Source organism: Xiphias gladius, chromosome 15 (assembly GCF_016859285.1).
Source record: "Xiphias gladius isolate SHS-SW01 ecotype Sanya breed wild chromosome 15, ASM1685928v1, whole genome shotgun sequence".
NCBI lineage: Eukaryota > Metazoa > Chordata > Actinopteri > Istiophoriformes > Xiphiidae > Xiphias > Xiphias gladius.
In genome coordinates this window covers 6,877,316-6,999,516 of record NC_053414.1, presented here as the reverse complement: position 1 = coordinate 6,999,516, position 122,201 = coordinate 6,877,316, and the positions used below count along the sequence as shown (strand labels likewise).

The 122,201-nt window shown below is 41.8% G+C and overlaps 10 protein-coding genes and 1 non-coding gene across 21 annotated transcripts in view; 6 read left to right on the top strand and 5 right to left on the bottom strand.

The window, feature by feature from the left end:
• Nucleotides 1-705: 705 nt before the first annotated feature.
• On the top strand, nt 706-15,470 carry si:dkey-92f12.2 (SUN domain-containing protein 1). 3 transcript variants are annotated; one of them, XM_040146812.1, is made up of 16 exons: nt 706-971; nt 8,199-8,307; nt 8,590-8,705; nt 9,530-9,910; nt 10,007-10,066; nt 10,299-10,370; nt 10,787-10,935; nt 11,134-11,184; nt 11,329-11,367; nt 11,859-12,053; nt 12,215-12,352; nt 12,614-12,710; nt 12,956-13,071; nt 13,257-13,430; nt 14,068-14,157; nt 14,423-15,470. In XM_040146812.1, the coding sequence occupies exons 2-16, from the start codon at nt 8,201-8,203 to the stop codon at nt 14,537-14,539; spliced, it is 1,902 nt and encodes a 633-aa protein (XP_040002746.1). In that variant the 5' UTR covers nt 706-971; nt 8,199-8,200; the 3' UTR covers nt 14,540-15,470. The 3 variants fall into 3 exon arrangements, with proteins under 3 accessions (XP_040002746.1, XP_040002747.1, XP_040002748.1); XM_040146813.1 differs by lacking the exon at nt 706-971 and adding an exon at nt 5,641-5,725; XM_040146814.1 differs by lacking the exon at nt 706-971 and having other exon boundaries at nt 8,199-8,267.
• A 4,421-nt stretch (nt 15,471-19,891) lies between these two features.
• LOC120800385 (G-protein coupled receptor 4) lies at nt 19,892-21,554 on the top strand. The gene is made up of 2 exons (XM_040146460.1): nt 19,892-20,272; nt 21,024-21,554. The coding sequence occupies exons 1-2, from the start codon at nt 19,892-19,894 to the stop codon at nt 21,552-21,554; spliced, it is 912 nt and encodes a 303-aa protein (XP_040002394.1).
• A 1,837-nt stretch (nt 21,555-23,391) lies between these two features.
• On the bottom strand, nt 23,392-27,383 carry LOC120799663. Of its 2 annotated transcripts, none has more exons than XM_040144917.1 (3): nt 27,117-27,383; nt 24,932-25,196; nt 23,392-24,329 (listed from the first exon to the last, which is right to left on the bottom strand). In XM_040144917.1, the coding sequence occupies exons 1-3, from the start codon at nt 27,143-27,145 to the stop codon at nt 23,658-23,660; spliced, it is 966 nt and encodes a 321-aa protein (XP_040000851.1). In that variant the 5' UTR covers nt 27,146-27,383; the 3' UTR covers nt 23,392-23,657. The 2 variants fall into 2 exon arrangements, with proteins under 2 accessions (XP_040000851.1, XP_040000852.1); XM_040144918.1 differs by having other exon boundaries at nt 27,180-27,383.
• A 10,043-nt stretch (nt 27,384-37,426) lies between these two features.
• On the bottom strand, nt 37,427-42,438 carry atf4a (activating transcription factor 4a). Of its 2 annotated transcripts, none has more exons than XM_040146692.1 (4): nt 42,154-42,438; nt 40,859-41,038; nt 40,164-40,481; nt 37,427-39,297 (listed from the first exon to the last, which is right to left on the bottom strand). In XM_040146692.1, the coding sequence occupies exons 2-4, from the start codon at nt 40,905-40,907 to the stop codon at nt 38,288-38,290; spliced, it is 1,377 nt and encodes a 458-aa protein (XP_040002626.1). In that variant the 5' UTR covers nt 40,908-41,038; nt 42,154-42,438; the 3' UTR covers nt 37,427-38,287. The 2 variants fall into 2 exon arrangements, with proteins under 2 accessions (XP_040002626.1, XP_040002627.1); XM_040146693.1 differs by having other exon boundaries at nt 37,427-39,294; nt 42,154-42,433.
• Nucleotides 42,439-43,595: 1,157 nt separating this feature from the next.
• Nucleotides 43,596-49,479, bottom strand: LOC120800384 (apolipoprotein L3-like). The gene is made up of 9 exons (XM_040146459.1): nt 49,327-49,479; nt 46,971-47,078; nt 46,591-46,692; nt 45,608-45,709; nt 45,470-45,509; nt 45,329-45,380; nt 44,999-45,128; nt 44,664-44,852; nt 43,596-44,027 (listed from the first exon to the last, which is right to left on the bottom strand). Exons 1-9 carry the CDS (start codon nt 49,333-49,335, stop codon nt 43,596-43,598), a joined length of 1,164 nt encoding a protein of 387 aa, XP_040002393.1. The 5' UTR covers nt 49,336-49,479.
• A 487-nt stretch (nt 49,480-49,966) lies between these two features.
• On the bottom strand, nt 49,967-53,402 carry rps19bp1 (ribosomal protein S19 binding protein 1). Of its 3 annotated transcripts, none has more exons than XM_040145791.1 (4): nt 53,245-53,402; nt 51,565-51,750; nt 51,211-51,308; nt 49,967-50,911 (listed from the first exon to the last, which is right to left on the bottom strand). In XM_040145791.1, exons 2-4 carry the CDS (start codon nt 51,719-51,721, stop codon nt 50,762-50,764), a joined length of 405 nt encoding a protein of 134 aa, XP_040001725.1. In that variant the 5' UTR covers nt 51,722-51,750; nt 53,245-53,402; the 3' UTR covers nt 49,967-50,761. The 3 variants fall into 3 exon arrangements, with proteins under 3 accessions (XP_040001725.1, XP_040001724.1, XP_040001723.1); XM_040145790.1 differs by lacking the exon at nt 53,245-53,402 and adding an exon at nt 53,008-53,144; XM_040145789.1 differs by lacking the exon at nt 53,245-53,402 and adding an exon at nt 52,291-52,503.
• Nucleotides 53,368-59,369, top strand: LOC120800038 (3-mercaptopyruvate sulfurtransferase-like). Its single transcript, XM_040145792.1, has 2 exons — nt 53,368-53,974; nt 58,204-59,369. Exons 1-2 carry the CDS (start codon nt 53,395-53,397, stop codon nt 58,500-58,502), a joined length of 879 nt encoding a protein of 292 aa, XP_040001726.1. The 5' UTR covers nt 53,368-53,394; the 3' UTR covers nt 58,503-59,369.
• Nucleotides 59,370-59,422: 53 nt separating this feature from the next.
• On the top strand, nt 59,423-75,556 carry LOC120800036. 5 transcript variants are annotated; one of them, XM_040145784.1, is made up of 11 exons: nt 59,423-60,082; nt 68,423-68,481; nt 70,242-70,457; nt 70,642-70,762; nt 70,889-70,997; nt 71,310-71,397; nt 71,490-71,623; nt 71,848-72,061; nt 72,402-72,495; nt 72,624-72,702; nt 73,305-75,556. In XM_040145784.1, the coding sequence occupies exons 3-11, from the start codon at nt 70,370-70,372 to the stop codon at nt 74,307-74,309; spliced, it is 1,932 nt and encodes a 643-aa protein (XP_040001718.1). In that variant the 5' UTR covers nt 59,423-60,082; nt 68,423-68,481; nt 70,242-70,369; the 3' UTR covers nt 74,310-75,556. The 5 variants fall into 5 exon arrangements, with proteins under 5 accessions (XP_040001718.1, XP_040001719.1, XP_040001720.1 ...); XM_040145785.1 differs by lacking the exon at nt 59,423-60,082 and adding an exon at nt 60,274-61,027; XM_040145786.1 differs by lacking the exon at nt 59,423-60,082 and adding an exon at nt 62,918-63,007 and having other exon boundaries at nt 70,247-70,457.
• Nucleotides 75,557-76,695: 1,139 nt separating this feature from the next.
• LOC120800341 (transmembrane protease serine 6) lies at nt 76,696-97,092 on the top strand. Its single transcript, XM_040146386.1, has 18 exons — nt 76,696-76,913; nt 78,589-78,721; nt 79,356-79,498; nt 79,706-79,773; nt 80,882-81,075; nt 81,269-81,310; nt 82,535-82,739; nt 82,952-83,088; nt 83,997-84,109; nt 84,266-84,375; nt 85,550-85,692; nt 85,824-85,922; nt 86,791-86,904; nt 87,684-87,800; nt 88,302-88,470; nt 89,108-89,385; nt 90,852-90,988; nt 92,160-97,092. Exons 1-18 carry the CDS (start codon nt 76,839-76,841, stop codon nt 92,322-92,324), a joined length of 2,442 nt encoding a protein of 813 aa, XP_040002320.1. The 5' UTR covers nt 76,696-76,838; the 3' UTR covers nt 92,325-97,092.
• trnar-ccg lies at nt 94,616-94,688 on the bottom strand. The gene has a single exon. It is a non-coding gene; the product is annotated as a tRNA-Arg (tRNA).
• A 16,923-nt stretch (nt 97,093-114,015) lies between the features above and the next one.
• The window catches only part of c1qtnf6b (C1q and TNF related 6b), a 12,597-nt gene continuing 4,411 nt past the window's right edge, over nt 114,016-122,201 (top strand). Inside the window, exons 1-2 of the mRNA XM_040147430.1 lie at nt 114,016-114,119; nt 117,107-117,299. Of these exons, the coding sequence (XP_040003364.1) occupies nt 117,119-117,299 (181 nt within the window). The 5' untranslated portion in view covers nt 114,016-114,119; nt 117,107-117,118. The remainder of the gene's footprint in view (nt 114,120-117,106; nt 117,300-122,201) is intronic.

Below are 122,201 nucleotides of genomic sequence, written 5' to 3'. Positions count from 1 at the left end.
ATTTCATGGTGATATTATCAATGTAGCACAAATACATATTTCAAAAGAGAGCCATTAGAATTATAAACGAAGCTACTTAAATGAAAGGCTTTGGAAAGGCATCATATAATGTATATGGTCAAAACAATTATAACTTAAAAAAAAAAGTCAATAGGGTTTGAGAGGAATTTGCATGTTTAAAATAACAAATTGGGAGGACCAATATAAAAAAAATCATTGTATTTCGTTTAAAAGGGTGAATTTATGGAACAGCAGTGGTGAGGAAATAAAAAAACATGTAACAAACTTAAGTAAGTTTTTAAAATACAAAACAAATATAAAATTCAAATATAGAAATGTACGATCCGAAACATTGGCATCAGTAAAAGAGGGTACAGGATACTGTGGGTTTTTTGCTTGATGTTAGCTTATTATGTCAAAAGGGGTGTAGCTTCAGTCTTCGCTTTTTCGTACTGTTGTGTTGTTTTCAGCTGTGGTATTTGCAACCCCCCTCTCTTTTTTTTATAGTTTCCTATTCTATGATAATAATAATATTAATAAGAAGAAGAAGAAGAAGAAGAAGAACGGTGAAACAAATCCACCGAATCGGAGCCGTAACGCTGAACTTTTATTTTAGCAAACCAGTGCCGGAAGTCTTTGCGTTCGTTCTGCTAGCTTGACTATGCTACAGTCAATATTTGTAGCGGCGACGGCAAGCGTCCGTCCGTCTCGGTGCCTCAGCCTAAAGTTAAACCACCCCTGCTCCACACTAAACTTACGGGACTCCATCCGTAGTTGAGCCGCTGTGCTGGGACACTGTCAGAGTTGAACGGAGGGCGACATGTCTCTTTAAAACGACTCTTGGTGGTCGTCAGGGCTGGAGAGAGTATTATCGTTTCCTGGCAGAGAATTTTGACAGTTCGGCAGCCTGGCTGTCGGTCGGACGGCTTGGTGTTTTTGTTCAACTGCGACAGACCTCGCAACGTAACGGGGTAAGTTAAGGACACCGAGTTGGCCGAGTCCAACTCATGTTGAATGATGGTCACTTAACCATAAATTTAAAACAACAAACAAAAAGAAAACAGATTTTTTTTTTTTTTTTTTTTTCGCGTACCGTTGTCCAGTGTGCATCTCTATGTTCTACTTCGGGATGCTGTTTTGTCGGTTGATTGACTGCTGCATCGATGGACTAACGTTTATTCATTTGTGTAAAGCCCGGTGGAAACCGTTGACGCTAGCTGGTTACATTTCATGATCACTTTCCAAAAAAAAAAACAAAAAAAAAAAAACGCCCAACGACTGACTGGGCTGCTTAAATGTTAAAATTACTGTTAAACCCATCAGTTGCCACTTAATGGAGGCGCTGACGCTAAGTGTATCGTGTAGGCGGGTTTTTGTATATTTTCAAAGCTGGGTTAGCTAAGTTAACGACTACTTTAAAAGAATTTTACAAGGATAAACTAAAGCGCGAAGCAGCTAGAACTTCGTGTAACTATTATTTTATGCAGTATTATTAAATTGTAAATATATATATATATATTTTAACTTACATTGCTCCAGTAGGTTACAGTATTTTTACTGAACCGACCATGTCACGTCTGTCAAAAGCAAAACAAGACCATGCTGTGTCACTAGAGCATGCCGTGGTATTAACGTTATCGTCTTTTAACTAGTGAAAGTGCACTGCTAGGATAAGCTAGGGGTGGTAACTAAACAACAATGGCCAGTTCTTTTTCTGTAATTGGATGATCTAGGCCAAGAGATCCCAAAGGGCATCCAGGGACTACCAGGGGTCATTTATTTATTGTGGGCTTCAGACAGTGTGTCCTGAAAAGCTGAGCTGGAGCTGAAGTTAGGATGAGAGTGTGTGTGTGTTTTTGTTTTAAACTTAAGGGCTTCACATTTTCAGTACAGCAAGTTTGTGAAAAATTAATATTCAACGGCGTAAGTCGGTTTGGGATTAGACTCTATTAAGTTAAATATTATCAGATGCATCCGATTGGCCTTAAGGACTAGTGGCCTGAACATTTCAATTATGTATTTCACTTCTTTCTAGTGGACTACAAACAATGTTAAACATAAATACCACCGGTTGATTTACTGTACCAGGATTAGCTTAAAGCTAATTTTTATTTGCAGTCCTTTGGCAGGTCTCAACTTGGTAACTTTGATACGCTTCATTTTGTGTTTGTTTCAACAGAGAGCTTAGTGTTAATGTAGCAGCAGCGTGTTTTCAGTGGAACCATATTGTTCTTGAATCTTGATATGTATCAGCTAAAAATGCAAGAGTTATGGTAATTAAGTTATTGTAGACTTACTTTGACATGCAGATTTGTTGTTTCATTTAAAGACTTAAAATAGAATATCACCAAAAGTCTCTCACAAAAGGAGATCAGAAAGAAATCAGGAGTTATCATACTCTTTACTTAAGTTGTTAAAATGTAAGAACTGTTGTATTCTCTATGGAAGCAGATACTGTTCCACAATAAGACATTTTGCCTGTCTGAGATCCTCAGACAGCTGAGGGTCCCGGATAACAAAGGCTCTGTACCTTTTGGAAGTTCTTTCCAGGAGATCTCAGATTTGGCCATATTCACCAGCACTACTGTTAGCCTTCTTGAAAACCAACATGCAGTAAGGCGTCCAAGGAATAGGGAAACAGAAAGAGAGACTGAGAACGCAATGGAAGCATCTGGTTCATGTTGATAAAAACAGACCTTATTATGTAGCTGCTCAACTTAAATGACCGCAGTTAGTGTTTTCCCCTTCTACTTAAAAAGGCCTTGGGTTAATTTCTCTAAAGCCAGTACACACAGATGACTCATCTGCTCTGTATGTCTGAGAAATATTACACTGGCACTATCAGGTTAGCCACAGTATTACAGCGTTTGCGAGTTAGTTTTTGGTTTGTGGAGACTGATTCTCTGCATTCCTTTCTTTGCCCGCTCCTTCCCAATGTTTTCATTTTTTTATATCAACCCCCCCCAAGCCTTTAATTCCGGCACTTTTTCTCTCCCTCTCCCTTGCTGGCTTTTAAACCCCGCAACAGTGTTTTACACATTTTCCCTCATGTGATTTGATTCTAAAATTTCTCCCACACGTTCCTGTGTTTCATCTTTCCTCCCCTTTGTTATTTTATCCCTTTGTCCACCGTTCAGGCTTTTCATTTTTGTTGTGCTGCTCGCTGTCTTTCTCCACCTTTCTCTACCTTTCTCTCCACCCTCCCGGTGCCTTTGTCGCAATCTGTCTGCTCTAGCTATTTCTCTCCTTTTTCCTGTCATTCCTCTCTGCTCTTCTGCTCCCATGTCATTTTCCTTCGTTGTCTGTGCCCTGCCAGTGGCAGTGGTCAGGATACTGGAACAGTTACAGCACCTTGCCCAGCCCTGAGCAAAAAACCATCACCACAATTGACCTCTGCTCCCTCAGAGTTTGATTAAGTTTAAGTTTTCTTTTTTATTATTTTTCATGTAGATTTTATTTAATTTAATCTAATTTGCATTTGTATATTTCTTAAATGAACATTAAGTAATGAAATAGACAGCTCCGCTTCTTACTGATTTAAAGATAAAATAACATAAACTGCGCTCTGGCCCTCTCCAGCTCCAAGCCTAATCTGAAAAATCAGGGTGAAAGCAGTTTCCACTGTAATTGTGAACTGAATATCTTTGGTTTTTGGACTTGTGGTTGGACAAAATATGTTTGTTTGTGTGTATCAGTTGTTTTGGCCAGTTTTAAATTAATACTGCTGATAAGTCACCAGAGTGGGTCCAACTTGTAGTAAGCAGTGCTCATAAGCCCAAGAGAATTTCACTTATATTTGTTGATACATTCATTAATTACCAATAAATTCTGTAAGGGGATGTGGGATACGAAAGGGATGACTAAGGCAGCTCACTACTGTTCAGGAGACAGTTTCACTTTCGAGTTTTGCTAATTCACTTCCTGTGGGCACATCACTGACAATACCTGACATACAAAGTTATATGTAATGTGCTTCTCTACTGCTGTCCTTCATGATAAAGGCTGGCAAGTCAGGTTAACTGTTCATTCGAAGTGTAGCTGTATATGTCACATGGTTCAGAGGGTTAGTGCTTCCTACGCTGCATGAAAAGCACCTTTTGTCTCTTTCTGCACATGATTGTAAGATGTAACTTGTTTTCTAGACTAAGTGGATAGGATGGTTAGCTAGAAACAAAGAGGGTATAGCTATAGAAGAATGTGTGGTCCAATCAAACATTTCTACAGTATTTCAGTGGGAATAATTGTCAAATAAAACAAAGGAGGAGAAATGGCTTTGTGCATGGGTGTTCTCTGCTCGAATAAGGTGGGGGGTTGGTATGTTAAGGAGGGGAAAGTGCTGTGCTAGGCTGCACTGAGATGCCATTTAAAGTGGAAGGGAGGATTTGAGGAAATTAAAGTACAAACTGCTCCCTTCTCTACACTCTTAGCTAAAGCCTCTTGACGTGCTATGAAGAAAGAAATGCTACCATAACTTTGTGAAAGGGAGACGTTTGTTTGCTCAATTACAGATAGCGGCTGTTGTTGCTCTGGAGTCAAAATATTTGTGATCTTTGGGTCTGCAAAATGGTTTCAAAGCATGTTGTAATTTAAAAAAAACAAAAAACAGTCTATCAGTTTTTGAAATACTATCGTTAAAACTTGAGGGTTGTGTCCGATAGCAGTGTTAAATATCTCACTATCCACAGTTCAGCAGCCACGTCCTCTTTTCCTTTAATCCTTGATAATCAAACTTGCTAAGGAAAATTAAAGAGTAAAATCTTTGGTCAATGAGCTTCTTAATACTTGCTTCCTGCAATGTCACTTATGAAGTAATTTATGCTAAGTCTACCATGGCCTGTAGTGAAAATCTCCAAGGATACGAATGTCAGAGGCTAATATCCAAATTGAAAATGCAAGAAACCATTCACATAAACAGCCTATTGATTGGACAGACACGAAAGCGAGAGTTACAATAAATACATAGATTCTCAGCAGAGAACTAGCAGCTAACATAACTGTTATCACTGCTCCAGTGTGGCATAGTGAAAACATGAATTGAGTGAAGAAACAACTGTAATATACCACTTTGTGTTTTTGGAGGATAAGACATCACTTACGGATGGTTTGCAGCTGCTGTAGAAATTTCAGTGTCAGTGTTTCAGTGACAGTGTGTGGTTCTTACTTACAGTTAACAGAGAAGGTCTGTCTACTATCGCTGGCAATGGACTGCTGTTAGGCATAGTCATATGTGTTGTTGTTATTATTGCCTGTTTATAGCGTCAGCACAGTTTGGTGATGTTCTGACCTCTTTGCTCTTCTCAGTCGGTCAGCCCAAATTTTTCTGTGAGACTAAAAAATTCCCCTCATTTACTCTGTTCCAACAGTTGCTTGCACAGAGCCAGTGGAGGAAGGTAGAATTAAAGAATAAGATGTGGAAAATTATGGTAGTAAAGTTGAGCATGTGTACTGAAGAAGGTGTTAGTGGGAAAAACATCTGAGCTGTGCAAGAGTGCAATAATCAAATTTTTGAACATTGAGCTTCTTCCCTCTTTTAGGGAGTGGAGGTTTCTATGTGCGTCTGTGCTGTCACACTGACTTCCTGTCTGTATCTGCTGGGTACAAACAGCTACAGCTTCCCTTTCTGTCATCCTCTGTGGCTCTTTTCGGTAGCATGAGTTAGCTACTGCGCTGATGTAGTCCTGTCCCCGGCTAACTATATCAGAAGATTAATTCAAACTGTCACCAGGTTAGTTCTTCCAAGTCTTTTTGTCATGGGATAGCAGGCACAGAAGGATGCTGGATATGCTGTAATGTTACAAGACCGGATCGCCGCGCAGAATCCAAAGGCTGCTGGATTTTCAGATGTGTGGAGTCAAATAAATGGAGACTCTAGCAGAGGTGGTTGTCATAGAACAGATTAGCTGCTTGTTTAGTGACTAAACTAATCATTTATAATTTTGAAAATCCTATCACTTTCTAAAATCTTACCTCAAATGGCCACTTTGTCTAGTAACCCTTGTTTAGTTGCACAAATGGAGAACCAAAGCAGAAATGTTACATTTCTTCCTGATGATGAATATGCATGAGCTCCCCGATGTCACAATGATATGGACCCTAGCCAGCACATTAGAATCTGCTTCATGTTACTGCATATTTCTCGTCTTTTTTTTTTTTTTTTTTTTACCTGTTCTCTCCACATGGAAGTCAGATATAAGAGGAAAATTAAGAAAAGTATATCTGAAGCTGGTCACATGAACTGATCAGTGTCCTATAGTAAGAGAGACAGTTGACTCGGAGTCAAATGAAACGATACTTGGACCCTCTGCGTACGGCAGTCTTGAAATAGTAATTTAACATGGATTAGTTACAGGCACCTGTTGTCTGCAGGCTGAAGCCAGTTACATTTAATGTAATTCTGGGCAAAGCAGAGTAAACACGAAACATTCCTTACCAGAGGAGTAAGCACCACAAGTAGTTAAGCCTGTGAGCTGCGGTTTATGCTAATTATCCGCACTGTAAGAACACATCCTTGTCCAATCAGATTGCTCGGTTTAAGATGCCTGTTACATAATGTTTGTGATGGTAGAGTTTCGGAAAGTTAAACCGGCATATACTTTCTAACAAACATGACCATGAGATAAAGCCGATGAAATCAGGTTGGTCTCTCCGCTCTCCTCATCTGCTTCGCCTTGTGTTAAACTGTGCTACTTTCTCTGGGTTTTTCTTCACTTTAAGTATGCCGGGTCAGTTAAGGTATGCTGCATTCGCAGGTGTTTTTGTCACTCTGCAGTATTGTTTTGTCCCATCTGTACTCTGAATGTGTCTGTGCCATAGCATGCTAACTGTGTCTGTCTTTGTTCTTTAAGATGGTGTGTTCAAATGCATTTATTTGTGCGTTTGGAACGTTTTTTTTTTTTTTTTTATGCTTTGTAAATCTCAGTGTTTGAGCAGGAGGAAGGCTCCTGAAGATTAGTTGGATTACAGGTGGCTGAGATTAACCAAGAGAGAATCTGTCAGAGACTTACTGCTAGTATTACTACTATCACTGCTGGTACTGGTACCACTTTTAGCCAGTGCTTATACTGCTACTGCTGCATCTGCTACTATTACCACTGCTACTTAAACTGACATATGACTTTTGTAACTGCTGCTGTGACTATTGTCTACCACTGCTGCTACTAACTAGTGTGCTACCATTACATAAGATGTTGCTACGAAAGTGTCTCTGTCAGAACTACAGTGATTAGTCAATTAATCGATGATTCAGTTGACAGAAACTTATTTGCAACTCTTTTGATAATTGACAAATCATTTAAGTCATTTTTCAAGCAAAAATGACAAGATTTTCACAGTTCCAGGTTCTCAAATGTGAAAATCTGTCATTTTCCTTGGTCTTATACTGGATTGAATATTATTGGGTTTTGGACTGATCACAAAAACAAGAGATTTGATGAGCCACCCTGGGCCCTAGGATATTGTGATGGTTTTCTTTCACTGTTTTCTCATTTTTTATAGACCAAATGATTCATTGAGAAAATGTATGTGGCAGATTGATTGATACTAAAAGTAAGAATTAGTTAAAGCCCAACCATCTTCTAACGGCAGACGAAATGATTACACTTTCATGACCCATATTTTCAAGTGTGTGTGTGTGTGTGTGTGTGTGTGTGTGTGTGTGTGTGTGTGTGTGTGTGTGTGTGTGTGTGTATTCTACATAAAATACACAATGATTGATCATCATATGCTTATGTAAGCCTTCCTAGTTGGTGATGGTGTGTTGGGCATCTCCTTAGTTTATCTGGAACTGCAAGAGCAATCTGTGTAAACCACTTAGGGATGGGATGGAATCTGAATTTTCAGAGTAAAGTTGTTTTTGAGCAAAAAAAATAAAAGTCTACATTTAGTTGAAGTAGTTGAAGTTTGTTGTTGTTTGGGGTTATTTTTCGAGGAAAGATTGATTCTTTCTGATACATTTTGTCAGTAAATGATGGAAAAGTATATTTTTCTCAATATGTGTTTAACGTCATAAATATGAACATACAATTTGAAACATATATATTTTGAAACTGTGTCTCTTGTAGACACAGTAGCAATTTAAATCATGATGTGTATCTTATGGTATTCTATTGACCACCTCCTGCAGGAGGCATCCTGCAGTTTAAGGAGCCATGTAAAAATGATAAATCATATCTTATTATTTCTCTCTCTGTGTCTTTCAGTCATGTCTCGTAGGAGTTCTCGCCTGCTGTCCGGAGGCTACTACAATTCAGATGAAGAATCTGACTCAAGTAGTGTGACAAATATATCCTACCGTGAAAACCCTGTCAAGTATGTAGCTTTGTGTGTGTGTGTGTGTGTGTGTGTTTGTGTGTTTACATGTGTTTGCGTGTGTGCTCATGTGTCTGAAGCTTGGTTTGTGGTGATTTGCAAACTAATGTTAAGCAATCTTTGTCTTTTCTATAATGCCCTTTTCTCCTCCTCCTCTGTGTGTGTGTGTGTGTGTGTGTGTGTGTGTGTGTGTGTGTGTGTGTGTGTGTGTGTGTGTGTGTGTGTGTGTGTGTGTGTGTGTGTGTGTGTGTGTGTGTGTGTGTGTGTGTTCATTTTCTTAAGGGTTTTCAAGAAGAAGGCAGGGACCCGCAAGGCTGGCTCCCGCACCTCCAACAGAGCCAATAGCAATGTTAGTTTAACCAGCCCCGAGACGCCGGTCACTGCAGACCAGTCTGATGGTAAAAAAAAAAAAAAAAAGCATAACGTCCCATTTGCTCACGAGTTAAAATTACATCATTTCCTCTCAATACAAAAGTAAAAATAATAGCATGAATGAAACAGGGTTGGGACAATGTGTTTCAGGGACATTTCAGAGCAGTGCTAAAATACTTAGTTCCAGCCTTTCAAATGTGAGGATTTGCTGTTTTCTCCAATACTCAGAATTTGGAGTATTGGACTGTTGGTCAGGCAAAACAACCGATGTGAAGGTGTCACAATGAGCTGCCAATGAGCTGAATATTATTTAATAATATTTTATTGCTTAAAGAAGTGGTACCAAAACTGTTTAGGTCATGATTCCTCATAAAACATCTACTTTGCAACTCTTCGTCACTACAGTACATTTACTGGTTGTGACCAGTTCAACCAAAGATTTTTGTTCTACTTTTTAAAATTTGAATAATATTAAGTGGCTTGAAGAAGTAAAGTTATTCTGTAATGCATAAGAGAAAAAGCAAAGATTGGAGGAAAGTCTGAAAAAGCCCAAAAAAATGAACACATTTTTGTGAAACATGTATGTTTTTTCTTGTCTATCCAGTTAATAATCTTGCAACACATCAGAATTATTTTACATAACCCCACATTTGGAACAACTAGACTAAATGATTTAAAAATCTAATAATTTAATTAAAAAATGAATGAGAGATTATTAAAACACAAATAATCAGTTGCTACAATGCTATTTGAGGAGCTGAGAGTCCTTTAATTTATTTATAATATAATTTTTTCACAGCTTACTGTTTATTTTCGTTTCACCTTTTCCTTGTGTCCTTCTGCCTCTCAGATCTGAGTCCCTCTCACTCGAGCGTCCAGCCCCAGCCGAGCATGAGGACAGTACACTATGTCTCCACCACAGCCACCCCTCGGCCTGCCTTGACCCCGTCCTCGACCCGGAGTCAGACGCCCACATGCCTCCCCTCGGTACCTCCAGAGAAGAGCCCCTACGCTGGGCTCTGCAGCTCCAGCCGGCCAGGATTACACCTGAGGCCCAACCACAAGGAGCTGAGTCAGAGCGCACTGGACAGCTCAGGGTACTCGTCCTCCGAGGGGATTTACAGGAAGCCCATGGTTGCCGCCAGCAGTAGCAGTAGAATGAGCAGTAACAGTGGGGCTCTCAGTTCTGGATACAGAAGCAGAATCAGCGGTGCCTTCTTTCGTCTGATGGGTGAGTACTGAAGTGTATCGGTGTGTTTGTGTTTTAATGTGTCTGTTTATGACAATATATTAATCCCATTGTTTCATATGGTTTTTTTTTTTGCAGACACAGCATCATTGGCGGCTGCCAAAGCACAGTCAAAAGTAATGCACCTGACATCCTTAGGTATGTTGTTGGTGTGTGTGTTTTAGTTCGTCTTTCTGTACTCGCACGTGCTCGTGCTTGTTTTTACTGGCACTTTTAAGTCGATTTGTACAGTATTTGTCCAGAGTGCTACGTGTTCACATACATACAGCTTTCACATGCCACTAGGTTTGTGTTTTCACAATCATTGCATATGACTTGGCTCCAGCTTATCAATATCCCTGCAAATCGATTTTTTTTCTCGTCCCTACAGCTAACACCTCATTCAGCAGTTGCATGAAGAAGGCTTGTGGTCTGTTCCTCCTCCTCCTCATCATACTTCTATGTGAGTGATATATAAGTTTTAACATTTTCAGGTTTGCATCTCATCTGCTACATTTTCACATTTAGGAGAAATCTTCTTTTTGATCGTTGCTCTCTAGTTTTGTTTATATTTTCAGAAAGTACCAACCACACCTATTTTCCTGAAGAGATTTTAGATCAGCAGTACTCTGGGCTACCCCCAGGAAGTTAGCTAGCATAGGTGGTAGTGTCTGCGCCAAAATGTGTTTGTTTGACTCACATATCAGCTTGGCTTCCTCTGCTTTTGTGGTGAGTTCTTCTTCACACATCCCCGCCTCAGTGTGATTGAATGAGTCATAGTAAATGTCTTTCACACGTCAGGTGATGTTTACTTTGTGCAGACCGTGTCTCTGTTTCCAAGTACTGCTCTTAATGGGCCATTCCTCCTGTTTTCTCCAGGTATTTGGTTCCTCCTTCCCTGGATGACCTCTTTCATCTCCCGCATCAGTGTCACAAAGACGCCGTCACAGACGAAACCCAAGAGTCAACCTGTTATCCCTGCCACTCCTACTCCCAAACCCAGCACAGTTCATCATGCACCTGTGATGGTAGGGCTTCACAGCAAATGCAAACAGACAATATAAAAGAAAGACTACAACAAAGCACAAAATTATAAACAACTATAATGTTTCTTACACAGAATTCCTTATGACCTTATCACAAACCTTTTTATTTGGGGATTTTGTCAGAAATATTAAGGGTCTTTTTTTACCTCAGTAATATTAAAAGTCCTTCTGTCCCACCAGAATCCAGCCATTGTGTCTGCTGCTGTAGAAGCGAAGATGCAGCCTCTTTTGGTAAGAAACAGATCATCAGCAATTTTGCAAGTAAAATCCTATAATGTGTTCTAGCTTTTCCATATTCATCAAAACTGTCTTGTCACATCTTGATCTATTTTCATTTTTTGCAAGTGTAACCTGTATGTGTGTGTTTGGTTGCAGGCTGTGCTGCAGCTAAAGCAAGAACAGCTTCTCTCCCAGGTGAGAAAGTCTCTCTCTCTCTCTGTTTCTGTCTGTTTCTCTCGGTGCTGTCCCCTGAGTCCATCTCATTCATTTAGTCTGGTATTTAGCAAACTGGCTCTCTGGTTGGTGAAATGTCTTGCTAGGTGAAGCTAGGATGGAGGCGCGGATGAAAATTAAGCACAGTACAGTAACATCTAGTGGTGGTGATGGGGAACTGCAGAGAACACAAGCTGATTTTTGCATGATTTTGTTTCTTTATTATTTTCTTTTTAATACCTTCAATATTTTGTTCTGTGTAACTTTATAATTTGAAAAAAAAAAATCTTGAAGGGAGTTGATAATACACAGAAGCTGGTATAATTACAAGCACATAGGTATAAACCACTGCCAGTATTCAACATGTCTGCAACTTGCTGTTACACCTAAAAATACAATTTTTTTTTTTTTAGTTAAATCAATTGAATGTTCTTGTAAACATTTGAATTTACTACCACATCTTTCTCTCTCAGATGAAGGAGCAAATGAAGCTGGACATGCAGGGTATGAAAGATCGGCTAGAGGTTATGGACTTGGACAGTCAGCTGCGTCTGGAGCAGGAGGTTGCCGGGCTGGCCAGGCAGATGGCGGCTTATCAGACGGACAGCCGCTCTGCCGCTGCCAGCCTCAGCCTCAGGATCCAAGATTTGGAGGCCCAGAATGCTAAGGTAACAGTGCTGGAAGATGTGTTCACAAATGGCAGACTGAAGATGTGTGAAGGGAAAGACAGACATGCCTTAATCCTCTCTTTTGTGCTTGTTATCTTCTAACCTGCTGACCGGTTTCCTTCAGACTGTTTGACTATGAAGTGACCGCCTCTTTCTTGCAGCTGTCCCAGGAGTTGTCGTCCATCCAGCTGATGCCTCCTCCAGCCCCCTGTCCTGATACCAACACTGCCCCTCTCCACAACCATCTAACCCCAGAGCTCCAACAGGCCATGGAGAAGTGGCTCACTGACCGCATCAAGGTAGGTGGAGAGATACTGTAGATGGTCTATAAGACTACGACCTGGCACAGGCCCATTTGAATATAATCACAGTAGATAAAGTCTTTTATTCTGAGGCTTATTTGCCGTGTCATTTGGTGGTGGCCGTTGGTTTTGGATTATATATCCGAATAATGTGTTTTATATGATCTGTTTTCAATTGAATGTGTGCGCATGTGTGTATGTTTTGACACGTCGACACAAATCAATACTTACGGTATGTGCTGTGTGAATGTGAATCAGGAGCAGGATATCCTCAAGCTTGGTGACAAAGGAAGCGGCACAGACCTGGGACGTCCCATGGCTGACAAAATGGCTGACTTTGCCCTGGAGACCCAAGGTCAGAAACATCACGTCAGAGTCTCCTGGCTTCAGCTAGCTACTGCGCTACAGGTTTAATTATCTCAGCTCTCAGATCAGCTGAGTCTACTGATTGTTGTTTTTGTTTTAAAAGCAACCACCATTTTTTTTTTTGAGTGGGAAAGAATATAAAAATAGCAAAAAGAAATACAGTAGTAGTTCATTTGTCCATTGGTTAATCTTCAATATATTATTACCTATTTTACACTGTGTGTCCGTGTGTAGGTGCCAGTGTGATCAGCACCAGGTGTTCGGAGACGTATCGCATTCGTTCAGCATGCGTCACCTTGTTTGGTTTCCCTCTCTGGTACCCATCCGAAAGCCCACGCACTGTTATTCAGGTATAACGTTTTCTTTGTATCTTCTGTCGTCCTCTTTTCTTCTTCACTCTGAAGACATCTGTCCTTTCCGTCACTCGGTCTCCCCGGTCTTCTACCGTTCAGAGTTTCAAGTCATGATCAACTTAGTAGGAGACGATTATCACCGGTCTCATTTTTCCTGACTGCATCTTCTCCCTCGCTCCCAGGGTCACCCGGTGCTGCTCCCAGGGAAATGTTGGGCGTTTCACGGTGTCCAGGGAACTCTTGTCATCTCTCTCTCCCACCCCATAAGGATTACTCATGTGACGCTGGACCACCTGCCGCGCTACAACTCCCCCACCGGCCGTATCGACTCCGCGCCCAAAGACTTTGAAGTCTACGTGAGTGCCCCCAATACAGAAATGCAGTATGGCTTTTCATGACTGCTTTTTTTTTCTTCTTTAAATTAATTTGTTGGGTCACTGGTCTCATATGATCTCTGCTCCAGAATATTTTGACAAGACATTATTGACAAACACATTGCTGCCCAAGCTGCCAAGACTGTTTAATTTTACAGATCCACTGAAAAGGTGGAATAACACTGACATCAGATGATACCAGATGATTTGTATGACCTTCATTTCTAGGAGTATATAATTTAATATGCCATTTAACATTTTGGAAAAGATGGACCTGTTTGGCCCTTGCATTCTGAAAAAAACTCACAAAACTGCTTACCAGTACTGGATATTAAGAATATAGCCTGTAGCCGGCTGCATAGAGATGCCTTTTACAATTGTTATTAATACAAAATTGTTATTTGAGAAGTTTTCAGAGACAGAGACAACAACATGAATTTGGCTCCGGGCCTGCTGCTTTTTGTTTTGGTCTAAACACTCTGATCGGAATGTAAAGTTGTTAGTCATCATCAATTGTAATCACTTTGTGATTAAACCTTAGGAAAGAAAGTGACAGTCCCATATAGTGGCTTAGCAGGTCACCATTCGGACGCCGTAATTTTGTCTCTCTCTTTCTCAGGGAATGAAAAACGACACGGAAGAAGGAACGCTGCTGGAGACATTCACCTACGATGAGGAGGGAGAGTCGACGCAGACGTTTAAGCTGCCTGTAAGTTCGAACTAACAAATCTAAATGGACAATGACACCATGATATTTACAGGGAGACAGAACTTGATCTGACTACTTCCTGTTCTATATAAAAAGTGTGAGGTCATCGTAAGCAGTTGTTGCTCTTGTTAAGTCTTGACTGTCGGCATGCACTCATTTTGACATCCGTTTTCTTCTATCTCTCTCTCTCTACACTCTTAAATTTTACGTCTGTCTTTATTTTCCTCTTCTCTCTCTCTTTTCTATTCTTTTCTCCTTCATGCAGAACCCCAGTGACGAGGTTTATAGATTTGTGGAGCTGCGTGTCCTCAGCAACTGGGGCCATGTCGAATATACGTGTCTTTACCGCTTCCGTGTGCACGGAAAGATCGCCTCCACATGAGATCCACCCGACGGCAATGTGACGGCTCGTTCCAACACATCAGAATGTGCATACGAAATGCACACGTTTTTTGTTTTTTCTTAAATGTACAACTCAAATTGGTGGTCTGATCTGGCTTCAGGCAAAATGCTACTGAAAAAATGTTTTGTGTTGACTAATGTCACTCCTGTGTGTCAGCAGGTTTTGCTGTTTTTTTTTTTTTTTTTGTTGTTGTTTTTTAATCTGCTTAATGTTAATGTGACAGAAATCACAGGAGGTTTTTTTTATGCACAAGTTGAAGTGCACACTTGGCTTTGAATAAGTGTACAGAATGAAGTGTAAAGTATGTTTCTAAAAACCAAAAATCTACCTAGTAAAAAAATTGGGGAGCATAGAGTTCTGGAAACGATATGCTTTCAGTCATATGAGCGTGCCACAAAATAATTTTTGAACTTTTGTCATTATTAATTATTATTGCTATTTATCAGGTATTTCCCGCTTCACATCCGCACAGCACACAATCCCACCTGGGAGATCCCCGGCAAACCACATTTCTTTACATTTTGCCAATGAGAAGCTGCACCGGAGCAGTTGAGTGTTAAACACAGTCTTTAATGTTACTCTAACAAATGAAAGGAGGGTAAGAGTTTCTCCTCCACTTTGCTGATGTAGATTTCCACAGACGGTCCTGGGATCTGAACCAACTGCAACTGGTTGCAATCATGCGCCTCGAGGCTTCCTGCCACAGCACATAAGTGATGAAGTGTTATTAATGAAGTTAGAAAAGCTTATTTCTAAATGGCTGTGTCCAGTTTTGGACACAGCCATTTTAAATGAATTTCAATTAGAGCTGTAACTAACTGTTTTCATTGTAGATCAAACTGCCGATCGTATTGTCAATAAATTGGATAAACTGTTTTGTCCATAAAATGTGGAAAAAAAAAAAAAAGAAGTGAAAAATGCACTTTAAAAATTTGCTAGAGCAAATGTCTTTTTTTCCGACCAACAGTCCAAAACCCAAAGACATTCAGTAACTGTCATGTACGACAGAGAGAAGTATTAAATCCTTACATTTGAGGAGCTGGAACTGTCACATTATGACATTTTTGCTTAAAAAAACGATGATTTGATTGTCAGAATAGTTGCCTCTGCATTTTCTGTTAATCAACTAATCAATTAATCGTTGCAGCTCTAATTTCAATATTTATTGTTAAGATTTAGTTTGTGAAGTTCAAAAATCAAGCATGGAGGTTGCCTGTAATGTGGACTGGCTGAAGTAGCCGTTACGCCATTTTTGACGGGACATTCTTCTGATTTTTGGTTGTTGCTGTTGTTGTGACTGACCATCCTTTAAACAACAGTAGAAATTATAATGAAGGCAGCAGTGAATGTGTTTTAATCAGTATTGTTTGTTACTGGTAAGTTAAATCTGATTTATTATTCCTACAAAAGGTCAAATGTACATTTTGTAACATTTCTTTTGTTTTCTCCTTTAGCAGGTTTTAACTAATCAATTTTGATTTTATCACCAGTACTTGAATACTTGAAAACCTCTTTTTCTAACCTCTTTGAAAGGCGTCGTGTTTGACTCCATGACGTCTGTGTTTTCTGCTTCTTTGTACATAACACTTAGATTTTGTATGAGCTACTCAACCAGGAAAGAAAGGTGTTATTTATTTGTAAAATTAGAATATTCCTTTATGAATTCATGTGTTACGTCTGTTGTTGTAGGATGGGCTAGACAATACTCTCTGATTACTTTTTCCAACATGCTAAACACGTGCAATCATAAAAGTTTATCATTCAAAATCTCTAAAATACCTGCTCAACCAATGACAAAACTGCACACGACAGTGTGCACGTAACTGTCATACCATCATTTCCCATGTGTTCTTTGTTGTTGTTTGGTTTTAGGAAATATTAGACACTTGTTCTAATTATGAAGTGCACTAGAGTTGAATCCAGGTCAAGTCCATCACTTCTGACTGATTTCCTTTATTAGATATGTACTGGTCCTAAAGGAGATGTCGAAAAAGAGAGACCGATGAAATAAAGGCGGATTTCACACATTTGTGATCCGGATCATGACGAAGGGGAATCACATCCCAGTATCAGGAATTATTATTATTTTATATAGGACATACGCTCAGTTGGCAGTTTATTAGGTAAAGCTAGCAGTCTACTAGCAGCAACTAATGCAGTCTAACCCAAAAGCCCTGCAATAAATGTTTAGTTTTGTTTTTGTTTTTTCAAACTCTTTCACAGAGGTTTTGATTCACCTGTACGATCATTTTGGAGGCTGCAGTTTATGGTGCTGTTGAACTGTACTGCATTATATAGAGGGCTGCTTCTGCTTGATATAGTCGGGGTGGACGAAATAATACAAACACCTGTTGGTATAACCCAATACAATTCAACTGCATGGAAGACTACATTCTCCAAAATGACCATACAGTTGAATCAGCACCTCTCTGAAACTGAACTTTATAACTGTCATGAAGGTAGGTTTTATTGCAGCACTGTTGTAGTAGACTGGATTGGTTTTAGCTAGGTGTACCTAATAAACTGGTAACTGAGTGTGCGTTGGTGTGGATGAAATCCTTCATATTTTGTTTAACTTTACTTGGAAGAGTGGACAAAGACATTCTGACATAATTTGTGCTGGAGACATGAATTAATAATCATAGTGCATTGCATTTTGTATTTTAAGCTGTTGATTTGTTTTCATACAAGGATTTCTGTACAGTTTTAATGTTATTTACAATTATTCCTTAAATATCTTGATTATGTATAACAATGAATTATGTTTTGCAGCACTTAGGAATCTGTAGGACTTCCTCCTGGTAGAAGCAATTTATTTAATACATTGAATTGAATCTTGATTGGCTTTTGAGATCATGCCAAGCGTGTGTTATTATACACTGTACACAGTGTACTCTATTATTACCTAAAAAAGGTGAAACGTTTGTGTTCATATTTGAAGGCTATTGGACAGCCTGTACAATCCTAATGCTGGCATTTGTGTGAATGTGCTTTTTCCTGAACACGCAGCAACAGACAAAGTCATTCTTGTGCGAAAAGTCATTCGAGCAACATGGAGAACAAGAGGCTAATGTTTATCAGAGTAAAAGAGGTTCGTCTTCTCCATACACATCTGATATATGTTCAGCTGTTCTCAATTTAGAAAAAAAAAATCCTAAAAGACAACTTGAGCGATGGCTTTAGAGGTTCGTTGTCGTTACTGACGATTGTTTTCTCTTAATGAAACAGTATAATTTGTCAGATACTGCCTGAGGTGTTCTCTGGACTATTTGACTATCAATGCCTGTTTTTTAAGCCAAACTGGGATGTTTGTCTGACTTATTAAATAAAACATTGTAATAAACTTTTGGTTATCGCATGTATTGTTTAAGTCCTATTTTCTAATGTAGACTGCTGAAAACATGCTTATTACAAAAGCAGGTTGACAGACACTATGACTATGTAGTATAAAGTCTACTACATTTCTAAATAATGAACGTCCAGGTGCTTGTTCTGGACCCACATTCAGTGTTGAATAGCTTTCTTTCATATTGAGTTCTTATCAAAGTCTTACCGCAAAAATTATACCCAGTTTCCCATATTTAAGAATCAAGGATATATATGAACAAATTTAGGAATTTTTCATACGAGCTTATACAGACAATTTTACATACAATATTATTTTATTTTTACTTTTAAGTATTCTCAGATGCAATTATGTGATTCCTCAAAAATATCTGTATTCCATATAGAGTGAGAAAACAAAGTAATTTCTCATAATATGAGAAATGTTCATGTGTTTCCATCCACCGTCCAGATTACAGTCCAGCCCCTTCCCTTACATTTGTCTCCGTTGGACACGTCACGAAGGTCAGGCTGCTCTAAACCGTCACCGCAGCAGAGCCGTGGAGACATCCCATCTCGGGCGGCTGCTTGGTCCGGGCGAGACAACTCAGAGGCTGAACTAAACTGCTCACGGAGAGAGAGAGAGAGAGAGAGAGAGCTAGGTAGGTCACACGGGTGAGGGCTGAGAAGGGACCGAGATGCCGGGGACCGAACGGCCTCGGCAGGTACTCTGTGAGTCGGGGAGACTGAGCGGAGGGACCTGAGTATCAGGATGATGCAGGTCGATGCGATCATCTCTAAGTGTCAAGTGTTACAAAGACAGCGCAGTTGGTGTTAGTGGGTGTTTGTCGTGACTTTGCAAGCTTGTATTCCCAGCAGGGCTTTCTTTCTAAACACTTAACACAGTCTGGGCACGTTAGTAAGACCTTGCGTTAGATTTCTCACCTATGCTTACCTTGCATCACCTGTTTACTGAACAGTGCACAGTTGCATCAGTAAGATGAATGTCTAGCTGCGGCGCTGCTATGGATAAAGTACCCACAGGACCAGACCCGGGATCAGCTTACCCTTTTTTACGCCCTAACACGAACCATGAACGAGAAAAACGAAAGAAATGAAAAAGTAACCTCGGGCCAGTGGCCCAGGGAAACTTTAAGACTACTGTCTTTACAATGCAACAACTCAGGAAACAGCTTTGAGCATATGGAACATACTGCGTTCTTGCCGCAAAAAAAGGGGAGATTTAAAGGAACTTTAAAGAACAATACGGATTTAGCAACACTATGTTCTGCAGGTAGGTTGTTTGGCAAAGACAGGGTCCCCTTCATACATTAGTTACTCAAAGACTATGGCAAGAAACCCATTACTATTTGCCCCTGCAGCATGTATGACTCTACCTCCACATGGACACAATGCCAACCCCAAGTCAACCCTAACCACGCCCCTTTGGTATGTATTTAAACCATCCAATCGCAGATGACATCTCAGCAACTCTGTTTTGCATTTTTGCCCAATCGTAGCTTGGGTCAGACACAGTGTTGAGAAGGGATAGCTACTGTCTTTTAGACGGGCCCAATCCAGAAACGGCATCAGTCCCCGTGGATCGTTTCTATAAGCCCCTGGCCCCGATGATCTGCTGCTACATGCAGACGAGTTCTTCAGTTGGTGAAGCGCACGAGGACTGCAGGACGCCGTGAACCCTGTCGAGGTGAGGTGGTTCCGCCGTATATTCTGTGAAGTGTTCTGTATGTTTATGTGTGACCCTAGAACAAATAACATGTTTTTGCAATGTGGTGCATTAAACCCGAGAGGTTATTCTTTAGATCCCAAGCAAGGTCATAATTGCTGTCATGATTTTGAGGGTAAAGTTGAGAATTTAAAACGTGATTGGCGCTTTTTAGTGGTCAAAATGTGCAGAAATAAAATGTGGATGATCAAAACTGACCCTTCACTCCACTTTCTCTCTCGTTTGCATCCCAGCGGCCTCTTCCAGCCTTTTTCCCCACAATGTTCGACACCACGCCGAGTCCCACCACCAACCTCCACGCGAACTCTACCACCCTCGGTGGCTCCCGCGGGCCTCCACCCTGGTACCAGTTCCCAGTGTGTGCCGTGGCCCCTTACGGCTTCATTTTCTACTTTGGGGTCAAGGTGTTCAACCTGGCTGTGGGGACTCCCTGTAACGTCCTGGTCATCTGGCAGATCGCCGCTAAGAAGAGTGACGCCTCCACCTCTGACATCTTCATCTTCAACCTGGCCATCCTGGACGCCTACTTCTGCCTGATGACGCCCATAGAGATGGTCAACCGGCTGCTGCTGGGTGACAGTCGTATCTGGTACTTCCAGAGGTTCGCGTATGGGATCAAAGATGTAGCCCCACTCTTTCTGGTGAGTCGTTGTGTCCATGACAATTAACTCCAGAGCAGTGACAAATGTAACAAATTCAAGTCAAGTCATGTGATTTATACACGTTTCATATACACTAATCAAGCAAATGAAGTTGATCCAAATTGTACCATCATCACGTCATTTTCAGATTTTTTTTTACTTTGGTAACATGGAAAATCTCATAAAGGTATTTTAATAACTGGCTTCAAGGCAGAATTAGAAATTTGAACATTTTGATCTTAATAATTTAGCACAATTTTTTGACTTGGACCAGCTTAGCTCCCTGTGACCTTCAAAGTGTGTCACCAACACAACCAGAGTTCAGGGAGTCACTTCCATTAATTTAATGTAAGAGACACTCGGAAGTAAAATTTCATGCCTATTTTTTTTCGACACACGAAATACAAGGCTGCCTGTTATTACTGTATAAGAAAGGCCAGAGGGCCGACACCCGTGCGTATGCATATTTTTTAAAAATGCGTTTTTAAATGTTAATTTTGAGTGCAGAACCCTTTCTGTTTCAACGTGAGGTGCATATGAAGGTCCGTCTCTAACAGCAAGGTAGTTCAATGTCTGGATCACTGGAGAGTTTGTGGATTGATGTTCTGATATTTATCCAAAAACCAGTTCAAATTCTAGTCAGGTCATTTTGATTCAACTTACTCAAGCAGATTTTCTTCCCACTAAAACATACAGAAATGCACTGAAGTACACTGTAGGATTCTATGCCTGTACTGGTCTGCTACCCTAGGTGTGTATCTGCCTGGACCGCTACATGGCTGTGGTCCACCCAGTATTGTTCAAGGGTATCCGTGACAACAAGATCCGCATTGGCATTTCTGTGGTGGTCTGGGGTCTCATCCTGGCCTATGGCCTCACCAAGTGCACCCTGGGAGTCATGAGCGTCAACGAGGTCTTCAGCGGCGTCATCCTCTTCGCCTTCGCCGTCATGGTCTTCTGCAACATCTCTGTCATCTGGGTTCTCCGCCGCTGTGTGGCGGGAAAGGAGCAGATGCACCCAGTGAAGAAGAAGGCCCTTAGGATGGTGCTGATCATCCTGGCCATCATCGTGGCCAACTACCTGCCGCCCGTGGCCCTCATGCCCTTTGTGCCGTACTACTCGTTTGTGGAGTTTCGCTGCCAGATCAGCATCAGCGTGTTCTCCATCATGGACCTGAGCTGCAGCATTGAGCCTCTCCTCTACATCACAAAGATGGAGCGCGTGGACGGCAGGTGCTGCGGGTGGAGGGTTTTTAGGAAGCCGCGTGATGCCGAGGTGTAGTCGAGCCGCCAATCATTAATCGACCCCATCTTGGAACGTTGTGTCAAAAAGGTTACCGGAAGAGCACACCGCATGTCCCGCATTTTATTGTCTAATGCAATATTCTCATGGACATTCCCATTCTCACCATGGATAACTGCACAAATCTGCCTGACAGAGCCAAACTGCAGTCACTCCATATTTGGTCAGAACTGAGATGACCGACATCTGACGACTGAGAAAAAGCCCAGCTAAACTCCCGCTAAAGGTAACTACAGTAATTAGCATGGTAACAGCAACTGGTAGTGGCATTCATGCAATTTACACTATTTTTAAACGCATATTAAATTGCAAATCAATTTGACATTCGTTAATGGCAGTATAAACAGTAATGGTAAACAGACGCACAGCAAAGCAAGTTACATGTAATCCTTAACTATTGACTCTTAATAATCAAAATATTTTTTATTTTCTGAAACAAACTAGTAAAAATGGACAAGAACGCTGAAACAACACACTTTGCTGGTAGATAATGCACTTCCCCCTCACATTACCGGTCGATTATCCAAAAGCGGAACGCAGTATCTGATTTCGTTTTTTTGTTTTTTTTGGGGTACCATGTAGGTTCTGCGACGAAGAAAATAATAATTCCTAAAATGAATCAATTGAGGGTAGTGCAGCCGCTCTCTCTCTTACACAGTTTGCCGGCCAGCCTTAAAACTTTAAACCCCTTTTATTCTCAATTTCACCGCTCCTGTAGCTACTGCTCCCATAATCTCCATTTTTAATGACAGCCTGGAGCAGTGCCTGGTTTACGGAGCACTGATTAAGCACTTAGCCAGTCATTATTCGAGCCTCGTACTTTAGTAACACACTGTGGGACCAATTAGCAGAAATGTAATGAGTGGGCAGGCAGATAATGTAAGTGGTTAACAAACTAAATACATAACCCCCTGTATAATTAATAGAGGAACACAAATATGCAGTGTAATGGCTTTTGAGTAACGACTCCCGTTTTGAGTTGTTCATTAAGGAGAATTTACATACTGACAAATATAGTTTAAACTTAAGCGATGAATTAAAATTGATTCAGAAAATGAGACCAGTTGCGGTAACTGGTGAAAATATACTGTAACTTATGTCTATGCTTGACATTTTCTCTTTCTTGAGATACTTTTGGATGACTTTTGGGGTACATCAAAGTGCCAATATATGACAAATGACATAAAGATACAGAAAAGTCTTTATTTTGATTAAAAACTTCATAAGTTGTACATATGTACAAGTGTTTGTCATCTCATAGTGCATGTGTGAAAGACTTTGAAGTGCACAATTGTCTTTGCATTTCATATTTTGATTTCAGACAGTGAATTTTACAGATACTTAAAATTAAAAAAAAAAAAAATCTTATATGATTCTCATAATGTATAGATTAAAAATCAAAATAAATATACAACATTGACTGAAGTGTCTTATTTTTGATGATATGGTATCTTATATTTCAGGCTATTTCGGTTTCTCAGTGGTACAAAGTACAAATCATCAGCTGTACTTCACTTAAAATCTCTGAGGTTTTACATTTTGTTTCAATCGGTTTGTCACATGCAACTTCTCAGCGTACATCTTATTCACTGTCCTGCGTAACCGACAGAGGCAACCTGCTGTTTACCAACTGTCTGCTGGGCGGCTCATTTACTGTACATGCTGGTGCAAAGCAGCATCACTCTGCTAAGGCGACTGGCTGAAGACATGAGCGATGTTGCATAAGACACAAAATGATTCTGACATTAAAGTGATGGTGTAAAAAAATGGAAGAAAAAAAAAGAATTGGCTTCTGTGAGATTTTTTTTTTTTTTTTAATTAAAAAAGGAAAATTTTTCATGTGATTACTGTAAATTCTTTTTCAATCTTGAATGTTACTTGCTGCCTATTTATCAAACAAAATTATCCAGTGAACCCGCACTCGCACCGTGTCACTGCCCACCTACAGTATTTGCTGTGAACGATTGTGTTTTTGTTATTCTTGCTGAGTCCTATGGGAGAGAGGAATTCCTTTCACAGCTAAAAGTAACTGTTGGTGACTGAGAAGCAAACAAGCAGGGAATCAAACTTCAGATATTGGATTTAAATCTGAGTAATTCTGCGGTGCATCTCCTTTAGACTTTCTAGGCTGGCTTCGGGTCCATCTTCTGAGGTCACATATCCAGGGTAGGTGGGGTAAAACTGAGGCGGTCTGGGTTTAGTGATGTCATCACCTGCCCCTGACGATGAAGGCAGAAATAGTGGTATCAGCTTGGCATGAGCATAGTCGATCTCGAACCCCTCAAAAATAAGCCCCATCCCGCAGGCACCCAACCCCTCCTCGAGCAGCTGCGACACCTTCCGAGTTGCCAGCACCAGTCCCTCATAGTCCCCTTTTTCTAGTCTGAATATATCAGAGGTCAAAGGTCTGCGTGGGACCAGCACAGTTAAGCCAGGGGAGTTGGGGAAAGGCGTGAGAAAGGCCACATGACCCTCGTCCTCCCACACCCGCCATTGCTGCTCCTCCCCACGAACAATGCGCGAGAACAGGCCGGGGTGAGCTGGATCGTCCCCGAGGAAAGTCAGATCGGGAGGGGCGTTCGGTAACGGGAGCTTGGCCCGAATCCTGGTTTGGATTTCAGTCAGGCTGGAGTCACTCCAACGGGGGGCGGTCTTGGACGTGCAGTACCCCGGGTCATGAGCGTTGTGCTCCTCCTCTCCTGCCAGGTGGGGACGCCACTCTGCTCCCAGACCATGTAGGGGGAGGACACGGATCTGTGGAAGTGAAATTGAAAATAAAATAAATGTATCTTCTGTAAATGAAATTCTGATTGACGTGGGCACAGGAGTGATTCAACCAACAGCCCCTTAATCTGTTTAAACACCTGTTGGGCTGCTGACGACCTTAACTGTGGGACAGAGTTTCAGTAAATTGGTACTTTCCGGAGTCAGACTCAGCTGCATGCTAAATCCACTGTGGTTATGAGCGCTGGCAAAATTAGCCTCAAGTGACGTGTGATTTTTCTCTCCCCTGGGTGCGAACCATCCAATTACCTATTTTTGTGCATCATGTCCATAAGAGGGAAAACCAACACAACAAGCGGCATAACTACTTGCGTGCCTATTTTCGAGATGTGCCCTCAGGTTGCTAGTACTAGAATGGTAGGCTAACTGTAGCTTACATAGCTTGACTACAACTTTATCTCGAGGCTCTAAAATTAAAGAACTCTACATAAATAAAGAACTCGCGAGGCAGACAGCCGCGGCAGCGCTGCGGCAAGAAGTACCTTTAATCCTAAAATACCACTACAGGCATTCAAAAGTTTCACCGATTGCACTGTACAGTCAACCAGTCTACTAGTCAAAGAAGTCCTCACCTGAGCCGGTCGGTCCCTGTGGGGTCTGCTGACCAGCGCACACCTCCGGACCCCTAACCTGTCACACAGCAGCTCCGCTACGGCTCTCGCCCCCAACAGACAGGATAAGTACTCCGGCTCCTGAAGGCGGAAGATGCTTCCTCCTGGGCTGCCAGGGGTGCCGCACTCCAGGATAACCGAGCCCGGGGTCCAGGGCCGGGGGTGAAGGTAGGCCACCAGCCCCTCTGACTCCCAGATGACATGGCGGGGAAGAGTGGAAGACATTCTGCGGAGCCAGGGGAGAAGATCGTGATGGATTATCTATATGAAAAGCTAACATGCTAAATTGAAAATAAAAACAACAGAAAAGAAAGCAGAAGTCATATCAGTTCATCAAATGATTTGGGGAAACAGTAACACATGGACCCTTTTTTTGTAAATCATTCCTACATAATCCTTTCATTGAGGAGACAAAACCTTAAAAAGTGAGTCAAGTTTTGTATTTTTCATGGGTCAAATTCATTTTTTTATTTTCACGGATGTAGCATGTAAAACCAACAAACCGCCGTTAAACCAGACTCATTATAAAGAAAAATGTTTACCTTTAATATTAAGCAATCTAGTGATGTAGCTGTATTTGTCGGAATAAACTGATATTTACTGATTTAATGAAGCTGCAGTTTATCCAGGGAAAAGTGAGGGAGATAATACCGTGGAAAAACACACATCTGCTTTTACAAATCTGTTATGTAGAACTTAAAAATGCAACTGATGCAGTTTTAGAAAACATTATAAAAGGTGGTTATTCCATTTTTTTCTGTTGGTTTGAAGTTCCTAAAAAGTAACGAACTTAAAACAGTTTCAAGCTTTATAAGAGTTTATGCTTTTACAATAATCCATTGCGTGTCATCTCTGAATTAGAAGTTCATTCAAAATTAATATCATCAGCTTTGCAACTGCGTTAGCTGATATTCAAACGTTTATCCTGTGTTTTAAAAGGTCAACCGGACATGTTTAATATGTATTCTTAATCACACGGATACTCTGCGTTTCGTGCTGTAGAAGAAGTAGATTCTCTACACTTTCACTTCCAAGGCTTGATAAAGGCTTTGCTTGTTAATCTCTCATTAAAACCCTGACCTGACATGGAGTCCGCCTTGACAGAAAGAGGGAACTACTGAGTAAAAATCATGTGACACTTCTCTTGAATTTTTTTCTGCGATGAAAAAGGAATTTACTGTTAGGTACGTTTAGGAAAATAAAGATGTGATGTCGTTTTAAATTGCATCCTTTTGCTCCGGTCCCCAGCGTCACTGACGCTGACATTAATACCTGTGCAACATCAGGCAACATTTATCCTGCACAAGCACATCTAAGGGAATTAGAGCTGCACCTAATGGTTATTTTAATTAGAGATTAACATACAGATTTTATTTTTGATTAATCATTTCATTTTTTTTTCTATAAAATAGGAAAAAAAAAAAAACAACAACCCTTAAACAGACAAAAGATATTCAGTTTATTCATGTGTAACAAAGAAAAAGAAAAAAAATCAATGCCTCATATCTGAGAAGTTAAAAAGCAAATAGTTGTCCTTTTTAGAAAAATGACTAAATGGACTGTTCGATTATCAAAATATGTTTTGTCAACTAATCAATTAATCGACTAATCACTGCATCTTTAGGGAGAGTCATGGTGTTGTGTAGAGGGGACTTAGGATCGATGAGTACGGATCACACACACATCGGACGGTGGTCTGACGGTTGGGGCGCAAAAGGCCTCCTTTAGCCACAAAAGAAAAGAAAAAAAAAAACAGGAATTTGACATCGGTTACCGGCTCAACGGTTTTTGTTCTAAACTGGACCGTTGAGGCACACGCCGTTTGCCCTACATTCCTGCTCGGTTATCAGTCAGAATAACAACGAAAGTAAGCCACTGTGGGGACATTAACGTCAGGACAGCTTCAGCGAAACGAGCTACCAGGTCAATCGCGTGAACTGCCGAAATGTCAGCTTGTTTTCAAACGTGTCGGAGAAAAGTCAAGAGTGATGGTGAAACTCTAAAGTTTTAACATGAAAGTTATAGCGTCACCTTAAGATAACTGCTTTTTTTTCCTTTTTTCTTTTTTTTAATGGAGTTTGGCACGAAAGCCTGTCCGCCCGGGAGACGTGAACGTTTTTAATTCAGATAAACTGAGCTGACCTACCTTCTAATAACGAACCTTGCGAACAGCATAAAGTAACGGGGAAAGCGGGGCGAAAAAACGGACCTGCTTTCTGCTTCTCTCGGCTCGCAGTGAAACGTCGCGTAGCGAGCACGAACAGCTATCAGAACAGCTGCAGCGGTTCCGGTTCGCCACGGCCGTCAGTGCTGACTGATACGAAACCGGCACATTTTTTTTTTAAATACTGGCTGGCAGAAAACTTTCATGAAGCAGTCAGCTCCCTTGGATCATGCTTCCTATTTCCTGTCAAATGATTCTTCTTCTTCTGCTGTTTCTTCTTCTTCTTCTTCTCCTCTTGGCGTTTAGCAAACCACCTCAAAGGAGCATTACCACCCTCTACTGGCGGTACATGCGCAGGAAAAACACTAAAATCTCCGATACACCCGTATTAAGTGGCTATTTAAGTTTATTTCCATGACGCATTCCCAGGGAGATGTCCTAATGTGATGCAGAGGAGGAAACTACATTCAGTGTCACATGTTTAACAAATTTTTATAAAATGTTTGATCGAAACAACAGCGTATCCTGGCCTCGCAGGTGGCACAGCTAAGATCCTGCCTTAACCTAACTATCTCTGACTTGATATCCTAGAAAAAAAATTATACATATTATTATATGACAAATAAATAAGACAAAACAAAAAAACATTAATGGTAGTCAGACCTGCAGTAACAGGTATTGTGGATCCATCAAATGAATGAAATGGAGGTCGGAGCTGTCTTTACTGTTCTCTCATAACAGGTGAGACCTTCAGCACGTTTGTACCTTGATCCTTGCACTAGGTTCAATATTAATGCATGACTCGTACTGAAAATCTTCCGCCGTGCAGCTTTTTCGTTGAGTGGGAGAGAGGGACCTGCAAACGCAGAGCTGGGAAGTGCCCTCACCCAGAAACCTTATAGGCCCGCTGATTAGTCAAGTTTGTCTGTTTTGTATACTAGACTGGGTAATGCCTGTAGTCTCCAGTCTAGCCCTATCTCCTTTATACTCATCTCAGACTACAAACCGCATTGTAGATTTGAATCCATGCATCCGGGAAAGCAGTGCATACTTCATAGGTCAGCGACTAAAATATGATTCCACAGCAATTAAATTGCAGTGACTGTCCATTAAATCCCGTTTATCACAATAAACATCACACGTACTTCAAATTACCGTATCTTTTTTTTAATCCACTCATCCATTTACTTCCATCTGTGCGGCCTGGGTCATAGTGGTAGCAGGCTAAGCCCGGTAGCCCAGATGCAATTCTCCCCTCTGGCTCCAGCTCCTCTTGCAGGGTCCGAAGGCACTCCCAGACCGGACCGGATGTCAAACCTGCTTGATTTAGGTCTTGATCTGATTATTCCCATGACGGCGACAGTTGGGCCTGTTGTTGCTTGACACTGCAATGATAACATTAGTGCTACAGTGAAATTTGATGGCAAAATCTGCACCGTAGTAGCACAAGTCACAAGACAAAAGCACAACTTTGACGAAAGTAAAAGCCGGTATTTCGGTAAGATCTGATATCACTGTGCTAAAAATATTTTTCTTATATATAATGCAAGAACTGAGAGAGGATGTCAGTGTAAATCCTGTGGTTTGCTGCGAAAAATAGTGGACTAAAAAAATGCAACAAAAAATCAACAAGACCCACTTTGTTGCAGGGTTATTTTGACCTGTGTCAGGACAGCTTACAGTCCTGCGACCTGCCGACACGCAGGTCTCCCAGAGTGTGCCATAACAGTCCCGATGAGAGGGTTTCGCAACATCTCTGAGGTCGAGCTTTAGGACTAGCGGTTCTGACTCTCCAACAAGAAATGTGGGTAACAGTGACTGCCACCCACGGCCCCTCGATGGGACATGCAGTTCACTCGGTAACCACACAGAATATCTCTGCTTTTGCAGTTTCAGGAAGAGACATCGGGGGTTGCCCTTGAGCTGCAGACAAAAGGGGAGTGAAGTGGTAGAAAAGGGCACAGAAACAAATTTAACACCACTGATGCAATAGAACCTACTTTTGACTCGTATGACTCTATTTATCTAACACATATTCCATCTACACCAGTTTGTCTGTTTTTTTTGTGCCAGCAGAGCACGAATTCCTCTTATCTTTGGCGTGTTCTCAGAAGTTTGGTCACTTCCTCTTTCTGCAGAATGTGACGTGAACATTAAAAAAAAAAACGCCAGATTAAATCTGTGAGCAGGCCTCTCCTCTACCTCCACCCTTCTCTCTGCTTACTATGGCCTGAAATGATTCCACGCACACACACACACACACACACACACACACACACACACACACACACACACACACACACACATCAGTACTGTAATACTTGTGAGGACCATCATTAATCTTTACTGCCTAACCCAAACCTTAACCTGAACTCAACCCGAACCCAATTCTGACTTTAACCTTCAAACCAAGTTATGCGCTTCAACAGCACATTTGAGGAAGTGGGGACCAGACAATCGTCCTCAGGTTCCAAAAAAAAAACCTCACATTGGTCGACACAGAGACAGACATTAAGGTCAAAAAAAAGGAAGCGAGAGGGAACATTACTCTGTTATGCAACACAGTCACTGACAATAATCGTCTAATGCAAAATATAGGGGCCGATATGGTGTTTTGTCTTTAGTTAAATGATTTTCAATACTTGGCAAAAACAGATATTGATTTCTTTGCTTCGCATGTGGTCTCACATGAAAGACAGTGAGCTACAGAGAAAAAAAATGTTGTCCCACTTTCTGGTAGTAAATCTGTCTTCCTAATCTCCAGCCCGTGACCTCAGTAATGAGCTCAGCTGCTCAAGAGATCCTCCGTGTAGGATAGCGGCTGAAGACCGGCACGATGGATCACTCCGACAGAGGGGGCAGAGGGTCAGACCCGTTGAAATTCAGGAGTGGAGTACCAAAAATATCAAAATATCCTTGAGGTGACACAGATGTGGTCTTACAGTGACGACACAGTTTCAACGAAGCACAGGTAAAGTTTCTGGTGTAAAAAATCAGCTTGAGACGAACAAGTAGCTCATTTGAATTCACTTTCAACAGGAGGCCTTTAAAAAAATGTTATTATTAGAGTTGCGTAGTTGAAGAAAATCAGGTTACACCCCTTTTACCCTCATGTTCATGTTACAGTGAACAAGGAGCAGGACTCATAAAGTTAGTTACCTTCAATTTCAAAAGGCAGATTGGACCATTTTAAACTGCATTATCTAAATGAATGAAATTTTAAAACATAACTGAAATAAATTATCTTATGCTTGGTAAGTTTATGTGTTAGTTCTGCTGCCATGCTTTCAGTTTGTGTAAGAAATAGGATTTTAGAAGCAGCAAAAGTGAAACACTTGGATAAATAAATACTTGTGCAGATCACAAATGTCCAAAAAAAAACCAAAACGCAGTTACACAAAAAAACTACTCCACTATAGTAACATGAAAGTATTCAGTTATACCGCAGGACTGGGCTTTTTTTTTTCCTTTCTCTTAGTTTGACAGTAACTAACTAACTAATCGGAAAAGCTTTAACCACATGTAGTTTATGGGTGTATCCAGCTCTACTGGGTCATGCTGACAAACGGCAGTCTTATAAAGTGCTCGGGCCAGCTCCTGTAACCCAGTCTTCACCTGTGTGCGCTGTCTCCATCACAGACAGCACACACACAGGGCCTGACAGAGCCGTGTCACACACTGTTTCGATATATCCCTTCATTTTCCTTCCGATTCCCTTACTTTTGCCCTCAGCATTTTTTTCTAAAGGACAAAAATCCACCAATCCTAAAACAGTTTGCGGGAGCACGATGGTTTGATTATGGTAATGGCTGACGTGAGTTGCTGGAGGTCAATACCAGTAGTGAATCATATACTTATATCAGAGTTTCGTTGCAATAATCATTCAAATCTGGTCATTTTCCGAGCAAAGACATTATGTCATGAGCGGGAAAGCTTTCGAATCGTCACTTGGATGATCACAGGCGTCTAAAACCCACTAAACGCCAGAAGAAAGACATTCTTGGTGTCAACCTCACAGTAAAAACACAGGAGCTAATGAAACATTTCTGTTGGGTGTAGCTGAATTAGCTTTAGGCAAATAAGACTTCTGCTTAACTTCCTGATTGTACAGTCAAACACTTTACATTTACATTACAAATTTAAGTAGCTGTAATGTTTAAAGTCCAAACACTCTGTTCAAAATGTTGTTAAATAGTAGCTCGAAAGATATTAGTCTGAGTGTAAAATATACAACAGTTTAAAAACAATGTGAAAAAAAAACTCAACATGTTTGATGTAAAGTATTGAAACAAGGAATCTAAGGGAAGAAAATGGTGGATATAAGGCTGGTTGAGTCAGCATCATCCTTTATATGTCTTCTGAAAGCATAATTTCATTGGAGAGCCCATAGCGATTTTATTTTAATTTTGTACTTGATTTTCCTTAATTTGCCTCTCGTGTTGTATTTCTGTTTACTTATATTACTGAAATTGGTTTTACCTATTATCGTTGTTTGCTACACCATTCCCAAGGTTATTGGCTAAAATGTTTAGTCACACCCGTGGCATCAAAACCACATGGACAGTGGTACATGGAGGGTATCTACAAGTACTAAGGTAAAAGCAGTTGGATTTTCTGCTCCATTCTTGTTTGGTCAGTCATCATCATCATGTAAGAGGCTTCAGCCCTTCTCTTAATTTTAAGCATATTGTGAAATGTCTTCATCACCAAGGATGAATTCATTTACTGTAAACTGCAGTGATGTGTATCCTCGAAACAACTTTCGGATATGTGGGAAGATGAAGTCCTCGAGGAAATCAGATTAAAATGCTTTTAAAACATTCAAGTACATGTGTTCTGCGTTCTTTGTTAAAATGTCCGGGACTTCTTTGTTGATTGATGTCGAGGTTCTCAACGCAAGTGGTAGCCATTTGCGCTCCAAGATAAATCCCAGAGTGCAGTTTGCCATGCTCGACTTTCCCTTCATATATAAAAAGGATTTTAACACTTGAGCACCTCCAAGGAGTGGCCATAATGTATCACACAACTATGATAGTATCCACAGGCGGAGTTTATACAATACTCCATCATGTGATGTACTGTATATGCGTTAAAGTTAATATCAGCCAGAAATAGACTTGGTAACAGCCTGATGGCAGAATATCCAAATGTGTCGGATTGCTTGGCTATCACTGGCTTACAATAGATAAACTATGAATAGCCTTACAGCCTTACTAGGTTTCAATCCCTTTGGTGAGCCAAATGCCATCAAGTCTTGTAACGCAATGTGAAATATAGTTGAGGGCTGTCTCTGGTCCTAACATTGAATTACCGGCTATACAAGTCCTGTTGTAAACTTCTCAGACCAGTTTGAATGGGTTGGGTCCATGCAAACAGTCTACGTGGATGTGATTTTTCAAAGAAGGAAAAGAAATTAGGGGAAGCCTGGAGGCTATACAGTATACACCCGGTTGCTGGTTCATTATGTACTCCTCGCTAAAACCAACGCAGTCTACTGCAAGAGCCCTGCAATAAATCCTCCCTTCATGAAGGTTAATGTGGTTGTATTTTGTCCGCACCACAACCTGCAGCCACAAACAACAGGAAATTTTCAGAGAAACAAACAACAAATTCAAGTAGCTCCACTAATGGGAGAATGACTATTCTATTCGTTTATTTTAAAGGAATAGTTCAAAGATCTGGGGAAAATGCTAATTCGCTTTCTTGCCAAAAGTTGTGATTTGATACCATTTTCCTGTCCGTATGATAAATATGCTACAGCCCGGAGACAGTTAGCTTAGCTTAGCATACAGACTGGAAACAACAGGTCAACAGTTAGCCTGGATCTCTCTGAAGATAACAAAATCTACCTGACAGCGCCTCTAAAGTTCACTATCTAACGTTTTAACAGTAATGTTTTTTTACAAATGAAACAAATAAGATATAACTTGTTTATTATTGAGCTTTACCGGTGTTGCAAATATTTTTACCTTTGGACTGAGCAAGACTACTTGTTTCTCTCCGTTTCCAATCCTTATGCTAGCCTAGCTAACTGGCGGCTATAGTGTTAGCTTCATATTTACCATATGGGAGTGATTTAAGAGTACGCAAAGACTTTTACCAGGGTTTTGATTTTGTATTAACAAAAACACTGCTAACCTAAGATGCTAGAAAACAATGTTCAATACACTTCATACCAACAGTAGTGAAGAGCAGAGATTTGGTTGAACTCAAAACTGTTTTGCTGTTTTTAAAAAATATGTGCGCACAACAAAAACCAAGCGTCACAGTGAGTGTTAAGAGTGTTAAATCAGTGGTTCCAGCATTTGTAAGTACAGAAGCCTCCTTTCTTAAGTTTCCCCAACAACAACGAAGCCCGTTGTGCCGCAAAACAAGGTTTTAGTTCAGACCGGCTCAGTTATGAAGACCTCAGGAACTGAGACACATGACTGCACACAAATATGCACAGATCCTGGATTCACATTGTCTTCAGAGAACTGTGTTAGGAAACAACAAAATGACACACTGTCACTGTCCTGTGAATAAATGAATTGAATGCAACCGCCTTGATAGCGAACACTGTGGACCGAATGTGGTCGAGGAATGTGACGAGTCAAGAATAATCTGTGCCGCTTTGCCTGGAACCACCACACACATAATCTGCTCATACGAGAAGTCGGTCAAACAATCCGCTGGCTGGAGCCCAGGTCACCTCTGCCAGATGATCTATTTTTTTCTTTACTGTTTTTAAAAAAAATGAATCCTCGGGGCTTTAAAACAAACTTCTGAACCTCCGTAGGGGATCTTTGTATGTGGCATGTTTGAGGTGTGTCTTACAGAAACCGGACTCCACATGCATGTAAACTTCAGCTCTACCCTGAATTCTTAAGGTCACAACTCATGTGGGGATGAGGCATATTTTAGAAGCATGTTCTCCACACCTCTAGACACATATACAGTACATCACACACACCAGAGTCAATATTAATATATATTATTATATCATATTATATATTACATTATATTAATATATAATGTCATAATATTTTAGATATCATTAGCCAAGCTGAAGAAGGGGAAAAGACAACATTTTCAGCTATACCCTTATATCGTACCTATGAGCCCAGATGAGATCAAGTTTTCAGAAATCCATAGAAGTTACAACAAAGTCATGGAAAATGTGCTTAATGCCTTTATTTATTTATTTTTTTTTACAACTAACGAAAAAAGCTCACAGGGGAAGAAAACCTCGTGGTGTAATCAGTAATATTAGTAATGGTTGCAGTTCCAGTTGTTTGTTGTTTCTACGAGCCCTAACCCTCATTCTGTCCCAATACTGTGCCCGTACTACACACTAATGCTATGAGGACATTGAGTATGTAGGGTGTCCGCAGTGGAACGCTGTCAGAAAGGTTTACTCAAAACAGTCAGTACGAATACTGAAAAGAAAACCTGAGTTTTGAGTTTGTTGTTGTTTGACACTACAATGCAACGCACCCAGAAAACAGCAGCTGTTCACATCTGGATATAGCCAAAACTAAACGTGGCTGCTAAAAGCAAACCAAAAAAAAGTATTAAATTTAAAGAAAGACGTGTTGCTTTTGTCTGTGTACAGTTTGGTTGGCGGGCACATTCAAAAGCGCTACCCGCTAAAACAGCATACAATGACCGTTTGTATGGAGCACATGCCGTATAGACTTAGTGTGTAATATGGATGAGGGACTAAGGAGTCCTGGGTCATTTAAATGAAATGAAGCCGTCGTTAATTCTGTTGGTTAGACCTGAGCTTTTTCATGCAACGTGAAGATGTCTGCTGTGAAAATGCAGCTCCGGGCCGGCTGGCTCCTCAGAGTAAAATCCAACGTGGAGAAGTGTGTGGCACTTTCACATTATCCCAGCGAGTCAGCGCACTATCCAAAATTATTTCTATCCTATTTCTCCAGACAAGTATCTAAAAATAAAAAAAAACCAATGAGGAAAAACAGCATGATACATCTATATATAATAATACTAATGTACTAACTATCTTTATTTAGTTATCTAATGGCACTCGCTGACTGGAAAATTTAAGCATCGCAGTCAATTTTTACTATGATAGTCCTTTTACGTGAAGTCCTACTTTGTTACAATGACATAAGACAGTTTTTTAATTGGTGGATGAAAACAAATGCGACCAAGGCCTAGTTTTCTTTTAACAGATAAACCAAACAGTAATTCCAACAGAGTAGAAAGCCTGTGCGCGATATTAATCAGCAACAATCACTCCAGATTAAACAATTAATCTTTCAAGCAACTCATTTGTAGCCTATATATTAAAGTCATAGTAAAGAAGCTCTTATTATCTGTTTTTCTGTGGGTCTACAGCTCAGTTTGCTCTTCTTATCTATGACTTCTCAGGAGGGCAAGGCCTCACTACTGAGGAATGTGTGTGTGTGTGTGTGTGTGTGTGTGTGTGCGCGCGCGCTGAAGTGGTCTCACTGCCAGGACTAAATTTGCACAGCTGCTTGACACAAGCGAGCACATTCATCTAAGTCTGAACCACACGCTCACGCACACACATCAGTGGTACTGCCAGGGATACCAAGGCTGACTTCATTCAGTCCCAGGAGGCGTAACTTTTAATCATAACCAATATTCGCCCAAATGTCATCACAGCTGAGACAGAAACTGTGTGTGCTCGTCCCTTCATGCAGCAGTTTTTCGAGCCAGTTGTACAGTCTGTCCTCAGTCGCCTGCTTTGATGCCTCCAGCACCAGCACAGGATGGCTGATAGAAACATCTACAGCACCACCCGACTTTAGACCGAACTGTGCAGACATCTGCAGCTCAAACCTCACTTTGTATAATCACCCACCTATGAAACCCACCATGTGAGACTGGTGAGCGTAGTCTGGTTTCACCATTACAAGGACCTTCCCGTAAAACATTAGCCCAGCTGTGTCTCGCTTCCCTCCCCCTCGTCTCTCATTTCCTGACAAAAAGCTGTAGTTTTAGCCACAGGTACTGACAAGGGACTTCAAAATCGGCTTTTCACAGCTGAGAGTGGACCAGTTTGAACTCGTTTGGCAGGTTAAGGCTGCGGGAAATTATATGTAAACTAATGCAAACTCTTTCAATGACTTTATTTTTGGATTTTTACCCGTTTAGAGCATCTGAGAACAAATAAGCTACGAGATGAGAACGAGCACAATTCACTCAAGTTAACGTGTCTTGGATTGGAAGCATTTCGGAACTACCAGGTTTGCTTTGGTTTTTCTTCCCAAAGTAATCCTAGATGATCACACACTTGTCCTGAGAACGGTAGACGAGCCTCATTTCATTAGTGTTTATTTTCTGTAACAGACCAAACAAAGCTTAGAAACAGGAGCTGCGTGACCGATACTTGGAACGTGCAAGTACTGGTGCGGTTCACTTCTAAGCATTGTGAAAGCAACGCAACATTTCTCTTATCACTGACATTTCACGCATCATTTTTTTTAGGCCACATCAGTGTTTCCAATAGTGATGAACATGTTACTAGTAAGCTTAAAATATCTAACGGAAAACGATGAGATGAAAAAAAGTAAGCTGTTCTATTTGAAAATATAGGCTTGCTCACAACTTTCCACCACTTTGGAAAACCTTGCTTCTATTGATGTTAACAATTTTCTTGATAATAAAGTAGGAGTAGGAAGTAAAGATCAAAAAATGATTTTTTTCATTGATGTTGATGTTTTTGGTTTTTTCCTTTTGATTTTGATTTTGCTTGCGTTCATTACTTCCCTAGGAGCCCCACTACCTTCTACAAAGTGATTGCACTTTTATAAATCTGTACAGAGATTTATAAAAACCTGCAAATATTAGTGGTTATAGCGAGATTTCACCTTCATGACTGGTGAGTTGAAACAATTAGTTAAAGTAATCAACCACCTTTAAAGTTTTTTTTTCTCCCCTCCCCAAGGCAAAAAAATTGACCCTTGATCCAGCACCAGCAACGTAGAGATTTGCAGCTCTTTTGTTTTATCATTTTAACCAGGGTTGATTTTGGACTTTTAGACAAACAGATGTTTGGAAATGCCATCTTAGATACTAAAAAAAAAAAAAAAAAAAAAAAAGAAGACATTTTTCAATATTTTCTAAAATTTCAGAGCAGCTAAATGGAATTCAACCATCAAAACTTTGATTTGCACCTGTGCTTTTTAACTATGACGTGAAAAAAAAGCCTATCGATTGTCAGATTAACCGGTTAATAAGTTGGTTGCAGCACAAATCACTGCTTTTCTGCATTTTAAAGAAAGCTATGGTGATTACAAAGAGCACATTACACATGTCACTTGAGTACTGATAGATATTTATTAGAAAAAAAGGGGAGCAAAGCATTTTTACAAGCCAAATACCTGTGGTAAGAGACTGAGCTACTTGAGATATTATCAAGTTTTATCCTGCATTAAATTACGGAAGCCACAATCGGCAAGCAAAGGAGAAGAAAACTATATACAAAACAAAAAAAACAAATGACAAAACAAAACAAAAACATGTTGACAGTGTAACATCAAGAATTCATAAATAGGCTGAGGCCCCTTTCTGGACTTGAAGCTGTTAAGAGGAAGATCAAAATGGGGTGGCACTGGGTTAAAAAGAACTACAAGGTAGAAGTGGTCTCTCTTTGCTGACACGGGAGTTATTTTATCGAAGCTGTGCTGAGGTCAGGCTATGAACTGATGCTGGGAGTGTGAGGGAATATCTCGTCAATGGGTTAAAAAGGTCTACAACACTCATCGGGAGCTACGGTGACTCACTTTTTGCATGCCTAGTCTACAAAGACGAATATACACCCTGCCTTTTTGTACAAGTATTGCTAGTAAGACAGTGAGTACACATGGGAATCTAACAGGGGGCTGAGAGACAAGCATGTACAGATGCTTCACCTGACTACCTCCCAGCCCCCTGCTCTACACTAATAATCTCATTAACTTCCAGAGGCTCTTCACTTTTCAATCAGCCATTCCCTCTGCTTTGTTCAGCGGTGAGTTTCATACATCCACCCTCACATGCCATTTTTCTTTAATCTCTTAAACCATACACTGCTTATACTAAAAATGGATTTCTTTGTTATAGCATGTGAGCCTTGGAACAGAAACAACCCCATCACTACTCTGCAACAGCAAGACTGTACCACACAAACATTCTGGTATTTAAGCCACTGAGCTGGTCTTGCCGCGGCGGTGCTTACGAACTTCCTCCATCAGATCCTTAAGATACTGAATCTCTCGGCTGATGGACTCCGCCTTCTCTGTCAACTCTTGATTCCTCTTCTCCAGCTCTTCGCACTCTGTGTTCAGCAGCTCCTGCTCAAACCTCTTCTTCTGCCGGTAGCGAGTGGCTGCCGTCTTGTTTTGCTCCATCTTCTTCAATTTCTTCTCGACAACCTTGGGAGCACCAGACACCGATTTGACCCTGGAAACCTTGGCCGAGGGGAAGGAAGCGGTAGTGGGCTCCGGTTTTGAGTAGGGTTTGGTCCATGAGGAACCAGCTGTAGAGGAGGGGATGGGAGGGGGAGAGGGGAGGCGAGGTGGTGAGCTAGCAACCGACTCGATTCCAGAATCGTCATCGTCGCTTGATGGAGGAGAGCTTTTAATGGACAGGTCAGGCAGAGATACGAGGGAAGGTTCATCTTTGTTGGGGAACACCACCACAAGGTGACTAGAGGTAGGAAGGGTAAGCACGATGGGGCTGGTGGTCTGAATGCTTCCACTGAGATCTGGGATGATGGTGGCAGTGAGGGATGTGGCCATTTTCTCTGCATCTAGCACATCTACTTCACTTCCTAGCTCCAATGTGTAGGCTGGAGAGGGTGGCGACAGAGAGGGAGCAGGGGAGAGAGGCTCAGACTTCATAACAACCTCCTGATCAGGAGCCATCTCTGTCTTCTTGGCCTCAGCTGCCCCAGGAAGCGGGAGCTCCAGAGGGAGGGAGGGGATACTGGGCAGTGACAGACCTAGCTCCAGGCTGTTGGGCGAGGTGGGGAGGGTTGTGTCGAAGGAGTCTAGATCCAGATCCATGTGGGAGTCGAGTGATGCCAGGAGATCCTCGGGGGAGCTGGGAGAATCATCAGATGAGCAGGAACCAATGAGGGAATCCAGGTCAAATTCACTCAGGTCAATTTTCTCTGACATCCAATCCATGCCTGTGAAGGCATCATCTGCTGACGAAGAGGATTTACGGATTCATTTTAATTTACTCACAATCATAATGAAATAGAACTGGGATACAAACACTAAAGAATAACTTCAGGAGTATTGAGGGTGCTCTTAGGTAATCGGGTTTTCAGTGAACACAAAGGCAAGAAAGTATTAAACGTCATTCAGTCTTTATATTAATTTAATCAATAATGGACAAATTAATCTTTACAAACACCCACCCTGCATTGTTCTGTTGAGCGAGGCAAATAAACACTCGAGACTGTACATTCACGAGGAACTTGATGCTTTCAACTGATGAGTCACAATGAACTCACTACCAGTGAATGAGTAAAGCAGTAAACCACCACACCCACCTAGTTTTTAATTATGGTGTGTGTGTATTGTCTTGCAAAAGACAGAAGGCTTTGCATGTTTTCATATTCACTAACACGTTTAAGTCCTAAATGTTTTAAGCAACTTTAATTCCCCATCTTTCATTTTTTGGCTGCAGGAATGTGTGGCATTTTCTTTAGAAGGGACAAAGTGACTAAGTACTCTATCATCTAGGACGCGCCGCCTGCATGGCAATCTTAAACGTTTTACTGACTCAAAGCCACGTATGTAAAATATTTACTGCTAGACTGAGAGCAATTAACATTCCCCACTTCACAACCACCTTTAGCCCTTTTTGGCAAGCAAGAACTCATTGACGCAAAGAATGTGCTTCTTACTTAACCTCTAACTTCTTTGTCGCTTGATTTTCCTTTTATCTTTTTTACTTTCTGTAATACAACGCAACTGTCTCCAGTCTTTTGTTCCGTTTTGAGAAGATTATTAAGCGTTATCTTCTTCAAAAATTTAAGAAATGGAAATTAGCAGTCACTCCCACCTTTGCCATTGTCTGCTCCAACATGGGCGTCGAGCAGGTCGCTGGCACCCAGCCAGGGGAGGGACAGTAAGTCCGCTCCGGCCTTGGTTCCCAGGAACGTGGAGGGATGGGTAGGAGGAGGAGGAGAGGGGGGTGGGGAGGCACAAGGGAGTGGGGAGGAAGACATGGTGTGGTAGGGAGACAGGGAGGATGTGTAGGAGAAAGAGAGGGGGGGCGAAGCTGGCGCCTTCCCCTCTAGAGAGGAGGAGGGAGAAAGAGCTTCTTCTTCATCTTGGTCCAGAAGGGGCCCCATGGGGTCAGCCGTCAGAAATGAGGGCCCTGTGGACAAGGACTTCCTCAATAAGTATCTAATTTTTCTGGACAAATTACATAATTATTCCACTCGTTGAACAATGAATAATCAAAAACCTGTTTCAGATCATATCCCTGCTAAGTATAACCATCTAAAGCCACACCAGACTTAAAAATCAGGGACACCATCAAAAGTTTCAGTAAAGTAAGATGATCAAACATCTGTTTTGAGACTGACCTAAATAATCAAAGTTTTCCTTTTATTCCTGATGTCAGGTAACAGTCTAGGAAGCTAAACTTTACAGTCTGCCACACTTCCCAGTTTCTCCTCCATACTGTGCATTCTCTACGTTCAGTAATGTTTATAGCAGTGCTTTGGGAACATGTGTCATCACAACACCGACCTAAGTACAGGGCCTCCACGTCCTCCAAGGCCAGCTGGGAAAGTGTCATGGCTGCTGCTGGTCAGTGGTAGCCGTGAAAGGGTGAATAAAAACAAAGGCGAGTCCAATGACGTTAACAAGTCGAGGGGTTTGGTACTGCTGTCGACGGCAGCAAAGCTGAGGGTGGTTGCCGAGAGAGACCTGGGTAAAGGAGATGAAGACATGCAAACAATGTCATGGGGAGAGAATGCGGACCACAACTCGGTTCGAGTGCTGATTGATTTAAGAGATAGAAATGTGTGTGGAAACAACTCGGGATCTTCATGTTCACAAAACAAAAGGAAACCACCACAGCAAACAAACATTCTTTTATCTGATGAACATGGTGCTGGGACCAACAAAATGTATTGATCGCCTATGGAAACATTTTGCCATATGGTTGACAACACTTTGAGTAGGCCAACCTTATCCGTGCCTCTGAAAGACTCCCCATAGTGTCTAGACTTCTTGAAACAGCTGCACATTTCCAGTTTTTAAAAATCAACCTTCATGGAAACAATGCAACTTTTTCTTGTCAGTGTGGGTTTGCGTCGAGGCTTTTCACGCCTCTCGTGTGGGGGAGGGAGGCTAATTTTGGCTAATCCCTTCCACTGAAGTGTCAACGCACCGTTGACGGTCAACGCCCCGCCCGCCACCGGGGGATAACATTTCCTAATTTGGTCATGCTTTGGTCGCTAACCCCGCCCTCCTGCGTGGATACGAGGGAGGGGAACCGCCATTTTCACAACAGAGCCATCTGTGCGAGGGCTGAGCGGAAAGTGTTGTGCGCGCCATTTTGGACACGCCACGTTGTCAGTGTTTAGTACACACAAACACAACCAGTGTTTTTAATAATAAAAAAAAAAAAAACTTCACAGCCTTACTACTGCTGTGGAATAAACGATGACTTTATATGAGCTGCGTGTTAACGTTTCGCTGGCAGCTGAAACGGCCGCTAATGCGCCTCGACCATTAAAGACCAAACGGCTCACAACACAGGCTGTCGGGCTGGCAAAGACCTCAGCTGGCTGACTGTAATTAGATACCGACACGCCAACCGAAAACCCGGAAATCCACATCTCGGGATCCACTTTTAGTTTTCCCTGTAATCTTCAAGAATACTCGTTTTTGTTTTGTTTTTTTGGGTTTTTTTTTAGCGCGTCTAACTGTTAGTCAACAGGTCTGTTGACTTCCACACCACCAGCCGGTCGAGTTGACATATCCGCCGACTGAAACCAGACATTGACGGAGATGTAAAGCATGAACAAAATACTTACGCCATTTTGCCAGAAATAGCCAGTGCACTTAGCCGTTGCACTGCCGGGTTGTTGCCGCTGCAAGGATCGCCGCCGCACGCCTTCAGACTGCCATTTTTCTTTTCCTTTTTTTTTTTTTTCTTTTCTTTTTTTTTTCGCGCGGGACAGCTAACGACAGGTTCCGTTCGTTACTTTCGCTGTTGTGGAAAACGAAGAACGAGCCCAGGGGAGTGGCTCCGCTTTATAAAGAGCCGAAGCACCGCCCGGTCGGATTCCTCCGCGGGTGTGGCTTCGCGGCGGCGGTTCCGTTTGCTGCGTGACCGGCGGTGAAAGCAGTTTTCCGCTTCAGAGAGCGAATTTACAAACGGCGACGGACGCCGAGTTGTGGGGGCCGAGCGCTCGACTACCGCTGCGATCACTCCGCCCGAGTCTCGGTGGCGATTGGCTGGGACGCATATGCCCCATACGGTTGACAAAGATAGGTCCAAAATGTGGGGCTTCGAGCACGCGTTCCTCCCTGCGTAGGAGCTACGTCAGATACAGAATGTAAACACAGGGGCAGGGAAACAGCGTCGTGGGTCTTTTACGCGACTGACAACGTCGAATATCAACCTAAAGCATACATTGACACGATGCACATTTCGATGTACTTCCTTAAAAGAAAAAACAAACTAACACCTCATGACTTTTTTTTTTAGAGATACCGTACCCTGCATCCAACCCAATTTTTTTTTTGTCTTTAATAATTGTGTGCCTCTGGAACTCATTCTTTGTCTTTTGTGTTGTCGTTTAATGCCTCATTAGTGAGGCAAAATCAGTTTCCGCATCGTGGACGATTAAGAAAAATGAAATCAGATCTGTGTATTCTGTCAGATAGATATCCAGCCTTTGCCCTGCGGTGGGCTGTCCCTGCACCATATATTGTCGCCCCATATTAGTTGTTGACATGTCTCTGCATGAGCAACATTCGGTCTCTTTCCTGAATTAATTGCAGCTGGTGGGTAAACTTGATGAACCCACTGTAATTCACAGTACCAAGGGTTGGACGGCCCCCTGGCGGTCAGCTTCAGCTATCAAAGGTATTTTATTATTTTCGGGCTTTCATGCATTTCATTGTATACACGTGAGCAAACGATGAGCATAACAGTGAGGCTAGTGTTTGATTGTATGATACTTAACTATCGATTAGTTTAAGAAAAACATCTGAGCAAGAGCAAGAAGCAACAAACAAAATTCAAGTCAATTCCTAAGGATCAGCAGAAGAACCAGAAAAGCTGCTCTTTAAACCTTACCTTTCTTGTTTGTCTCATTTTCACCTATTTTTATTTTTTTTTACATACAGATATAACATGTCACACATTAATAACAATAATTAATAATCAACATAATTAATATGTAATATATTTATATTAACATTAAAAGCAGGCAGGAGAAGGGAGGAGGTCTACAAGTTAAAAAACCATTTACTCCCATGGACAACGCTTACAGAACAAGTCGCTGATTTGCATGAGCTCATCCAATCCATTAATGAGCTCCATTGCTAGTTTGCGGATTTTCTTCGCAAACTTCGACTCAAGGCCCTTCTTCAGCTTCTGCCCGTCTTTCTCTTTGGTGAAGTAGAAATCCATGCCGAGCGCAAAGCCTTGAATCAGCCCCGATGCCCTACTTTTAGCCTCTACGACCCTGGCACTTGCCCCTCCTGTAACGGCCAGATCTACCACCCTGGCTACCCTCACCGAATCCTTCCTAGCCTCACTCAGAACGGACAGACTGTGCTCCTTTAGCTTCTCCATGCCCTCGTTGACGAACTTCAAGCAGTCCTTTATCTCCACCATGAGGTCTTCGTACTCCTGGAAGATCTTGTCGATTTTCTTCCTGTCGTGAGAGGCGTTCACCTGGAAGAAGAGAATTCTTAATCCTTTACTCAATAGCTTTTAATACACGATGGTAAATTAAAAAAGTTAAAGCTACTCCGCATATACTTTTTTTTTTTAATACTATCTTTTGATTATTCTGATGGTATAACATTGTGTTTGTAGGGAAATAAAATAGTCTTGGTAAAAATTGGTGCAGTCTGTTTCAATCTTTGAGCCTATTCCAGTCCCTCCAGGATGTCCAGATGTCCCAATCACAACCATTAACGCAAATTCAACCAAGACTTGGTTTTATGGTTCAGGTTAGAATTAGTTTCAGGTCAGGGTTAGGGTGAGGGCAGGGGTTAGGCATTTAGTTGTGATGGTTAAGGTTAGGGTAAGGGGCCAGGGAATGCATTATGACAATAACAGGTCCCCACGAATTTAGTAAAATGAGGATGTAATGCCACTGTGGAGTGGCGGAATAAATGACTTGTATAAGAAGAAGAATTATTTTTTGCAATTTTCACTTGCTCAACAGTGCAACAGAGAGGAGGACAAAAAGAGACAAAAAATATGCTAGAAAAAATATTTTAAAAAGGAAAACATGCATCCACACCACAAACCGCCAACGAAGACACAGTTGAAACCAGAAGAGTTTGTTTCATGTCAGGTCACCTTATTGGCGATGGCTGCTGATGCACCAGTGACGCCGCCGGCTGCAGCCACGCCCACGCCCACTGCGGTGAGGGCCAGCGAGGCCCCCAGCGTGAACGGGGACAGTATCACTCCGGCAGCTGCAGCCACACCTCCCGCCACAGTTGTAGCTCCTCCGGTAATAGCGGCGATCTTTGTCCCCTTTGAGACCTTAACGTCAAAGGGAATTCTATGTCACATACTTCGACTGAACGGTGAGTCCAGCACATCGGAAATGTACCGTTGCAGTTTGTCAAAGTGAACTGAATCAGCTGAATGCCTACATGACCTTTCATCATCACACGGGCTCACGTTACCTTGTCTAAGTTGTCGGCGATGCCGAGAAGCTCCGAAGTGTGCTCCTTCAGGGTGCCTGCGTGTTCAGCCAGCAGGAGGACGTAAACCTGGACAACTTTGTGGAGCTGTTCAGCTTTAATCTTGATAATCCTGGAATTCATCACAACAGCATTTGATCAGATTATCATAACTGAGCTTTAATTAGAGGAACTCATCCAGTCTAATCTCTTCTTTCATTTTGAACATGTTAGCACGCTGACGTTAGCATTTAGCTCAAAGCAACGCTTTGTCTCCACTTTTTTCTCCAGAAAGAAAAGATGTTGCCGGATGTTTTGAAAAGATGTACTTACTGTGTTTCTCTCCTCCCCGTAGGGTTGAGGCCTTTGCACAGTGAATCCCAGGCTGCAAGTCAATAAAAGTGCAGTTCAGCAACAACAAGACGCCAGACTCACTGGGAACAAGGATAGTTTCAAACCGGTTTTCTTACTCACATTTGCTTTCCTTCCACCAACCCAACAGAGAGTTGGCATCCTGGTAGAGGATGAGAAGTAATTTATTACCAAAGCAGCTGAAAAGACAACGTATTCCTCGATATTGTTTTAGTAGAATAACTGTTGTAAAATAGTTACCAGGATTTCATTTTCATCGTCCGGCTCTTGTTTTGGAGGTTTGGGAGGCAGCGGAGGAGGTTGTGCTTTACAGTTACCATTAATTGATTGTCCGGCAGTCACCTGAGGAAAAAAGGGACAATCCAGCTTGACTAAGTGAAAGAACAAAGAGATGTTTTTTAGATCTGGCTGGTCAGGTTTTCTTCCCCGTCTCAGTTATCTGATATGGTGGTGATTTTGACCGCAGAGGCAATCTGAAGGTTTTCACTTTCATCCTCTCCGTGCCTTGCCTGACCTCTCTGCTTTATCTTATGGCAAATTTCGCTTCTGCAGCCTTCAGAATTGACAGCTCTCCATTACTTTGTCTTTGTTCTTCCACACAGTTCAGGACTTGAAGGATCATTTTCTCCCTTTTTGCTCGTGTGGTCTCCTTGATCCACTCAAGTACCTTCTTCTAATTCTGAATGTGGGATCTTTACTCTTGATGGAGTTGATGGAGCATAATTACATTATACGATTACGGCTTGGCGTGGATTTATCACATCTAAATAGTTTTTTGTGTGTGTAATCAAATAAGGTACATTTGAGATACTTTCATGACATTTGTTAGCCAGTTTAAAACAGTTTTATTGTTTAAACATACATATATTTTTAAAATATACATCAAGAAGAAGACAGCTATCTTATGCTTTGGTATTGGTACTGTTGGTGGAATTTCATGGGCTTCTTGCTGCGCCTGCAGTAGCCAAATGAATTAATACAATTTTTCCCCAAATTTCCCCAGATTTCCCCAAATTGGGATTCACCAAAACCCCCCCAAATTCTCCTAGTTCACTATTGATAAACTGGGTGGAAACTTTAGGGTGTGCGGTCACTACTGGGCATTTTGACAAAAAGATGAGAAGAGCTTCGTTAACTTTAACTTCTTTTACTTTAAGAGTTGATTTTGTTCCACATCATGCTTTCATGCTTTCAAAAAAACAAAAAAACAATGGTGCCTTTACTATTTCTAGGCTGCCATTTAGAGTTTCACTTCCTCCCGAGCTCTTTTTAACAGTCCACTTCTTTGGCGACACTGGTGGAGGAGTTGAGCAGACCAAACCTCCCTGAGTTTAAATGAAAAACAGAACAAAAAAAATATGTTAACAGATAACACTTAAATTTTGTCACAGACAAAACACACAGTCAAATTTAAAGATATCAAATAACTGATACTGTATATAGTAATACCTCATCCAGAAAACATCAGGTACATAAAAAAGCATTAGAATTTGACCGTATACAGTGTGCTGAACCCTGATTTATGACCGTGTGCACATATTGACAGTTTGACGTGACCTGCGGGTTTGATCTCATTACAAAGTAAAGATTACTGAGCACCGACCTTTGGAGATTTTGTGGGAGACTGAGGAGTGGAGCTACACTTTGACGGCTCGGTGTCTTCAGTTTGGTCTCGAGGACTAAACTGTCTCCTTGGCGCTGGAACCGGGGGCTTTGGATTCAGAAAAAGAGGAGGCATAATTCATTACACATTCAAGTTGCTTGGAGTATCTGATGACACATTCTGCAACATATTACAAAAAGTTTAACCAATCACTTAACTTTATTAGGAAAGTAGGGGATAATTCATTCTATATTTTGCCATATTTTATTTTCCCCAGTTCCCTCATTGGTCTGACATTTATCTAAATTGTAAAGCTGCAGTTTACAACTTTAATGCAAATTCCAGAGTATTTTCCAGAACCTTTCCAGTCCTATCCCCAACCTGACTCTATCAGTATAAGTGAGAGCATCAGTGTGACAAATGACATAGTAACTGGGATTTGGGGGAAAAGCATCTGGGATTGTAAATGTTGATCCCAAAATTTTGACCGTATACAGTGAACCCTGATTTATGACCGTGTGCACACATCCACAGTTTGAGTTGACCTGCGGGTTTGATCTCATTACAAAGTAAAAGTTACTGAGCACCGACCTTTGGAGATTTTGTGGGAGACTGAGGAGTGGAGCTACACTTTGACGGCTCGGTGTCTTCAGTTTGGTCTCGAGGACTAAACTGTCTCTTCGGCGCTGGAACTGGAGGCTTTGGATTCAGATAAAGTGGAGGCATGTACATCTGTACATTGCAGCTGCTTGGAGTATCTGATGACATATTCTGTAACATATCTTTCAAGAACTCCAAACCCACATTAAACACTTACTACAGTGCACGAGTGCATGTATGTGATTAAACGTGGTCCTAACTGGAGTCCTATCCCCAACCTGACTCTATCAGGGTCGAAATCTATTCGTCCCTGCAAAATGATCTGCCAGAAAAAAAAACGGTTACAAAGCAGCTGCTGTGTAGATTCCTATCAGATTCATTGCAGTGTTTTAGGGGAGCGTAAATATGATCAAGACTAGACTTGTTAATCTGCATTCCTAATCTGAACACTCATCCATACTGCGGTATCTGTCAATGTGGACACTCCCTGCTAAATTTGAATTCAAGACAACTGAACTGTTAACTGAACTCGCCAAGCATGTCAGACAATGTTGATGATGTCTTTGCTGTTGGCCCACTCACATCTTGTTTACTGGTTTCACTTTCGCTCTGCGCAAGAACCTTGATCACGTTCATTTATGTATTTATCCATCGGAACGTGGACATTAGCTCAAAATCATCTAGTCAAATATGGAAATGATAATTTTTTTTTTTTTTTTTTTTTAAAAAAAAAAAACAACATTCAATATCCAAGCACATCAGTGTATACAGTAGGATGTGACAAAGTTAAAGAGCTGACTCAGGAACTGCTAATTGTTGTATTGGAAGCACTGTTTGCGGGTGCAACTCATGATTTCGATGGAATACTTTGAACTATACATGGTTGAACTAGTACAGGTTCAATATCTGATACCCAACTTTCAGTGTTAGCGATTGCTTCGGAGTGACTGCAGGTTTATAAATGAAATGTGGCTTTTTGTTGCGAATGAAATGACAAATTTCATGAAAACAGCAAGCCCTGTGATGGAACTGAAAAAGTGACATGTGAAGGTCTGATGATTTAAAAACTATCGAGCAATGTTAAAGACATTTTTTTAGCCAAGAAAGAGAGAGAATGAAATAGTAGTACACTCAAATCAGAATAAAATACCCTTTTACCTGTCCCGCCGGTATCTAGCAGTGCACATAGGGGTTTTAATTGCCATGATTTGATGTTATGAATCTCTGAAACTTCTGTTGCCATTCTAATACAGTGGAGGTGAATGGAATTATGTCCGTGCTGCTCGACGCATGGAAGATGGCATTTTAAAAACCTCAACACAAACATATTTCCAGAAACAGTGTCACTGACATGTGCAGTGATTCTCATAAAATTGGAAGTACAGTATTTATTTGGTATAAAGTAGTTTGTGGATTATTCAGAGTAATCAGGGCGATGTTGACTTTTTTGAAATGCCATATCAATTGTGAAGTTTTAAACAAAATTTCCCCGGAGGATCACCGATTCAAACTATCTCTGCATGCTAGATACCACAAGCAGAAAGAGGGACCATACAGATACACATTGTTTCGTAAAGACAACAGATGTTATGTACACAGGGCGCCTGGCTGAAGGTAATTGGCAGCCTACCCGTCACTGGCTAACCTTTCAAACCTTCACTTTTAAACCTTAAACGTTCAAAAAGCCAAACTTAATCTGCTTAACTACATTTGAGTAAACAGTCAAGTGGTGTAATGCTTTCATCTTATGTCTTACCTGTGACATGTTGCGAATTTTTGCAGTCTCTCCCCCTTGCTGTACTCACGCCGACTGACCTCAAAGTCTCAGCTACTTAGACGTGCGACTGACATCTTACGACGTTTTCATTCCCCGCCAGTCAGACATCTGCATTCTTGTTGTGAACACACCGGTGAAAAGTTCTGCTGTTGTTGGAATGAAAAGTATCACCGAAAGTAAAAATCCATGGCCAGCAGATAACAGGCTACGCAGCCTTGCACGCCGACACGCACTGTTTCCCATCTCCGCATGGTATCATAGGATGTACAGTGAGAGCATCAATTTACATGCGACAAGTGGAGAGCTGATTGAAATTTGGGGGGGGGGGGCAGAGATTTTAAAGATTTTATCATTCACTATTTTCCCGCTGCACTACACAACTTTGCGTTACTGCAACGGCAAACTGCAGCGAGGGGTAGCTCAAACTTTGTTACTTCAACAGCTAAAGCTTCTTTCTGTCTTCATGCACGGACCAGAATTTTCATGCTCGTCGAATCCATTGTTCAACCTGTTTTTCTGGAAAGACTCTAGTGAGTCACGGTCATGGCTAAGCTCATACAAAGACATCAATTTAAAACAAACAAACAAACAAAAACAAAAACCAAATTCTTTTTTTTTTCATGTAAATTTATTGCTACTACTGCCTGAATGAAAATGTGAATAACAGAGTAAAAGTGTGACTCTTGATATTGAAAACTTACAAAAATGCAGTATGCTATTTCTGCTCAAACATACAGATAAATATTTTTAAAAATCTAAGAATTTCTGGTATAAACCGGACTATTGTGATTGGAATTGTGACTGGAGGAGACCACCATATAGAGAACAATCAATATATCTGTGTCTGTTACAATTATGGAGAAGAAGTTGAATAGATTCAATGAAACTCTCATGTGTCTCTATTTTTAACATGTGAAAACAAAGTGACCAAAATGAGGTGACACACATGACCCATGTGAGAGGTTTCAGGACAATATTAGGTATACGACAGTCCAGAAAGCCCCACTGATAAACTGACTGGCTTCACATAACTGATAACTGTAACGAGTCATCTTTAGCCAGAAATCCTGAAACATGAACAAATGACGTGGTGACCTTCAAGCTGCCGTGAGAAACTCTTGATATCAAAAACCCGGAACAAATGTCCGCAGCCAATCATGGTGGTGTTATGAATTACAGCATATTATTACTCAGGCGGATAAATCAAATGTTCCCTGTGTGTGGTTGAAGTCCTGACACAAGCATAGATTCAGCGTATACGAGCATTTCTCCTCAAAGTTACTTGTTCCACTGAAGAGACGTGAAGTGGAGCCAACTTCCAGAACATAACCTGGTCCAGAAATCCACTTTGATCCACAAAAAGCAGCCCCGGTGTTTCGTCCGATGCTGCTGCGTCTTTGTGTCCACGTGCGCTTTATTTCCTCTCCTCGACAGTCCTGCCAAAGTATTCCTTCTGGAACTGCTGGAACTCCTCCTCTGTGAACAACGACTGCGGCTCCTTGGGCTTCTTGGCGGCTCGGTCCGGACGGTTCCTGGACTGTCTCCCGGAATTGTGACTCAGGATCTAAGTGACAAGAGGAGCCAAAAAACGTCATTTGACAGACAGTGAAGAGAAGCAGAAGCAAATATAAAGTAGGAGTAAAGTGAATCCCAATGATCAAATAATATAAAATGAATCATAGATGAATGACCTTTGGCCCACTGACAAGCATTTCAAATCTGTTCAGTAAAATTTCAGATTTCTGTTAGACCTGGCGAGATCCTTCCTTAACTGCTGTACTTAACGATTTGATATAAAAATGACATAAAGTAATGCAAAGGATTAATCAGATGTAACAGGAGCGTGATTGATGTCCTTCTTACCTTCAAAGTGTCGGAATCTGCTGTTTTGTAGCCAGATTCCATAAAGTACTTGAGGTTTGCGCTCATCTGGCTCTTCCCCTGCTTCTTCCTGAACTCCTCTACAATAAACAGCAAAGGAGATGAGGAAGTTCAGAGCAAGATGGTATAACAGATGCTGTAATATGTACAAAACAAACACCAGAGGGCTACTAGTACTCCAGTCACGTCAACTATGAATACTCTCGGATAAAATTTGTAACATTATGGCAATGTTTTCTTTTCTACGCTATTATTCTCCACATGAAAGGGGTTCTGTTTGCGACAGAGCAGTCATTCAGATTGCAAATTTTTGTTGCAGAATACGAGCAGACTGACCCACTGCAGACTTGACCCTCTTGTCTTTGACAGTGGCCTTGCTCTTGCCGGGACCCAGGCGACCCTGCAGCCGCTTGACCTGCTTGGTGACTCCCTGCCGCTTGGTGCTCACCAGCTCCATCACAGTGGCTGAGCTGGGGGTCTGCTGCTTCTTCATCTTCTTCTTCTTCTTCACTTTACTGACATCTGGCAGGGTGCACAGGACATAGAGACCAGAACACCAAATTTAAACAGAGCAAAATATTCATCTTCGTGCTTGGGTAACTGATTGGCCAATACACTAAAACATTTTGAATGTAACTTTGATAAAAAATAAAATCATTACTGTAATTTGACTATAGATTACTATATAATACAATTTATAGTAATATTACAAAAACATTTCAGTAACTTAACAAATGGTAAGATCAGTTTGTGTTTCGTTGTTTCATAAGAATAAATACTTAATCAGCTGGACTCCTTAACTTGTGATGGGTGACGGCCATTGTTTTGGAAAGACATGCTTTCCAAAACATTTCAATTTCTGCCCCGATAAAGCAAAACGAGCATCCGGTCACCGGTTTCCTATTTCTAAGACGGCAGCAGCGAGGAAAACAGAGCTAACCACATCTGTTAATACCAAACCGGCACTGTGTAACAACGCGAAAAATCTCCAGCGTTGTTCAGAGGGCACCTGCGTCCAAATGCTAACGCTATTTGGCTAGCGAGTTGAGAGGCTAAACGGACCTTTAAAATCATAGCTAAGCAGCTCCAGTCCTCTCCTGACCAGCGACGCCGACATTCTGATTCGACAATGAGAGGCTCCGTTGAACTGTCCGCAAGCTACATTAGCAACAGGCTGCCTTTACTGCTCAACAGCACCATGCGTGTCCGTCAACATCCGGCGAGCGCGTCCTGTGTGCACCGAGTAAAAGCAACCGGCTGGGCGCCAGTCGAAGATTGGTTCCTACCTGGATATTATACTACTTTGTAACGACTGCTACTACTGTTACTACTACTAATACTACCAACAACAACAACAACAACAACAATAATAATAATAATAATAATAATAATAATAATAATAATAATAATAATAATAATAATGATGATGATGATGATGATGATGATGATGATAATAATAACATAATAGATGTATCCGCATCCACACAGGAACATGTTCAGAGAAAATGAAAAGTATTAAAAACATCAAGAGGAGTGCAGAGGCAGTAGCATACTAGGGCAATCCTTGTCAGGCTTAGGATGTTTAAAAAATATAGGCCGAGGCAGCCACCAAATTAGAAGGTCACGATAATGATAAAGTTTTCCAAAAGTGTGTCCACACTATTGACAATACGACACAATAATACCAAGGTCAGTTCCCAAGGCGCGTGAGTGCGGGGTGTTGCACGGACCAGGTCAAACCAGCTGCAAAGCTTAAATATTTACACACTGGCGACGGACCTTGGCAGCGATGTTTCTGCAGCAAACCCCAATTTTGTTCCGTCCCCGACCCTCAGTGGCCTTTGGAAATGAACTTAAAGAAGCTGGGCTGACTCCTCAAAGAGAAACAACGCAGCCTGCAGTGTCGCAGCGAATGCGACCCCAGGCAAATGACTTTTTCTGACTTCTGTTTGGCTAAAATCAAACGAGTGAGTTTCAAAAACCGGCCTCAAAGTGTCACCGCCTCCATCCACTCACAGCTGTTGCAGGATGAACAGGGGGGCGTGTTGTCTCCCTCTCAAATGGCCCTTGCTCTTTACACCGCTCTCACCCTTGGGCACGGGATTCGGTGCATCTAGTTAAACCGCAGGAGAGCTCTGAAGCCTGGCTGTCTCTCCGGGATCAACCATGGCGCTCCGAGCGAGGACTCTGGTCACCTCCAAATGGCTCGCAGAGGCTGCGGAGGTGCATGGGAAAGTGCGCATCTTGGACACGTCTTGGTATTTGCCCAAACTGCGGCGCAACGCAGAGAGCGAGTTCAAAAAGAGGCACATACCGGGTGCGGCTTTTTTTGACATAGACCGGTGCTGTGATAAAACCTCTCCCCTGGACCACATGCTGCCGACGGAGAAGAGTTTCGCGGATTATGCGGGGAGTCTGGGAATAGGGAGCGACACGCACGTCGTGGTGTACGACGCCAGCGAGTTCGGCGCGTTCTCGGCGCCCCGTGTGTGGTGGATGTTCCGGGTGTTCGGGCACAGCGCGGTCTCGCTGCTCAACGGGGGGCTCAGGAACTGGGAGCTGGAGGGTCGGCCCGTGAGTGACAAGTCGGTCAGACCGGCACCGACCGAGTTCAAGGCCTCTCTGAACCGCTCCTGGGTCAAGACCTACGAGGATATCCTGGATAACCTGGACACCAAGGGGTTCCAGGTGGTCGACGCCAGGCCGGCAGGCAGGTTCAGAGGAGTGGACCCCGAACCCAGAGACAGTAAGTGGTCTATCAAAATAAGGCTACAAGCTCTTTACCCAATTTTAGTCCTGTATGTTCCACTTTGTCAGGAGCTGTATCCTTCGGAAAAGTTCAGAGTTCAAACAACCCAGAAAATTATGTTCTAAAGCTTAAAAACAGCGGAAGTCTTCTTTTGTCCGTGGAGATGTTCTTATATGTACCTTTCTCCAAGCAGAAAAGGTCAGTGTGAAATAAAATGAAGTTTCTTAAATCTAATTTCTTAAACCTAAACTAAAAGATTTAAAAAATAATGATAATAAATTTGCAGATCATTAATGCTCCTTCTTGTCTCCCATTTCTTAGCAAATGGGCCCCTCAGCCTGGGGCCCTACACTTAACAGGGTATTTGACGTGTAGGTTATAACAATAATGTGCCTCTCTTCCAATTACCACAGTCCCTCACGGACGAGAGCAGTGAGGATGATGGTAATGCTGAAGATGATTTGAGGGATTAGGTCCATTTGCCCCGTTAGTGTTGGGAAAGAGTTAGAACGCGACACCGGCTTCTGTCGAGGCTTGAGGTTTGATTCATAGAAACTGTGGTACTTGCTGGAACACTTACAAAATAGTCGGGATCACCCCCAAAACGAGCAGGCACGGGGGAAAACACAACCTCCTGAGCGGAGGTAGAAGTTTGGTAGCCTTTAAATTTACTAAGCCTGTGGAGCAAACCCGCAGCTTATGACGGTATCTTTCCATTGCATAGAAAAACGGGTTTCTACCATAGGACTGGACCATAAATTTCATAATGACTCTGCTTGTGTTTCACTATAAAAAGCACACGTGCAACTTAGGGGGTCGCCCTAAGCGGAACGAATCCAGCTTTGTTGATTCCATTAATCAAGTTTTCCGATCAGACACTGCTCGTGGATCAGGATCAGAATAGGAGAGGTGTTGAAGAGCAGATATGATGCCACTATACAGTGAAAACAGATAGGAAAACTGTTACTACAGCAATTTGTGTGTCCAGTGACTGGCAGTCATGTTATGTTGTGACACATCGGTCTATTGGTTTTTTGTTTCACGCCAACATCACTGCGGCTGAATTCCTGAAAGCTGATTAGTAAATCGGTATGTTTGTCCTTTTTGATTTAAAAAAAAAAAAAAAAAAAAAGAAACATGACAGCAAGTGCTTGTCAACCTGGAATAAAAGTTGAAATGAATATCATGAGTAATTGTTTTTTCTAAAAAAAAACCAAAAACCTCAGAATATAGTGAAAACTGCCTGCCAAAGTATCCTAAAGCCTTTAAAATGAATAAAATGATTAATGTAATGTTAATGATATCAAATCGCTCATCTTATCTGACCGTCACTCATAAAAAACCCAAAGATATCTAGTTTATTTTCACATGAGACAAAGAAAAGCCCATAAACTGATAAGCTATAGGCATGCTTGACATTCTGACTTGAAAAATTACTTAATTGTTGATCAAAATAGTTGGAACATGAACTTGCCGGGTAGGAGGCACGATTGGTAATCACATTTTCATCTGTTGTGGCCCCCCCCCTAAGTACAGTGTTTTGATTTCAACTTTGATTGAAATCTCGCCGGCGTTTTTCTGAAACGTCACACAAAAGGACAGGTTGGGATGTTTAACAAACAAAGTAGTGGACAGAAATGGAGCTATTGTATATCCATGAAAGTATCAAAACAAAGAGGCTCAGCGTGGGATCAGGCTTGCAGTGGAAAACCCATCCTGAGCCACTGAGTACATGACTTCCTCGTATTTGGCCTTTTAGCAGAGTTTGCTCTGGACAAACACGGGCTGGTCCTTAATCGCTGAACAACACAAACACATAGGGAGAGCGAGCAGACGGGACGTGCTTGCATAACCATTGCGTTTTATCTACAGCCGCTGACCCATATGCTCACACACACACATACACACACACACGCGCAGGAAACGAGTGATGTTGTCCATACATTGATATGTTAATTTGTACAGATAACAGTCCTTATGCGGTGATAAGACACACACAGTGTGTGTGCTCCCGCATCGCATATAGTTCTTCACACAACACGCGCATCGCGCGCACCACACATACACACATAACACACAAACAACATAGTGAACAGGTTTGCTGTGCCGGCACGGTGGCCGTCCACTGGTGAAACTCCATATGTAGAGGCAGCGTCAGCAGTGAACTCTGACCAGACGCACGCTGACTGTCGCCATTGGACAGTGTGCATTCTGGCGATGCGTGAGAGGGGTCAATGTTGCCCTTCTATTTTGTTTTTTGGAAAATGAAGACAAGGATTTAGCAGCATAAATCCCCTACATTCATCACTTTGGAGTAGAACTGGCCCTTTTTGTTACAGCTGTCCAAAGGCTGATCCTCTCAATCAGGACTTAGAATCAAAACCGCAAAAAGCTGGTACTGAACACTTGCCCAGATTCATTTTTTAGACACACATTTACAGATTTCAACATATGAGTGAAGCAATAATAGGTAGTATTTCGTTTAGATAAAGTTCTTGTACAGCTGCTTATGCTTATACAGTGTTTAACATTTGAAAAGTTTGTCTTCTTTTGTTAAATAATAATAAATAATAATAATAATAAGTTTTCTGTAGAAAAATTGTATATATTTTTCAAAGTAAAGTACTGAAAAACTGTCGTTTTGGCATTGGTACTAAAACTCGCGGTACTGATGCATCTCAAGCAGTAAGCCCTACTCACTCAACCTACAGTATAGTCGACGGGTGACAGAGTAATACAATAAGAGCACTAGCTAAATGTGATGTCTCTCCCAGTAAGTGTGTGTATCTCGCCTGCCCGACAGCCTGTGGGAATCGCTGTCTTGGTAGCAAAAGGTTTTTTTTTTAATGAAAAGTGAGGGGAAACAAAGGTGTCAACTCTGCTCTGTCAGCCTGGTTTGACGGCGAAGCACTTATGCGGACCTGAGGTCAACATCCGAGTCTTGTTAATGATCACACAGGATGCCGTATTGAATGTGTATTCGCCCTCTTGTTTCCCTTTTTTTTAAGTAGGGGGTAACCTTGCCTCGTCTGTTTGTATCCACAAAAAAAAAACCAACCTTATCCCTTTTCTAAAGGGTTAAATAATGCTAAGTTTGAGCTGCGGGTGCAGCTGGAGTGATGCAACCCACTGACCTCTTAATCTCTCGGATACATGCTGCTCTCACAGCTGCAGGTTCCGTGTGAATGCCCGAGTTTACCGTCAGACTGGAAGGTGAAGTGAGATAATTAGCTACTGTAACGCTGCAAGAGAGAAGCTGTGGGGGTGCGGTGCTGCTATCTTGACCAGAACACGTTTGCAACACTCTTAACACAGTTTTTTTTTTTTTTTTTTTTACCAACACGCATCTTAGCGCAACAGTTAAAGGACAATTCCGGTGTAATTCAACTTGGTGTATTTCCCATGAGTGTGTCTATTGTGGCTCCATGGGTCGTGCTAACTTTGCACTCGCCACCGCCATTGTTGAGATTGTATGAACATTTGTCCAGTCGGACTCTGTCCTCTGTCAGTTTTGGGGAGGTGAAATAAAAGTGTCCAGGAGGACGATGTTGATAAGTGCTGAAAAATCGTTCCTTCTAGTTACACAGCTGGAATTACTATAATCCGTGGAGACATCTGTCCTTTTAAAGTCTGGATTCTGCAGGTTTCGGTTCAGGAGCACTGTCTTTCAGGACGGTCCTGTTGCCTTTCCGCCCGTTTGTTTTAGCTTCTCGACTGTTTACTCTGCTTGCGAGAAATACGGTCGACCACCACAGTGGCCTGACTTGTCCTCGTAAAACTCCACGGCACAATTCGCCACCGTTGCATCTAGCATTTTGACGGTATAACAACAACGAGGGTCGGCCGCACACATGGAAACAAAATGGCGTGCGCGGAGGGCGGAATGGAGAGCAGGCTGGAGGGAAAGGTGGCTGTAAACCACTCTGTTAGTGGAAGAGATGCGGTGAAACGCCACATCGTCCCATACGTTTGCGAAACCCTCTGGATTCTGCCTCACTGGCCTCCTTTCCTCGCCTGGAGCGAGTCTTTCATAGAGGTCGTCAGGGAATCCCAAACTGCATGGCAAACAGTTGCATGATTCCCTCTGGCCTGCCGTACACAAATAAATCTGTCGTAAGCTGCTCGCTAAATGGGAGCACATGAGTTAAGTGCCCTAGATCATTAGAAAAGAAAGAAATAACCCTCTACACATTACTGACTCTTTTCTCTCTCTCTCTAATTGACAGACACAGAGCCCGGCCACATCCCTGGCTCCATCAACGTGCCCTTCCACTCCTTCCTGTCCCCGTCGGGTCACTTCCTGCCCAAGGAGCAACTCCGGGCCTTGTTCGCCCGGGCGGGGGTGGACCTCGGTTACCCTCTCTGTGTCTTATGCGGCTCGGCCGTGACTGCGTGTCACGTGGCACTGGCGGCCCACGGCTGCGGACACCCGGGGGTGTCGGTGTACGACGGCGGTTGGTCAGAGTGGTACACCCGCGCCGCCCCCGAGCACGTAATATCTGAAGGACGAGGGAAAAGTTTGTGATTGGTTTGGAAGTAAAAGGAGGTGTGTTTGATGGTTTAAGACTGGACCAGACTTGGACTGATTGACAAGAAAAGAAGAATGAAGTTCTTAGTTTGTTGTTGGGGAAAGTGTGCTAAGGTTTAAAGGAATAGTTTGAATAGTTTTTGTGGGAAGTGCTTACTGCTTATTTGCTTCCTTGCAAAGGTTAGATTAGAAAATTGATACCGCTCTCGTGCCTGCTGGTTGACTTAGCTTAGCACAACGACGCGAAACAGCGGGAAGCAGCTAGCCTGGCTCTGTCTGAAGGCAATGAAATCCACCTACCGGGACCCCTGAATTTTTCCTAATTAACACGCTGTGTCTCGTTTGCTTACGCGCTGCACGCACAGAAATGTGACAACGGCAGGTTTCGGTGGCTTGATATTTAGCTCACAGACGAGAGCGGTGTTGGTCTTTTCATCTTCTGTAATTCTCCGCAAGACGGGAAAATAAGCAAAGTTCCCAAAAAATGTCAAACTCCTACTTTAACATTAAAAAAAATAACAGGTAATCTAAAGTATAGATCACTAAAGGGCGTTTTTTTTCCAAACACACAGTGTAAATCAGCTGAAGAACCAACAATGTGTGAACACTAAACTTGACTCATTAAGCAGTTTTGAAACAGGAGAGGGTCTTTTTATAGCAGCAATGCTTATGTCTGAAATACAGTATATTTAGAATGCTTTTTAGATACACACGCACACAAAAGGGCACGCAAACACACACGCAAACACACACTGCCTCAAGAGTGTCTCATTTCCTTTCAATGTATCCACTAGTGAAAGAAAATGATTCGCATCCAATAAATAAATACACTGGAACTAACTGTCAGTGATGTTTTGTCATTTTAAATGATACCTTTTTTTGTTTTGTTTTTTTCACCGACTACTTGTATTTTACGTTATTGTACACATCTCTGATATCGATGTGATCCACTAACTTTTCAAATAGCAATCACAATGCACTATTTGGAAAGATCATTCTTCTTTCTGTGGCAACTTAAATGGTTTCCAGGCAGGGCGGCTGGTAAAAAATTAAATAAAATAAATAACGTTGCTTTTTATGTACATAGCAGCTCAACATGCTTTACATCTATAAAAGTTCTCTTTCCTTCTTCCTCAAAAATTGTTGTGTGTTTTCCGGGCTCTCTTGGTTGGTTTCGTAGAGTTGAACAGACAGGGAGCAGTGCACCTTGTCATGAAAACACGAAACCCTGCTAACCTCCGAACGAGACTACAATAATATCTTAACTTGAGAATAATGATCCTGAATTGCATTTGAGGCAAAGAGCAAGAACAACTGTAAACAACCACGTCACTGTAAATTTAGATGCACAGTCAATTGACCGAGTTAAAAGGAAAGTGAGACTTTCAAAATTCCCAACTTCCTCTTTTGGTAAATCGGACACTTGTAAATTTCATTTCAGAGTAGTTTTGCCCAAGTGTTCTCTCGCACGGTTGTTGTACAAACAACACAAAAAGGAGTCAACCGGATTTTTCTTAATTTTTTATCTCAGCTGTACTATCAGGAGGGAGTAGTCATCTCGTCCTGGCCCCTGACTGGTGAGTGTGTCGATCTGACAAAGAAATTATCTCTGTTATCTCGCTGTGCGCAGTAGCTCACAGGGGTCAGTTTTGTTGTTCAGTCCCTAAATAATCTTTTTTGTCAAATCAACCGTAAAAAGGAAAAATTGAGAATCTCCTTTTTTTTTTTTTTAAATAAACAATAAGAATAACAATTTTCCACTGCCTTGTTTGAAGATTGACAATATGTTTTGGACAGTTATTAACCTGTGTGCTCGGTACTTTCAACACTGTGTTGAGGTATTTCAATTTGATTACCACAGAGTCAATTGATGTCTGATCCCCAGCTGACAAAGACAGAGCTAAGCGATGATGTTGATGGGAAATTCAAACACTTGAGGGCAGTAAACCGTCAGAACAGCTGTCAACCATAGCATTTACAGTACAGCTGTAGTGTGACCTCTGCAGTGACATCAGGTGGCATCTAGTTTAACATGTATAGTTAATCTCCCTTCAACTTCAGTATAGGTCGGGATGCCGCTTGTGATGCTGGGTTGTCTTGAACACCGTATTTTAACGCTGCGTTCATATGCATCGTGTTATTGAGAAATATTTTAAATATTTATCTACAAAAATGCAAATGGACTGACTAACTTGTGGTCATTTTAAACCGCTTTATGTTCCTTTTTGTCCATCTCTTTGTTGTCTCTTTGTTTACTTTAACTGAACTTTCAAACCCGAGATATGAACAGTTCCTTCATACAGAGGCTCTGGGCTGGAGCAGAAGTTACATTTGTTTATGTTGGTTTACGAAAAGGTGAAGTGTAACGTGAGGTGGCATGAAGTGCATGCGTGATGTGATACTGGACAGTTCTCGTACTTTCCCCCCACCAATGTGTCAGAGAGTCAAGTCTGGAAAACAAACGGCACATGAACATGAGTCTCCTGCAGCTGAAAGGACAGATTCACTCAACTTTGCCAAAAGTGAGTCTGCATGACAGCGACATGTTTAGTCTGTGACGGTGACTGATCACCATGCGGTGAAGTATAACTGCTGGTTTTGCAATGTAACTCAAAAATTGCATTTTCAACCTTTGGCTCAGCAGCGTGCATTGCTGTTTTTTGTTTTTTGTTTATATATACTACCACTGGGGGGCGCCAAAGTAAAAAAAAAAAAAAAGAAAGCTGATGCTATACATTGGAGTTCAGACTAAACCAGAGATTGTAAGATTCAAATTTTCCATCAACAAGCACTTTAGCTTTTAATTCTAGTATACAGGCAAAAAAAAATAAAAAATTGAAAAAACAATACATGGAAAAAGTAACTTTATGCAGTAGAACAGCATCATTTTTTGAAAAAAACTGCAGTTCTAAGGCCTTGAGGCTGATCACTCAATTGAAGGTATATTTAAGGGCGCTGTTTCTACAAGGACGGGCTTGGATTTTTTGAAGCCTACCTCAAGACATTACTCACACGCTCATCCGCTGTAAGTGATGGGGGACTGAATCCACAGGCCTCGTTCTGTGCAACAATTAGTACACGACTCGGTCCTTGCGTGTTCCCCTTTGTACGTGTCCTCCTTCCTAGTAGTTCCTGTCCTACTGTTATGAGTTCCAACAAAGTCCAACACAACTACTTCTTTATATACAAATGTTTATGGTTTTCAACGCTTGTCATTTTTGAGTAGTAGGCCTTTTCCAGCAATATGCTTAAATGTGAGCACCGGGGAGGTACCCATCTGCCTTAAGACTGTAGGTTTTGAAGATATCCAGTTTTGTTTGTTAAATTCATACCGCTTGATCCTCATATTTGCCTCAGTTAAATTTTGGGGAGTATTTTTGCATGGAACACTTTGGACTGTGGGTTTGATCCCTGATCCCTTAGATTGTATAGTTGCACTAGGAGGAGAAGTGATCGCAGGAACCAACCGGGTGTACTCGTTCAAAGTACATATTGGCAGTTGACTGCCTGGCACCTTCACGGCGATAACAAGACTCCAGGAGACGACATAAAGAAATAGTCCCGCGCATGCCCAAGAAGACAACAACTACAGATCAAACAAACAAGACATAATGTGTTAAATAGTGAGCCTTCGATGTGCCGGCAGGCAGCTTTTGTTGCCTTTGGACCGAGCTAGGCTAGCCGTTTCCCCCTGTTTCCGGTCTTTATGCTAAGCTAGGCTGACCCTCCGCCGGCTCTAGCTTCATATTTATCATACAAACATGAGAGTGGTATTAATCGTCTCATCTAACTCTCGGCAGGCAAGCGTACAAGCTATTTCCCAAAAATGTCAATCTCTTTCTTTAAAATAGACTTAAAGGATTGATTCAGGTTGTTTTTTTAAGTCTTAAAACTCAGGGAAAATGGAGGCATGAAATTAAAGATCCTTGAGTTTATACTGAGAGGTTTGTGTCTGGGTATTTTAATATTTCAAGAGTTGTTTTAAGGCCATTTTAATGTCCAGTGTGGGAAAGCACACACTTCTGTTACTTCTCACCACTTGTGATAGTAACACAATGGCATTTATAAAGAGACGTTGATTAACTCAGAGTTTCTGCTGTGCCTGGAACTAAATTGATAACTGTAAAGTAACATGAACAGGAGTAGAGAGGAAAAGAAAGTCACAAACCAGGCCAAAAAAGGGGGCCAACACTAAAAGGGGTTTCCATCCTGTTGTTTCACAATTGTTGAAACATGGCTAACATCACTACCCAGATAAAACTTTCATACTACTTCAGGGAAACCACACTAACCACAACTTTTTTTTCCTTTTTTTTTTTTTTTTACTCAGAAAGATTTCCTATACGTCACTGTAGATCTCGAAAAAAGATAGGCTCTGTGTCAAGACTTTCAGTATAATCTTTGTCTACGGACGTTGAAACAGCTTATCGATAATTTTGAACGTAGATGATGAGAGATTGTGACGCAAGAGGAAGAGATCTCCACGGTACGACGCTAGCGAAGTAAGTTCGTACATGAATTATGCCTGGTCAAGAGCTTTGTTTCTGATCTAGAACAAACTTTTTTTTCAGGTTAATGAATGAAGGAGTCTGTGGTAGGAAAGCATGGTATGGCAAAAGTGATAATGATGGTTTTGAGGATGATAAAGTTTGGTTTTTGTTCATGAGATGTTTTTAGAAGACAGAATAGAAGTGATTTTAGTGTAAATTTGTGTGTGTGTGTGTGTGTGTGTGTGTGTGTGTGTGTGTGTGTGTGTTTTTCGATAAATGATGACAAGGATGACATCAGTGATGGTAATGATTAAATGACGAAATGTTTTTGGTCATATTTGAATTTTAACATTTGCTTAAAGTGAGACATATTTGTGAGTAAAATGATTAGAGTGAAGTTTCCAGGTCCCCTAACTAGCTTTTTCTGAAGCTGTCACTGCCCAATCACGTCATCAAGTCTTCCAATGAGAGACAATGACAACACATTTTTGGTATTTTGACTTGTAATAAAAGTCCTGTTACGGTAAACGTACCCTAAACGCAATTGCATCATTTTGGAACCAAACTTTTTAGCCCCATCTCGATTATTGTTAAACACAGAAGATAACCTTGTATGAAATCCTGTCACACATACACTCTAGGTTCACACAAAAAAGTCAGGGATGTTAACAGGAAAGAGAAAGAGAAACCCAAAACAGGTATGTGGGGAAAAAGTGTTTGAAAATGAGAGATGTGGTATGTGTGGGAAGGTTAGAAAAGGTGGAGGAAGTGATAGACAGAGAAAGGCAAATAGTGGAGGAGTGAGGAGAGAGAAAGAGAAAGAAAAAAGGGGCCCAAAAAAGATCAATTAATGGTGTATTACGGGACCATATCAATTGTTTAGCATGTTCTTTTGTGTGAGGCTGTGCTTTGAGCTAAATACTAATGTCGGCATGCTAACGTTGCTCACAGTGACAATACTTACATGATGTTACCAACCAAAGCAATGGACAAATTGAAAGTCTGACCTTATTCTGTCACTAGAGGAAAAGTTGGTGGGAAATCAAAGTCATTACGTTTCATCCTGTGGGGAACATGAATGTTTGTGCCAAATTTCAAGACAATCCTTTCAACAGCTTTCATGACATTTAACTTCAAAAAATGTTGCACCACACAAAAAAATGAGGCGCTCGCTAAATTTACTGGGTTACAACGTGTCCGAACCATAAATGGTCTGTACCAAATTTTGTGGCAAATCGATCTTGTAAACGTTGACTGAACAATTTGACAAACCCACACGCTTTCTCTGCCAACCAGCCACGTCAGCGCCACCGTTTCTCATTATGTTGCTCACTCCTACATGCTATGTGCTGCTGTTATGGTTTATGCAAATTTCTCCACCAACTGATTTCAGGTAGAGCGTTATAACCAAAACCAACGGCATTTCTCGCCCTACACTTTCTTGTAGCTGCATGCAACCGTAGCTCACTCAGCTTGTTACAGCCAAGTCGGTGTTAACCCCAAAAACAGCCCTGCGTTGCAAGGACCTGTTGCTTCAGGTATCGGTGAGACATGAAATATGATCCAGGAAGTCCAGACCCATGGGTTTGAAGACTTATCAGATGCCAGAACACTGCACAGTGATTTGCCATCTGAGCCAAGATCTGAGACAAGATTGCACAACTCTGTTGCTATCTGTCATTATGGTGGCCACTTCACGAGGTAAACATAACAAATTCAGTGTTCACCGTACACAGTAATCCACCAGGAATGTGCGCTTGCACGTGTTTAAGTGGCCACCACAGCACCATGCCAGAAGACGATGTACTGCGTCGCAGGAAAAAGCTGCGCCAGGTTTTACCTTTTTTTTTTTTTTTCCTGGGTGACCCTGCATTTTTTTTTTTTCCAGGTGTGTCAGCACCCCCTGCTGCATTGCCGGACTAGTCCCATTCAAAGAGGGGGCTCTGCTTTTTTTACACAGGGCTAAGGTTGCTTTAAATGTGGTCTAAGTCTGGTGACCCGGTTTAACAATCCCCCCCAAACTCGCCAAGTAATTAAAAAGGAAAAAGCTCAGTTTCATCCCGCACAGAGGCTTTTCTGTTCCTGACGTGACCAGTGAACATTGCATCCTGCAGACTTCATTTGACCATGGCATAGCTGAAGTGACTAGAGCAGGAATGCTGAATAAACTCCGACTGGTTCTATTAGTTCAGCTAACATGAGAAGCGCCTGCATTTCCTGATTCATTGTTCTTCACGTTCTTGTACAAAATCAAATGTATTTTCACAGAGAAAAGTTTTGAATGAGTTGAAACGTGTTTTTTTTTTTACGTCCGGTGAAACCAGCTACCTCAGCAGACAGTGTTAAATAATGCATCTAAATGCTTGCAGGACTGAGACTATCCTGGCAATATGGCAGGTGTCAGAGGCCTTGACACTATTAGTCTTTGTACCAGTGTCATCAAGAAAAATGTGTGTATCATACAAGAGACTGCATGCAACAGGACGGACCACACTTGTTGGATAGTTAATGGGTTTTTTTTCTTATTGGAAACGTCAGTAGCTTTCGGGGAAGAGAAGGGGGTTAGGAAGTGGTTTTGTGTGTGTGTGTGTGTTAATGATGGGTGTGTAGTTTGTGTGGTTGTTTGCCTGTATCTCTATGAAATGGAGAGAAGAAAGAGAGACTCAGAGAACGGTGTCAGCTTTTTCATTTCGCCGTTGGAGCAGCGCAGGGGGAAGTCCAAATGTCAGGAGCGACAGATAGATATGAACCAAACCAAATGCACCTCGGTGAAAGAGTCTAGATAAAGGTAGACCATCGAGCAGATAGTACCTGACAAATTGATACTAGAAAGAGTTCTTGGTTTGAGAAAATCAAAGACGGCTCACAACAGCTACACTGTTTCATGACTTTGAAAACTCGATACGTGAGAACAGATGGGTCCTGGCGGAAGCCGGCACTGTATTAGGAGAACTGAGCAAGCCCACTGCCAAGTTAGTGGGTCACAGCGACTGCGTCCCAGCAGAGATCCAATTAGAATGGAGAGTCAACGGCATTAGCTTTCAACATTCCCATTCAGAGCACTTTGAAATGACTTGTGGAGCAATTTAGAGTTGCACTGCCATTAAGCCGGGGTACGTGCAAGTAGATTTAAATAGGAATGGTCAGAATTCACCCAGCAAGGGCCTTTTTAGTCCTTAGTTCAGGTCAAGCTCCAAAACCCCAGGATCCCACACTTCCCATGATGTAACTTGAAAGTGTCTTCTGGTAGACACAGACACACTTTGTTTTGTTTTTTTATTTTTGGAAACGTGTGTTCCTCAAACCCGAGACAAAGCTCCTCCAGAGCCACGGAAGTGTTTTCACAGGCTGAGCAGTGCTCTCCATGACCAGTAAATTGACTTTTGACATTAAAAATATGTTGCATTGCCCCTTTCAGATTGGTGAAAAACACATTTTGACGTCTCTGTTGCTCCGGACTCAAAGTTTATGACTTTGGGTGTGGACACTGGGGACTCAATTGCGATTTACAGACTAACTACTAACCATAGCAAATGAAATAAGCATATGATAATGCACTCACATCTGATATCTTGTAAGGCAACCTGCTGTGTTTCGACAGTCTACTACAGATTACTGTGATTGCATTACACGTAATTCAGGTTTTATTGATCAGTCACAGTGAAAACCCTGCTTCCAAAGACCACCCACGCTGAGGTTTAGTAGAGGATTACAGTCGTCAGGTTGGCGTGTTTGGACAGATCACACCAGGACAGTTTGTACATGCAAAGCCAAGGTAACGGAGCAAATGTAAACAGACTAAAGTTACGTTTTTGTAATAAGATGAATGTCATCTAATCACATGTGATCTGTTATTAATGGGGTAGAGTTAATCCTCCTCAGCCCGTCTGGGATGTAAGGCCATAATAAGGTTCCTCCGTTGTTCCCTGTCCTTGACAACTCGTTGGGGTTTATCTTGGCCTGCTTGTCTGAGGATTTCCGTCTGAACGCAGCCTCTGGGATGTGATCCGCCTTTTGCTGTAAAAGTTCGGCTTTCTCAAGCACCCGTCGAGGAACATCTTAGTCCCTTCAGTATCCGCTTTGGTACACAGAACTGTACGACAGGATGGACTCGATGCTGCTATCGTACAGTTCCGCCTGAATCCAATATGTTACATATACTGTGACTTTAAGAGAATCTATTTTGTTCCTCTTCCCTTTTCACCACTTTTTTTTTTTTTAAACAAGTGATAACATTTTTTTTTTTTTAATATTCAGAAATAGCATAGAAAAAAAAGTTGACTTTTAAACTTGTCAACTTCCTGAGTACTGATACACATTTACTTGTTTCCTATGAAGCAAACAGTTGGGAAGCTAATCTTCACCTTTTTCCTTCCCTCATTGAGATGACAATGAGAGAGATCATGACATGAATCTTATTGATGCATGTTTTAAGAACAGGAAGTGCCGTTAGAAGGAAGTCCACCAGTCAGAATAATGGAACATTTGGGTTCTCAGAAAAAACACTCTGACCTTTGTTAAACTGCATAAACTGGTGACTGCGGAGCCTTCCCCCGTCCACAGAAATGGAAAAAGAAATAATATATAAAAATGCTGTGTGCACGCTACGACAAAGAAAAGTTTGCTCTAATAGAAATGTACTCATACAAATATAAAATGCTTAAGAGGTCCTTAAAAAGATGCTGTAGTGTTGTTGTTGTTATTGTGCAGAGTGCAGGGTTTTGTATTTTGGGGCTGTGAGTGTTTGTGGGTCTGTTTGCAGTGGGCTGTAATAACCACATATCTTACCTGAAACACAGAACCACACGCATTTAGTTTTCATCCTGTTTTTGACAGTTTTTAAATGTCAGTGTGGTGTAGATTTAAAAAAAAAAAAAAGGAGCGACTGTTCAATGTGTGTCAGTTGAATGTTTGCCACAAAGGGCAAACATGGCAAAAAAGAGAAGAAACACACATCAAATTTGAGAGATTGAACACACAGTGTGAATACATGCATCGAAGTTGAAGGAGGGTAAACAATTCACTTGTACAGGCCATTAAAACTACATCATCGACACAAAAGTAGCCAGTATCCCCCTGTGTCACAACCGCGTTGTGGATTTCTTGTCTTTTCTTGATGAAAAGTATCAGTTTTTTCTAGTTATAGAAACAGACGCACAACAGGCAAAGCCATCAAAATACGCAGATGATTATTAGTTGAAGGCCGCTAAACGAGGAAACGTGCCACTCGCTTGAACACAATAACTCGATTTTCACAACTTCAGGTATCAGCTGGGAGCAGGGGCTTATCTTGATTCTTGATCTAATTTCTTAGTACTGCCCTTCAGAGAGTGCAAACACTATCTTTTATCTTTTCTTGTTCACGGGGTGGTGGTTTACCATTTCGTATGGGAGGGTAAACTTTATTTGTCTGATGTTCTCTCACAGTCCAGCAGATGGAATAAAACCAGTGCTCGGAGGCAGATGTTGAACAGCTTCATCGAGAGGTAAGACACTCCTTTTTTCTTAGGTTAAGTCTGTCAGTGTCTAACACGTAAGAGGCAGTGTATCGCATATTGTTAGAAGTCGCCGGTTGGTAAGAGGAGATGTGATACCTAACCAGGTTGGCAGCTGCTCTGCTTAAACGTGGGGTTTTTTTTCCTATTTTCTTTCTTTTTTTTTTTTAATGAGAAACTAGTAAAGTGACTGTACGTTTATAAAGCGTGCCGCTGAAAATGTTTCACCGTCGGTTGTTCAGTTACATCAAAAGGCATTCGCTTTGCAGAGCTTTACACCCACATCTAATCAAACAAGCTGTGGTTTATTAACCGTGGCTTTTTCTTCATGCATCAACGGCTGGGACTTGCAGTAGTGCCGGTCCTCTTTTCTTCGCTATACCATGTCTTTAGTCTTCATCAAGTGGTATGCGATCTATTTAATATTTAGTTTACACGGACTCTTCAACCGCATAATAAAAAAAAAAAAAAAAAAACAGGATCATGATAAACTGATTATGTACCAACCCTTCTTAAAATCATCAGAGGAGATCAATAGCAGTTGAGGAAATGTTTTATTAGAAGAGATGAAAGTACTTTTTCCCTGTTGTGAGTACTGTCTGCAGTCTCTCTTTCTGTCCAGCCCCAGAGGCCTCCACTAGGTGGGGAAACCTCTACTCAGCCTGAGAGGAAAAAACCCAGGGCAAAAAGTCCACCCTTTACTCGCTCTTTGATATCTTATTGTTGTGGGTGCGCAGTGATAACAGAGGAAAGAAAACACAGATGAGCAAATCAACAGTTCTCATCATCTCAGATGTGCTCTCGTCTTGACTTCGGCAGCTGGACAGTGACAGGACGGTGTTCACAGAGATTTTAGGGAGAAAATCAAACCGGATCTGTTAAGAGGTTGAGGGGACACGGAAAAAGGATTTTGAAAAGTCAGGGGGGGCATGCCGCTCGCTAATCCAAAATCCTCAGGGGCCCCAGGAGCTCAATGTTGACTGCATAGCTTTCGGTAATTTGATTAATCGTCCCTGTTTCCAGTCACATCTCTCAACTGTCAATAATAAATGTCTAAACCCCCCCCCCCCCGAAAAAACTTGCTTCCCTGCCTGGTGGGAGCCTGAAGGTGACAGGATAACAGAGGGGATGGCGGCTGTGTCATGGTGGGTGATTAGTATGGAATCAAAAGTGAAGGACAGTGGAGTTTGGGCTTTGATTACTTTGGTCCATCTACTGCTGCCGAAAGTCAAGATCAATCTTCCCTGTTCAAAGAAAAACTAAACACCCCCTGAAAATCTTGTTTTTGATGAACTCCAGTGGTTTAACTTATCACCTCTCGACAACCAGTCATGCTGTGTGTGGTCAGTGGCGAAGCAGACTTGAGATGTGTAATCACAAAGGGAAGCAAAACACTGGTTTCCAGCCCTTGTTTTACGTTAAAATCAAATGTGGTGTTGATCCTGACCTTTTGACGTCTGAATCAACAGAGAATTTTCGTCCAAACGTCTTGCACGTCCTAGCAGGTGTTTTACCAGTGTGTGTAGATGAAACCGGAGCAGACAAACTCAGACAGGATGTGAAACATTTCTATTTCTGCTTTTCCGATCACCTGTTTGTGTCATGTCTGTTTCTTGCAATATCTGTGGTCAGGGACATTTGGAGGTGTGCGGAAATAAGCTCTGACAAATAATCAACAGAATAAAGAATCAGAGCCAATTTCTAATATATATCATCCCTCCGCCACTTGTCGGTGTCATTTTTTTCACCAGCGAAGGATGAGAAGAAGGAGGAAGCAGTGAATTAGACCCTGAGGCAGTCAAACAGCTTTGGAGGAAACCCGCCATCCCGGTGGTTTGAGATCTGCTCGAAAAGAAAAAAAAGATTGATGACATGATCAATGGAGATCCCACTGCTGTTTCTTATTTTTGCTATGCATCAAGTCGACAACGCCAGAATGAACAGTTGTTCCGGTGTCTCCGAAAAAAGTTGGTAACTTTTTGATAACTCGATTTGCATTGTTGTTTGCCTGTTGTCTAGCATAGTTGATTTCAAGATTCTTCTGCTACACAAGTATGAACACAATAAAACAACAAAAGAGCAGCGAATGAAAGTCAGACACTCTCTCAGCTCTCCCACCATCTCATCCCTGCTCCTTATTATTTCTCACAGATCTCATCTGCTACAACGACTACAGTCATAACATCACTTGTGTCTGGAACAGTACACACGAGTCTGACCGCCCAGGTGCTGCGTGCAAACTACACGCCATAAGGGTGAATACTTTGACGCGGTAAGGGCAGCGGTCACAAAATAATATACAAATAAATCCAAAAATTGCTATGTACTTACAGCAGACGCAAATATATGTACACAAGTAACACTGTGAGGGCATTACCATTTAAAATGAACTTGACAGGAACTTTTCCGACAGCCCTGCCTACAACACTTCCTGTGATCCAGAGCCTGTTAACGTCCCCAGACTGGCGCTACAGAAGTGTTCCCTGATCTTCAAGAGGGAGGCAATTGTGAGTCTGAGAAGCTCTGTAGTAACCAAACATTACTGTTACTTGGCCCTGTTTAGAAAACAACATTTAATATCTATACTTATAGAAAAAGAAGTGTTATCATGTTCTTTACATGCACTGAAACAGCATTTATGCATCTACATTTAAGGCTGTTAGCTGGAGCTTTTAATCGAAGCATTGTATGAGTGCAACTGTCCAGTAGACAGTCTTGACGTTCGAAGCTCCTACTCTCATTTATATCTCGATTCATTTTGTATTGTTGTCTTATGAATGGTTTCTAAGAGCAATATTCTTTTCTTAAAATGTTCCCAGTTTCAGTCCTTCCATGAGTTGTCCATTAGTCTGGGCTGTGACGCAGCAGAGCAAAATTTGACCATTACCTACAAGCCAGCGTGCAACAGTGAGTGTAATGAATAACATATACACGCCTCATGATTTACCTTGTGAGGTATTCGTGGTGACCTAAAACAAACCATGTCTGTGACCCTGCAGTAAAGCTGAACCCTCCGGGAAAACCAGACATCAACCATACCTCCGTTTCCTGGCTAAACCGAGTTAAGAAGCACGAAAGATTCTCATTGTACACCTCCCACCTGCAGTGGAAAAAAGGGGATCAGTCATGGAATGTGTGTATATATTTTGTGTCTGTGTTAATACGTGAATCCATAAACGAGTGTGTGTATGTTGTCAGACGTGAGTGTAAGTCTTGGAGAGACCTTGAGAGTGACCGTTAAATGATTTGCACACATGATTATGTGCCTTGTGGTTGTCGGAAATCCAAACAACAGTAAATGGACAGACGTGAGAACGAGCCTGTTAGACATCCACAAGTTTGTTTCTTCTCTGTCAGGATCCCTCTGTGCAAAATAAAAAGAAGAACTGTGAACAAGTCTGCGTGGCAGAGCTGGACCCAAATTTGCTTATACAAGGAGAGAGGTACGAGGCACGCGTACGGGTGCAAACCTGTGATGGCCATTTAAAGTCAACATGGAGTGACTGGGGCCCCACTGCATCATGGGTGTCACCCGTAGAATCATCCAAACTGGAAAATTGGCCAATATCAGGTAAATGTTGCCAAATTGGAACTAAATGAATTGGTTTATGGTGTAACGAATGCAGTCAGTGGAAATAGCTCGCCAATGTCATGCCCTTTGAAGCCAAGCTCAGGAGTTAAATTTTGCACTTGGAGATTTGTTTCGTGGCTGTACCTTAAATTCACGGGAAGGAAACTAGTTGATTGAACAATACATCTATAAAGAAAAAAGATGCTTATCTTATAACACTTGGAAAATACGCTAATTTGCCTTTTGTCTGCACACAACCCAGATTTGTTCTTTCCAGTGGGATAAATACAGTATTCTTACCACGTAGCTAATCTGACACGCTCTGTCCTGTGTTTGTCAGGTGTTCCTGGGGGTTTACTGGGAGTGACCATCGCAGGCGTAGCGGTTGCCTTGTTTCTGGTTGTCATACTCTTTAGGAATGAGAAAATCATCTGGTAAGCAGACAATATTTGTGCCATTTTTGTTGCAAAAATATGTTCAATTCTGGTCTTTTGGTTTTCAAGAAAACATTTTTTTTTTTTCTGTTAACCCCTGATAAACGATTATGTCATTTGTCTTTTAGGATGTACATGGTAAAGAAGTTCAGAGGTCCGCCTCTACCAGACCCAGCAAAGTCCTTCCTGCAGGATGTAAATTTCCAGGTGAGCTTATGAAATCTTTACTTTCTCACTGTTCATCGCTTGTTTTTAATTTGCTGCAGGCTATTCTTGATAAACTCACAGACTCGGTTATTGGGTTCTGTAAAAAAAAAAAAAGGGCTAGAGCAAGATTACAACATATTAAAGCTGCGTTAGTTGTTTTTTTTGGCTGCTTGGGGGTTTTAGAATACGCTGATACTTTGATGTATCATTATGGTGAACGTGTTGTGTCTCCGGCCACATACACATGTAAGTCTAATGAAATAAGTCTTGTACTTTTTTTTTTAGCTGTGTTTTGGTTTCAACCAGCTTCTTAGAAAAGTGTCTGACTCTTGAGCTAGATGTTCAGCTTTGTTCTCCAGCCAGTGGGCACACAGTGGGTTTAACAGATTCCCCCCCCAACAATTATCACCAGGCAAAACACATATGACCTTTATGATCCAAAAGGGAGAAATACAGCAGAGAATGAAGACAAAAACACCATAAACTCTGTGTATTTCTGAAGCTTTACAACCTTGTAGCCTAGTGCAGATTTAATTTCTTCTGTATTTTTAATCTTTCCAATTCCGCCTCTCACTCCGCTACCTTTGACCTTTTCCCTTCAGAATTGGTTGAGCCCTCACTTCATCAGCAAATCCTCCCGTTCCTCCTTGAAACCGGAGGAATTCCTCTCTGTAGAGGTAACCTCCACTGCGGATGCTGTCATGCTCTGCAGGTCAGAGGCGGCGCTGCTAGAGAAGATGAAAAGTGAAAGCAGCTACGAGTCGACCAGGTCCAGCTACTCCAACCCCAGTTACTCCAAGCTGTGTCCTCCTCCCCCTGCCTCCTCACCCATAACGGGGACTCCGGGGCCCTGTGCCGCTGATACACCTAACGGACCTGTTGGTAGACAATGTGAAGGTAAAACTACAGAACAGGATAGGGAGGAAGAAAGAAGGAAAGCAGTGGAGCTCCAACAGTTGCTTTCCAAAAGCGACAGCAACAGTGAGCGAGTGCAAGTAATGTCAGACTACGAGAAGGTTGAGAAACTCCACGCCGAGCGCCTCAGGCTCCAGAGTCTAGATTCAGGGATGTGCAGTGGCGAAGAGGTCAGTCAAGAGAGTCTGGAAGCAGATAGCATCGGTGCGACTGATAGTCATGATGAGGGGCCAGATGGCAAAGGGCAGGAGAGAGAGGGAGGGAATGGAAAAGAAGTAGATTTTCAGAAGCTGTTTGGAGGCAGTGGAAACTTTTTTGGCAAAGGGTCCATTCAGGTTTGTTCCGATTATGAGCAAGTCCAGACGCTGCAGCCCTGCAGCCCTGAGCTCCCTAGCCTGGATTCAGGGGTTAGCAGCGCGAGCGAGGAGCAAGTGAGTCACGAGGAGAGCCTGGAGGAAGTCGATAAGTCCCCTGAAACCAAAAGCTTCTTGTTTCCGCCTCCTCTTTCCTGTGCTTTACCATGCTCCGCGCCTGCTTTCCCACAACTGCCGTTGAAGTTCATTGGGACGGGTTTGAGTCCAGCTCTGCGGCTTCCAAGTCCAAGTCACATAGGGGGGGGGGAGATGTTAATGTCCAGGCCAGTGGAACCCTCGGGTAATGGATATATGCCAGTGAAACAGGAACAGAGTTAAAAATAAAAACAGCAAATGCTTTAAAAAAAAAAAATGGTATGAAGCACATGCAGGATTGATGGCAGCTAGTTAACTTATACTTGTTAAGTGTTCTTTACAGTATGTAACATCCTATCATATCACACATTTATAGAGTGCTCATCGTGTCTGAAGGAAGGGGTGATTTTAATTCATGTATTTTTTTCTACACTCTTATTACACATATTTATCACAATTATTTATCATATATCACGTAATATTTACCTGCACCCCTTCGTGTGATGACAAAACATATAAGTACATAAAAACCATCAAAATATTAGAAAACGGAAAAAAGAGGAGAAAAAAAGGGCTTATTTCCAGTCTTAATTTTTCATACCATGTTTTTCTTGCTTTTTATACTTTAAACAGAAGTCAGAGTCACTGCTGACTTATAGAAATAAGAGGAATGTATCTGATGTTGGAAGCTATATTGAGCTATAAAATGTTGCGAGTGGCCAGGTCGCTTTTCTGATGTGTTTTTTATACCGACCAAATCACCGCGGTATCTTGTCAAGTGTTTTATCGTAAACAGTCATGGATTTGCTTTTGCTGCTCACCAAAACACGGTTTGTTTGTGTGTGTGTGTGTGTGTTCTTACAGGCTAAAACACATGTTAAATGCATTTTCCTACCTCATAAAAACCTTGCAATGCATTTATTTTTTGATCTTTTGAAAGCTTCGCTTTTTATTCCAGCTTGCAGTCTTCTTCTCGTTCTCCTCTTTCACTGGTGCCTTGGTGCTGTGCCCACTCCGTCCGACTGTTAGTGCAGTTTGAAGTCTACAGGACTGTTTTATTGAGTCTCTCCTGTGCTTATGGCTCGTGTGTGTGTGTGTGTGTGTGTGTGTGTGTCTGCTAGCGCAACATGACATATAAACCATACAGGGACCCACTCATTCATCATTGTGCCACTAAAGGTCATATATGGAAATTATATTAGAAATTACTGATTAATATTGGTTTGGCAGGTATATCAAAAAGTACTGACTGTGGAGATGAATAAATTGTTGACTTCAGTTAAATCTGTATTAGGATTTTGTTTTTTCAATATTAATGAAAAAAAAGCCCCACTATTGCTGTGCCCCTTCTTTTGTTGTTGTTTTAACTGTACACTTTATGAAATGATGTAATGTAAATACTGAAAGAGCAAACTTTGTTCGATGGTGACAGATAATCCTGATAATGTTATTGGGAGAATCTGGATTTTACAGAAATGGAAATAAAGATTTTACCTGCTTACAACCTCAGTTTTGAAAAGAAAAAGTGTCTCGGTTAAAAATACCGAATCTTAAGTGCATGCGGTAAAGTAATCAAGGCTTCTGCAGTTGTCACCAAATTAAATTCAAGACTTTTTAAAACCTTTTTAATACTGCATAGAATGCAGTTTAATGCCTTTTGCATTGTCATACTGGTCAAAGAATGACAGAGAACAAATAATAGGGCCCACGATTACTTATTAAGTACATGAATTTATTGGCATTTATATCACATTTCGTCTGTACTTCCTAGTTGTATATAACAGTAATTCCTTGTAATAATTAATCAATTAACGTAACCTGGAAAGGGGGGATCCTGGGCCAGAGCCTCTGTGTGAGGTGAGGTCAATATTTCTTGTTTGAAAGTCACAGAGTCAGTTAAAATTCTGCAATGAGAGGCAAAACTATCCTAAACAACAAATACAAAGAGGCCAAAAAACAAAACAAAAAAAAAAAGGCTGCAAACACAACGTTTTTGATAAAATCAACACTTGTCCATAATGAGTCTCTGAGCCTTCAACAACTGTCTCCTGGCAGCCAAAAGTTATATCCAATGTCACTGTTTACGGCCGGCAAGAAAAAAGATTCAAGACCTTTTTTAAATGAAATTTAACAGAGTCTTGTATATATTTTTTTATTCCCTCTAAGGCCTTTTTTTTATGTTGAAGGAACTGTATTCAGTGTGCTTCAAATACACAAACCTCTGCCTCAACCTCAGCAGACTCACGTTATGGCCCACTGGGATTTCTTGTTTGTGTGGAAAGTGAAATGAACTCTGGGATATGAGTTGGGTACGTAAGTAGCCTCCCATCGGATTCACCTGTGCAGGGGAGCTGACTGGGAGCATCACGGTCGCTAGGTGATGACTCGCGACATCGGCGTGCCTTCTGCCGACACCGCCGTTCCTCGTAGATGTGAAAGTGCTCTACAACATTTATGATCAAGCCATGGGTTATGACTTTGTGGATGTGTTTTGGTTTTATTCCACTTTCATCGAAATCAGTGAGATAACTCAACCTGCCTCTAAGCAGATCCAAATGAGCTTTGGGAGATATTGACTGTTTTTTTTTTTTTTTTTACCTTTGGACTTACAAACAGAGAGGGAAACCATTCTCTGTCTGTCGGAGCAACATGTCGGGTTATGTGATCTCCAAAGATCCTAAATAAAAGCTGTTAAATTGGAAATTCAGATGCTGGTAAGCCCCGTGGACAGTGACATGGTTTCTCAAGGGACAAAGGACATGGAGTGACGCAATGGCGCTCGAGCACGGCTCTAAGAAATCATTTTCATGTGACCAGGGGCTCACAAGTGCTTCTCTGAAGAATGGGGTCAGTAATGCTAATACGGTAATACATATGCAGTCTCACATTTATCACCCAGTACATTAAGATTACTGTAAGACGAACCTATGGAGCTGTTAGAGCAAACCAGTATTGACCAGAATTCTTTTCTATGTAGGACTTTTTCAAAATGTGGGCAAATGAAAGTGCTTGGTCTGGTCGAATGCAAACAATAGACTTTGCCAGAGACAGAAATCTCCACACCCGCACCACAGCAGTCGAATTCACACTCGCTTTGGGCTCATGATGGGCTCGCAGGCTGAACGGCAAATTAACCACAACCTAAGTTATTGTATCCAGAGGGGATTCAAGCTAAAAGGTGTTAGCCCGAGGCTAAAGGTTGCAGCTGCAAAATGGTTTGTCAGTGTCCTGCACCTACGACAGAACATAATCACTTCATGCCATCAGTTCTTCTGTGGAGAAGCATGCCACGGTTCATACTATTTCAGAAAGTCTTTTGAGATTCAGTATGTAGGGACAGCCTTCAGCAACACTCATTAACAGCAGTTTTTAATTCATGATGGGTAACGGTAAAGAAAATGTACATGTTTATACACACTTTGCTTACTTGCCTTGTAGTGTACAAATTGAGTCGGAGCACATGTGAAAATGTCCAATATACAGTTGACCTTTAACCTCATGAGTGGTTGCCTCCGGGATGTCATGAAGGTGGGGTATGCTTTTCTCACGTCATTCGTCATTCACACACATCATTCTCTGAACATTTTTGGAACTAGACACAAAAGCAAAAATAAATGCTTCCGTAAAAAAATTGAAAAATAATTTCTAGTTCATACTGTACATATAATATAAAACTTTAATGATCCACGATTCATCACAGCAGCAACAATTTAAACTAATTTTTTAAGTCATTTATACTAAATAACATACATGACATTCAATGTACGTTATGTATATTCGACGTTCTGACCCATGAGTACTCAGTAGTATTACTACATTATTCCATCATTACTCAGTACGCCCATCTTTGTACTCGGCCTTCATTTTGATCTCGACTACACACATGTAAAGTTTCGTGACTGCATCTCGCACGGTTGTGACGCCGTCGCAGTGAGAAAATATGTCTACACAGACAGAAATATAACCACCCGCCAAATTACTGCTAACCGCCTCTGTGGTAGTTCCCACTAAAGTAGGTGTCTTCAGGACCGAATTTTCCCATGATGACACACACACACACACACACACACACACACACACAAAGACTTATAAGGTGAAAACAATACCAGTCACAATGGGAATAAGAATATAACTAAATCACCAGTTGCTTAATTGTGGGGAATCAGAAATGTAACGTCATTTTGAGGTCCTAAAATATAAGAGCTTGTTGGATCATGTTGTTGTCTGAGGACAGATTTCACTCTGGGAGAGAAAACTGTAGAACCTGACAACCCTTTGGCTAAACATAACCAACTGGGAAGCCATCTACTGAGTGGCCTCTACAGGCCCTGATGTGCCCTCATTCAGACACTGCATGAAAAAACACTTCAGATTGGATTTTACATTACAGATTTTATATTTTTAACACAAAAAAAGTCACCTTGGTGTTCATCTAAAATCCAGCTCCAGGACTTGCCGTATGTTTACTGGAGCCACAGATTCTCCATAGGCCACGGTGAGTTTTCGTCTGTTCTCGCTACAGGTAGGAGCTGGTGCACAAGCTGTGGCTCCACCCATTAGGAGGACTCGGTCCTGCAAGTGTCTCGTGGCCTTCCTCATCATCCTCATCATTATCCTCATTGTCTCAGGGGCCACACTGGCCTGGTTCTTCCTGGGTGAGCAGTTCTCTCTTGTTGTCTTTTTTTAAGTTTATTAATTTTTATCCATACTAGGGGCATGACTGTGGATGGATAGCATCAGTCACTTTGGTCCGGACTGAAATATCTCCGTCACTTTTCGATTCGTGGTTCCTAGATGATGACTTTTCCACTAGTGCTACCATGAGGTTGACATTTGCGGTTTTGAGTAAACATTGCTCAAACAGCTCAGCAAGTACTGGATGGATCACCACGAAACTTCGTACAGACATTCATGTTCCCCTCAGGATGAAGTGTAATAGCTTGATCCCTTAACTCATCATCAGGTTAAAGTTTTAGTTTGTCCAATATATTGCTTTATGACTAAAACCAGCAAGACTAATGGCATTCCCCTCACCTTCAGCTGTATTTTGTGTTTTGTGCTTATTAGCAAATGTTAGCATGCTAACACGCTAAAGATATTGAAAACGGTAGGTACTTAACATCCGCATGCTGGCATTGTCATTGTGTGCGTGTTGGCATGCTGATGTTAGCAATTAGCTCAAATCACTGCTATGCCTAAGTACAGCCTCACAGAGCTGTTAGCGTGGCAGTAAGCCATTAGTCCTCTTCGTTTATGCTGTGAAAACCTTCCCACCTTTCCCTCTAACAGAGTACAGGGTTTGGGTGTTGGAGCCTCGTGTCCAACAGGAGTACACAGCCTATTTGTCCATCCTCAACAGGAACTTCTCTGCTGATTTTACCTCTCACAACAGCCCTGCATTCAAGAAAGAGGCCAAGGGAGTAAAGACCATGGTGAGCAGGGACCATGAATTCCTATAATTCTGATGTAGACTAGAATAACTCGGTCCACATCCTTTAGGGACCTCAGAGTGGTGAAGGTTTTCTATCCTTCCAGATATTTGTCACTGCACATAAATGCAATTAAACTGTCTGGAAAAACCTACTGAGGTAGACAGATATAACTTAAGGAAGGTGATATTGTCCTTTTCTATTTTTCAGGTAGAGAGGATATTGAAAGGCTCAAGTCTTTCTCGATACTTCAACTACACCACTGTCTTCGCTTTTGGGTACGTGGATCAAGCTGTTTCACGTACAATTCACGACTAACTGCGGAGAGTAGTGGCAAAATGGCAGCAACAGAACCTGCATACAGTAAATACTCAAGCCAGCTAGCATCTGGGCTGATAGTGGATGCTTTCACTCAGAGGGAGAAGAGTGAGACACACTTGATTTGACATGAGACAACTCACTCTGTTACCACACTCATTCATTCAGTTCGTCACGCTCTATAATCAATACTTTGTTAATTAATAAGTGCGTCGACCATGTTTTGTAAGGGCATGGTAGGGCATTTGACTGCAGATCAAAGGGTCCCCAGTTCAGATGTAGTTATACTCACATTCTCACTTTTAAGACCAAGCATCAGCTTGGATCCAAAATTCATGCGTCGACAGTTTTGAACTAGGTTGAGCTGACTTGTATAGATTCAAAAAGTTATGCTTAAAAATTGAGTTTTGTACCCGTAAACTCCGTACTGAAAGCTTTTATATTCAGCTCTGTGCTTGTGGGCTCTGTCATTTTTCAAGCAAAATCATTGTCTGAAACAATCACAACGGAATAATTAAGTTTGCTAAGGCTAAGAATCTACAGGAAACGTTTCCAAAACACAAAGGTCTCACATATAAAAGTGGTTGGAGATGGGCATTGTCTTCTGCTTGCAAAAAAACGTTTCTAATGTCCATGAAAAACAATTTGTGATCAAACAACATTCTGATCATATGCTCAATTTTCATTTCTTTTCAACCGTATCTCTTACCCACCGTAGACATTTTCACTGTGTTTTAGAGTCTAGTCACAATCACAAAGTTTCCGACACCAACAAATACGTCAGGCTTAATCGCAGGAAAATGCATTTAACCTGCAATCGGATGAGAATATTCTTTTGCTGACCTCTGGTGGTGTAATTTCTCACCTTTTGGCAGAAGTGTACTTCATGGTGTGTCTGTACACTCTGACAGCACTGTCGATTGGTTTTTGGACAACGCTTTTCGAAACACTGCTCTCCAGCCCTTTTAAATGTTAACAATCATTTACATTATTTATTGTTTCTCTCTTGTCATTCAAATACATTTTTTAACTGCTGTGTGGATTTTGGTCTCTGCCTTGTTTCTGCAGGGAGGGGAGTGTTGTCGCTCACTTCTGGATAGTGATGTCTGTGCCGGGCAGCCATGTTGGGAGGGTCACACTGAACAAGGTCACCGCGAGCCTGGAGGAGGGCCTCAGGGGGTACAGAAAGTCGGAGGAGGAGGAGGAGGAGACGGCCAGCGTCAATGGATACCTCCTCCACCTGCCTTCGCTGTCTGTCAGTGGTGAGAGGAATACAGGAAACAGAGATAGTGTGTGTGTGTGTGTGTGTGTGTGTGTGTGTGTGTGTGTGTGTGTGTGTGTGTGTGTGTGTAAGACAGAAATTAAATAATAAATCTGAGGAAAAAAGATAAAAGTTTTTCTGTTTTTGTTTTTTGGTTTAATTTCTTTTCTGACTTTTTGTTCTCCTCCCTACAGAAACCAACTCCAAAGTTATTGAACTTTTGAAAGCTTCATTTGGTATCACACTTTATTTTCATTTGCTTGTTCATAATTTCTGGTTTTGTATTAATTTATTCATTGTGATTGAACTGCAATTAGCATGCAGCAAAATATATATATTTCCCTGAACAACATTAAATGTATGGAAAAAACTGAACAGAAACTAGAATGCCTTAATGTTATGCATTTATGGTTGTTTCATTATGTGAATAGGGATGAGAAACTCTAACTCCCACACTGATAAAATGACTCCAGTACAAAATAATGAAACAAAAATAAATACATTAGGCAGCATTGTCATACTATATGAGACTGTTTCTTGAGCACATTTTCAACTATGGCATTATCTTGAATTTCCAGATGGGATATTAAGTTATTGGGAATATTCACTACGGAAATTCCAGCTTGTGTTAAAGTTAAGTACATTAAACTTCCCAAAATCCAATACAAAGCAGGGCAGGTGATAGCTTAAGGCCTGTGATGGCTCCCACACGGTGGAGGTGTCAGTCCTGACCAAGGCTTTTTCTAACGTAACCTGTAACCGTGTGCTAACTCTTGGCTTTGGACGCAATTGCTATTATGGGTAGTAGGTCAGAAACACTGAGACAAAGTCACAAAGGTTAAAGTTAGATAAAGCGTATAAAGTGTAAATTTCCCCAAATCAAATACAAAGCAAGGCATATCATTACCTTGAACTATAATACCTATAATACTATAATAGTACTGGCTTCCAGTGAATGTGAATAGTGAATGTGTCAGTCCTGAGCGAGGGTTTTTCTAACGTGCAAAAAAATAATGTAGGTAATGACAGCAACGCCTGCCCTCAGAGGAAATGTTAATTTAGTGGGTAGTAAATTAATTAGTATGCTAAAATTCACAGCTCAAGTCAGTACAAACACATTGTTTAATCAGTTCATTATACCTTTGCTTGTGTTCCTGGTTTGGGAAATTAAATATAAAAAAAGACACCCCCTCAAACTCTCAGAATATTTCTCTCACTACAGCCCTAGGACACTGCTTCAAGATACATAGAAAGCGAAAGCCAGAACAATTCAGTAACTCCATACATTAAATCATGGCAAAACATGCTACTTCAACATGATGCCGCCAATCATGTCCTATCAGTTTTGACAGATAAATCAACAATTTCTCGAAAAATTAATCTGGCAAAATGTTCTTCAACTCAAATCCTACCTAAGGCCAATTGAGTTCTAACTAATCTTTTGGCATTGTTTCCATAAGACTGTTACCGCTACCAGAAGGTGGTGTCCAGAAGCCCCGTGGCTCTCCGTGGCCCCAACACACAGCGTTCCTCCTGCCTGTGGCACCTCCAGGCCGCCCCCGGCTCCCAGCTGGAGCTCCACATGGAGTGGCTCCTGCCAGAGTGCCGGGACAGGCTGGTGGTGTACAACTCCCTCACCCCCACCGATACTCACCTCATCACATCGTGAGTTTCTTTCACAGAGTTAGATATAATTACTTTGCCTCTGCTGAATATGGATGGGTCGCTATTGTCCACCTTTAAAGAAATGTTCTCACACCACTGTCAGTCATCGAGTTATTTTTAAGAGATTAAAAATGTACCCTTTCTGTTCATTGAACACACAAACTGTCTTTCCCACTGTCTCTCTCTGTCCGGCTTTCCCTCTGTCCTCCCAGCGTGTATGGCTGCAGCAGACACGAACGTGTGGTCAATGTTCTGTCTTCAGGCGAGTGGATGACGGTGGTTTGGAAACAGGGTCTCTACAACTACAAGGACCCCTTCTCTTTGTCTGCGCAGGCCTGGGACCGACAGGGTAAGACCACCTAAACGCCCAGGCCACCTTAACTTGTTCAGAAATGTTACGTTCGATATTATATGCAAAAACTGAAAGGAGAGAGATTCAGCCTTATGACCACAGTTTTTTTCTATTGTTAGATTAAAGCCAACTGAAAATGTGCTGGAGGGAAATGTTAAAATTACCGAATAAGACCAAGCGTCCGGGGATCAACAAATTCAATGGGATACATCATCTGGGAAACACGGATGTTTGCACAAAATCAATAGTTGCTGAGATATTTCAGTCTGGACCAAAGTGGTGGACTGAGAGAACCAAACTGAGATCATGCCACCGGCATGGCTATACATGTTGCCTAGCAATTGGCTACCAAGATATCCACATTAGCCTACCCAGCCGACCTTCCCTATCTGAGTAAGCTTGTAAGCTAGCCTGCTGGGCTGACCTTCCAACACTGTTGTGCATCGCTGGCGTGGAGGGTTACTTCTGTCTTGGAATAGAGGAGAGCTCCAGAACTTTCCATTTAGTCCATGCACCAGATATAGTGGTTATTCGGCAGCTATACCCACTAAAGTTTAACTAGATAATCTCACTCACTAGACTTAGTGAGTGAGATTGTTTCGGCCTCCAGAGCACCTCTGCCATAAATAGAGCTCAGTCAAGCGCCCCCAACATAGCCAAATTAACACCACTTTGGTAATTAATTAGGACTATGTTGGTTTGACCTTATGAGGTTGTACTAAAACCAGCAGGCTCTGCTCTCAGGAGCAGCGGAGATCTGTCAAGCCTAGGCCTGGATGCCACAGAATTCAAGATAAACTTTTTCCTCCTAATACTCATCTTACATTTTGTGGTTTAAATGCCACAGAGTGGAATGGGTCGGTATCGTGGATTGAAGTATTTCTCTCTGTCTTTCTCTGTCCCAGACTGTAACTCCTCTATAGAGCTGAAGGCAGGACCAGGGTTCCAGGGGACACTGAGGACGCCTTTTTTCCCCAGCTACTACCCCCCTGACACCAACTGTACCTGGAGCTTCATCGTAGGACACTCCTTCATCTATATGTCTTTCACCTCCTGCTTGATTCGTGATTGTTGCCGTAATGCATAACTTTTATAGGAGTCGCGAGTAGAGGGGGGTGGAACGTGTTTGCACTTCATTGTATTTTTGTATTTACCGTCCTGTGTGTGCGTTCAGATGCCCGGTGTAGGCTTTGGCCTGTCTCTGGAGTTTGAGGGCTACGAGCTGAGCAGAGCCAGCTACAACCAACCCTGTACCCAGGGACAGTGGATCATCCAGAACCGCAGGTAGGCTCTGTCCTAGTGAGTCGTGCTGGTCTGTGGGAACTGTCGACTGTCGACTGTCGTACACGTTTGGTCGGTCCAGTTTGATTAGTCCTAATTTTTTGGGGAGCAGCTTTCTGAGCCGCACTGAGCTTAAACTCCGGGAGCGACACTGACTGCAGCCAATGGGAGTTTAGCTCAAGGGGCAGAAAATAAAAGGAAAGCAGATTAGAGGTCAATTTAAGCTACAATTTTACATCAATAGATTCTCAACTCCAGCTGATCAAATCAATGTGGGTTTTACTAAATGATGCAAAATGTGCAATTACAAATTCACCAGAAAATACATTTGTTCAGTGTTACATTAATACTGTACGTGCACATACAATAATTACTTGTTAGCTGTGTGACTCACTGATAAACATGCTTTTTGAGGCTTCAGATAGCTTTTCTTTCCCAAAATCTAAAGATTTTTAAAACCATTTTTATCCATCTAGTGCACAGGTGCTAGTCCTCTGAAAGAGAGTAACTGAAAAAGTCTGCACACCACAAACTATATATAAAAATCCTTTAATATGCACAGAGTTACTCACTTTTAGACACCAAACCAGTGGCAGCAATAAATAGACCAAATATTACTTAACCGCTAATATGTCAGCAGGTTAAAGTAATGTCAATTTATAAATGCAAGCTGTTTGTGGTTTGGGGCTTGACAGGAAGTGTGGGCGCATGTAAATGTTTTCCACACAGGTCATGACGTGCAGACATTTTAGTTGGTTTTATAATTAATAAAAAGAAAACACAAACTGACCTAATTATCGGTAAACAGTCAAAAATGTTGTGTTCAAAATGTTATTTTCACACCATCACATTATTCTATTCTGTACTGAACAACAGGGGGCAGCATTATCCTATATGTAGCCATTTTTTATTTCAATGGAGGCATTTTGCTTTTAATGTTTATTTTCAAACTGATAAATCTTGGTCTATTCTGTCCTCTGTTTATCCAGGATAGGTTTGTAATTAGTGCCTGGAACAAAGGCAGAGAGTCCGATGCCTTGCTTAAGGGCACTCCAAGGTTATGTAAACCGCACTTCTCAAACCTTTGGGGCCTCCACCACAGCCTTCTTGTTGTCACTGCAGGGAAATATAACTTGATTTTCCATTTGATTTCGCTGTCTCTGTCCCTTTTTCTCAGACTGTGCGGTACCAGGGCCCTGCACCCATACAGCGAACGCCTCTTCCTGCTCTCAATGACGGCAACGGTTGTCATGACGTCCGAGGTGTCACTCACAGGACCGGGCCTTCAGCTGCACTACAGCGTCTTCAACCTGTCAGATCGTAAGATGTAGATTAAGAGACAGACAAGAGATTTAGATAAATGAACTGCCAAGTCATGTTTCTACCTTGTTTCACTGATGTTCATAAGCATATTTTTTGATTGTGTGTGTGTGTTTGTGTGCGTTTTACAGCTTGCCCGGGCCAGTTTCTGTGCACTATCAATGGCCTGTGTGTTCCTGCCTGTGATGGAATTAAGGACTGTCCCAATGGACTTGATGAGAGGAACTGTGGTATTTATTTTATGCTTTAAATTAAGTGAATTTCACATAATTTGTTGTACATTATTTTCGGTTGAGACAGAAAATTGAGACACGATGCAGGAGCAACAACAAAAATTGGGTGGGTCAGTCCAGCACCTAAGGTCACCGATCTTATTACAGATTTTTTGGAAATGAATGAATTGTAGTCACTGGGATGAAACAATACAAGGTCTTCAGGGGTGAACCAGACCAGGAACCTCCACCACACCACTTGTGACACCACTTGTGACACTTAAGCCAATTTTATATAGCAGGGTAGAATTGTTTCAACATTTGTAACATGGGCCTCATCAGCGTGCTGCTGCTCACGAAAGCAAACTGTCCTACTAATCAGAGCGGGATGCCAGTCTGATTTTCTGAACCTAAATCTTTTTTTCAACCTCCCGAGTCTACTGTGATGGCAGACAGCATCTCGCAATGTGGCAGCTCATCAAGCTACAGTGCTATTGTTGGTTTGATTTTTTTTATGCACGGATATTGCCAGGTCATTGAGTAGCCAAGCATTTATCAGGTGATAGGCGCAAATGAGAATGTACAAATACATGAGACTTTGTTTGTATGCTTTGCCAAAAAGAATTTATATGGCATAAAAGCATAGACTGTAAATAATAAAAGGATGAAAATTTGCTATATTATATTTTTTTCCATTTCCTCTACCAAAGATAATCAAATATGTGCCAACGTGCACGGTATATGGTTTTCCATTTATCCACTGAAGACTCACCTGTCAACTTCGTTCATATGACCGAATGTTAGGAATTATATGGACACACACGAGAGCTGATACGCTTCCTTTTGTGTGTGTGTGTGTGTGTGTGTGTGTGTGTGTGTGTTTCAGTTTGCGTGGCTCAGTACCAGTGTCCAGAGGACAGTCAATGTGTGGACTACTACAAGGTGTGTGACCAACACGCGGACTGCCCTGAAGCCACAGACGAGATGAACTGCACTAATGGTAACACACACACACACACACACACAATAAATACTCTATTAAATTCTACTATGCAGAATATTTACTAGAGGTCGTAAAGAAAAGATTGTCTGGGGCACACAGCAAGGCTACTTTTTACGGCTGAAAAGGAGCAGATTTTTTTTTGGTAAGCCCTACGCCGTAACCTATATATCTTGTCTCGTGATTTTACACCCTGGATATTTCTAAGTGCGATACGAAGGCAACTGGACTTGCTTGAGGTTCCTGAAAGCCGAAAGGCTTCTTCGGTTCTGGACCGAAGGTTTGAAAGAGGAGTGAAGGAAGCCCTCTACTGAAAAATGGAACAACCATCACCAAACAGAGGCGGTGGTCTACGACGCCATTTACCCGCAGCTGAACATCCACTCACACAATAACTCATGTTACCCGAACGACTCACATGTGACCTCAACGAGTCTCAAGGGGATAACGCCCCGACAAGAGGTTAAATACCCGGGAAGTTAAAATGCCTTTCGTACGACAGGTGAGACGTTGACGTGGATGACTGACAATCTTCACACACCTAAACCCGGGATAAATATTTCACGCCGAACTCTATCCATCCATTAGCTATACCGTTACCCTCTGAGGGTCACAGGGGGGCTGGAGCCGATCCCGGCTGACACTGGGCGAGAGGCGTGGTAAATCCTGGACTGGTCGCGGGTCTGTCACAGGGCTGCTTTAACAGCAACAAAGCAAGTCATTAAATATATGTTTGTCTGTGTGTGTGTGTGTGTGTGTGTGTGTGTGTGTGTGTCCAGGTGTGCAGTGTACAGATATGACCTATGTGTGTGCTGATGGAACGTGTCTCAAGAAGCCGAACCCAGAGTGCGACTCTGTCGCCGACTGCCCTGACGCTTCAGATGAAAAACAATGTGGTGAGATAACACACACACACACACACACACACACACACACACACACACACACACACACACACACACACACACACACACACACACACACACACACACAGTGTCTTTGTTTTTATACCACTTTAATTAAATTCTGGCTGTATTCTGACTTCACTTTAAATTTTGAGGTGTCTTCATGCCCTCTTGGACAGGTTTTTCAAGATTTTCTTAAGATGAATGCCAATCTGCTTTTTAATAAAAATGAAATGAAACATATTAATAATATCTGATTAGATCAGTCTTTGTTCTTTATCTTGTTTTTCTTAAGTTTTCTTTTTCCCCATTGGCTTTTAGATGAATTAGATATACTGGATGTAAAACAATAATAATAATAAAAATACCCATCGATCTTTTTTTTCCTTCTTTTAAAAAATATAACTATGCTAATTTTATTTACAGATTTCACTTGCTGTGGCCCTATACTTGCAATTTCTGTGCTTTTAATATTTCTCTGTGTGCGCTCAGACTGCGGCCTGAGGCAGTTCTCCAGTCGTATCGTGGGGGGGGGCAACGCCTCCGAGGGGGAGTGGCCGTGGCAGGCCAGCTTGCAGGTGCGCGGTACCCACATCTGTGGGGGGGCCCTGATCTCCAGCCAGTGGGTGGTGTCTGCTGCCCACTGTTTCTATGACGACCGGTAAGTAGAGGAAGAGAGAGAGGAGGAAGTGGTGTGATCACTGAGGTGTTAGAAAAGTGCTTCCAAAACAAACACGAGCTGAAGTACCCCGTTGAGCAAAAAGGAAAAGCTTGTAATTCTCCTCGCTGAATTTGATGAAGCATCTTTAGCATTTTAGCACTCTTTATAAATCATGTATACTCTTCTGTCTCCCCCAGATTGCTTAATGTTCAGTGCTGCTGTTGTGTCTCTGCTGTCCAGGGTTTAGCTGTAACAGCCTGTCTGACTCAAAGCCAGCATATTTATGTATTTACATACACTCGTGTCTTTCAAAGCCAGAATGAGCTGGCTGGGCCAAGGCCAAAATTGCAACATCCTGTAGAGGATTAACAATAATTCCCTACTTTTTTTTGCAGCATCCAGAGAATCTTGAATTTCCAGTGGATAAGTAGGCTTTTGGTTGTGAAATAGAGGGTAAGCTTTTTAAAGACAGAGAGACTTTCTCATGTCCGTGGTAACAGTCAACAACTGCGACTATTTATAAAATCGCTGAGATATTATATGTTATTTTAAAATTGGGCTGGGGAAAGAAAAACAATCTTCCTAACTGCCCCTGTAACACATGACAAGACGTTTTCTCCTCCTCCTCCTCCTGCAGTCTCTACTCCCCCTCCATGTGGACAGTCTACCTGGGTAAAATCCTCCTCAGCCGCAGCAGTCCCACAGAGGAGGTGGCGCAAGTCCGGCGGATCCATCTTCACCAATACTACGACGACGAGTCCCATGACTACGACCTGGCCCTCCTGAAGCTGGACCGTCCGGCCTCCGTGCTGCTGGCTGGACATGCTCGACCTGCGTGCCTGCCCCCGCCCACTCACCAACTGGAGCCGGGCCTGCTCTGCTGGGTCACCGGCTGGGGGGCTCTCCGTGAGGGGGGTGAGGAGGGGAAGAGGGAAAGGGAGCTTCGGGCAATGTGTGAGACAGGGTAGAGGGTTAGATGTTGGCTTTGAAAGCAGCGTAGTCTGTAGATATTGGGTTTTAGTCTTAAAACCGCAATCACTTTCACTGGCCAAATGGCTTATAGCAGTGGTTTTTGGCTTGACCTCTTAAAATGAGGCAAATATTTGTAACTACTAGCTAGCTTCAACTAGTGATTTACTAGATCAGGTTGCACCGTTACAATTTAAGGACTGTCTTAGCAGTGTGTTATTTTTGGCAAGATGTAATCTAAAATCTTACCAGTAAACTTGATTATTACCAATGATCAACAACATTTTGATCAAGCGTGAGCTGATATATATTAACAGAAATGACTGCCTCTACTCAACCGGTATATTAGCGCCGTGTACAGTTGTTCCACTTAGGAAACACAAGGCTAAGTCTAAACAGCGCTGACACGTTGTAATTAATTGCTGCTGGTTGTCAGTTCTCAATCCCTTTAGCTGAAGAAACAAACTAGCTTTCTTTTTTCATTACAATTAATTTTTTTTTGTTCAAATGCTAATAATTACATCCTGATAATATATACTTCCACGATCACAGTAATAACTTCAATAAAACCCCTGACTATTTGCAAGGGCTTGCAATGTTGCAAAACTGCCATCTAAAAATGTTTTTGTCAGGACTACAGGTAAAGGAATTTGTTTTTTAATTCCTGCATTGTAATAATTTAACCTTTTAACCTCAGGCTTTGGTATGCGTAAGGCTTCGGGGAAGAAAACATCACACCTCATAAAGATAACATTAAAAATAACCATGCACTTTTATCAAGATTAACAATTTTAAAGTGGACTTTTATTTGGTGCTTTATACTTGATGGTTTATTTAATCAAGAATGGTCTCCAAGCACAGTATTTTGTTTTGTTACGAAGTTGTTTTATCCTGTCACAGGATGAGCATTAAAATTTCCCCTTGCTGATTTATGTATTATTCAATATAATGCATTATTTTCAAAGGAAGTGATCTTATATAACTTGTGCAGTCTTTAAAAAAAACAACAAAAAAAAACCTTTCGTCAGTGGCCCTTTGAAAGCGATGTGTGGGGAGTTTTTTGTGGTGTTACTGATGGTGCAGCAGATTGTGTAGGCTTTTATGATAATGGAGCAAGCATACATGAAATTAACTCATTAAAACTGTAGAAGAAACGGAGAAGATAGAGCGAAGGGGGTGGAAGTGTGTGGGTAGTGGTTTCTGTTATCATGATGAAGCTGATGGATGGGGTTAAGGTAACCTTAAGAGAAATGGTGTTGAAAACATATTTTCCAAAGAAGTGATTGCAAACTTTAGGCTTTATCTAGAAAATATGGTTTATGCATCGACGCTACTATATTAAGATAGAGGATGAAAATCGGATGATTCAATTGACCTTCGCTGGTTGGCCTTTCCCCTCTGATCTATTCCAGGCAGTGCCAGCGCCGTGCTACAGAAGGTGGATGTTCGCCTGGTCAGTGAGGAAGCCTGTGTTCGCTCCTACGGCCACCTGGTCACTCCCAGAATGCTTTGCGCCGGCTACCGCAGTGGAGAGAAGGATGCCTGCCAGGTGCAGAGAAACACATACGTACAACAGCAGATGATACAATTCTCTTTTTCCACCTCACTTCCCAATCCAGTTCGAATATAAAGCTGCACTAAAAACATGGTTAATATTTTCGATCCATCGTTGATATAAAAATATAGTTTACGGATCAAATTGCTATGTGAAATAAAAGATGGCACTGACAGTGACCATCCCACACAGAATTATCATCCAACTCTGCAGTTCCCTTCACAAGCAAGCAAGTGTTCTTTCCATCGTTAAACTCAACGTTTCGGTTTTACAGTCTGCACCTTTTATTGTTATTGATCAGTCTCGCCGATCTCCCCAACCTTGTTTTCAGCTGAAGCAGACAACTGGTTTCAGTGAAACGGCCTCAAAGAGCCACTGTACACTATGAGCCCACCACCAGGCAGCAGACAAAGTTAGAGACTAGCTGGTGAACATAATGGAGTATTTAGCAGCTAAACAGCCAAATATTTCCATCTGGAGTTGGGGATAAAAAAAAATAGAGCCAAAGAGAAGGTGAATATTGGATTTATATTTGTTGGGTGGAAACAAACACAACTCCATATGCAAATGTTGCGCCGTACCTGCTGAATGTGTAAAAAGGCAACTGTTTGCTAACACATTCACCTCCATACGGTGATAATACTGTGCCAATGTTGTGTTTAGAGGTTGTTGTACTGCCCCCAAGTGTCCAAAAAAATGAATCAATAAATGAATGCATGTTGAAATTGAAGCAGATATTCAGACGTTTTATATTTGGCACTACCTACAGCTATTTAATATTCAGTAAAGTTACTCTAATGTTTTCAAGTTGATATAATACACTGAAATTTAAATGTCAGTATGTATGAGTAGAACAATCCACCCATTTATTTAGTGTCCCTCTTTCTCTATCTGGATTTATATTTGCCAAAAGACAAAAAAGTGTAACCGATTTACTGGAAAAACTGAAAATATCACCTGTCCAACAAACCCTGCCACCTACTGCATCTCAGTTAATGGGGAATTTGTGTTGTGAGTTTTAATGCCAGACATCCAAGTACCAAGTGATATCAAAGATGAGTCGACAGTATTGACCATCAGCCTTGTCAATTATCATGGTCAGCTTGTGCTGTAGAGCCATTAAAATCTCACTCACTGCCCCTCTAACATTGCCTGTCTCTGTCAGGGAGACTCTGGTGGCCCCCTGGTTTGCCAGGAGCCGTCGGGTCGCTGGTTCCTGGCCGGGGTGGTGAGCTGGGGCAAAGGCTGCGGGCGTCCAGACTACTATGGTGTCTACACTCGCATCACCAGACTCACCGACTGGATCAAGCAGGTCATCAGCACCCCCTGAGTCATTTAAGATCCGCATCATCCTTACATCAATATCCTCATCACCCCGGTGCAAACTTTTCTAAAGCATTATCCACATGAGGATAAAAAGCAATGGCAGATGATTCGAAATTGCTTTTCAGCCAAACAGCAAAGCGGTAAAATTTGAAAGGCTTTATTCTAAAAAGTCATAAAGTGATAAAGTAAATTATATTTATGTGGCACTTTTCAGTACTGATATTATAAAGTGTTTAAAGTAAAAAAAGCATACAGTAAAAATAAAAATGCCAAAATAGCAGAAACAAAATAAAATGTTAGTAAAAATGATAATAGGACTCAAAGAAAAGAACTGAGCTCTTTGTTTTTAGAAATGATTAAGAAAAGATCAATTTTCAGAAGTGATTTAAATATAATGATAGTGCACAAGGAAAGCAAAGTTTGAGGTACTTTGCAAAAGTTTAAGTAATCCTATGTCTGATTATTTACTCTTACAGACCGAATTATCTATGTTTTAAGATATTGAACTTAAGCATTTTCCCCCTATAATAAAACACGCGTCTGTTTTATAATCATGTCTGCAATGTACTGTGTTTGTTGGCATGTTTGGCTCGAAGTGAATGTGAAATATAACAAGACGAGTCTACGGCCATGCTAATGGCTAAATGCTAATGTTAGCACGCTAACATGTTCAAAATGACAATGTTAACATGCTGAAGTTTCACAGGTGTTATATGTTTACCGTTTTCCCCATCTTCGTTTATCACGTTAGCGTACTAACAGTTTCTAATTAGCACTAAACACAAAGTGCAGCTAAGGCTGCTGGGAATGTCACTAGTTTTGGAGTATTGAAATAATAATTGAAATGGCACAAGGTCATGGTAATGACACTAGATGAAAACTTAAGGGATCATCAAAGTTATTACAGTTTAGCCTGGCATCGATGTATATATCAAATGTCATGGCGATCCAGCCAACAATTGCTGAGATGTGTCGCTAAAAACCACAAATTTCATGGTGCCATTAGAGGAAAAGTCAGGGATCACCAAAGTCAGTAGGGTGCATCATCTGGCGACTATGAATCTCTGTACCAAATTTTGTGCCGGTAAATTCAGTAGCTTTTAAGGAATTTCAGAGAATAAGGGGAAAAGTCGACCTGCTGGTAGCACTATGGGAAAAGTCAAGGGCTCATCACAGTCAGTAAGATGCATCCCCCGGAGGACAATATGTCACAATAAAATTTCATGGCAATCTTATCCAGTAGTTGTCGAGCTATTTCACGCTGTATCAAAGTTCTGGACCCACCTACTGAGTGCCATGCTGCATGCATGTTCAAAAACCAGTCCATTTACACAGTGTATGAGTCTCTAACTGCCACCTCCCTTTTGTGGAAAAATACATGCACCTGCAGCCGAGGTAATACTTCATCCTCTGGCATCTGATTTCACAAGATACCTTTGCAGGTTTGCAGGTGTAAGGTTTAATGTTCTCTTTCACAAGCCGCTTTTCAGAGGGAAAGTGGCTATTTTTGGGGTCTATGAATCACTGCGTCCAAGGAGAGGCAATTTTTCTTTTCAGCTGATTTTATTACCAACAACAACAACAATATTCTTAAAGGGACTGGGAGCAGGTGCCAGAGCTTGGCATCCCTCCCTGTGGCTGGATGCACATGAGTCATTGTGATTTGCAACCAAAACTGGGACAAAGGCGATTTGCTCTTGGATGTCTGATTAGATTCTAGTGGATGAAGGGCAGACAAACTCTATCTAACTAGCTATCTATCTATCTATCTATCCATCTACCTTCCTACATAACGTCCCCCCCAATCTTCCCTGTTCTCATTTGTGGTTATTAACTTCTCCTCTCTCCTGCTCATCTTTTTCAGTCTGGAAATCAGCCCCTATCCTGGGGGGATGTTTCAATATTTGGAAGATCCCATTTTCAGTGTAATTGATATTTTATAGGCTGTAAACCATAATGACAGTTGTGCTCTATGAAGCATAACCACAGTGCAAAAACTGGCCTCTGGAGGCCAAAGACACCATCCATCATGGCAGTTGCCCACACAGTAATGTTCAATACTTAAATTACCTTTTCTATGGAGAGTGTTTTGAAGCACATTGTGACTGACATTTAGATTCTTAAATAGCTGATGTTTTCTTAAACATCCAAAGGATTGAATGGCATCACATTAAAGGAATTCTGGGTCTTGAAGTTCAAATAGCTTCTTCACTGTGGCCACCATTAGGGGGTGCCAATGAGCACAAATGGTGAGTGTGCATTAATGGAACCACATAGGTTAAATGTGGTCTTCTTTGACCCAGGTGGGACTTGAACCCACAATCCCCAGCTCCGGAGGCTGATGCCTTATCCATTAGGCCACTGGGCCGACAAACTTGGATGTCAAAACAATAAAATATGAGTAGAAACATTGTCAGACAAGACGTTCAAGGTGCCAAAAGAACTGCCCAGTTTTGATGTCTGCAAATGTAATCCAGTCCACAGAAATATAAAAAGAATAAGACTGTTTTAGGCGGTTTTCATCTATGATTCCGAGTCAATTGTTGGTGCTTTTGTTTTAGAGATGTCAAGGGTTTACCAAACTGGTCCACTGAGCTGAAGTTGTGGGGTTTACTGAAAAAAAGAAAAACATTTTGGCTCTCTCAGCCTCCCAGGCGACGTCACACACATATCCCAAGAGGTCTTACAAAAGGTCCTGGTATCTGTTTCATAAATATCATAAACATTCTTTCCTTGGGAGGTGAAAGGAAGTGGTGCAGTGTCTCGGTTTGTTTTCCTGCATCATGAGCTGTTTCCCACACAGCCCTGGAGGAGTTGGGTTTTTTAAGATCACTGACTGAGAGTCTGTTACAGTGCAGAGGAGAGTGCCAGACCGAAGCTGTATACAGACGTTGATTGAGTTACAGTTTCAGTGATGTATACAAACTATTCAAACATATATACTCTGGGTCAACCAGTATATTTATAAGGAAAATGTATGCAGCCTAAGGTAGAAGCGTGATTAACAAAATCGTGCAGAGGAGGGAACCAGACGGAAAAGGCTGGCAGACTTGGCGTGGAATGGTGATTAAATTATGGACATCGGACCTCTCGCTGCTGTTATGTTTTGCTTTCCCTATGAAAACAGTTAGCAGGACAGATGGAGCAGACTTCATTTCAGCCAACAGAACACGATAATGTATGTCTTGTCTTTACTCAAATCTTATTAGAAAGGGACCACAATATTTACATTCAGTATGACTGAACATGCAACATTGGAACATCATCATCCACATGAAAATGCATTTTTAGGAATCTAGAGCCCTTTCAGAGCCCTATTTACCGAACTTTTGTTTGTTTGCCAGAGTGAAACAAATTTAAACCAAAGAACAACAAAACACATGTGCAGGAGGGATTTTTGCATTAAATTTCACAAAATCTTTGTTTTGTTAGCATGACTAGATATTGTTACAGAACCAAATCAAATACCAATAATCTAAATTAAGGAGAAAATCCTAAAAATTGACATCAGGGCTTGCAGCTGACTCCAACAATGGACAATAATAATCATGCATTGTTTTTGAGATGATTATTAGTGTAAACTGAAAAAGCTGAAGATAACTTGGAAGCTTTGAATGGCTGGAATCCATTTCTCTTCCATTTTTAACCAGCATAACTGTTGCATGTGAAACAAAAAAATCATTTCAGTAGGGAAACTAGGAAGAGCGGAGAAGTGAGTGCCCGCTGAAGCTGAAGGTTGATGTTTGGAAAAAAACAAGCCGTGACCAACTTTTCTTGGCTAGAGACACTGATGACTGTTCTCAGATGTTTTTCTCTGGTCAGTCAGCTGTTTGGGAAATGAGTGGACATGAGGTGACTTACTGGTTGCAACTTAAGTATGGTGTAAAACGCTCTCTCTCTCTTTAGACATGAGAGGTATCAAACATCCACATTTAGTGAAGAAGTAATGTACCACCATGATTATGCACTTGATTGATAGCCAAGGGTTTTGCCAATGAATCCGTTATAAGTTAACATGGACACATCGCATAGTATTTACCTAATGCTGTACAGCACAGGCAGGACCCACAAGCCCCAGCACCAGAGGCTGATGCCTTATCCTCCAGGCCTCTGGTCCCCTGAAGAAAAACCAATTTAGCATAAGCACATAGATGTAGGGGTCAATGGACAGAAACAGTTATCGATTACGTTGTTATGTCAATTGATTTTGGGTTCGAGAACAAGGCTAATGATCCTGAAATACTGCGTCTTGGAGCTTTTTGATTGCTCCTGTCATCTTTGGAGAAACGCTCGGAAAAGTACGAAGAAGTACTTTAAGGAGCTCTGTGAAGTGTGCTAATATTAGCGAGCCTAACACATATCAAGCCAACACTTGCACTTCTTGCTGAGAAAGCATCTCTCTAAACCTGATCAGCGGCAGTATGGATAAAGTGAAGATGATGAACCTTGTAGCACTGCTGCCTTGGATCCTGTGCTCTGCTTGGATTTCACAACTCACTGCTGCGCCCAAAATTATATCAGTTTCAAGTTTGACCTTTTTTGTCAGGGAACTTTTAATACGCAATTAATGAGACAGTAATGTGTATGGAAATGTGCAGAGATAAATTTATGTGTTATCATAGAGGCCCTAGATTGGGGGGGACTCAGAGGCGGCCTCGCAGTCTGAAAAGGGATGTAACACTTTATGATTGAAACCATATGCTGGTGACGTGTCCTAGGGAGGACCACGGCCTTATTTAAGAGTCAGTGGTCAAGGCTGATTTTCAGAGTGGTTCATCGGCTTCACACCCTCTCACAAGCAGACCTGCAGGCGCTTGACTTGACGCTGTACTTCTTTGTAATAAACCTTTATATGCAATCAAGACGGTGTCAGCAGTCTCCTTCCTCCTCTTCACACCATCATCACCACCTAATAAACTACAACAGCATTAGTCCTTGACATAACCTGAAGTAACTCACATTAGATGAAAGTGACAAAAAACGTCTCAAACACCTTGACACATCTTACCTATCTTCTTACAAGTTAGCCCCAGCCAGTATTGACGAAGAACCTTTACTAGACTTGTTGTTTGTTACTAGACTTGTTTTTAGATTTGTCTTTTGACTGGCAATTGGCAAATGTTAATGTAAACGTGCTCCACAGAGGCTACTGCCTGAAGCAATCGAATTTCTGTTGAACACGTAGACTGGAAGCAATTATGGCAGTCAGTGTCTAGTCAAGGACAAATCAACGTGGACAATTTGCCTGAATCACAAAAGCCTTGTATAGGGGGCACTCTGACATGAACGGGGAAGCTCTTGAACTGCAGTCGAATGCTCTACCACTGAGCTGTACCCATACGTTGCTCGGAACAAGGCCCATCATTTTAGTACATTTGGTGCTTGAAATATGCCCTTGGATATGGGTGCAGTCCAGAAAATAAGACCTTTTGTCTAACATCAAAATATGAATATGAATGTGTCATGTATTGCTACTCTCAGTATGATAACAGCCAGTAAGGGGATGACTGGACCGTAACTTCAAATCTGCATTGAGAACAAAACTCTCGTGATGATTATTTGAAAAGAAATGATTTGAGTTTTTAGACCAAGAATGAAAACGAAAGACAAAACTGAGACAAAATTAAGGTATTCAGCAATTCCAAACAACCACTCTGACCTCAGAATTCCTGACCATGTAGGTCTCATTCACTCAAACACAATTTTATATTGCACAACTGAACAGCCAAATCAAACTCTTAACAGGTGGTCAAATTACACAAATGCACTTAAATGCCTCGTGGGAAATTCAAATCTGTTGTTTTAATAATTGGTTTGAATCAATGAACATTCCCACAAAATAATCTCTCATGCTCTGTGAAATGTCCAGTGCGTAAACAGTGTCTTGATCTTGACTGGGTTGACTTGCAAGTGTTGGCTTTTATATCTGGTAACCTTGGACATGTTCAGAAAAACTTACAGTTGGTAAGGTTAACACATTACATACATCTTCATAAAACAGGGTCAAACCACAAAATACATTCTGCTCAGGCTTTGCAACAATACTGTAGATATAACTATGGCTTGTGTGGGTGTGTGTGTGTGGTAATAACTTTGTCCACAGCAACATGAAATCCACTTAATCTCTATCCAGTAGTTCGCTTGCTGGCCTCAGGGCTGATAGATTAAAACATCTTCACTGCACTGACTGAAACATAAACACTGGCCTTGCAGTAGTGCAAGCTGTGTCCTCATGCACAATAGGATTTACAGACCAATTTTTCACAGTTATGGAACAACTGAGTACATGCCATGGATGCAGGCTAAGATGCACTTTATTTATCATCGTAATTCAAAAGAAAGGACACAGGAGTGTGCAGGGAAGCTGTTGTTTTCTTGACAAAGACCACAAGCTAGTGAGAGAGTGGCACAAGTTGCATTAATTGCTAGATTATTTGGAAATCTTGTTTTTTATTATCAAGTAACTTATTACCATTACTAAACTCTATAGAAACAAATAGGAATCACAACAACACGATCTGGGCCAAGTGTCGCTTGATGCAAAATTTAAGTTAAAAAGTACATTTTTTCCAAGGATTTTAGAAACAGAGAAGTGATATAACCGAAACGACTTGAACAGAAGATGTCGGTCAGTAATACAGCCTCGGGTCCACCGGGTAAATTTAGAGGAATAGTCTACAATGCAACATTCCCAGTGGTGAGTATGAGGTCTTACAAAATGGGCAGTAGGGGCCAAAAAAAACCGAAACAAAACAACCCCTCTCATGGACGGAGTTCACCACATCTTTGCACATGTGCAAAGAATCATGGGTATTATAAGTTCCATAATAGCTCTACGCGGTTGCATGTAGCCTATTAATATAATAAAATTGTCTGCGCAATTTGCACTTTCCAGTGATACAGAATATATGCCAGTTTGGTTTAAAAGTCAAAAACCTGTTAAACCAAATAATTTGCCAAACATGAGACATCTCTCTTTACTCTTCTCTGCTAGTAACCCGATCACATGCACAACACAACACGAGACAGTTTTAAATGGAAAATAAAACCTAAAATCAGTTTTCACTGTGTGCGTGCACGCGAGAGAGCAGAGATGCAATTATTGCAGCACTAAGAAGAGTGTTCATGTGCCCAGGACGTGATCTAACGTGATGGATCCATTTTTTTGGTACGGGTCCTTCTGATCCTCTGGGGGTCAATCTGCCCACCCCTAGCAGTAACACTGTCTGCTGTGCTATGTGAACGGCCATAATACACGGACCTCCAGCTCATAAAAAAAAGAGACTTCTCATGACTTGGCCCTTTACTGTTGTAGCAACTTTAGGGCTTTCTAAAGAAAAGATGAATGTACATAGTTTTTAATTAGATTCATTTTAAGTAAGACCGTATTAATAAAAAATGAGGTCACCGAATTTCGGACATTGGATCCAAACATCATCGGCAAACAGTCGTTTTGATCAGGTTAAATGGGGCAGATTTCACCCCCTAGTTTCACTGATTTCATTCAGTACTGAGGCAATTTTGCGATCACTTCTCTACCAGAATCTCCGCTGGAAGGTTTGCAGCCTGTCTGCATACCACCGCTATTTAGCAGACGGACAAGTGCTATGAGAGGGGCTGCAGTGCGCTCTTGTCTTTACTGTAGTCGGCACTGGTTTCATTGTTATCAGAGCAAAGATGTCAACTCACCTAAGAAACTCAGAAGAAAATACATTTAACAAATCTGCATTATGTGACTCAGTCAAATGACATGACAGACGGGGCTGTGGAGATTCCTGGAAAGTAAACACAGCGGCAATACATTCTCGGGAAGTATGTTAATAAGCACACACTGTTTCATCATGGCCACACATTCAGGTCACAGAAGATATTTCAATATCCTCAGGCCGACAGGCACTGAGTCTACGGTGATCTCTCGGTGGGTCTGTCCGGTCGTCTTCGGCGTACGCGCTGCACCTCAGCAAGTACGGGAGGCGCTGGCGGAGTGCACTTTACAAGCATCCTTTAATTGGCTGCAGTATTTTTTTCAACTGCTGCTGAAGTGGTGAAGGCCCCATCCGCTCTTTCACTCACCTATGGCATAAATTTCAAATAGCTGCATCTTCTTCCAATTTGCGTTGTACTTGTTACATCATGCGATGGCGTCAGTGGCTGTCTGAGAACTTTTTTGTTTACTATTCATTATCATAGCAAAGTTGCTCTTACAATTGTGTTCACAAGAAGGTCCCAGTGTCGTGTGAATGTTTTTTTTTCCAATGCATTTAGCCCAGTAATAGACTGGTGAACTGTCCAGGGTTTACCTGGGGCAAAACATGAGCTGTAACTGAGTCTCCCGTTCCTCTCAATCTCTGTTTGCGCTAACATTTAGCATGTTGTTATGCTATGTCAGCACTAGGCCGCTGCATCCGAGGTTGACATAAGTACGAGAGTTATCCGTTACTGAACTGAAGTGTTCGACACGTGGACATTTTGACCTCTTGGTGGTGCGGGATGAATAGTCAGGGGGTCACCCAAAGTCACTTGGGCTCATTTCCAGGGGAAGAATGTGTGGGCCAAATTCAATGGCAGTCAATCCGATACTTGTGAAGACGTAAAACTCTGGACGACAGTACGGGAAATACGAACTAACCAACTGACAGTGCCATCCATGGAGCCAAACCTATGGGGTGGATAAAAACAGCTGCCTGCACAATTAACTTCCTCTGGGCTGATTAAGTTGTATAGCCCTCTCCAAGACTGACAGCTGCCAAACCCAAGCGGTGGCGAGTTATTCTGCCATCTTCAGTTTTTTCATTTCATGGAACACAAATAACCTAACGGGTCAAAATCTGACGGCGATGAAAAAGATAAACACCAGCATGCGGGGGCATTTGGTCTTCCATTCCAAAATCTGTAGTTTAAATGTATGAGATGTATTTTATCTTAATCAATGCGATAATATTTGACAAAGATGAAATCTTGTACTGCTCTGTGTACGCAGAAATCAGAGATAAAGTGTGAAATCCTTTAATTTACAATTATTTTCTAATCCAGCTTTACACTGCTGCAACCTCCATGTTATGTGATGATTTAGGCTACTGGATTTAACATTGTCGTTAAAACATACTGTTTTTGACTCTCAACTGTGATGCCTGCTGGATGTAATTTCTATAAAATTTTAATAAGGAAAAAACTTTTCATGTTCTTCATTTTCATTTTCATTTTCTCCTTTCCGCTCCCTCTCCATCTCTCCACTGCTCCCCTGGGCTCCTCGCCCTCTCCTTCTCTGCAATAATGGATGAAACAGCTGAAGGCTGTGTGTTTTCATTGTGGCTGAGATTTATCGCGGGAGAAGAAGTGGTTACACTGGGAGAGGAGGAGGGTGTGGGAGGAGGACGTTGAGAGCTTGCAAAGGTCCAGCAGGAAATACGGAAAGAGAAGGGGACACAAAAGAATCCCTAAAGACAGGATAAGGAAAGAGGCAGGACTTGGAAGCACATATTTTCTACAGTCAATGTGCAATTTCTTGTAAAGAGCTGAGGTCCTACCCTCTGTCCTTGCTAGCCTCCAACAACTCTCTGCAACTCAGCAGGAGTTTTGGTAGAAAGTTTCTTGTTTAAATCTTTCTGAAAAGCTAAAATATTTATTTACATGCATTTGAAATGTATGTAAGTCAAATTTGAACACCTTTTCATTTTAACAAAGATTAAAAAAAACATCATTCAAAAAAATACAATCATTTTGTCAATAGCTGCTGTTCCCATGAGGCTTTTACACTGTGCCGATGGCTAAAGGGGGATTTGCACCGAGGGGTGACAGCATAGCTGCACGTCCTATACCGTAGCCACCATAGCTACACTGTGGCCTAAGCTGTAGCTAACATGCAACTCCAAACAAAAATAATAACATACTGTAATTACTTTAATGATGCTTAACTGTATATGTCGGCACTATGTTTTTTCCTGTGCATTTCCAGTGCCTGTGGAGATTGTTGAGAATGCATGAAGGCAACATTAAACCAGTTGAAAAAAAGGCCCCTCAATCTTCTCCTTTTCTGTAGCAACTGACAAAGCCATTTGAAAACCTACGCCATAGATACCTATGGTGGGACTGTTCTCCAACCCTTGTGTAAAGTATAACTCCGGCTGTAAAGAGTCGTGGGATACAGTGTGATACAGTCTTGGGCAAAATAATGTGGTGTTCAAACTCTGTTAGCCAGTACGGTACAAAAATACCCATTTGTATTGCTGGAAAAAAAACTCAGGATCATGTTATAGATCTTCAGAAAGAATGATGAGATAAACCCTGAATGGTAAAATCCACTGAGGAACTGAAGCTCGAGGGTAGCTACAAAAAGGGGTCTCTAAATCTGGATTTCTAAACTTCACACGATAAGAAGCAGGAAATCTTAGGTGAAACCTCCTCAGCATGTCGGAACCTCTATAGCTCTTCTTGTGAATGGTGTAGTCATGAGCTGCTTTGGCTCAGACTTTCAGCGTTTTTCTCATGTGACATTTAAAACCTCTAACTACTGGGTGACATAACACTGCATCTGGGTCCAGGTTGAGGGCCGGCAATCTGAACCTGCGCCTCTTCCAGTTCTTTCCTACCAATTCAAAGGAAGGCTGCATTTCTCAGAACCATTTGGAGGAACCTTTGGTATGCAATAACTTTTTAAAGGCATTATGACACTTTCAGCCTTGAAATGAAGACTGTGAAGACGGTAGCCTAGCCCCTGAAATGGGACACAGCTTGTGTATATATATGCCCAGGTTAATGGGGATCAGGTGTATCTCGTTTTCCAGCTGCGACGCTCATGGCTTTCTCTGTCTACTGACTGGTGCTCGAGTCCCATCTTGCTGGCCACGACGCCATTGAGTTTCCTGGATTTCCCTAACAAAAAAAAAAACAAAAAAAGATGGAAAGAATGAAAAAGAAAAGGGATGTTTAGTAATGTATACATGTCATGTCGATATAATGAAAGACTAAATGCAAAGAGGGAAAGCAAGCCAGCAGAGAGAACAATGAAAACAAAAAAAAGAAGGAAAAGATGCTCTGCTTGAGAGCTTTGAAGTGCTTTGCATGGGCTTTTGCCCTGAGCCAAGTACAACACAGACACACATGCAAATACCAAGGCATAACCCTGACTTGCATATGGAAAATCACAGCCTAACATTAAACACACACACACACACACACACACACACAGGCGCACAGGCACATGTATAACTCATCGTTAAAATTGTACTGGAGTTCTGTTTGTTTGTGTGCAGCAGTGAAAGATGATTTCATGGAGGAAAACACATTGTTTACGCTGTTTACATTTAGGAAAGCATTTGATTGTTCCAGTTTGTGCAACAAGAGAACATAAAAAATAGGAAGAGAAAAAGGAAAAATCAGAAGGGAGAAATGCTGACTAAAGAGAAACAGCGAGAGATAATAAGAGACAGACAAAGATGGAGAAACCTCATTATATTTTCTTACTTTGTGAGCGAATGCGTGAAGTGCACTGATTAGCCTGACCCACATCCACTCCCTCTGAAACTGACATTTAATTAAAGCTTTGAATGGCTGCAGCGCATGGTAACCGCCTGCAGTTTACCATTATGAGGAGGAAGCAAGCGGAGGAAGAAAAGGAAAGGGACTTGGAGTTGGACACGCTAATTTGGGTGAATTAGGTGAAATTTATATGTCAAACATTTTCCATCGACTGTAGCATTTTCAGACTGTTTTGTAAAAGCTTAGTGTCAACAGAAATGGTTTTTGTTTACTGGTCCCAGATTCCAAATCCCACGATGATCGGATATGTATAATTACATAGCAATCACCATTTTTTCATTGCCCTGCCCGTGTACAATGACACCTGAGACCAAAGGTTTAACATTGATCAGCTTTGGAAGATATGTTGTCGATCGTCAAACACGATGGTGTGGACGGGAGCCAAACATACATTTATCACCAGCAGTGGATGTGGCTTTAGAGAAAATGTTTTTTGTTTTTTTTTGCGGGGGATACAGATGAGGAAGTGGATGGTTAGTAAAAGGTTGGATGGGAAAGGGAGGGAGAACACATCCGAGTACCGACTCCACGCTTCAGAATAATAACTGGGCTTTACACAGTGCAGAGTATTCATACTGGAATACAAAAAACAAATCACGGCAAATGTTCTGAAAGTTTGCATGCTTTTAAAAAAAATTCATTTTATGTTTGTGCGTGTTGTGTTGATGGACACTGTTGTCCCACAAGCCAATGTAAGTGGAGTTTACCTTTGCCAAAAATGATTAAAAATCCAATGTAAGACAGCTATAAGATCTTAGTAACACTAAAACCCTAGACACACTAACAGCCCGTTCACATGTTATTAATTAGCATGTTATCATGGTAAAATGCTGAAGTTTTCTGACAAGTGGAAACTCTGACCTGTCGTTACCTGCAACAGTTGTTGAGTCACTCTGGACCAAAGTGTTAGACAAGCAGAGAGGGGTGATACTGCGACATCAGACACTTTCGTTTCACTTATTTTGATATGTTGCACTAATCATAGCTAAAGCGAAATATCTGTGACCCACATATCCTTGCAAGAAGCACAAATTTCTCCGCAATTTGTAATTGACATTTATTTAGGAACCGTGAGGACTCGCGATTTAAGTGAACCATTTGTGAAACAGCCCAAGACTGACTGACCTGTCTCTTATTATTAAATGGTAAAAGATTATACTATAAACATGGGCTTGATAGCTACATACTAGTATGTAGCAGGGAATTGGGTCATAGGGGAGAATAGCAGTGGGAGGCGAGTACAGGAAAAGGAAAAAGCACAAAAAAGAGCAACAGAAAGCGAACAGAAATAGGAGTCGTATAAAGACAAGAAAGAGGAGGTGATAGCACGGCAAAAGGGAGAAGGCAGGCAGCAGGGCACAAAAGAAGAATAAAAGGGAGAAAAATTGAGAGAAAGAGGAGGCACAGGGTGACCTAGAGGAAAGAGGATTCAAAGTTACTTCAAAAAAAGATGTAACATTAGGAATACAAAAGGAGGATGTGGGAATGAAGCAGACAGGCTGAAAATGACCCCAAAGCCACAGGATGGAAACCTCCGTCAAGGCAAGCTCCAATCAAAAATACATCATGAGCGGGAGATGAAAAGACCTAAATGATGTGAGGGAGTGGGGGCGGAGAGCCGGGAGGACAGGAGATGACCGAGGGAGGGAAGAGGAGAAAATTGGATTGAAAGAGTGAGGAAGCGATCGTGAGTGAGAAAGAGATAGAGGAAGTAAAATGCCGGGCGTAGAAAGAGGGTGAGAGAGAGAGAGAGAGACCGAATGAGACGGTGCTACACGCTACCATGTTCAGCGAGAACTCAGAATAGTCAGAAATAAGACAGAAAAGGAAAGTCTGTTTCTTTTTGCAGCCCCAGCCTTACTGTCATAGTTTTCGCTATCATTCGACTCACTGCCAGTTATGCATCGTAATGCAAGTGATCAAACTGTTTTTAACAAGTTATCAATGTATTCCGAAGGGAAAACAAAAGGAACCATAAGCCTGCATGTTGTTGTTGTAAAAAAAACCCCCCAAAAAACAAGGTCACATTTATTGAGCCTTACCAACTACTTTTTGGACAAACTAGCCTCCATTACACTGAAATTAAATAGTTGTGTGCACATGCAGTTCTGTCATGGAAAAATCACAATGCAGCATGTACACAAATTCTTCTTAAAGCAGGAATTTAAATTCATGGGTGTAGGGATGCCAGAGTGCCCCAGAACTGGCCCCCCCCCCGCCACGTTTTTTCACTCTCCCTACGGTTTCTTTATTTGTGATGCATGTGCAAGGGAAAACATTACAAAGCCAGCCCATTCGACTTGGAAAACTGTGCCTGCAGGAAATGAGAGCTTGCTTAGCTCCGTTTTCACGGCCTAGCCTGTCAGATGAGCTCGGCCCTTTGCATGCACTGCGACTTTTCGTCGGAATGAATGTTTGGAACGCAGCTTCAGATTCCTGGCACAAGTAAATGAAATCGTACAAAACAGTAAACCCCTTGTGTTCCTTCATCTGCGTTAGCTAATGCCACGCTAATTACAACCTGCCACATCCATGGTATCGGTATCATCTAACACTTCTTAGCTACATGTTTGGCCAACTGCTGCGTAATAGTCTCAACACGATGAAACTGTTCATAAAGTCAGCCTAACGGTTGATTTTGTGCTCATTTATAGTTGACTGATGCATGTAAATGTGCCACCGCGGGAGCAGTGGTTAAATAACCTTTGAAACGAGCCACAGCTCAACCGCGTGCGTGCACGCGTACGCGTCTCTTCGGCTTAGGCAAATAGCCGTGCACCTCTGGTTAAATGACATAGCTCTCTGACATGAGCATAAGAGGTAAATTTAATAGGAATTCTAATAATAAAAATACTGTGTGTCAAAATGAAGACAGTAATTTAAAGTGATCTAGTCGTCTCACCTCTACTCTTTTCAGCCCTTTTTCACATTCCCGGTGCAGTTGCACATTCCTGTATGAATTACAGGTTAATTAAAACTTAAGGGAAAGGGTAAAAGTGAATTATGAAAAACTTTATTTTCATGTATATCCAAATTTGGCCGGTTATTATGGGGTTTTAGCAGAGCAGTCCAACAGAAGGTTGTTTCGAGGTTTATGTGTCTGACTCATAAACGCGGAGTTATTGGAGGCAGGGGAGCTACAAGACATTTTCCTTTTCCTCAGAACACGTTAAATGCAATGAAAATTGCAATGGAAACTAGTCAGAGAGAGAGAGAGAGAAGGGTTATGCAAAAGACAGGGACAGACATAGACGCAGATCTTACATAAAATGAGACACACAAGCCGATGTGAATATTCTGTTTCTAAGCCACAAATAGCAGAAGGTATTTAGCATCGATGTGGGGATGATGGCTGCAAAACTTTCATGTTTTTTTAAAGCATACCATAGGATTTTAGATAGATTAATGCATTTCCATTGCCCTACAGGTTGGTGAGAATAAACACATTTTATGGATGATTAATTGATTGACTTGTTTTGGGTAAAGGGTTATTCCTCTACTATATTTCACGCTTTGATTCGATGCAACAGGTAGCGCTCGTGCCGTCCGACAAGACTTGCGCATGGCAGGCGAGATCAGCGGGTTGGGCATATCTGCCCGGTCATAGTGGACACATTTTTTCATGTACGGATCATGCACATGCGCCACTTAAGAGAGACTATGTGCTGAAAACTATAGGTATTTGAACCAATAAAGCTGCTGAAATAACAGAAGCAGACCAGAGACAGACCGGATCTAACAGGGTCACAGAGGCGAGTAAACTAAACAGAAGCCCACAAGGCCACATCTGAGTCTGTGGCAGTAAATCTGAGTCATTCCACGTCATGGTCGCTAACTGAAACTCTACTGTAGCTGTAAAACAATCTGTTCAAGGTACGGAAAAAGACATTATTTCAAGGGGCTGAGACCCTATTATTAGACATAACTTTGACTCTGGATGATTCTGGAAAACCCCGGATTACGTTCAACGATTCTATAAGGCTCTGCAGCAAAAACTGCCTCATTCCCTCTGCTCGCTAGTCTCATATAAACACAGCACTTACATCGTCAGGTCACAGGACGTTTTAACTTCATCTGAAACGCTTGGGAGAACTGGTTTGCAAGTATGATGAAGAATGCACATTTTAACCAGCACAGTGAGACGTTTAGAAGAGCCAAAGAGAAAGAGAGAGAGAGAGAAAGACTGCAGAAAGAAACAGTACACACTTCTGCCTCCTCTGAATTGTATTCGTTAAACAAACACACACACACACACACACACACACACACACACACACTGGTCACTTCCCGGGTCTCTCCCACCATCTGTCTCTTCTTTTTCCATGTTGAGTTTCCACAGATGGGAACCAAGGGTGTCACGCAGAGCTGGGAGATGATACAACGCCACCAAAAATATATATATATATATATAATAAATATAAAAAAAATAGATGAGAAAATAAAAAAATAAATAAACAATGCTGGCAAAGATGTTAAGAGCAGAGAGACAGAGACACACAGAATAGAAGACAATGTCACAGAGAGACAGGCAGAGTTATAAGTTTTATATTCATACAACAAGATACCAGAGGAATTGTAAATACTTTTGACATGTGGAGTCAATTCAGCCTCACATGCATCGCTCTGAAATTTATTATTGTAATACCTGATGTGAATATTTCTCTGTTAATTCTGTAGCTCACAGCCTCACGAGGCAGTGGGACTGGGCATGGTGAGAGTGAACCAAAACAGTAGAGTTACAGGCTGGAAAACCGAAACAATGAGCTGAAAGACACCGAAACACTGAAGCCGCAGAATCGGAAGATCATTCCCCGTGAGTTTGTCCCTACAACTAATGTTTTCACCTGACACATAGTATTTGTATCCATTTTTGATTTAAAAATATTAACTGAAGCAGCTTCAGATTCATCCTTGTTGGTTCCACACACCACAAATTATAGGGGTTACAATTGTGAATATCTATTGTATCTATTCCGCCAATGAGGGACCATATGTTCATATTCAAACCCTGTACACTTCCCTGCCAATCGTGAGCGACAAATCTCATCTTAGGCGTGGAGTTTCCTGATTTAGTCTCTTCTCTGTTCTCTCAATGAACTGAGCTCGACGAACCCCAGATCAGACGAGCGAAGACATAAAAGTCGCATCCGCGGCCAAGTCATGCGGGACCCTGATCCTGCTTGGCCTGCTGTTATTGATAAAGATGCGTTCATACACAGTATAGTTGGGAGCCAGTGAGCAGAATTGGAACTTGGAAGAAGTGTGGACTAACTTAGAACATATGGAGGCTAAAAGCAGTAAAGAACAGTGATTGCAGACTTTGATGAAAATGAAGAGCATTTCATGCCAAACAGGCATCCTCTGTTTGGAAAATGTACTGTAATAACTACTTTGAAGTTTGGAAGCCTTCCAAGCCCCCTAGCTAAATCCGAACTATACGAGTGAGTGAGTGTTACCAGCTTTCCTTCCCTCTATAATCAGCACTGAGCTTCTTTTAAGCCACGCACTCAACACTGTGTTCCCATTTTTTCTGATGTTTTAGTATCTCGTCATATTGAATCATCATTTAATCATCACAGAGCTTTGTAACTTTTGAGTTGCCGTTGAAATTCCTGAACTAAATGTTCCCATTTATGGCAGAATTGAATGAAAAATGATTCCTTCTCTTAAGTGGTTACAAATGAATTTTTCATTCTTTTTTTTTTCTTTCTCAAAAAGTCATCAGTTATTTTTATGCTGCATTAATAACAGAAAATGAAAATCCATCTTTATGCCATTGGGGCTAAAGATGACTAGGAGCACTTAACTGCCTCTGTCTATCAATACATATTCCACTGTAATGAAAGTCTTTCTGTCTGTCAAACTGCGACGATGTATCCACTTTTGATTTGAAGATACGGCGCCGTGGCACAGCGGCTCGGTGACCGGCAGCCGAAGACATGTGGTGGCAAAGCGCGAATGTGGGTAAATATTAAGATAAATCGGAAACAGCGTGTACGCGAAAAGCACGCGGCCAAAGCCCGGAGTGTCTTCCCGGTCACGTTTTGCGGGAAGAACAAGTGCCATTCCCTTCGCATCACAGGTCCAGGCAACCACAAAATAAAACAAATAGTGTTAAATTTACATTCCCAAGCGCTGCAGAGTTGCTCGGCTGTGATGGACAAGACTTTTTACTTCGTGCCCTCTCTTTTTTTTTGGTTGCCTGCACTTTATATTTTTTTTTACTTGATTTTAACTTTCTTCATCTGAATATGTGTGAGGTTTTCTGTCTCTCTGCACTCAAGTTTCCAGTCTGGCACACGTCAGGGATTGAACTCTTGCACTTGTTGGCTCAGCAGAGCCGCCAGAATAAAGGTGTCTAAAAATAAAGATGAATAGGTTTCCAATGGAATTTTACTGAGGTTGCAGCTACTGTTGTGCATGTAGTTATGGGGTGGGGTTAAATTAAGCAAATTCATATTATGGCAGGGATTGAGACCAAAGTCTGTTTTGAAGGAATGCCGCTTCGACTCTTTTTGCCCACTCGGAGCGACGCACACGACATAGTCATTGCACAGGCCGGTCGTACTGCGTCAGGTTTGGTTGAAGGCTACGTCCACGGCGGTGTCTGTTTACAAGGTCTCCTCCATGGTCTACACCCCACAGACAGAAATACAGATCCTGTCAATCAATTTTGCAATCTGTGTGTTCGTACCACGTTGGTGCGTGCACGTTCAGCCGTGTGTGTGAGCACGCACGTGCGTGTGTGTGTGTGTGTGTGTGTATCTAATGTAAACCAGCTGTTTTGATCTACTGCTGTTAGACTGACAGGTGTGGAGTTCCTATCATCACATGCCTGACATTAAATATAACACCAGCCCAAACCTAATCCTGATTTTAATCTTTACCCTCGACGCCCGTCCAAGTCTTACTACTGCAGGAATTCATAGTAGTCGGAACTCCAATAAAACTGTGTCACTTTGAAAATATTGCATAATAGTAGGCCCTTATATCTAAAGGGCTGGTAACGGCATAGATAATATGAGGGTCATTGCATTAGTATAGGGGTAATGTACAGTAATTGTAGGACTCTTGATGGTTATTGGGCCTCAGGAAAGCTTCTTCCACATAGATCTGTAAAAGCGGCGAGGACATTAGGACATTTTGTCTTCGCTACAGAAACACAAGCTCTTGCCGCACACACACAGAGATTTCATTCTTATTGCCTCCGCCAAGGAGATTCCGTTTTCACCCGTGTCTGTTTGTTTGTTGGTCGGTCCTTTTTGCATTTGTCAGCAGGACTGATCAGAAACTGCTGCACCGATTTGCGCCGATCTTGGCGGAGGGGGTGGGGCATAGGCCAGGGAAGAACCCATTAAATTTCCATGCAAATCTGGTTAAAGGGGCGGATCCAGGAATTTTTTATTTTTTATTTTTCAACATTTTTGACCATTTCTCAGGAAACAATGTATGGAACTTGATGTAAAAAATCAGACATATCTATGAGTTTGCACAGTTTGGTGCAGATCCAGATACACAGTCTATTTATGACTTGCTATGTTTTATGCCGAATAAATCATGCATGTTCTCGGAGTACTTCCTTTTCCCTTTTATTTTTCTATTATAGGAGCTAGACGGACGTGTAGGATTGTCTGGCCTTGGCAGAGGCACGCGCTCTGCTGAGTGCCGTTCTCGTTCTTGGTGTGTTTTGCTCTGTTTTGTCTTTTCACCTCTGTGGCGTCTGGCCGGCCGGCCGGCTGACGGCTCGTCCGAGCTGAGCAGGCTGACAGGAAACGGAGCAAGCGGAACACGGCCAGAACACGGCCAAAACCCTGAGTGCAAGGATGAGGGCCCAGGTGATGAATAGGTAGACGGGAAGAGGGGGGAGGGGTGTAGAAGTAGGTTAAAGATAGATCATGGGAATTTGGGGAGGATAACTGTAGAAATATGCAAAGTTATGTTTAACCAAAAACATATAAATTGTGAAGAAAAATGGCCTGTCGCTCTCTCGCTGCTGTTTCGAGACTAGTAAGAGTTTTGACAGACAACAGAGGATTTTAGTTCTTAACCCCAAACAACATCATCCCTAAGTACATTAGGTGGATGGACTTGAAGTACTCGTTTCCAGGATGGATGACCCAGTCCCGGAGCACGCCGCAAGAATCCACCGAGGCAGCTACAGCGTAGCTGGCAACCAATGGCCTTGATGAGACAGCTTTAACCGTCAAAGCCATCCTTCCATACGGGTTTCAACCAATGACAGCGCTAAGTGCAAGCCGGCCCCAGGCCAGGGCTACTAAGAGGGAGTGAGTGACTTTGTTCCAGTTTGACTTGAGATCACAGACGCCTGCTCACCAAATGGAATTCCCCCCTCGGTTGATCCTGGATTCTAACACACTGAATTAACAGGAGGATTTTACTTTGCTGATCACTCCTGCGGCGGACCTCGCTACTGCAGTTTTTTTGTCATACATTTCCCAGATTGCCTTTCAAGAGAGCTCAGATTGTCTGAGGAAGTTGTTGCCTCCATCGTTGAGGTTTTTTTGGTATAGGCCATGGTTGTAATAACAATAATTTTAAAAAAATGGATACCACGTTGCTACCCACTCATTCCAGTGAAAGCTGCTCACTGGGTGCATACACCTCAAACGTTTTTTCACGCTTCTTCAGGCCAGGCGAGCATGTGCACTAGAGACGTCTTCCGGCCGAGCCGGCAGACATCCTGGTAGGGACAATCAGAAAAATGAATTCTTTGCTTCACAGCTGCTCCCATTGTGACGAATGCGTGCTGGGAAAAAAGAGCCTCTGAGCCCGTGTGAGTCCCACGACCTCCCAATGCCAAGAGTGGCCACTTTGCCCAAATCGCCTCACAGCCGAGCACTGTTCCTGGGGACTTGTTTTGGGCTGAGACCGAAATAACAAAAGGAAGGGAAATATGACTATTTGATGCCACAGGGCATTGTGGTCTACTGAGGATAATGTTAGTAGAGAAGTGGTTACCTCCTTCCTTTCAATCTGAAAACGTTAACCAAACGTGCAGTTTGCCACAGGGTAACTAACGCACACGCAGCAGACATCTCCTACTTTGTGCTGCAAGTGTTTTTCCCCCTTCATATGCTGAGTTTGAATTTAAACGCCCCGTCCTTGTAGCGCCAGGTTTATCAATAAACCAAGCACAGCTGTCGTTTTGTCAACAGTTGTTTGGCTTCCATTTTATATACCCATAAAACGGTACATGCAGACAGCGTTCTGTGCTACTGTTCTCGTAATACACACCATTTAGTGGCTAGACTTGGCCAAATAATAATTATTATATTTTTCCCTGTTCTCATACATGGGCTCACTGGCAGGGTGGTCCTCTGGGCACCCATGACACCCAGATGTTAGATCCACGTCTGCTGGATTCATTGCAAGTACATCTGGAGAAAAGCATTTACATGTATTGGAGCGGACTGATTTACAGATGAGATATTTATGTACAGTGGGTGAAAAATTTACTTTAAAAGGCAGATTTTGTTTTGTGCTTTACGCTACAACTGGGTTTTTTTTATTTTTTTTTACAGAGAGATAGAGAAACAGATGAGAGTGAAGAAAAGATGACAGGTTTACGTAAATGACAGCAACATAAAAGAAGCTTCTGCGGCGTGATTTAAGAACTTCAGTGGGCGTTTTTATGAGAACTGATACAGTGCGGTTATTTTTGGCACGCAGAAACTGGAAGGCATGGCGTAAGTTAAAGGAAAGGGAGCCGTTATTGTCCAGAATCGGAGCCATGGACACTGTCAAGTAAAACGTGGACAGAGCAGAGAGAGGGAGAGTTGACCTAAATCTCTGTTTGGGTGGTGACAGTTCCCCCATGTCACATTTAGCTCTGTTATCGAAACTTGCGGGTGAAATTACAGCAGTCTTGACCCTCTTATGTAAGAGTGATGGATGTGGAGTTTGGGGATGGATGGAGGGGAAGGAAGGGGAAGTGAAGGAGATGATCACAGGAGATGATCACAGGAGGAAAAAGGCAAGGAAGCGAAGTGAGGGGAGGGAGGCGTTGTGGGGGAGTAAGGGAGAAAGACTCTTGATGTTCTTGTGTGTGTGTGTGTGTGTGTGTGTGTGTGTGTGTGTGTGTGCGCGTGTCCTGTGTGAGTGTAAAGACAGAGAGGGAGGGAGATAGTGTGTATGGAGGAGAGAGAGAGAGAGAGAGACGGGTTTTCCTTAGTAGTTCCTCCTCTCAGCCTGACACCAGCCGCCTGTTTCTTCCTCCTCCGTTTTGGTGAAACTCCATCAGGTAAGAAAAGCGACCGGAAACTCCGACAGGACGTGACAGCGACTCTGTGACAATCACTCACGGCTCCGCATGATAATCCTCCAAAGTTTGATATGAAAGAAAAAGTCTATATATATATATAGATAGACTGAGAGAAGAAGAAACGACACCCGGCGCTGCGTTTGCGTGCATGCAAAGAAGTGCATGGAAGAAGTAATTCACAAGTCGCCAACTCAGCAGCTGTTTTGTTTTTTTTTGAAAAGTCACCCCTAACGCGCACGCTCTCACACGCCGGCTCACGTGCGACTGTGTGTTCTTGTGTGCGTGTTCTCACTTTTGAGCTGTGTGCATGTGGTTTATCCGGACTGCCGCTGCATGCAAAACTGATGCTCCGGCGTTGTAGACGTGGCTTCCTAAACGAACCCATGATGACTGCCGCATGTGTGCCGCGGTCGGGTGAGTGTGTTTTCGGTAGTCACGTTGCCACCAGGACCGCGGCGCACAACGCGCAGCTCCAAGGTCTTTAAAAGCCGTTCTTATTACTGTTCTGCTCCAGCAGCGACGAAGGCATTTCAGAGACGAGAAGAGTTGCTGCTGGCACATGGCGGGGACGGCGTGGGAAATAAACAAGCCGACCAGTGGGGGTGGGTGCGCCATGCCGTGCGATGTCAAAGAAACGCTGTGTCCAGTGACGATTGAAATATGGACCCCCTTAGAACCTCTTAGGGGGGGGGGGGGTCTCATAATGGTCCATGCAGACGAGACTAGGAGTCTGAAACACAACCTACACTGATGGAGTGCGAGCGCTGAGGTCGATTGATTTATGATGATCAGCGACTGCAGTTTGTCTTCCAACTTTTCCACCGCTTTTTTTTCCATCTTTGCAAGACGGGCTACATCTGTACATGCGCGCAGGTTGTGGTTTATTCCTACCACATCCGCTCTAGAAAGAGAAAAAAAAAGCGCAACACACACTGGCCAGAGCAGACAGACGGAGGAACGAGTCCATGTCCGCTCCCCGGGGGGAGCAGATGTGATATAGGGCTTCTCTGGTTGCTTTGACACACGTCGGTGCTATGCGTTTCCCCTGAGACCCGTCGGCTGCTCTCAGGTGGAGTAGGATTTGCTACAAAGAGAGACCACCCATGGGGGAAATCCACGGTAGCTTCTCCACAAGCACAGCAGCATGCGGGATTGTTTGAAGCCCCCAAAGTCTAATTTATAGTGTCACCGCAGTGAATGCACCGTTGACAGCTCTCCAAGAAAAAGAAAAATCCGAATAATCCCTTGTATTTAACACACTAGTGCACTTGTAGCACTTCCAAGAAGCACCAGCCATCCATTTTCCCCGTATTACAAAAATGCAGCCTTGTTTTTTTATTTTATTTTCGAGTTTTTATATTTATTTTTGAAGGAAATTGAAGCCATTTCTCCCGTTGCAGTCGTTGCAAATGATCAGGGGTATGAGGATCAAGTACACGGCAGAAGTACAACTTACAATGAAACGTCTGGTGGAATTCAACAGAAATGTAGCCTTTGACATCCTGTCTGTGGTGGATAATCAGTTTCAGATAATAACTGTTATGATAATATCTTATTATCAGTAGTCGGGTAGAAAGATGGAGGCAGAGCTCCAGCCATTTCATTCTCTCAGTCACATTCCATCCAGCATCTCAGATCCCGTTAGCATTCATCTGTCTCTGTGAAGACCCCTGGGAATCGCTGTTATCGCTTTCATCTTTCGCTCCCATTCATTGTTTTTCTTCGTTTAGCTCTCTTATCAGTCTCTTGTTTTTGTTTCCTCTCCTCCATATTGCTTTTCAGAGGCTTGGCGTTAACACGTGTTGTATTCAGAGGCTTAAAGCGGGGACGGATGGCAGGAAGTAGAGGGAGACATGAAAAGTTTCTTCATAAAGTGAACGGGTAGCCAAATGAGATAAACTGCCAAATTTCAGTACTGTTTTGGACTTGTACTGTGTGTGTGTGTGTGTGTGTGTGTGTGTGTGTGTGTGTGTGTGTGTGTGTCTTTGTGTTTATGCCTGTGAGAGTTCATTCAGAGAGTATCGAATCACTGTTGATGTTTTCAAATCCAATTCAGTCCAGGTGTGCTTGTGTATGTATGGAAGGCCACGTAACTCCCTCCCCCCTTTTTTCCAAGTCTGTAGTTTCCCTCCTGGGTTTATGTCTCTCATTCCAAACCCTCTGGATCCCATATGAGCACTCTAGGGTTGCAAAGGTACACTACCATCTCTGGCTTTGACCTTTTTTTCATTTTTCTTGAAAATCTAAAGTAAAGTTACAGGGAAAATCCTCCCTCAGACTTAGTACATTGTGAGTTTCTGATGTTCAACTTATGCCAGGAGTTACTCAACGCGGATGTGTTGTAATTTACTTCTTTGGTATATTAACATTCTTTTAACTTGACTTGTGTAATCTGGGATTTCCTAAATTTCCCAGAACCCTTTCAATAACTGCCAGATAATGTGAAGCTCTTGTGCTTATTGAGGATGAACGTGATGATAGCTGGCCAACTAGTCTGTGAAATATATGCATTGCATTCTGGTATGCATATAGAATGCATTGCATTCTGGTATATTGTGGCAGTTGTTTCCGGAGAAACTTGCATCTCTGCTAATTCTACCATGGATTTTCCCCTGTATGACTAACTTCCCTGAATGAGTGAACATGGGTGCAAAATAGTGAGTCTAGAAAGATTCGTGAGGCCTTCTAGCAACACCTGAGGATTGCTGTCGGTGTTTTTAACTCTGGAGCTGAGATAACCCTCAAAATCTACTGGGTTTGTCAGGGAAATATCTTGACGCTTGGCCAGTTTTTCCAACAAAGCCAACAATTTTTTCTAAAATTGTTGGTTCGATGGTTCTTTCAGCGTTTAGCTTAAGTTTAGCTTGTTGGAAGTTCCCCTGGAGAACAAAGTGGGCAGGAGACTCATTATAAAATTAACTTTAACTTTTTCACTCTTTCTCCTTTCTCTGTCTTTTCACTCTTAGGTTGGGACAACCATGTTGGAGGTGTGTTCGAGGCTGCTTTTGCTCCTCCCCCTGGTTTGTTGTGCCCTCTCCCCCTCTAGACCCCCTTCCAGACTCTGCAGGCGGTGCTGCGACCACCCGGAGCCGCTAGCAGACACACCCCAATACCAGACGCCAGAGGTCCGCACTGTGATCAACATGACCATCCTCAAGGGTATTAATTAACTAACTAACTAATTAACATGACAGGTAAATCTTTATCAGTTGTTTGTGTGTCTGTTAGGTTTGGTGCATTTAGCAAAAAACACAATGTTGTCTGGCAGGCCGCATCTTCATTCACCGGAAACAATCCATCCTCAAGTATCTATGTTGCTATCTTCCTGCTTCAAGCCACAATTCCTCAATCACATCGCTGCTTTTTTTCCCATATGTCTGTTTACTGGCAAGGCTAGTATTTAATCAGAAGAGTAATCATGTATGTTACAATGGAACAGTGCCACTGAAGTGTAACCATGCTGTGCCTCATTGATTGGAATTGAGACAAAAATTGAGACTGTCCTCGAAAAAAGGATATTTGACACTCCATTTATAGAAACAACCTGGAACCCATTTAAAAATCAAACTCTGTTCAACATTTTGAAAAAAGACCCAGACTGCCAAGAAACAGTGACTATAATGGCTTTTGACAGTGTCTGTCATCAACATATGGCTTCATGCAACATATGAAGTGAAGAAATTGAAGTTGTATGGAAAAAGGACATTTTACTTGGCAAAGTCTATCTGGAAACCACGTAAAAACACAAACTCGTCATTTTATCTGTTTGTAGCATATCACCATGTATTTATCAACACAATAACTTAGACACACTACATGTACAGGTGTCAGATAACAAACTTGTCTCTTAACTTTATTGGAGTTGCTACAGGTCTTAAGGGGTCCAAAGAGACCCGATCGGAAGGGGATCTGGGTACAGTTAGACTTGGGCTGAAGTAGACCTGAAGATAATTACCCTCGATCCAAAATGGATTATGAACGACTTGCCCACTTGGCAAAGTAGGCAGCTGGCAATGACAACTACTATTATTATCCATTTACTTTGTGATAATTTCATTAATTGCCAATTTACGGTAGTACGATATAAACTGGAATGAAAGGTCTGAAAGGTCTTCAGGTTGGTCCCTACCTAATCTCGTGGCTCTATGTTAAAGTGCACTTTTAAAACCTTAAACATTTCAGTTGATATTATACTTACAAGATGTATATTCTTAAATGAATTTGTGTTTCGTTAAATAACAACAAACTAACAACAGCAAACCCAAGGCTTGATATTCACATGTAGGAACACTGGTTAGTCTTCATCTTAGCCTGGGGCTCATTCTTGTCCTGGGGCCCCACAGTGGGTTAATTCAGTACTTTCTGAGACCAGCCAGTCTCAAGTAGCCAAGGTCAAAAAAGACTAGCGATATGTGTCATTTCCCTCACGTTGTCTGTTTCACTTCAAAAAGCCAATTCTATTCCTGTGACTATTATGATGCACCACACGATCTGAGCTGAGCCGAGAGTCCACACAGATCCATTCAGGTAGATCCACTCAGGCAGAAGACCGGTTGGCACAAAGGCCCAAGGCCCGCTTCAATTGAAGGGGGCCCAACCCGATTCAAGTGAATATAATTAGGACCTCAACTCAACTTCAGACCTGAGTCTACTTGTTACACATGACTGACTCAAATCAATGTGATCACTTTTGAGCCCGGTCACAGACAAATCTGTAAAAACTTGTATGAGTTATTGTTATTGGTCAGGCAGTGAGGAAGGCCAACTGTGAAGATGTGTGCATTTGTGCAGATTGTATAACTCTATTTGTATCTGCAAGTTTGTGTTTAAACCTGGGGAAAACAGAAAGAGATAGAGAAATGTGACAAGAGAAAGAGAGATGAAAAAGAAATGGATTTTCTAATGTCCAAGAGCCACACAATCACAGCTGGAGAGGGATTTATGAGAACATGTGTATCCAATATCAGAGACATAGCGGCCAACTCAACCAGCTCAGTCCAAATGATGTGTCATCACTCTGTTGTTTTATCTTCTGGCCCTTTGATAACTGATATGCCAAGTCATTCTGAACCAATATCAACCCCCAAACCAGTCCAAATGGTGAACCACAAAAAAGATAAATCCTTCTTTCTCTCCCTTTTTTCTCTCATACACACACACACACACACACACACACACACACACACACACACACACACACACACACACACACACATGCCTACACAATTAAGCAATTAAGGCCCTTTTATACCAGAGAAGAACTTGTGAACTTTTCCTTTGAAAGAACTTTGGTCCAATTTTAATATCTTGGACGCAGTCGGTACCCCAAGAAACTCAAACTCAAAGAAACATGGAGCAAGACATGGAGTAAGGCCTGCGCACCAAAACTCCATCCACATCTTTATTGAAAATCGAATGAATTAAGTCATAGTCGATGACAAATGCCGTTATTTTGCATTCAGGTCCGATAGTTCTTTGGTGGGAAGCTGTTTGGGGATCATGCCTTTGTCACACAAAATCATAAACAAAATGATCTCGGAACTCTTGCAGTTACTGATTTTAAGTTCATTTCAAGTTCCGAATTTACAGATCCTAATGCTTTAATGAAAAAGGGAATTCATTTTGGAGAAATAAGATTTAACACATCAGATTTTGAGAAACTACCAACTTCTGGAGCCACGTTTTGTCTCAAAATGTTGCTCTTTCATACAAAGGAGGCATGAAACTGCTTCCACTTACTTCACTGTATATAGTGTCACTGAATTGCATCTGTGCAATTAGGGAGGTCTAGGCAGGCGCTTTCACCTGGCACTCAAACTGCTTATGTGGAAGAAAACACGCAGACATACAAGAACACACAGAGGCGCGCAAACATGCACAAAGACACACAAATAGTGATGGACAAATATAGTTGCATTGATGAAATATACACAAACAATACATACAAACACACAAATCTTTCTTTGTGTATTTCAATGACTCACTGGAAAACAATAACACCAACTTTGAGCGCGCGTGTGTGTGTGTGTGTGTGTGTGTGTGTGTGTGTGTGTGTTTCCATGTTGTGTATACGTTTGCACTAGTGTGCGCGTCTGGGTTTGCGCCCAGAAAGCCATGGTGATCAAATTTTATACAGTGTAACCCACAATCACGTTGTTAGCCAATTTCAATCTGAGAGCGCATCCAGTCAGATTTCTCAAAAGAAACCAGAACCCTCAGTCATGGACAAAGGCGATTCCGCACCCACACATTTTTAACACTGCACCCACGTTCACAGGATTAAACTGTATTTTACACTGTGTTAAAATATTCAGGAGGTTCGGTTAAATTAAATTAAAGTACGGTTAAATTACAAAATGCATTATCTCAAATTTTTTTGACAGTTTATTCTTTCAATATTATTCAGTGACCAACGTGAGAATGAGTATGTCAGCGTGTCGCTATGTCTTGTAAGCAGTGGTTTCCAAGTGGTTTGGACTGTGGGCCCATTCTGAATTGTTTGTGAGCAAGTGTTTATTGAATTTCCAGAACAGCACTTTTATATCTGAAGTATAGTTTACCACTTCAACTTCTTCGTCTTCTGACTTTAGAAGTCTTTCCAGAGTCTTTGTTATGCTGTATAAACAGTAACTCTAATTAGTTGTAACTGCTGTTGCCATGTTTGTAATGTTCATTTAAACGTTTTCTGAGCCCTAATTGCATTCTTTCGCCCCAATGCTCCTTATTTAATTGAGTTTTAAGCCCCAGTTGAATTTTCTTCCCTTAATTTTTCATTTTGTGAAATAAAATCAAAAGGTATAGCACAGTGGTTAGCACTGGTTTCCTCACAGGGAGAAGGTCCTTGGTTCGAATCCATGGACAGGTGGGATGGAGGGCCTGAAATAAACTGAATGGGTGTTAAGTTGATGTATGTGTGGACTGTGAGCCGATGTGTAAGAGAGAATTTGGACCCTTACTTTGACATGTTTGGTAATGAATATACAGTGTGACAAAATATTGTAATTTTATTCAGAGGTGCACTCGCTAACTATTCAAAGCGACCCTTCAGGGAGCTTTCAAATACTCAACAATGGCTCAGGTGTCGTTCCATGAACCATGTGGAACTTAGGTATCATATAGTGTCACATAGAATGGGGGGACATTTTAACCTCTCTTCAAAGATGGTCACTGGCATCCAAGGTGAATGACCCCCTTAATCGTCCTCCGAATGTCCACTGACTCCCGATTGATGTCTTTGACCAATTCCCAGTCAATGCTGCATCCAGTTTTGGTCTGGTGTTCACAGGCATGTCATGATGTCTGCTTCCGGTGTTCATTCAGTCTCTTGTCCAGGGTCCTTGCTCTTTCTCAACTTCCCAAGACAGGACCCCTCCAGAGAGGAAGATCGGGGCGATCTTCCTCTCTGGAGGGGTCCTGTCTTCATTGTGTACCAGTAGAGTAAATACATGTATAGACAGTTTTTGTTTTTTTTTTTTTATCAGAGCAGATACTGTACGTTCAGAGACTTTTGGCAAAACAGATTGTTGCCTTTTTTCTTCCTCAGTATTTAGCTTTTGGTACAGCCAAGTCAGAGGTCTTGCATGTTGTTTACATTTCTTCAATAGATGACTTTGCCAATGACAGAGTTCACAAACAGCTTTGGTCATATGGAGCTTTGTTTTTTAAAAAGTGAAATCCAAAACAGTGCCAGACTTTGGATTTAAACTTGGCAGATGCTGGCAAATAAGAGACACGAGTATAATATTTCAGTCCAGAATTTGTACTATTATTCAACCCATTTCAATTATATGGGATTTATTTAAGAAAGTATCCAGCAAAGACACTTTAACAGTTATAAAACTAACCAAGGGCAATATATCTTCCATATTTGGGACTATTTTTTTGTTTTCCAGTATATTTGTCTTAATTGCACAAATACATGTATCCCATCCAATGAAAACAATATGCATAGAATATTTATAAAAGTAATGACAGATGCCAATGTCTTTGTCTCTCAGAACCAAAGACCCAGGGATTTAAATTATATTAACTTCACTTTTCCGGGGTGGGAAAGCACAAATC

Excerpts from the sequence above, each read along its gene's own strand:
- si:dkey-92f12.2 (XM_040146812.1), top strand. The coding sequence starts at position 8,201 with ATGTCTCGTAGGAGTTCTCGCCTGCTGTCCGGAGGCTACTACAATTCA. Across the intron at positions 10,067-10,298 it reads AATGCACCTGACATCCTTAG|CTAACACCTCATTCAGCAGT; the intron begins GTATGTTGTTGG and ends TCGTCCCTACAG. Across the intron at positions 10,936-11,133 it reads TTCATCATGCACCTGTGATG|AATCCAGCCATTGTGTCTGC; the intron begins GTAGGGCTTCAC and ends CTGTCCCACCAG.
- LOC120800385 (XM_040146460.1), top strand. The coding sequence starts at position 19,892 with ATGTTCGACACCACGCCGAGTCCCACCACCAACCTCCACGCGAACTCT. Across the intron at positions 20,273-21,023 it reads ATGTAGCCCCACTCTTTCTG|GTGTGTATCTGCCTGGACCG; the intron begins GTGAGTCGTTGT and ends CTGCTACCCTAG.
- LOC120799663 (XM_040144917.1), bottom strand. The coding sequence starts at position 27,145 with ATGCTGTTCGCAAGGTTCGTTATTAGAAG. Across the intron at positions 25,197-27,116 it reads GCAAGGTTCGTTATTAGAAG|AATGTCTTCCACTCTTCCCC; the intron begins GTAGGTCAGCTC and ends CTGGCTCCGCAG. Across the intron at positions 24,330-24,931 it reads ACAGGGACCGACCGGCTCAG|ATCCGTGTCCTCCCCCTACA; the intron begins GTGAGGACTTCT and ends TCACTTCCACAG.
- atf4a (XM_040146692.1), bottom strand. The coding sequence starts at position 40,907 with ATGACACTTTCCCAGCTGGCCTTGGAGGACGTGGAGGCCCTGTACTTA. Across the intron at positions 40,482-40,858 it reads CGTGGAGGCCCTGTACTTAG|GGCCCTCATTTCTGACGGCT; the intron begins GTCGGTGTTGTG and ends CCTTGTCCACAG. Across the intron at positions 39,298-40,163 it reads TGGAGCAGACAATGGCAAAG|CAGATGATGCCTTCACAGGC; the intron begins GTGGGAGTGACT and ends CCTCTTCGTCAG.
- LOC120800384 (XM_040146459.1), bottom strand. Across the intron at positions 44,853-44,998 it reads TCGCCGACAACTTAGACAAG|GTCTCAAAGGGGACAAAGAT; the intron begins GTAACGTGAGCC and ends TTTGACGTTAAG. Across the intron at positions 44,028-44,663 it reads CAGCAGCCATCGCCAATAAG|GTGAACGCCTCTCACGACAG; the intron begins GTGACCTGACAT and ends CTCTTCTTCCAG.
- rps19bp1 (XM_040145789.1), bottom strand. The coding sequence starts at position 52,345 with ATGTCGGCGTCGCTGGTCAGGAGAGGACTGGAGCTGCTTAGCTATGAT. Across the intron at positions 51,751-52,290 it reads GCTTAGCTATGATTTTAAAG|ATGTCAGTAAAGTGAAGAAG; the intron begins GTCCGTTTAGCC and ends GCACCCTGCCAG. Across the intron at positions 50,912-51,210 it reads CAGATTCCGACACTTTGAAG|ATCCTGAGTCACAATTCCGG; the intron begins GTAAGAAGGACA and ends CTTGTCACTTAG.
- LOC120800038 (XM_040145792.1), top strand. The coding sequence starts at position 53,395 with ATGGCGCTCCGAGCGAGGACTCTGGTCACCTCCAAATGGCTCGCAGAG. Across the intron at positions 53,975-58,203 it reads GGACCCCGAACCCAGAGACA|ACACAGAGCCCGGCCACATC; the intron begins GTAAGTGGTCTA and ends TCTAATTGACAG.
- LOC120800036 (XM_040145784.1), top strand. The coding sequence starts at position 70,370 with ATGGAGATCCCACTGCTGTTTCTTATTTTTGCTATGCATCAAGTCGAC. Across the intron at positions 70,458-70,641 it reads TTCCGGTGTCTCCGAAAAAA|ATCTCATCTGCTACAACGAC; the intron begins GTTGGTAACTTT and ends TATTTCTCACAG. Across the intron at positions 70,998-71,309 it reads TCTTCAAGAGGGAGGCAATT|TTTCAGTCCTTCCATGAGTT; the intron begins GTGAGTCTGAGA and ends AAATGTTCCCAG.
- LOC120800341 (XM_040146386.1), top strand. The coding sequence starts at position 76,839 with ATGGCGCTCGAGCACGGCTCTAAGAAATCATTTTCATGTGACCAGGGG. Across the intron at positions 79,774-80,881 it reads ACCACTGTCTTCGCTTTTGG|GGAGGGGAGTGTTGTCGCTC; the intron begins GTACGTGGATCA and ends TTGTTTCTGCAG. Across the intron at positions 84,376-85,549 it reads TGGATCATCCAGAACCGCAG|ACTGTGCGGTACCAGGGCCC; the intron begins GTAGGCTCTGTC and ends CCTTTTTCTCAG.